Source organism: Melozone crissalis, unplaced genomic scaffold, assembly GCF_028551555.1.
Source record: "Melozone crissalis strain CALT ecotype California unplaced genomic scaffold, PUWL_Pcris_2 ptg000004l_1, whole genome shotgun sequence".
NCBI lineage: Eukaryota > Metazoa > Chordata > Aves > Passeriformes > Passerellidae > Melozone > Melozone crissalis.
Genome location: NW_026535782.1, coordinates 34,181,003 through 34,325,181, shown reverse-complemented (window position 1 = coordinate 34,325,181; position 144,179 = coordinate 34,181,003). Strand labels below are relative to the sequence as shown.

General features: G+C 37.6%; 1 protein-coding gene across 1 annotated transcript; it reads left to right on the top strand.

Annotated features, from left to right (window-relative positions):
• The first annotated feature begins 82,358 nt into the window (after positions 1 to 82,358).
• KITLG (KIT ligand) lies at positions 82,359 to 136,141 on the top strand. The gene is made up of 10 exons (XM_054273165.1): positions 82,359 to 82,502; positions 107,843 to 107,956; positions 116,994 to 117,056; positions 121,570 to 121,749; positions 123,636 to 123,798; positions 124,678 to 124,773; positions 131,345 to 131,454; positions 131,989 to 132,065; positions 133,519 to 133,602; positions 134,791 to 136,141. Exons 1-9 carry the CDS (start codon positions 82,488 to 82,490, stop codon positions 133,556 to 133,558), a joined length of 858 nt encoding a protein of 285 aa, XP_054129140.1. The 5' UTR covers positions 82,359 to 82,487; the 3' UTR covers positions 133,559 to 133,602; positions 134,791 to 136,141.
• The last annotated feature ends 8,038 nt before the right edge of the window (positions 136,142 to 144,179 follow it).

Sequence of the window (144,179 nt, the reverse complement as noted above, 5' to 3'; positions counted from 1 at the left end):
GTCAATCAGATAGCTGCGTCACAGCTATGTGGAAATGCACAACTCCCACTAGAGTAGAATCTAGAATTTTACTGAGTATCAGATGCCAGTATGAAAAGTGGATTTTAAAACTCTTTTGATATTCATCCCTTCGTTTAGCATAGTTGATTTAAAGCTAACTTATCTCTGACTGCTCATATATTGCACCAGCCCACTCACACCAAAGTATTCACATCTGCCTAGGTGTGAGAACTTTGCAATTTCTGCTAGTTATCAAACATATATAATTTTTATATGTCCCCATTCTGGGTAAAATATAAGTAGTCCATGCAACTTTGGAAAATCGGTAGAATTTTTTCCCAAATTCATGGCATGTGACATGTCATAACAAGATTCCTTTAGTTATAAGACTCCAATCTCATCAATACAATTTTATCTTTCAATAGTTTACCATGGACTGTGGCAGACTGTGTGGCCAGGGTGTCACTTCAGTCTCAGGGACTGGTCTGTGTGGCCACAGATATGTACAGAAACCACATTGATTGGCCCTTTTGGTCAAAGTTGGTTAGATCAGTCTATTACCCTCAGCAACAGTCAAACTGTGCCCCACTAACACCCATGGCCCAAGCCCTGAGTAACAAATACATTGAATTTGTTACCATGCATTTCTTTCACCATATTTAGTACTACAGCTGGTCGGTGAGTCCAAGTGATAGGAGAGAGTAAATATCACTATGTATCACTGGGGAAGAGAAGTTGCCTTGATCTAGGATGGAATGTCAGCACTTTCTGAAATGTAAAAGACTTTAAGTTACCTTAAGTTGGGTAACCATCAATCCTAAACCTTCATATTCTGGTGCTTAATGATTAAAACTTAAATGCGAATGTTTAAAAAAATCTGCTAAAAGTAATAGCTAGGTTAAATCACAAAGGAAAGCCTTCTTCAAGGACTGGCTAAGTCTCCTTGAAAAGGGGAAGGAGGGAGAGGAAGGTTACAAGGCAGGGACAGAATCACATTTCAGAGGTATTCTGGAGAAGATGAACTTCTTGATAGACTGTTCTTGCGGAGAGATGAGGAGAACGAGGTCATGTGCTACAGGGAGTACTTGTGGCCAGAAAGGCAGAACCTTCACAGAGCGTTTGGTGGAGGCTGGGAAATACAGGTCAATGGAGTGAGTAAATGAGACAATAGAACCTATGAAAGAACTTATCCTGCAACAGTTAACACTAGAGTGTTAGACCTGTTCTCTCCTTTCCAGATTAAAGCAACTCAATTCACAGCAGATGATATATGTCAAGGGAAACTATGTCTTAAAAATACTTTTACCAAAAAAGAAGCATATGATCAGTTGAGAGGAACCAAGAAAATTAGTTTACCCCTCATGATTTACTGGGTTTTTTTCTGGCTAGAGAAAGTAAACATAGGACTACAGCCTAGTGAGTTGTGTTGAGTATTCCTGAGCAATAGTTAAATAGCCTAATAAAATTTTGGCTGATAAGTGTGGAGAAAAAAGCACCCAAGTAATTTTTATTACAGTTTCGTTAGATTTCTTTTGGCTGCTTCCTGCCTCTTTCAAATTTCTTCTGTCTCCTTTAACAATAGGCTTTTAGCTTCAAACTTGCTGCCAAAATAGGCATTAAAAATCACAAGTTATTTATCTACTCTGATGTACAGTCACTTTCCACAGATGCTCTGCAAATACCTAGAAAGAGAGCCCAGGCATATGTTGGCATATTTTTTTTATGCCTTTGGAGAGGCGGCCATCACTTAACTGTGCAGCCCAGTAACAGGACTCCAGGGGCATTTTCAGGGTGCTTCAGTTACCATGAACAGCAGGTGACAACCATGCTCCCTGCTCTTAAAACTCCCCCTAAGATCCTACCTTCCTCATCCTCTGGAGGTACCAAATTTTTTCAGCAGTGTAGGCAAAATTGAATGGTAGGGAAGTTTGAAGGAAAGGAGTTGAACGAAGCCTGTGATGGAAAAGTAAGCATTAGAGTGACTGTTGATTGATATTTCTCTTTCTGCTCTCCTTCTGCCTTCTTAGGCTCACCAAAAGAGTTCTAGCCAAACCCAGTAGATGTGTTCTGCAGATCACTGTGCAGATCCCACCCTTCCTTCTGCTCTCTCCCACTGTGTAGTGACTTGTTACCTCAGATGTAAGACAGGGAATGAGCTCCATCCAAAGAAGGCTACTGCCATTGTGGTGCAGCTGCCTAAGTTTTCTGTGCCCAGAATAGGTCCACAAAATGTCATGGGTATCATGACACTATGGTTACAGACAATATGGAAGCTGACATGGTTTTCTACAGAGACTTGATACATGATTATATCTCAAGAATTGCATTCATCAAGATCCTATAAATCTTTATTTAGAAATACAATAGGTCTTTATTAATGACAGATGGGGGGATTGGGCGCATCCTCAGCCAGGATTCAGATTCTATTAATCTGAGTGGTGCAGTTGATATGCTTGAGGGAAGAGAAGGGTGACTTTTACAATCCAGAGACATGGACCCATGCAAACATCATGAGGTTCCACAAGGCCAAGTGCAAGGTCCTGCAAATGGGTTGCAGCAATTCCCAAGTCTGTACACACTGGCTGATGACCTGGCTGAGAGCAGCCCTGCAAAGGGCTTGGGGCTACTGGATGATTGAAAAATAGTACATGAGCTGGCAACCGGAGCTTGGAGCAGAAAGACAACTGCCTTCTGGGCTGCAACAAAAGCAGCATGGGCAGCAGGTCAAGGGAGTTGATTCTGCCCCTCTACTCAACTCTGGTGACCCCACTGGAGTGCTGCATCCAGCTCTGGGGTCCGCAGTACAAGAGACACGTGGCCTCTATTAGCGTTGCTCCAGAGGAGTGACACAAAAATAATCAAATGGCTGGAGCATCTCTCCTGTGAAGACTGGCTGAGAGAGTTGAGGTTGTTTCTCCTGGAGAAGGCTCTGGGAAGACCTTGTTGCATTATTTAAATATATAAAGGTGCCTTATTAGAAACATGGAGAGATACTTTTACCAAGGTATGTAGTGACAGGACAAGAGACAATCGTTTTAAACTAAAAGGGGCTGGACTTAAATTGGATATAAGGAAGAATTTTTACTGTGAGATTGCTGACACACTGGAACAGATTGCCAGATTAAATAGCTATGGATTCCCTATGGTTGCAAGTGCTTAAAGCCAGGTTGGATGGGATTTTGAGTAAGCTGGGCTGGTGTCTTGCCTGTGGCAGAGGGGTTGAAAGTAGATGATCTTTAAAAGTCTATTCTAACCCAAAGAATTCTGTAATTCTGTGATGTTCTGGCATTGTAGTACCTTATGCATAGAGATAAACTGGAAAGTCATTGTTACAGCTTCAGCTTTTCTTTAGCTTGTTTAATACTGGCAAAAATTTGTCTGTAGCAAATGCAAAGCCAAGTATCCACATAATGGAATCCAGTGGGGGTTTATCAAGTAGTTTTACAGAAATACAGAATCACAGACTCACAGAACTGTTAGAATTGTAAGGCAGCTCTGGAGATCATCTAGTCCAAAACCCTGGAAGGCAAGGTCACATAGAGCAGGTGACACAGGAACGTGTCCATCTTTGTTTGATTGTCTCCAGGGAGGAAAACTCCACAACCTTTCTGGGCAGCCTATTCCCATGCTCTGCCACCCTCAATGTAAAGAACTTCTTCCTCATGTTGAGGTGGAACTTCTGGTAGTTTAATTTAAGGCCATTACTCCTCACCCTATCACTGAACACTACCACAAAGAGTCTGGCACCAATCTCTTTGGCACCTGCCTTCGAAGTATTTATATGTATTGATAAGAACCCTTCTGTCTCCAGACTAAACAGGCCCAGCACTCCCAGTTTCTCCTTATAAGAGGGATTCTTCAGTCCCTCGGTCACCTTTGCAGACCCTCTCCAGTAGCTCCCTTTCTCTCTTGTCCTGAGGAGCCCAGAACTGGACACAGCACCAGGAGTGGCCTCACCAGGGCTGAGCAGAGGGGCAGGATCATCCCCCTCGGCCTGCTGGCCACACTCTTGCCAGCGCACCCCAGGACATCCCTGACCCTCCTGGCTGCAAGGGTGCTGCTGGCTCGTGGTTAACTTTTGATCCACCAATGAGATAACATCTGTGGTTCTCCTGGTGGTAAAGAAAAAATCCAAAAATAGTCCTTTAAGTACAGCAGCCTATTGTCAGTGTATTATTACATTTTTCTGTGTATCATTTAATAAACCTCTTTGGCCATAATTTTCTGATGCTTTGAAAGAACTTGATGAAACTAACAATGTTTCTGAGAATACTAGTAACAGTGGTAATGGTTATGAAGTATCTAGAAGGGCAACTAGGTGTTCTCTAGTTATTCCTCAGTAAGGGGTACAGCTAAAGTGTAGTGCTGTACATTATCTTAGGTCTTAGGCAAACACGATTTTTTTTAATTAAGTTCAATGACACTGAATTTCTGTTCTTAAGGTGACAGCCTAGGAATAGACAAAGAAGCCAAGAAATGCCTATTTAATAGGTATGCAGAATATCATATGATGTAATGTCTCTTGCTAGACAGAAACCCCAGAACCTTTTATTTCATCCATCATGCACTCTCAACCTTGTCTGACTTTTAGTTATATCATATGGTGCAATAAAATGCGTCACTTTTTTTTTTTCCAACAGCCCTGTGTAATGTCTTGCAAAAGAAGTTACTGTAGGAATTTGCCCTAAAGGCAACCAGCAATCACCACTTTAAATCATAGCGACCACTTTAGACCAGCAAAAAATTGCTATTGATGCCTGCTGAGCTTACACCTATAGGCATCAGAGGGAACACCACTGTTGAGGTACTGTATTTTCATATGGTCTAGAGTTTGTCCTTATTTCTTTTGATCCATTTGACATTGGTTAGAAGATCAGAATTCTTAACTGTTTTAAACTGAATTAAGTCGATTATTATCTGAAACGTTTAATGACCCTTGAAGAAAAAGGCAGTAAGTGCAGACTGTGTTATGGTAACAGATATTTTTCAGCTCTTTTCCAAGACAAGGTATACAAAACCAGTTTTTCGGCTCATTTACCTGGTGAATAAGCATTTTTGTGATCTAGTGCATTTTCCCACAGCTCTGATCTGCAATACTTTGTCACAATACACATTTTTATCTTATGAACAGACACCAGAGCCTCTCAGAAGGACCAAGTAGAGTTCAACTGCAAAAATGTTTGGCTGCATAAAGCAATGGCTTTCCATTTCAACATTTAATTCTAAATTACATCATAAAATATATTTACATTAAAAATGGTAGGTATTACCTAAATATATAAAAAATTATACAGTTTAGGATCACATTTCCTTCTTGAATGGGAAGATCCCATAACATATTGGGATCAGAGTTATAATTTTATTAGTTCTCTCAGCAATAATGTCTGATGTGAAATACTTACACAGCAGCAGACAAAATAGAGATATTTCTCACTCTGCTCCAGTTAAAATATTGCCAAATATATTGCTTTTATTTAGGATGTAATAACTATTGGAGGCATCAACCAGCTCAGACTCCACTGTATGGGGGATTATTCAAGCCATGCAGCTGAATTAGAATTAGCTTTATCTAGTTTCCACTGTCTGAAAGATGGACAAGAGGTGTACAGTCCTCATGCATACTCCTTCTGCAGTGAAGAGAGAGAGGAAGAAAAAAATTAGGTTTAATTAATTCCATCTGTCCAATACATATGTTATGAAGGGGTTGAGTCATTATTTGAAGGTGTCTGTTTATATCTGCCAGCTACAGGGAAAGCCTGAACAACTACCTACGTCTAATTTTATATTAACTTTTAGATATCTAAATTATAAAGATAAATAACTTGCTAAATTACAATTTTTACTCAATTTTTATTAAAACAAATAGATGGAGAAAATAGGTGATGAGAAAAGTGGAACAGTAACAGCAAAGAAAAATATTTATAGGCCTGAAGCTAAAGCATGAAGTATATTATTAATACACGAGCAGTATTATCTACTGAAGGCACTTCTTTCTTCATTAAAATGCATTACTTGATTTCCTGCATCTGATGGAAAGTACACAACTGCTTTGAATAGTCAAATAAACTTATCTAACTTTTATTTTTTTTAACCTACCTTCCTCATAACTTCTTTCCTTCTCACAGAAGTTCCTGGTATGTGTGGGTCTCCTTTCCTCTCCCGTTTAGATTCTTGGTGAAGCTTATTCAGCCTCATGGAGCTCAAGTTTTTTGGGGCCCCAATTCCTCAGAGAGAATTGCTGGAATGGGTCCTTATGGTCCATGTGCTCCTAAGTTAGTCAAAAGATGGATGACCCTGCAACAAATCCAGGCTGCTTCTCAACTGTCACTAGTATTGAGGGATTTCTTGGTCTTCAATAAAGTAAATTAAAATCAGTTCCATGGCTTCAGCGGTAAACTTGAAAATCTTAACTAGTTAGTTCCCTACTCCAGGCATCTCATGTGCACTCTCTTGTTGTAAACTGGACAATTCTGAAGAATTATAAAATTTGGAGGTTGACTTTTCTAGGGATTGTATTAAAGAGCCTAATCTCACACTTAATTTGCAATCTATACTAATTTGTAGAAGAAAAAGAAAAAAAAAAGACCACATCCCAATGTCGAACTGTCACCCTCCAACACTTTATTATTAAAAATAGAAACAAAAGCAACTACATGTAAAAGAAAACTAAGGCGGATATGGAATGCTTTGTTGGTACAAAGCATTGTCTGTCTGACTCTATTTGTATTTAAAGTTGCCAAGAATTTCAGTTACAGTTAATTCAGCTTGAAGCACATGGGATCTTGTTTTGTTTTGTTTTTTCTTCTTCTTCTCCTCAGTAAGAACAACACAGGTTAAGGAATGGAACATGTTAATCATTAGAATAACCCCAGATCTAAAAATTCTTGATTTGATAATATTTGGTCATAAATACCAAGTTTAATGGACAGATTCTATCCTTCATTAAAAGTACTTCCATTTGGTGTGAACTCTTCATAGTGGACTCCTTTCCAATGCTCTTCACACAGAAGGGCTATTCACTGGCTGTTGCTACACCCCAATAGCAGGACAGGGCCGTGACCTTAACAGAGGAAGGAAAAAAGAAAAAAGGTAGAAGAAGCAAAAAAATATAACAAATACACTTAAACTGAGAAGGAGCTGTAGTGTTGAAAGGTGTAACTTTCAAGCCCAGATTGTATTTCTAGTCACATTTTCTGTATGATTTCAAATATCTAAGAAATTTATACAATTGAAACGTCCAGCTGTTGACCTATCAATATGTAAGTGCACACTATGTAGGAGAATAGTATTTTAGAAGAGTTTTTATCCTAACTCTTGGTATCTTTTCAGCAGAAATCAGTTGCCAAGATAAAGATATTGTCCCAAAAGGGCTGTTTCAAAATTGGTATTTATAACACTATCCGGTGGTTTTGTGATGGGATTAAATATCCACTGAGTACAAGGTCAAATCTACAAAATAAATTTACTTGTGACCTACTTTGGATTTCAAATTGCTCCACCAGGGCTAGGTAATTCATTGCACATTGCATTTTACTTCTTAATCATACCTCTGTCAGAGGTTTATGGACTTTCTATACCAGTAACCCCTGAAATACAGTAGAAAAGAGGAAAGGGAAAGCAAACTGTAGGAGTCTGCTCCTTTCTGCATATCACAGTATCCTCTTCTGATCAACTGGTCTCCAGTGCTGCAGTATTCAGAAAGGACTGAACAGAGTTTGCACAGCTCAGCTGATTTCACACTTTTAAATCTATTTTCTTAAAATGATCAGTTGTCAGGTTATCTCAGCCCTTTGATACCTTGCTGTAGAACCTAAATAAAACAACTTATGCACACTCTCTGTTTTGAACATAGCTTGGAAGAAACTGTCCACAGATTTAAGCAGGGCTTTTGCAGGAACACACTGTACCAGATCTCCCAGATATTGTGAAACTAACAAGAGGCTTAAATGTCAAGCTTTTTATATGACTGCCCCTTAGCCAGAAACAATGTTGCAGTTAAACCTTTTCCTCTAGGCATTCAGGGAATACAGGAATTGTCATTATGCTGACAAATGACATGCTTTGGGTCTATTACCACATGCAGAGATGGATAAAGTGTGAGTTATCTGCTGCCAAAACTTTTGTTGGAGTTTTGAGTATAATAGTAGAATATGCCACTGTTTGGTCTACATTTAGAATAATTGTCTCAGATACGCAAATAGAATATGTTTAGGTGGGCATAAATCTATTTGAAAGTTATATTGGTTAATGGTGGTTTTTTGTTTTCATGGTTATTGTTTTTGCGGTATTGCACATCTTCCCATCTCTCCCTAGAGAGACATGTAGTGACAATATGCATTCCAAAAATGTTGGAAGGCTTTGTGCTAACAATTATGTTTCATTTAAGAAAATAACTGTGTAGAGCTGCAGGCTCCTTCCCTAGGTTCAGGAATGCCTTTCAGTTCCATGTAGATGCTTTTCAGACATCTACAGGGAAGTCCAATATTAGATGCACTCATTGAAAAGGAGGAATATTGAACTAATCCAGCATCATTTTGCAAAATGAAGCAGTGGGTCTAAAGAGAGAAAATACTGTTTTGTTTGCACAGCTGTTGGAAGAGTTTGATGATGCTGAGCATGTTTCTGTGCCTAGAAATATTTTTGGTTCTATCACTTTTTGAGGATAATGTCATCTTGAGGTACTGTTCTCATTCACATCTATGATATGGACACCAGAAGTTATTACTTACACCTGAAAATTATTTTTCCAGCTAGATAGTATAAGATAGACTGCTGTACAGAAAATAACCAGATGAATACATCCCTTATGGATGAACTAAACCCTTTTCCATCCACATACTTCCTTTGATCTCCTGGGGAAAACTGGCCTCAGAGATTCCTCATGTATTAATTTTTGCATTACTTTTTAATACCAGTCAATCTCTGCAGTTGCAGAAATGCACCAAGCCTACCAGAGACAAGGACTGAACAAAAGAAAAATGACTGGTCTTGATAAGAATTATTCCATTTTTAGCAAGGGATTTTACCATACTAGTTTGTATCTGAGGTAATAGGGAGAAAACAGTACATAAGGAAAAAGTAGGGGACAGAAAGTGAAGCAGGAATTACTGGCTGTGTGGTTAAGGTAAATTTAAGAGTGGTGAATGCTCTAAAAGTTTTGTTGTGTTTTTTGTATAAAATATGAAGAAGCAAATCTATGCATTGTATAATGGTGTGAAAATACAGATTAACTTCCCAATACTGCCTCAATCACCTGTAATTTGACTTTGTTTTATAATGAACATGAATTAGTCTTTCCACAAAGGTATAATTCATTCCATGGAACTGTTGTGTTGTCACCCAGTGCGTATAATATGCACGATTCCCATTTTTATGTGTTGCTTTGCTTTCTGCAGTCATGTACCTTACTTCAGTTGAGATTTAAAGCCAAACCTTGTTCAAATAGTGGTAACGCAAAACACTCCTAGGAGAATAGAAAAGAAAAGTATATTTAACTGGTGTTTGGTTGCTTTTTCCTCTGGTGGGAATGTCTGTCAGACTTAAACCACACAGCTGGGGAAGACAGCCTCAGCCTCCAGCCCAGGCTGCCTGCTTACAGAGAATGTAATTGTCAGCCAATGTAATACATGCTAAAGAAGCCAGAGATTTCATGACTTTCTGCTCAAGAGAGCCTGGGGCAGCCTCACTTAAGACTGTACAGCATGTGCAGAAGAGATCAGACAGTTCAGCCAAAGGCAAGCGTTAGTATACTGGTTATACAAATGCACAGTATAGACTTAGAAGCTTTGTCTTATCCTTCAGAGCAACACCATTTTGTACTGGTGTATATTAGCTAATTAGGCATATTAGCTCAGAGCTGGCACAGAGTGGCACCAGGCTACTCTGCTCACTAGTAGTAGCTTACAGCCAATTTGTTCTCACAGACAAGCAACTGAACACAGTGCAAAAGAAGGAAACTGAGAACACGTATTATCAGTGCAGATTATCTGGGACTAATCTAACACACAGTCTATAAGGCTTTCTGTGCTCACATTTAAGCCACAAGCATCTGGTCTTGGCCATATTTGGTCTACTACCGATGAATGGAGAAATCTGTCATCTGTGGATACCCTAACAGAACTAATATCTTCCAAATAAATGTCTGAGCAAAATAAACGACTAAGGCGAAGCTCTGTTCATTGCACTGCTCCAAAAATAGGTGTATATTAAAATAGAGTCAAGTGTTATACAAAGTGCCCTGGCAACAAGAACTAATATTGCAGTGAGTTGTAAGTCCCAGGAATGCAAAGAGAGTTGGGCAAACAAACTGAACTGCTCAGTTATAAACACGGGCTGCTGCTGCGAAGAAAGGCAACAACCATATTGAAACATGAGAGAAACCTCAGCATGCTGCAAATCTAATGCACTACCTTCAGGCCAAATACTGCAGAGGAAATAAAAGCTTTGAAACTTTTGGACAAAGAGGATGGGTAGTGTTGACTGGAACAGAGAGATGCAGCTAATAGAGTTGGGACAACTTCCAGAATGTGATGGCACATAAGGATTTTCTGGTGACAGGGAGAAGGAGGAAGACTAAAAGCTGTGAGCATTTTAGTCTCTACGTTTGTTCTTGTCAGACCCTTACTAGCTGTGCACTATAAAGTATCACCTCTGACATGCTGTGGTTGCATATTAACCCCCTGCCTATTTCCCCAGCTGCATCTCTTCAGCATGTCTTCCAGTCATAAAAATAACTTAATACACTGATCTGATGAAAATATTTAGATAAGTAATAATTCTGCCTAACAAATATTTCAGATGCTTCTTAAGAAGATTATTTTTATTAGATGGAGAAAAATTTCAATGGGGTTCACCCACAGTGTGCTTTCCATATGGATGCTGAGACTGAATACAGCAAAGGCAGTCAGAAATTTTACTTTGGAGAGAAGCACAGCTACACTAATTTATTTCATGAGACATGGTTTGTGGTAATGCACTTTCTGGAGATATTAGGTTGGGTATTCTGAGTCCAGGAGCAAGTATTTACACAAACATACTTAAAATCTGTTTTTTGTGGATACTAGTTATGAATACCAGAACTTCTGGGAACCAGGTAGTTCTAGCTCTCCCCAATAAACTTGGGTTATCTGAACTGTTAGCTAGGAAAGGCCAGTATAAGACTCAGATCTTAGATGTAATAATTCTCATGAAGATCCCTGTGAACAGTGCAACTACTGACCCAGCTGCAGATTTAAATACAGGTTTATCTTTAAAGTGTCAGTCTTTTCACATGTCTGATTTTTCATAGTTTTACTATTCATAGTTACCAATAAGGCAAATAAATGGAAATTTGGCACAATAGGTGAATGATAAAACAAAATTGTTGGCTTGTGTCTTGATTTAGAAAAATAAGGAAGAGGTAGAAGTTACAAGAATTGCCAGATATGTACACACCCTTCATTTTAGCAAAAATACACAGGTATTTTCATGAAAATGAGAATAATATAGGAAGAGTCACCTATTTTCCCACTAAAGGCATAAAAAACATTAGTGGGAGTACAGAGCAATCCAAACATTAGGTTACAGACATGTATTTTTGTTCCTATAAAACACAGCAAAAAAAGTTAGTCATCAAGATGACGATTTCACTAGTCTCTGTAAACAATATACCTGCTCCACACAAGAACTGTGAACTAAACAATAGTCTGGACACTAATATGTTTACATTTGCTGCAATTTTCCCTCAGAAATTATTCCTCCCTTTCAGCTTCATTTCAATGGTCTTGTTTTCTTCGTTGTAAGTATTCAAGACCTACCCATCATTCTTTGGCATCTGAAGTTCATTACATCTATCTTCAAGCAAAGCATGATCTTTTTCTTCTCAGTTTTCAAGTTAGCTTCTCATTATAACATGACCAATATGACAGAAAAAAAAAGCTTATCTCGATTATCTCTATTACCTCTGTTCATACTCAAGGCTGTTTTACCTGCTTCTGAGCAGAAATGCTTTGAATACCTTTGCAATAAACTCATACACTCTTATATCATTGTCTTCACAAAGATCAAACCAGGAAGCAGATAACAATTAAGAATTTCATTGTGATATGGTGCTGTATACTTTATTTCCATGCCTCAGAGGACCTTAATATTTACCACTATTTTTGTAACCTGTGTAAGCTACAGAATTCTCAGGAAGAGCAGGGTAGGGTTTCTGCCACCTTTGTAAATAAATGCTTATTACGTTTGATAAAACAAATGTTTCATTGCACATTTTCTACTGTAGAATTATTTCTGCCTGATAATAAAAATACTCTTTCTGTGAATAAATATCAGTTCCCATTATTATCAGTGTTGCCTATTTAAGAGAAAAAAGTTATCTACAAATCCTGAACTAGCTGCACAATCCTGTATTCAAAAAGTACAGTAAGTCCTGATTTTCTGAAGAATTTTGTTTGAAATCACATTACCTATAAGGTGGCCTTTATAGCTCTATTGACTGTGAAATCAGAAAAAGGGCTTCCTGGTCGAACTTGTGTGACATGAGCCATATGACATTTCAGAGGAATTTACGGCTGAACTGGGTCACATGAATTTAGAAAAAGATTTTTTTAAATTTTATATAAAATGACAGTATAATTGAAGATATTAGTGATGAAGAAGTTTGCAGTAGTGGCAAAAACTACATATGATATTTCTACAATCTCTCTTCCTGGTGTTAATATATAGTCAGTGTTCAAACTTTGTTTAATAAATGAAAAAGCTCTCCTGCTGAATTTGTGATTGAGTCTTTTCCTCATTTGTAGCTAAGAAACACTGCAGAGGTTGGATTTTCATATACTGAATATTTACTCATCCTTTGATTATTTTGTGTTAGTGTTTTTGGAAACTTCTATGTACACACTTTAGTCTTGAAAATACAAGACGCAGTCCAAATACAAGACCCAGTGCCTTCTTTTAGTCAAAGTCTCCCTAGAATGAGATGACAGTTTCAAATAATTTAATATCTTTATTCTTTGCAACACCAGCTGGGGACCCCACTTATATATAAGCCTAAATCATGTTTGGTATAATATATTCCCTCTTCTCAGAAAGTTTTGAATGTTTGCATTCATATGTGTAAATTGAAACCAACTCTAATTTCAGGGAATCGTTTCCAATTTCTTCTGAGAAGTCATATAGCATTTGCAGTGATAATTTACATTTCTTTATCAATGCCTGTGCCAATTAAATAGTTTGTACACCTCTACAGCTAAAACTGACACTTCTGAATTTCTTCAGGTAAGAAGAGGAAAAGCAGACAGTGTCTACTTTGGCCTTGTAGCACACCCTTCAGTACCTTAAGAAGAACTCAAATTGGCTCAAATGCTAACTACTAAAAAAAGAGAGTAAAATATATTTAAAGCATTAAATTAATAAATAAATCAATAGTTGTTCTGAAAATTATTTCTAATGAGAAAGGCAAATAAAGATAATTATTTTATAATGCGTTGTGTATTTATAAGCACAGCCAAGCAGCTATTTTTTCCCAAAAACTAAGATCTATTAATACTACCAAAAAAAACCAGCTCCTGTGCACTACATATCTCTCTAAGATGCAATGACAACAAACCGTACCTTTTCGTGCAGCTATTACTCTGATCAGATAGAAAAATAATAATTTAAATTAGACATATACATACAAACAAAAATGGAAAGGGTTACACTGGATACGAATATAGAAAATATTTGTGAGGTGAAATGGCAAATACTTCTTTCCATTCTGTCCTCCATTTCTTTTTCTTAAAATGAAAAAATAGACTGTTGTTACCGAGGTCATGGTGTCTACAGGGATTAACAGAAATTTCCTAAGGTCATTTCTGTACTTTGCAAAAATATTAGTAACATTTAATTAATAGTCTCGATGAAAACAGATTAAGTCGACCTCATTGAGTTTCTAGTCATCACTTCTTACATTGCTTCTGGCATCTTTGGGATTCTGTGTGAAGTTATCGCAGACACATTTAACTGAGGCAATTTAATATTTCCCATAGAGAACACAAATCCATTTGCATTATTATCACCAAATGAAACCTTATTTCAATAACATTTAACATAATTAAAATCTATGAATACATAGTGCAGATTATATAATGAGAGAAATAAAAGATTAAATATTAGAGTGATAATTCTGATTGAATATATTCATTTTTCTAAAGTTGCCAAGTGACCCTATTTATTATTTGTGCTCATTAAATATTTTTAGTGCACTGTTTGCATTGGATGTAGGTGTGAAGACGTTGGCAATGAGGGAGCTGCAGCAGGTGACCTGACAAACTGGGGCTGCCCCATGCCCCACATGGCTGGGTCCAGCCAGATCCAAAATGGACCCTCCCCAGGGCACAGCTGATCCTGCCAGCTAAGCTGGTGGCACTTCTGAGAAAACACGTTTCGGAAAGAATAAAAACCTCACAGGCAGGGAGGACTGAGGAAGCAGATGTGTGAGAAGCAGTCCTGCAAATGCCAAGATGTGATAAGGTGGAGTGGGAGGAGGTGCCCCAGGTGCTGGAGCAGGTTTTCCTGCTGGCAGCTGAGTGGGCCATGGTGGAACAGGTATTTCCCTGCAGCCTGCTGAGGACCCCACATCGGAGCAGGTGAATATGCCCTGAGGGAACACTGGCCTGCAGAGAGAAGCCCACACTGCAGACAGTTTATCCTGAAGGACTGCAGCCTGTGGAGGATTCATGCTGCAGAAGGGAAGAAGCTTGAGGATGAAGGAACTGCAGGGAGGAAAGAACTGTTACGGGTTGGTCACAACCCCCATTCCCCATCCCTTTGCACTGTTCAGAGTGTAAAACATAAAAGAGCAGGGTGGTCTAGTTTTGGTCTTTGTATCTCACCTTCCTGCTGCAATCATAATTGCCAAAAAATTAATTTTACCTGAGTCTTTTAAGTCCAGAATGATAATTGGCAAGTGATCCTCTTATCTTTATCTCCACCTTTATCTTCACCTATTCTATCTTATTTTCTCCCTCATCCCGCGGAGTATGTTGAGTGACATAACAATTAGGTGAGTGTCAGGAAGCCAGCCAAGCTCAAGCCAGCCCCCATTGTATATTATCTTCAGGGTACAATGGTTTTGATTAGTAGGGCTCAAGCTAGAGTTGCTAAAGGAAATTCCAGTGTGAAAGTTGCATTGAAATAAATACTCGAGGCATGGGTACATGAAATCAGAATGCAGAAACTGAAGAAGTAAGAAAATGGGGAAGAAGCCACATTAACCCATTATAATCCCCATTTTAGGGTCTAGATTTCAGATGGTGAAATGTAGTGCTGTGGTTTTAATTTTTGCCATTTCTTTTTGAAATTAAGATTTCTTTTTCAGAACTTAACTAGCTAAACCAAAGTTCCACAAAGGGCAACATTTGTTGTAATTAATTAGGTACAGTAGTAATATCCACAAATAGGCAGTTTCTAGTCACTACTACATACGCATTGCACTGATTCACATACATATCAATACAAAATTGAATTTAAAACTTCATGAAAATTCATACCTATAAGAGGATGGGTACTTATATTCCTATTTTGTATGCAAATACTTAAATGAATAGCTTTTCCCTGTTTAATGAATTTTGAGAATTTGTATGATGAAACAAAATTTCTCTGCATGCAAACACAGTGCAAACAGACAAGTTGCAAAAGACCACAACTGATAAGTTCTAAACAACTGAGTGAAGATATTAATTTAGATAAACCAAGCTTGTTGAGTCAAAAGTATACTACATGGTAATTTACCTTATACACTTAGCTCTTCAGATCCTGTTTATAGTCATTTTAGCAACTGTGACATATTACTTCAGTTGGAGACAAAAGTGTGGTTTAACAAAAATATATATCAGATGCAGCCATGATGCTCCCCTAAAAAGAACAGCATATTTACAATACACTTTATTAAGCTGAATTACTGGTAAGGTTCTTAATTTTGGTTATAGTTGACTATAAGATTTCCAATTGTTTGGATTACTATTATTTTTCAAGTGCATAGGAATTCAGAAAAAGGATCATGAAAAGCTAATATAAACAGGCATATAAATGATTCTTTTGGGAGACTATGCAGTAAATTTGCTGAATTGGGTCGCACACATCAGAGGTTTCCTGAGCTATGAATTTCTGAAAAACCAAAAAGTGGAGGAAGTGATTGATAATATAATGAAAATGCTTTCCTTCACTGTTGGTAAGGAGTAAGAAAATTCCTTGGCAAAATCCAATACGTCTAATATATGCTACACCGAGTGCTGTTCTGATGAGAGCAATTATAAAAAAATGTCTGCTGTGAAGTCATATACTGTGTAGGTAGCAGTTCACAGAACAGTAATTTTTAACTGGGCACAGGCACCTTCACCCACTCAGCTTAAGTAAATTATACCACCTTAAAAAAACACCTTGTATTTGATAGTCATTTTTATTTGTAACAAATTTGGTAGGGAGGAAGTTAGCCTAGAAAATAAACATTTACAATCTTGGAGAAACTTATCTTCAAGAGAAGTGTTTGTACACTGTCTACAAAAGAACTACTGTCATTTTAGAAAACAAACACAGAAATACTTACCCAACTCTAGTGTGGAAAGAGTATGACACATAGAAGGAATATCTGGAGTGAGTTTAAACACATTAGCTTGAAGTGCATTGATTCTTTTGTGTTGAAATGGAGTAAGTTTTAAACTATTTCAAAATCATCATATGCACATCCATAAACATCCACGCAATTCAGGCCAACATTGAATGTGTTTTGGGCAACTAGGCCAACAACAGCTTTTAAAATACTCTTTTAATAAAGCACTTTCATAAGAATGGAGGACTTACGTGTTGAGAAGTCCCAGAAAAGGGCAGGTACAAAAGTATGCAAATATAATGCTGCATTTATATGTAGCAGGTATACACTCACCAATCTGAGCACTCAGGCAACTGCACTGTCATTCAGGCATCACAAAGGGCAGTGAGTAATTTACCTCCAACAAGTCTGCTTGTAACTGTGCTTCAGAGTCTAATGCTTCTTAAGGCTTGCCATGTGATCAGCCTGAGGTTCTTAAATAGAGTGTACCAGAGGCAGCAAGCATATCACTAGTATTGGTAATCAAAGGGTAATCAAAGCCCAAAACAACTGGAATGCAAAGAGTAAAACATCCTGTTTCCTCAGGCAAATACTTTTTTAGTCCCATTATGTAGTCTTCCAGTAGTTACTGCCTTCTTTCACAGTTTTAGCAAGCCCTTCTTAACTGGCTATTATCCATACATTAAGCATACAGTCAAATGCCAGCAATTCTTATCATCATACATTCAGTTCACGTGTTAACCACAAAGCAGCAAATAACAAATTATTGAGTTTCTTTGTATACATATATCATTGTGCAACATCCTTTTCAAGGGTCATGTTTCAGGTCACAAATTTTGATTGCTATTCCCTGAATTAGCAGGACATTCACCTAGGAGCACTTAGTCATGTATAAATATTGAGTAATTTTCAAGATAACATGTATTTCACTAATCTTGCTTTCATTTAGTGATATTACTCATTTAATACAAATCCCTATGCTCTAAAATGATTTTTAACATCTCAGTTCTCTTGATGGTCTCAATTTTATTTCTGTCTTCTATAATCAAATTCTGTCATACTTCAGCTTACTGACAATAGTGCAGAATCACACATGATTCCTTAGCATGCCTATGTTGGGTTGACCCCAGCTGGACACCAAGTACCTGCCCCTCAAAGCCTCTCTATCCCTGCCCTCCTCAGTGGGGTGGTGGAGAGAAATCTCAACCACAGGCTCCTGGCTCAACTTAAGTACAGGGAGAGATCACATACCCAATGCTGTCATGGACAAAACAGCTTCGCCTTGTGGAAATTAACTTAATTTTTTTCATTCAGAATACGGTAATGAGAAATAAACCCAAATCTTATAATACTCTCTCCTCACTCCTCCCTTTCTCCTGGGCTTAGCCTTACTCCCAGTTTGCAGTACCTCCTACAAGAAGTGCAGGAGGACCTACCCCTCCTTCTTCCCTGACTTTGGTATCTGCAGGATGCTCTCTCTCACGTAGTCTGACTCCTCTCTCCAGGTGCTGTTTCCTAGAAGTTTTACCCCTTTGAAAACCTGTTATCCCAGAGGTGCTGCCTCTCTTGCTGAGGCACTTGGCTAGGAGGGGAGCTGTATGTCATTGGCTCTGTTGGGCATGGTGAGGAGCTTCAACCAGATTCTCACAGAAGCCAGCCCTTCTGGGGTTTTTTCCTTTTTTCCAGTGTATTCTCCCAGTACCAAAAGCTGATCATGCAAATCCAATACACAGGAGCTTCATTTTTACAAAGCAGGGTAATGCATACTCTAAGAAACTCTAAAAAAAAATCAAGACTGTTTAAGTCTATAAAGTATATATTTTAGCTGTTTTCCAGTATTGTTGGTATACCATATTTAATGCAATACAGGCTGTCCTAGAAAATTTAAGCAAATTTAACTCTGACCTTATTCATTAAGAAGCAAAAAAATATTAATAGCACAACAAGATATTATTTTATTATAACCAAAGATTAATAGTTAAGACTCCTTAAATTCATATTGAACAAGTGTAATCTATATGGTTTGGTTTGTTTTTTTTTTTTTTGGTATTTTAGAGATTCCACATCGTAATAGTCATTTTAGTCTGTGGAGTGCACTGGTGATTATAACTGATCTAAAATAGTGCTCCCTCTTTTGTTTTTAGTTTATTTAAATTTGCTAGAAAAACTAACTAGTAAAATTCCACCTCACCACTCTGAGATGTATTTTTTGCACTCTCACACTTATCTGCTATTACTCCCTGTCAAATTTGATTTACACGTGTTTTTACATTCACTTAAACTAAAACCACAAAATACTGCTTTTATGCTTTTAGACTCACCATCTGACTTGAAGAGAAGCTTAATCTTATTACAAAACAATGGTAGGCAACAGCCACCTTTAAAGCAAATACTTTAAGGAACTCACTTTACAAAATAAAATTAATTGTCTCTTAGTGAATAGGAAATTTCAGTTGCAAAGAATTATTATAAGATGATATAATCTTTCAAAATCAAACAAGCTAGAAAACTCAAACATTCTTATACTTGATTAAAAAAAATCCTAGAGGAAGCACCAAAATTGATATTATTTGTTCTTTCAATCATTCAGCAAAATTATAGTTCTTAAGTTGTCCACAAGACAACATTTTGTGCAATCAAGTCAGCATGTGCCAAATCTAACTTCCAGAAAACCCTGTCAGCTATTCATACATCAGCCTGCTTGATAAAGCAAGTATTATCAGTAACAGAGAAGGCACACCCTGAATATCTTGACAGGCAACAGCTTTGCTGTTTGGTAAGCTTATTCTAGCATTTAGCAACCAGTATCAAAACATGATAGAAAGCTACTTTAACTGGCAATGGAACAGTAAAGTGCACTCCTTCTACAAACAACACAGATCAACATCTTCACCTTAATGGATGGACCATATGAAACTGTTACCTTGAATCATATTGAATTGATTTTGAGGCTATGAAAGACTTTTTTGATCGTCTTTAAACAGTCTCACATGACAAATTGTGAGGATTACCTGAGTCAGTTACTGCATCCTGTCAAAAAGCTATAGATGAGCTACAGCATCTCTCTTTCTATGACATGCAAACTCAGTTTAAAGTTTCAAGTGAAGAAAAGATCTACAAAATAACTTGGTAAACCTTTCCATTGACAAATTATGTCAGTACTGACATTTGTTTATTATTTTATTCCATTCTTGATTTTAAATATTTGATTGGCTGTTGGAATGAAGAATACGAAGAGATTTATTGTTTATCATTAAGAGATTATCTTCAGGAAAGACTGTACTGTCATGTCATTTTTCTCTCCTTCTCTAATAGGAGATAAAACCTACATTAACTTAGAATTGTCATACCTTTCCTGAAATTTTGAGTTTTCAACTTCCTCTTTGAACTAGTAATTCCCTAATTTGCTGCAGTATTCCAGTGACACAATGCCAAAGGGAGTGATATAAAATAGTCTTACTTCTCTATGCAACAAATTTCATGATTTTTGTATCCAGCAGCTTCTCATGAGTATGTGCTTTCACTGTGATACAGAATCAGTTTAAGCCTCTGCATTGGGTGACTATGTTCTCCTCATACCTCTAGGATGTGACCTTTTTCATCAAGAAGCACGACCTCATACTTGGTTTGAATCATTTAACAACCTGGTTGCCATCAAAACACAAATGTTTTGATGGCATCCAGGTTGTTAAATGATTTAAATTCTTATATAGCATTGATTTGTCTTCAAGTGTTTCATTTGTAAATGTTTACCGTTGTCATGCTTATAGCTCTGTCAGTGGTAATTTCACACCACATAATTGATAAAATATGTTAAAAGTGTTGAACTAATAACAAGTTCATGTGAGATCTCATGAGAAATGCCAGCAGTTAAGGTCTGTAATTTTTAAGCCACTGAGCTCTTGGTATTGCTCTCGCATCAATCCACCTTACAAAAATATAGTGCCACAGTTAATCATAAGTCTCCACAGAAAATGCATCAATATCTTTACAAACCATGCTTTTAGCTCATAGGGAGGAGTATCAGTACATATATATATATATGACTGTCATTATTCATAAATCTGTTCTGACTGGTATTTATTAGATTAGCCCATTCAAGTATTTTGTTAATAATGTCTAGTTTTAGGTACTTTCTATTTTGCCTTTAATCAAAGTTGGATGGGCGTGCCAGTAAATACCGAGATCATTTTGTTTAGTTATTCAACAGTTATTGAGCAGACAGATCCCTTGAATGTTTTATCAGCAAATTTTTTTCCAGTGTAGATGTATTAAGAAAATGAGTGAAAACTTAGCATGAATCCTTTATTTCTTATTGTACATTAGATAATTACTTACCTTTATATTTTCTAACATAACGTCCTTTTTGTACCTTTTATCTTTGTCAATAGTTTCCCACACTTTATGTTTGATGTTCAGTAGCATTAGCTTCTCATATCTTCCACTTCTTATAAGTATTTTTGTTAATTTCTTAATTTCCACTCTAAATGCTGAGGCCTTTTGTTTAATTCTATTTTTTTGGTTTTGATAAGAATCATTTTCCTAATGGACTGATATCAAGCTTGACAGCATCTAGTAAAATGCTTTAAAGTAATATCCAAATGTCAGTCGTGCTAAATTCTTACTATTATCTGATTTAGCTATGTTTTTTTGCCTTTATGATAGGATCTTTTAAAATCATTACATATACATTTTACTTTTATACTACTATTCTCTATGCACGTTGTAAATGTGATTTACTGGAGCAGAATGACAGATGAGGGAAGAGGCTGGGAGAAGAGCTTGCCTGGCATGAAGACAAGAAGGCTGTGGGAAGACTTAATAACATCTTTCCAGTACCTAAGGGCAGGTTATCAACAAGATGAACCCAGACTCTCCAATGATGGGCATGGTAGAGAAAAAAAGGAAAATTGAGATGCCACCTTTACGTACACAAAAAAATCACTGTGACACTAACCAAGGATAACTAACAGAATGCCTGGAAAGCTCAGGAAATCTCTGTCCTTTAAGGCTCGTCTGATTAGATGAAGATGTGAGCAGCCCTGTCTGATCACACAGTTGATCCTGCTTTAAGCAGGAGTGTGGACTTCCAGCAGTGCCATGCAGCCTGAATGATTCCAGTTCAGCACTAAGATCACTTACAACTGCGCAGTATTTATTTTTAATTTTGTTTGCAATTCAGAGGGAGGATAATGCCAGCATTCCATTGGGTTGGTTATGACCATGCTTTAGGTTTCAATTTTTAGAAAGAAGGATACTTGGAAACTCTATGATGTTTTAGAATTAGCCATGTGAGACCAGTTTTTGTCATTCTGAGTAGATTACCTAAAATAACACAAGTTCATTAAATGTGTGAATGCCTCTACCAACCTCTCCCTTGTTCTTTGTTTTGTATAGTAGATGGACTATTCTCTATAACATAAAATCATCATTGCATGTGCAGTTGTGAAACAATAATTTAAAAACTCAAATTTGTGTATATTGCCAATAGCAAGCTGTGATAGAGTAACAAATTAGCACTCAAGGGTTGAATCAGTACCTTGTCAGAGGAGTTCAGGTAACCCAAGTTGAGCAGTCATCTGTCAATACAAATTACTTGGTTTTCAAGTCCTAGGAGAGTTCTTTAACCTTTATGTAATTTGGCTGAAGTCTATTTCCTATGTCCTGTATGCCATAGGCTGGCATTGAGCATTCAATATTCCCTTGCGCTGAATGTTATACACACAAATATTTTCTGCTGACGTGATGGGGGCCCAGATGGTACAGACTCAGTTCTCTGCACTACTAAAGAATTTTGGTTTCAGGATTTATTGATTTACAAAGAAAAACTCCAACTGTCTCTTTCCCAAACAGTCACTTTTGCTTGGCTTTCTAATCAGTCTTTTTTCATTGATCAGAAATATGTGTGAACATGCATACCTTTTGATAAAATTTAAAGCCAACACCTTAAAGGTAATTATTGCCATAATACTGACCTTTTCAATGCAGTGTTAATGTTGACATCTTAAAGTGACTTCTTAAAATATTCATGCTAATGAGAATTCCTTTGATTTCATGTCTGAATTCGTGACTCCTTGCTATAAACAACATCAGGAATATGCCTGTAGGCTTATGACTCTCTCATAAAACCAATCACACTAGCAATCTCATTTTGAAGCTGGTATTAAAGTGGGATAGGCAAGTGTTTCTGTATTAGCATAATCCAGACAGAACTTGCTGCATACAGCTGAAGCATAAAACTTTTCCTGTTACATAGTCTGACAGCTGAGATGAAGATTTTTGGCAGGACTTGGCCTACAATTTTGCAGGATTTTGTCTGTAATACATAAATATAGTGGTCATTAATTCTCCAGGCTTTGGCTTTACTATTCAAAATCTACAGTCTATGTATTTTCTCTATGTACTCTGGGAGTAAACTGAAGGGGATCATGTTATAATTTATAGCTGAATTTTTACAATATGACATAAGAAAAACACAAGAAAATATGTTTTATCACAGCATGCACAAAAGCACACTCTCAGCACTTCCTAAATAGACATAAGTATCTTGGTGAATGTTTTTTCCTTTTGTTTAATGACATGGGTCTTCTTTTCAGCTGCCCTTTTATATATTTTCCTTCACTTCATGAAGAAACATAAACTACTACTCTTCTTTGTGGGAAATGTGGAGTGTATTGTCTTTAGTATAGAGTAGATTCAGATCTACATTTCTGCATTTCTTTCAAAGCCCACAAAACCAAGGAATTGATTGTTTAATTCTGAATATCTTCAAACAGTATCAGGTAAAATGATTTGTAATGCATGACAAAATAATTTTTGCATCATCAGAACCCTTTAACTGAGCCAAATTAAAATCCCTTGCTTATTTAAGTAGATGCATTGGGAGGGGAGGAGAGGAAGACAGGCAGAAAGAATTTTCATCCAACCACTCCATTTTTCCCTAAGTATCTTCTGCCCATTTTCAGAAACAGAAAATGTTGAAAGTTTTGCATTCCTCTGATGTCTTTCAGATTTAGAAAGGGGATAATATCTGAAGTTTAAAGACTTGAAAAAATAAAAAAACAAAGAATAATAATTTGGGGAAATTACCATGTATCAGAAGAAATTTTAATTCCTCTCCAATGAAGAGTTCAGGCTAATATGGGAAAAGAGGCATCTCTACTAACCTGTGGTGCTTGCTAGCTGGTCAAGTAATTGTTGTAGACAAGATGTATGTTTTCAAATCATATTTCAGCAATACCAGTCTTAAGTAACTTCAGCCACCTAAAAGCTAGGCGTTTAAATAATTTGTCTTACACATAGTTCTTTTCTTTAAATATTTGGTAGTAAGGAGAGATTGCTGCATCTCACATTCCAGGTTAGGTACTCACAGAATGGATTTATGAATGAGAGTACTTTAGAGAAAAACTAGAAATTAAAAGACAGTGAAATATGGTTATTAGAAGATCAAATAAGTTAAAGATGGGAACTATAGCTACTGTTAATTGAGGAATCAAAATTCCAGGCCTTAAAATTTTACATAAACAAATTTTGGTTCTTAAATGTCTTCTCTAATTGATTTCTCTTCTGTAGACTCTTGTCTAGCAGGAGTGGTTAGCCATATGAGGCTCTCCTCTGTGGTTTTTTTTTGTGCTTTCAATTACAGTACACTTCTTACTAGATGGACAACACATTTTATACTAGGAAGCTGCTGAAAGTAGCAAGCCCACACTTAGAGATCAATTGTTAATTATTTTAATTTTTCTGATTCTGGAATAAATGTATGTGCTATTTTCTCCACAGATTTTAATTAGTCTAAATCAAATTTCATATATAAGCTGTGCAGCAGAAATGCCCAAACAATTTGTGAGAATATGGTTCCTTCATGTAATGTGAAGAAGCCTCTACCTGCTCTTATTTTGTTTAGCCATCATGGGTGTTTAATTACATTCTTTTGATGTCAGTAAAATAATTTAACTTCCCCTGAAGACATTGAAAGGCATCTGCTATATTGAAAAAAGAATTTTCCCATGCCACAATTTGAGTTTTACGCATAATTATTTACAAAACACATATCTCTATCTTTCCCAGTTCAAAATAAATTTTATGCTTTAATAAGAATTCAGCCATTATATTTTGCTTTTAAAGTATAGTCACCAATACACATAGCAAAATGTGTGTTTTCATAACAAATAATTCAATAGCTGGAGATATATTTGGCAGGTGTTCTAATGGTGCAATTTCAAATGATAGTATTTCATTAAATAAGAATTTTCTATATATCCAAACAGTAGAAACCAGAGCATAGTTGCATAATTTATATTAATATTTGGAATTTAGGAGCTGGGTCAGTATATTTGATGGTGTATAAAACTAAGAAGTCAGTCCAGGTCCATGATTTTCTAGTGCTCATTTTAAAATCAAATTCCTTCTATTCTATAAATGTCAGTATAGAAGCATAAAAAATAAGGCTCAGGTGACTGTGCTTATCCCTTTCCATTAACTCTAGAGCCTAGAAATTTTAAATAGAGTAGATTTAAAGACTAACAGGTGAGATATATTCCACTGTACATATTGTTATCTCAATTCTACAAAAACCTTGGCATAGCAAGTAAATTTAGATGCAAGAATCAAGCTTAATTTTTTTATTTGTGACTTTCATTCCTCATTTAATCTGATATTGTTATAAAATATAAAATGACAATATATGCTGTAAATATGTGCTATAAAACAAACATAGAGGAATATTAACATGTAGAAGGAATGAGAATTAAAATTCTGTCTAGCGCCATTGTCATCCTCTTGGGTATGTGTCTTACCTTATTATTATTGTAATAGTTATCTGGATTTTGAATGTGACATATTCACTATTAAATATTTTCATGGTCTGTGAAAACAGATTTTAGTAAATCAAACCAGTCAATGATCTTTATTGCATATGCCATTTGTTTCATATGCAATGAAACCCACCTATATCCTGTGCCTAATAAATTCAACCAGAGAAATGCAAATACAAAATGCTCCATTTATTTCTTCCATATGGTAATTATAAAGTAGTACAAGCTATGAAACCTATATATAAATTTATTTATTCTTCAACTATTAGAATTCATCTAGAGCTCAATGAGAATACTTAAGAATTAATAGCATTATAAATTGCTCTTATAACTCCAATTTAAGATATATCTACTTAACACAAATAAAAATAAACACTTATTCAAAGCTTTAAGTAGCCTAACTATTAGAAACATGGTGTACCAATGTTAATTTCATTGGAAACTCAGCAAGCAGGAAAGATTCAGACACTACTTTCCAATCTCTCTGTGGGATGTAGTTACCAGCACCTTTTTTCTGGCCTTTCAAAATTATGCCTTTTGGAACCTGAGAAAGAAGATTATTGTCTTCAGGCAGTTACAGACTAAGGTGATGCTAGAGGCAATATTTACAGTCCTAGAGCAGTTACAGAGATCACACCTGATTGCATGCATGTGCACAGGGAGAAGGGAAAATAAAATGAGAAAGTGAAAGGACAATGAAAAGAAATCAGCATTGAGCTCTCTCCTAGCAGCAGCTGTGGTAATATGAAATTGGATAATACAATATTTTGTAGGCTTATGTGATTTACATCATCCTAAATAGCTTCTGAAAACAATTAAGCCGCCATTGCAGACATTAGAAGATGTGATGCTGCCTGCATCTCACAATTTGATAGCTCTGTAATTTGAGTGTTCTATTCCTTATCAGTTTCAGTCCCTGACTGCTTATATCAGCTTGATCAATAGTTGAATTTCGAAGTAGCAAAAGAATAGAAAGCAGTAGTAAAAAGCTGTTTTCAAAAGGTGGCAGATTACTGACCAAACACAGTTTTTATTGGACAACTCATACAACAAGATCACCAAACAGTCGTTAGGAAGCCTAAAATTGTCTTAAATTCCCATTTTTGTGAATTTTAGCAAGCAGTATCAGACACTCTCAGTCTTTTTTCCTTTTTCTGTATCTGTTTCCATAACTGATTATTTGACATTTGAGTTCTGACAATATCAGTCATGGTCTGTGTTTCAGACAAGTTTCTCCTTTTCATGCTGCCAGTATACCCAGATAGTGTCTGCAGTCCTGTGCTGAAATGTCCAAGCCTCAGACACAGAGAAGCCTACATACAAGCAGTTCACTGGTAATATAATTTCCTCTGCCTCCTATCAGCTCCCTTAACAATGGGAATACACACTTACAACAAAAAAGGGAACCCATGCTTGAACATCTCTTAGCATAGACTGTGTTTCTGAGATTTCATCTGAGGACAAGAATGAAGAATTATTCTCTTTGCTTCTGTCAAGGTCTTTGGGCGCATTTTAAAGCTAGTCAGCAGAAAAGATCAGCAGATTTCATGAAAGATCAGTGTGGATATCTGATCACTATCTGTTTCCCAGAGGAAAACCTCCATTGTTTTTCCTATGTCTATCTGACATAAATGTTTTGCATGGAAACCAGTTTTATAATTTCTGAGCAAGGAAGTTACTCTTCTAAATAATAACCAAACCATAGTCATATTTGATTGATGTTGAGTCAATGTAAGCTTGAGAGATGTGGCCATACACTAAGCAGCCACAATTTACAGCTGACAAGCTAATAAGAGAAGCTGAGACAGTCTTAACAAAGATCAAGGCTCTTTTTAAAATAATTTGTTCTTTTACAATACTGCCACAGGTAAAATAATAAATTGCTCATGAGTGTTATGATGAAAGATTGCTTGGCAGCCTGGCTGGATATCAAAATGGTATTTTACAGAGTAGGATTAGCTGAATAAAAGGTGAAGTGTCAACACATTTAATTTCTAAATTATCATGAAAAAAATATAAGGCTATTAATACAATGAAGTATCAGTGGACTCTTTACTATTCGTGACATAATCCTTGAGGACATGTAATAATTGCCTTTCAAGTTTTAATATTCATTTGCTCTTTCATTTTCACAAGTGTATAACTATGCTTTTGTGGCCAGGCTCTGATGGTGTTAACAAGGTTGGGTTTAAATGTCTAGGATTAAACTAAATTTAACAGAACCAGTAGTTAAAGCTTTACCCAGAAATTTGGGGAAAATACACACCTGGTTTTGGTATGACTAAGACCAGAATCCTCTCTTGAAAGCATTGCATCTGTGGATAAATAAAAACAACTAAAGAAACAGAAGAATTTGAGAACATTAATGTTGGAAGACACAAGAAAAGATTTTCATGTCTGTTACAAATAACCACTTTGGTGACACCTTCATCTGTTGTATGTGGTATCCAACCTTCCAGACTCCAGGTCCAGTTGTTTCTTTGAAGATTCCTCACTTTTCTAACATAAAATATTCAGAGTAAATTAATCACACATTATCTCGGAGATGCAGTTTATGAGTGGCTGTGTTCATTCTCTTAGGAAAATGCTGGCTACCAGACACACCATCCTGGCAGCACCCTCTCATCTCATGCAACTACTGCACCTAGTCATGATGGTGCAATGACAGACAGACCAGAGCTTTGCACTAAATTGTTGTCTTCATCAATTGTTGGCACATGTCCCACCCAGTGGAACCACGGCTGTTGGAAAAATAGCCTTGGTCATAAGTCATTATTGTTTAGCACTGTGCTTGGTAGGTAATAGGAAAGATCAATGGAGTTTGAAACAGAAAGAAGCCTGAGAAAATAAAGGGACTGAGCAGGCAGTACATAAAAAGTAGGTGATCAGTGAACTTGCCTGTTCATGTTCTGCACAAAGGGCTCATGTGCCTGGGTACAACATCTGCAAAAACCAGAGTGAAAGCAAGCACCAAGCCTTGGGAAGGGATGAGGGCTCAGAAGCCGTGTGCCCATGGTGTGAGTGAGGGTGTGCAAGTGGGTCTGTGAGGACTAGCAGGGCCTTGGACAAGCTGGACTTGCTGCAAGTATGTGACGTGGACTGGGAGCAAGGCAGGTGTGTGTGCTTCCAAGGGTGAGACCACAGGAGGACCTGGCTATGGAGGGGACTAGAGAAGCCCCTACTATCAGGGGGGCTATGGGGTCTGGGGGCTCTGAGGGTGAGATCAGCTGGACAGTAGATGGTGTCTGGAGCAGCAGCTGGAGTGGGCCTGCAGACTCAGGGGTTCGTGTGTCCCCCTGGCAGCAGACGAGGCTACTGGGAGCCAGGGCCCACGGCTGGCTATCTGACTATCTAGGTGGATCCACCCTGTATGTATTCCCACTAGAAGACCTCCACCCTGCTGAGCCAGAGAGGGGAGCTGGATGGGGCTGTGGGGTCCTGTTATGTGCATGGCTGGCTGTGTGCACATGGCTATTTGTGATGGGGGGGTGTGCATGTGTGCCTACTGGGAATGCATGCTCAGGTAATGTTGCATCATAAGCCAAATTTATGGGTTAATTCATATAAGTTATGGACATATTATTTCCTAAATAATTATAATACATATTCTGGAATAAATGAAAAACAATACCAGGCTATCTTTAAGCTAACATTTTGCTAAATGTTTAGTTACTGATTTTTTTTTCAAACTTTCTGTCTTTTGAGCATTAAAAAGTAAGGAAAATTGCACCTTCTAAAGGTTTTCTTAGACAACATTAGAAGAACTCTTTTCACACTGTTCTGGAGAGGTGTACTAGAAGTTAAATGAGACAAAGCTCTGCTAAAAGATCTATCTGGTGAGATATAGATATCTAAGCCATTAGTTTCCAGTGGTGATGAAAATAGAATAGCTGAATAACTAATATAAGGACATCAGTATTGTCTAAATACATGTTCAGAATTGGCATACAATAGATAAATAACATAGTAAAACTGTAGAAAAAGATATTAGAATTATTCCTCTGACTGGTTTTCTAAAGACTTAACCCCCTTAAAAATATCACAATAGCAATGCTGATGCTGTCATTTACCCTTCAGTGTGAGTGGTGATAGGAAACCTGTAATTGTAAAAGATTTCTAGACAAAAATAAAATCATTAATGAACTCTTAATTGTTTTTCATCTCTCACCATCTCCACACCAACTTCTAATGGATTGCAGAAAGTGCTGTATGACTGTTTTACTAATAGCATTATGATAAATATCTTATTTTCTGTTTGAAAGAATCAACCTAATTTTATTTCCAAGTTGCTTTTTACAAGCTAAATGAAGGTATTATGAATTCAGGAACATTCAGAAGATGAGCAAGAGCCTATATTTAAGAAATGAAAGCATCTGCTCACTGAAATTAATTAGCAGAAGGCAGAAGAGATTTTTATTCAGTTCAGTGATACTGTTTTATTCAGAAAATCAGCTGTGCCATGCTTGGCCTCAGTTTTGCTGAGAAAATATAGAGAGATGTCAGTTAACAAGACAACATTTCTGTTCCACTGAATCACTGCTGCCCAAAGGTACAACTGTTCAGTTCCTACAGTAAAGCAACCTAGGAACTGCAGTTAATTGAATTGATTAATTCTATCCACATTATTTTGGCCATTGCAGACAGCTTTTAGACTGATCTTCAGGAATGGGTTTATTCATCTTCTGACTTGACTCTCATCAAAATAATCTTCTCATCCTTTTAGGCATTTTTCTATGTGTTCTGTGAATCTTCATATGTTCAAAGCAAAGTGAGACGAGTCTATAAGTGAAGCCTTTCATTTTTGTTTTGCTCATAGCCTATTTAAACAACAGTCTCAGAAACAAAGGTACCTATGTGAAAGTTTTCTGTGTTTCTGCTCCTTTAGTTAAAGCTCATAAAACTCCCATTTGCCTTCTCTGAGACAGACAAATAGGCAATAAAAAATGGGGGATTTGACTTGAAAATAGACAGACATACAGGAAGAAGACTCACTCTGTTCAAATAGAATATTTCAGACATGTATGCCTAACCATAAAAATAGCAATAAAATCACCCCTTCATTTAAATATAATGAAGACCACACAAATATAATACCCAAAATTAATAATTGTTTATAAAACACTGGGTGACTCTGAAGTTGGGTTGAGTCATCACCGTATTGCTTCTTAAAAATCTGTGGTTTACTTTTCAAACTCATGGGTTTTCTCCTGGACTTTTGAAATCTGGAACCATGTCACACTAAGAATATCATATACATACCTACAGTTAAATTAGAAAAGAACCAAGAGTCCAAAGATCATTTCCCATCACCTCTACTTACATAGCTTTAAGAATCCAGATTTTATGCTGCTGCAATGTTTCACTCTCCTCAGAGATAAAAATTTTTCCCCAAACTCAAACCAGACTTTTTCTTGCTGTTTATGCCCATAATTTTTGATTCCATCCACCATGGATTCAGAGAACAGATTGTGCTCTTTTTCTGCAGGTACTTTGTTTTTAAGAGAAACTCAGCAACTTACGAAAGCCCTGCTCTTGGCAAAACTGCACATTGCACATGAGTTACATTTTTTGAGCACAAAGGTTCAAGTTTCTATCACTATATATCTACTACTACTATACTACTACTATACTATGGCCAATTCTGTGATGTAGGAATACATTTCACTTCATTTCCACTAGGGACTGGGTAGAATATAGAGGTGGGCAATCACTGGGATGGATATAATCCTGTGCAACCTGCTCCAGATGACCCTGCTTTGGCATCAGGGATTGGACTAAATTATGTCCAGAGAACATTTCCAACCTCAACAATTCTGTGATTCTACGATTTCATTGCCAGCGTCTCACAGTAGAATTCCTCAAGGCTAGTTGCAAGATCTTGTGGATCAAAACAAACATTTTTTTGGATTTGGCATAGCAAGCTAATTTCTTTCAAATCACCAGCAAATGTACCCAAAAAATCCAATTGTTTTTCCTTTTTGTGTTGTGCTTTTTCTTCCTATTTTGCAAGATCCAGCACTCCAGAAAATTTTCCTGTACAAATATGTGAATAAAGACGATAAAGGGTTAAAATGTCATTCTGTCTTTTCCATTTATTTGTGAGTCATATGTGAGTAGTAAGTGTTGCTAAACAGAAGACTAAGTGGTAATATTTTCCCATGTAGCAGTTACCTGAGCATTAGCAGAATCCCTTCTTACCACCAGATGCATATCTCCCAAACTGGAAGGATATGCTCATCCGGCTCTTTGATTCAAAGTAATTAGCATCAGACTTCCTGAATGAGAACATGTCCTGTGGAAACAGAAGGTGATTCACAGCATTACTTAAGATGGTTGACCGTTTTCCATTCTGAAAGGTCATCTTGCAGAGAGAAGCTTTCTGGGACAATTTCTATACTTTTCCTTCTAAAATTCTTTAAAATACACCTGTAGAGTGGTTCCTGAAATGAGAATCTTGTGTTGAGCTCTGAAAGCTGAGGACAGTCTTTTCCAGTAAAATGTTATCTTACTTTCCATAATTCCCCTAAATCAATAAGAAGATTTTTTTTCTCCTAGATATCATCTTAGTATTTGGATTTCATAATGTAATTGCCCAGTGTTTTCCATAGACTACGAAGGCATGATAGACTAAAATATTTTCATTAAAAAAAATGTGCAAAACATGTTAGAACTATTTTCATTTAAAAATCATGTGTTTCTTCCACTGGGTCAAAAATTATTTTGTTTCTTATACCGTACATGGATGAGTTTCAGAAAGTTATTGGATAGAGATATCAGAAAAATATCAGAAATAGCTGAACAGGCCAAGCAACATTGTTTGTGTATTGTTAGGAGGGGGTTTTAGCAGGATACACGTTTCTCTGCAAACTCCTACTTACTGTGTGTGATATTTTGCTTACAGCTTCTGTGAGACAATTCAATTTGTGTTTAATGTCCGCAAAAAACTCATAGAGAGCAAAAACTTTTACACTGCTCTATGTAAAAGCAGTGCATTCAGCGGGGACAAGACTTCAGAAACCCTGAAACTAAAGTGTGTGCCACAAATCCTTCCCCATCTCCAGAATTAATATTTATAGAAGGCAAAGGATGATAGCGTGATTCATGATGGAAGGGATCCCATCTGCCTCTCAGTCAGAGGGGCAAAAAGAGTTACATTTTCAAAGAAGAAGGAACTGAGGACTTGGACACCAGACCAAGCCAGTTTGAATTGCTGAACCCCATAGCAGAGTCAGCTCTCAGGGCTAATACTAGCCCGGAATAAAGCTGGCATGTAAAAGCTATCTTGTTACTCAGCAAATGCAAACACAAAATGAACTGCCTTGAGCCATCCAAGAGTCATGTGACCTTGGGAAAAAGGCAGAGTGCTTGGAAGGATGACAAAATCACAGAACAGCCCAGGTAGCAGGGGACCTTAAAAGGATCACCCTGCCCAACCCTTCATGGGAAAGGGAGCTCGGATGAGATTTTCTAGGATGGTGTCCAATCGCATCTTGACAACTTCAATGAAGGCTTCAGTGAAAATCTTCAGTCTTTCCTCATAAGTGAGGCTGTCTGCCTTGCAGCAGAGCTGATCAGGCTTGGTGACACAGTTTGTTGTGCAGTCTCCTGGTCTTGCTTCCTTTGGAACAGAAGCAGGGTGAACTTGTGTCTGTTAAAGTGGCTGCAGGTAATATGCCACTCAGAATAAAAGCAAGGATTAGTTTCTTCAGGAGCCCTGAAAACCACAGTAATGTGCAGTGAGTTCCCTGTGGTAGGTTTCTGGTGCTTCAGAATTTTTTAGCACCTGAGGGAGATTTCTAGAATGTCAGGCTTAGGCACATACATAAATCAAGTTACGGAACCTTGAATTCTCTTCTAGAAATGAGCCTTAATGAAGTCTCATTTACTGTAATGGAGTAAAATACTGGCTGGGCACTTTTAAAGATATCAGTCATCCTACACACAGAAGGAAGATGGGAAAATATGGAAAAAAGCTATTTAAACATCTAATTAAAGACTACATCACCAAGTACATATTCATGGGTAAGGAGGAAGGATAAATCATATTTGTCCTAAGTATCTTGATAGGATGTTGCCTGATTTCTCAATATAATGAAGAACAAGTAAGATTTAAAAAGACATTGTAGGAATAGCAAAAGAATTAGCAGCTGAGAAGCTGCACTGTGCAAAGGAAAACACTAAAAAAGATACAAGGACAGTTGAACACAGAGGGTATAAGGAAAAGAAGTGTAAGGCAGAAAATATTAAAGAGTTAAATATCAAATATTAAAGTGTCAACAGCTGAATAAATGAGAAAGGCTTGTTCTCCATTTCAGTTGATATTTAATTACTGAAACTACATCTTATGAGTACTTATAAGTACCACTTATAAGTAAAATTATGCTATACTTTGGGTTTACATTTTTTATTATTTCAATATCTATCTGAAGAAATTACTAATAATCTCAACACTCTTTGGAAAATGTTTTCACAAGAAGAGGATATCAAAGGATAAGTCTATTGTTTTAAGCACATTTATAGCATATAAATCTGATACTGTCATCTAAAAATACTAATAAAAAATTAGAATTAAAAAGGAATTTAATTATGAACTTTACATGTAGCTTCTCAGCATTTTTACTGACTCAAATTTAGATGTCCAAGTAACTACACAGTTCCCTTTATTAACACCTGATGTATTTCTGCAGACATCAAACTGAACACTCAATAATCAACAGTTTTCCTCCATATATTTCATGCTATGTATTAAAGGAAGAGTTAGACATTAACTAACAATATATTTTTCATAATACATTAATGGCATCTCATTCTGAGCAGCCATCCATTCACACATCAAAAAGATTTTGCAAGACCACCTTGTCAAATAAAAGGATTTAATCATTAAAGAGTTGATTTTTACTGCCTACTCTTTTTATAGAATGAGGCAAAGGTATTTAAGGGAGGCCCAAGTCTGCAGGGTGCTTCTGTACTAATACATTCTCTTGAACAAGGAGTGGTAATGATTGTTAAACTTCTGGGCAATTTAGACAATCAATAGTTCAGATATTGGCATGTTTAACAACTATTTCCCTGCAATATATCAAGACTTTCAAATTCATGTACATCCAGTAACGCTTTAAATATAAGAACAACATACTTATACAGAATTCTTCACAGAATGCCATGAGAGATCTAAATCTTATGCTACAATAATTATCTCAACAGAATTAAAATATGGAAACCTCTGATCTTCTTTATTTGACTTCTGATCTTGTTCCAAAAACTTATTACAAATGTGTAAAGAGGTTCATTTCTCCTGGAATATCTTTGAAACATCATACAATTCTCTATTCAATATAATTTTGAAAAGTGATTTACTCAGCACTCAATATATTTAATGATGATCATTTAATAATTTGATAATTATAGCAAACACTTTCATATATGCTTCCAAATATTTTTGCATTCTTTAGACATGTAGCTGTAGTTTCTGAATACTGGGAATATTTCTGGCTGTAGTAAAAGAACTGTTTTGGAAATAGTTCCACTACTGGGGTTTTTTAAATGTTGATATAATAAACTTCAATATTAAGAATGTACATTTCTGTTAGTTTGGATTTTTTAATAAATTTTCTACACATATTTGCAGTGTAATGTGGGGCATAAAGAAACAAAAAGCAGTCATTATGGAAAGGAATTATAACTTCTATAACAAATTTTCATATTATTACAAGCTTATCAAGGAACCAAAAGGAATATAAAAGTTTTATAAAAATGTGCAAGCTTATCTGCATGGTGAGAAGTTTGGTAGTAAACAAAACATTTTCAAAGCATTATGATGTATCTTTCTTAAATGACGATTTTCCCACCTTTTCTCAGACACTGCCAGAAGAGTTCCCTTAAAAGTGCACTCTGCAATACTGCAGAGTGTCAGTGGTTCAATATAAAATATTAAACTGGAACATACATGTTTCTTACCCAATTGGACTGATGTAGGCGGATTATTAGATGTATGAGTTTTTTTCTATTCCAATAAATACCTCTCACTTATAAAAGGCTATCTTAATTATTAGTAAACAATGCAGAATACTGCTTGGTTTTTTAGAGAACTTTTTCAAGGCAGAAATGTTTTGTCAATTAGATCAATAGTGAGGAAAATTAATTTCTTTCTCAAAAAGTTGTGCTGCTATTTCACTGAAAAGGAGATTTTTTTTTTCCTGTTACATGTTCCAAAACTTACAAAATATTTGTGACAATTTTTTTTAAGCTGGTCCTGCTAGCTGACATGCAGCATAAGGCACAGAGTTTATACACATGCCCCTCTGCATCTTCAGGATACAGTTTACAAACACAGATAACACTGTGTCTTACAATATTCCATAGATATATGTGACTTGATTTCTGAAGAAAATGCATAAAATCTTTTAAATAGGACTTAATACCAAGACAGTTTTATTGGGTAGAACTAAGGAGAACCTGGTTGTTGGGTCAGGACTCAAACTGCTGCAATCTATAACCTCTCTCTAAATCACAGAGAGATTACTATCAAGCAAAAGGTGACTCCACAGGCTAAAACAGATTTAAGGAATTTCATCCTCATGTCACCTGTTCTGACAAGTTTCTTTCTCTTTCATACATACCAAGTGCTAAAATGAATGCTGGAATTCCTGGGAGCTCTGCCTGCAAAGATATAGAATAGTTACGAACTATACATTTTGTTTGAGTCTTTTATATTTTTAATATGTGTTTTCAAATAAGATGGGGGACATGATGAATAAACAATTTCATTCAATTCTGTTTGAAAAGACAAAACAGTGCATCACTCCTGGAACTTTCTGGGATATTGCTTCAGTAACTTGTCAGTAAAAAAAGGCTGTCCATCAAAAATGCCCAGGTTTGGTGGTTTGGAATTTTTTTACCTTTTCAATTTTTTCCTCCCCCACGAGAAGTATAGCAGCAATACTTGGGGTAGCATCCACCTAGCTGGGAACCTGTGCATAAAGGACTACCACAATCATACTGAGTCAAATCAGCTTTGATACTGCTTTCTCAAAAAGATGTTCATGGGTTCTGCCACAGTAAAAACCCTTGCACAGTGGTGATGAATCCTTGCTTCCATCTGCCACCACCATTGGGTTTTATGAAACACAGTCTTCATTATTACTCTTCACAGAGCAAAGACCACACAGTCTTAGAGCACTGCAACTGTTGGACTAGGATTAACAAGAAAACGAAAAAAGAAAAAGAAAAAGAAAAAGAAAAAGAAAAAGGAAAAGAAGAAAAAGAAAAAGAAAAAGAAAAAGAAAAAGAAAAAGAAAAAGAAAAAGAAAAAGAAAAAGAAAAAGAAAAAGAAAAGCCAAGAGGGATAATTCGTTTCTCCAGGGCAAATGATAGCTACAGCAAACAGCTTTACAGGCTCTCTAAGGATACCAAATCTCTACACCTCTGACATTAGGGTAAGTATACAAATCTAGATAAAACACCTACATGCTTTCCCTTGTCCCAGTTTCCTCAGCAGTTTGAAGCACTTCTTTGATCTCAGATTAGAATCCCCTAGGGTTTTTTTGATCTCTGCCCCTGTAGCTCATGATTCCTGATCTGATCCTGTCTCACTTGTGTATCCAGTTTTCTGCTTCTGGTACTTTCCCCTTCTTTTCTCTTAAGCATACCTTGGTCACTTGACTACTTCACACTGTCCTAATAAACTTCCAAAACTGGCAGCTGTTTCTTAGTTTTCTTCCTCTGCAACTTCATGTTAAAAATTGGCAACCATCTCCAAGCGTCAAAAGGATTATGCAACCAGAGACCTTCTTCTGAAGACAGTGGCCCACCATCCAACAGTGAAGAAGTGAGCACAAGCAGGCCCCAGACAAAGCAACTTCATTTTGTGTCCAAGCTGCAAGCCTTCTGTATTTTACTCAGTGTATATAAGTGATCATTGAGGCAATCATGGGCACACATTTGAATTATGAAATGCCTTAAATTTGGGTGATTTTGAAGAATTCACTTTCTTGATGAAAAGTTGGAAATTTCCAGGAATACCAAAGTATGCTTTGCCTTTTTCTAGACTAAATTGACATTTAGACATTTCTACCAAAACCAAGTTCCAATCAAATGCCCTAAAATTGGAAGGATTACATACACTTTGTTTGACAAAGTTGTAAACTTATTTTTAAAGATATACACAAGCATATAATATTAACAAACTGGATAATCTTTGATGTGAAGCACAGCAAACTTTTGGAGAAACTTTGGGAAGCAATTATAAGGAAACATGGAAAATGAGTTAAAAAGAGCTACAGTTATAACACTTGCAGAGTATTGGGTCTGGAAAACCTCATTAAATGTAAGATTCATTTAATAACTAGGAGCAAAACTTTGAAAGGCATTCAAAACAGGTATGGTAAGCTTATTCCCGATGCTGCAAAATATGATAATGCTACTCATTCATAAGAGAATTCTAATGGCAAAAGTAGCAAGCTTTGAGAATAACACAAATAATATTTCAAATAGATTTATGTAAGGCCAAGAGGCAACTGCACTGATAACAGCAGGGTAAGAGTCAAGCAGTTAGGCAGATTTAGATACTGGAAATAAATAATTTTTTAAAATCAATAAATTTTCTATAAAGTTTGTATATCTAGTTGTGTAGGAGAGAAAAGTATCTTAACTAAAAATATTTCTGCATCTAAAAGCACTAGTATTGCCAACAGGTACAGAGAAAAATTAATGAAAAGTAGCTTAGAAAGAACATAAACATCTACCTTTGGTTATTTTACTTTAAATTTAAGCAAGCACACTAAAAAAAGAGAAGAAACAAGCATTATCAATGGCAGAAAAAAGATCAAAGAACAATAGAGAGGAGTTTGGGGATGTGCTCGTATTGAACTGGAAAGGAAAAATGGGAAGAGGAAATTTGGCAAATTAATAATACTTGAAAGTACATAATTTCTGGTTGATATGAGTTTTTTTCTTCTCCCACTCCCTAAATCCTTAAAAAATTTTAATGATACTTTAAGTGACTCTTCCTTAGATGAGGTCAATTTTGAAATGAAAATCACTATTCAGCCCAGATATATACATTTTTCATCAGTAGATTTCATATCAAACTTGCATTTTTTCTTCCTTTGCATTGGATTTAGATGCGATTAGGTTTTCCTTCTGGGGTCAAAATAGGTACAATACACAATTTCTTTGCTGAGTGAGATTGAGCTAACATGAAAACTGATATAATTGCCACAACAATTGAGAATTTTTAAATGAAGTTCCTAATACTGAAGAAGCAAGAAGAATTTCCTCACATTTGTCCTTGCTGATGGCTGCAGTTGTTAGCAGCAGATGCTCCCATACTAAGGCTAATAATGGGATACCTATTGGAGCAGATGGAACAAGCATTACTGCTGGCACAGCATAAAATAATTTAAACTCACAGGTTTGAAAAATGCTTTCTGAAGGAGTTTGCAAAAATGCATCAGTAGACATGCAGCTAATGGTATCAGAGGTAAATAAGGGCATTGCTCGTTGGGAATGTGATGACACTACTTCTGTGTATGTGTGGGAATGCAGACACGGCACTATTGGCAAGGAGAAATATTTTAATGTCCTTTGATCAAAATGAAAAAGAAAAACAGCTAAATAAATTTTGAATTTAAAATACTAATAAAGCTAAAGTGGAACAAAGATGTGGGGTGAGAATTCACTGTACTATAAAACAGATTACCTTGTTATCCATAATCATAAGCAACTGTTCATTACTTTGCCAGTCACAACTCTTAATTTGGTTGAAGGAGTCTGAGATTTTTGCATTTATACCCTGGAGAGCTAATTTTGTCTCCAGGATGCCCCAAAAGTTTTGGCAGTTGCTAGTGCTTTTCCTGCCCCTCCAGAAAATGGGTGAGTTGATGAAGACTGATAAGAGGAACTATTTGCCATTCCCTTGAATACTGACTGGGCTGAAAGCTAGTTTTCCTGGATGGGACAGGAAGATGAACCATGTTATGGTATCAGTCTTTCCCACAACCATCTCATTGGACCTCAGCAGCAAAGTCTTTTTGGAAAATCTTTATGCTCCCTCTCTGCCTCCACACACAGTCCAGAACAAGCATGCCTCTTTTAAAGTGACAAACTGCCCCCAAACACAGCAGTCATTTCTTCTCAAGCCTTTCTTCAATTCTGTGCAATCCAGGCAATTCTTTACTGACAAAAAAAAAAAAAAAATATATATATATATATATATATATATATTTGTTTTTATTTATGAATTGTGGTTTCTTTACTGACTCATTCACAGGACCGAGATTTGGCAGCTGAGATTCATAACTGAGGCTCTTAAAGAGCACCCCTAATCTGTTCAGCCATTAAGATTAAGATCCTTGCTGCAGTTATCTAAAGGTCAGTTGGTTTCCCATTGCTGCATTAGAAAAAATGCTGCTTACACAGAGGTGCCATCAGTATTAGACTATTTGCATTTGAAATGCTCAAAAACTGACATCATCAAAGAAGCTTAGATCCTTGTAAACAGTCAAACAATTAACATTAAAGAGCTAACATCTGAAAACAAAATTGCTACCTAAATGCAAAAAAACCCTAAATTAAAAAGTAAAGAAAAATTGGGCAATATGCATTTTGGCAAGTGAAGTTTTACACTACATTACTAGAAATCACTTTCAACAATATTTTTAAAATAGTCCATAGGAGCATAACAAATACTTTTCCTGCTTCTTAATGAAAGAAGCTAGGCATGGATTGCCTTGACTAACTTTGTGAAAAAAATATTCTACATGGCTTTCAAAAGTCCTTTTGCTGATTTGAAACAATTGCTAAAATCACAATTTACTCTCCTTTCATGCCTATAAATAGAAATTCAAATGCTAACAAAACACTCAATCATACTCCAAATTGAAAAAAAAGTAACAATTGAACAGATATTTCTCACTTGGTATAGTATTACAGAGATTATTAAGAAAAAGCATATTTATAAAACGCATTTCCAAATCTGTTAAGTGGAGCTTTCACAAAACTTGTGGACTGTGAGGTATAAGCATCTCTTGAACCAACAAGATAATAAACTTTGCCCCCTACCTTTTTACAAACTAGAAAGAAATTTTACAAAGAAACCTATGAGCTCTTAACTCCTGCAAAATTTGTAGAATTTTTCTAGGAACTCTTTTTGCATTCGAGAGGCCCTTACAACACCAAAAATTAATCTGAAGCAAGAAATACAGAAATATTTCCAACTTAGACCTTTGCTTTTTTCTTTCTCAACACTGTTGAATTTCCCTTCACACTAGGGATAACAATGTATTATTGTATGATGCTGAAAACTGTGAGATCAGTGTGTAATTTTAAAATCAGTTGTAAAAAATTATGTTTTCAAAATTATTAACATATAATGCCCTTAGGCTATAAGACTTTGCTCAAAAAAATCTACCTCAAGGCTCATAAGTTTAGAGATAAAAAGTCTACAGGAGGCAAAAAAGGAGACAAAAAAGTCTACAGAAGATTGGAAAGAATAAGTCCTGGACATTGATTAATGAAAATATTGAAATGAATCATGTAAAAGACTTTGGTGAAAGCCTTAATTTTACCTAAAAGCACAATTATGAGCAAATATCAACTAACCTTTTCAAACAAAGATATACTTAACATGAATCTGTAGTATCTATGTCAATTAAAAGGGAAAAAATACCCGAGGGAAATTGCTTAGCCATAAAAGAAGGATGTAAGATAATCTAGCTTAAAAAATTCACAAATCAAAAGGAGTAAATTAGGCAGAGAGATGAAATATATCAATCAATATCAATATATGAATATTGAATAGTCTAGGTACCCAAACAGGATGTGTTTCTCAAAAATAAAAGGAATTTTGTTTCCTTTAAAAATATCAAGGAATTTTGCACTATTCTGATTTCAAGGTGAAATACTTATTCTTAATAGTAGTGGTTGTTTCACCTCATCTTTACATATCTTGAAACACTTCAAGATATCAGCATAAATTTTGAATTAATAAATAAAAATTAAGACCAGAAGCGCCATAGGACCAACAGGAGGTTGAAGAGCAAATCTTGTTCTCACACCTCTTACATTGATTTTGTGAGGTTTAAATGGGGATATGAGGATTAAATGGAGATAAGGAGAAACTTGCTTTTTCTTTTCTGTTTTACCAAAAAAATTGCCACCTTAGATTAGTTGGTACAGACTCATGAAAACATATTGTTCTCTCATTTTATCAAAAATATTTTTTCATATTATATACCCTCTCCAAACTCATAGGATTGTGGTAGCCATCCTACTGCTTGTGAAAAAATGCATTTGAAAACATTCCAGAAATTAGAAAATTAAAGACATGAGGAGACAAACAAGTCATTCCAAGGTGCATCAAATTTTGAAACTTTGCCACATCAGTTTCTCTTCAGGAACTACCATATGCAATGTTCTTACCCTGAGGCACAGGTAGCTTAATGACAGAGAGGTTATTCCTCTCTCCAGAGGATAAGCTCTCTCATGTTTCCACAGAGTGAGAGTATGCAGACTTTCCTTTGGAGTCTGTTGGAAATTAGTACATAGCTTCACTTTGGGGAAAAAAAGAAAGCCTGCTCATATTCTTAGAATTAAGGCATCAAATGGCTTCTCATGGTAGAGAAGAAAGTTGAAAACATAATGGCTGATGGCTAGTGTTGAAAAACATAATGGCTGATGAATTAATGACTGATACGATGTCTATTTTGCCATATTGGAAATGATTGAGGCACAAAGAATGCAGTGATCAGAAATAAAGACTTGACATCATATTTCCTACAGAAGTGTTTACTTTGGTTACAAAAATTAACTAAATTATTAGTTAATTTATTAACAAATTTATTAGATCAATGAGTCTTGCAGACTGCACAATTAATAACTCCATTACAGGTATAATAACTGGCATTTATCCAGAGTATAATTAATAAAGGCACTCCATTTGGGCAATAAAAACTCCAAGAGATGGAAGCATTTTAAGATTACACTACCTTCTAAAATCTTGAGCCTTATTCTTCCTAGGAAAATACACCACAGTGTCTTTCATGTGTGGAAAGTCTTATTAAGTCATTGCTTCGTCTAATTTTTAATAATATGAACAGATTGAATTTCTTGTATGGAGTAATTTTCTGATATCAGAACATTTTCTTGTTTTGCTCCTATACCCTATCCAATTTTTAGAGTATTTTTAAATTGCCAATTATGGTACTCCACAATTGGGCGCAACTATAAACAGAATTTTCTTTAACTCATTACTGCTTTTTAAATATAGTCTCTACACCTATATATTTTTTTTTCTCCTCTGGCATTCTTGCTGGCAAGATCTTCCAGAATGACTGTTTTTTAATATAGCAAAAGAAAATTTGGAGGACAATTGAGAAGTGGAAGAGTTAGTTGGTTATTCAGAAATCTCTGAGAAGCAATACATGTGTGTGTGACTGGCCAAGAAAAACAGAATTACTTCTCAAAATGTTGAGAAACAGTGCAATGGAGGCTGGCATCAAAAACTTAGCAGGGCGAATTACCAGCATCTCAAGACTAAATGAAAAATGACTGACAAAGTAAGAATATCCCATGCAAAACTTTGGCCAGCAATTGGATCTCATTCTACATCGTATTGATGATAACCATCAATCACTATGATGTAGGAGAAAAACCTATAAATTGTACAGAGAGAAAATATAAATACAATCAAAGGGTCTAGGAAAATGTTCCTTACAGTTGCTTAGAGCAAAAAAGGGCTCCATAAAAACTAAGCTGGGAGATGTGAGACTAGAAAGACATTTGGAGGGGAATGCACAAGTTAATATCAAAGGGCTGTGCAAAAGTGAGTTGCTGGCCTTTGACCAGCTCACCATTCCACAGCTGAAAAGATCAGAACCTCAGACTTCTTTCAGCAGCACTTAAATGGTTCCACTGAAAAAGGTCAGCTGGAGAGATGCAAAGCAAGCGCTATTACTCTCTGACAAGAATGAAGGAAAAGTTGAGGAAAATTAATAACAAGTTTGAGCTACGTGCAATATGCTATCTCCTCTCCAAAGTTATTAGGCCTTTAATCTACAAGGTTATTAAGCTTTCCAACACACTTAATATTTAGTCAATGACGAAAAGAAATTTTATTCTGAATAATAAACATAAAATTAGACATACTGAAAAATAATTAATGCCTTTCAATTTGGCCTCCCACCTTACAGAAAGCATGCTACTACCCAGAATGTGGATTTCTGTATTTAACTCATTATTTTAATGAGGAAGACTGATAGCACTCCCTTCATTGCTTAGATCGCTATGTACTGAAAGACAAGTTCAAAAGGTAAGACAACTATGCAAATTATACTCTTCAAATACCAGAGATGTTTTCACATTAGTTTTTCTGTAAAAATATGTTTGATCTGCTGCATTAAAATCACGCTAAACACAACAAGTTGAGACATACTGTAAACTTTATGTAACTAAATCTACAATGAAGTCTCTAGGTTTAGTTTAACAAATTTCCACCAAAGAAGAATTTTCAGTGTTAGACTTACTTGCTATAAAACAAATTACTTACTTTTTAATAATGTGTTACTTATTAGCACAGGTAGATTTTTTTAAAGCATCATGTCGCCAGTCTTCTGAAAGTCATTGCACATTGCTTAAAACTGTTCTATTATCTGCTTGTGTAGTGATTTCTCTACATTTAATTACACTCCCTTCATGAATTCAGGACAGTCTCTAGCCTCAGTAGGTATGGGATGATCTCAGATAAGAACTCAACCATGTACTTTTGATTTCCCATGTACAATTGTTTTCCATAGTAGCTGCACAGAAATATAATTTTCTGCAGTTATGAGAGTCTGGCAATCACTAATGCATTTCAAAATTGACCAGGTCATTTGTTCTCTCCATCTAAAAGCATTGGATAAAGAGATAGGCATTCAGCAAGAGGAAACCCATTAAAATGAATGGGAAATCTTACTTTATAAAACAATAGATACTTTCCAGATTTGTACTGAAATTAATTTCATTTGATTCTAAACCAAAACTTTTCATAAATTATTTAATTATCATTGTCGGTATTTCCTTTTCTAGACAGCATTGGTCTGGGTTTGGGTTTTTTCTTTTTTTTTTTTTTGTTTGCTTAGGTCTTTAGGTAGCTGCACATAAATATCATAATGTAAAGGCAGATACAAAAAAAACCCAAAAAAACATGAAAACACATATCAAATGTTTTTAATTTTTTTTCAGCAGTAGAAGGTTTCCAATCTGTGGAATTTGTATATAAAGATGAAGTGGGGGCTAAACCAGTGTTTTGCTTTTAAACAAAAGTGTGTATTTCCGATTTCCTATTTCCTTTTTAAAATCAAATTACCAATAGGCAGAAAATGCAATTCACTGAACATCTGTTGTTCTTCTCTTAGATCAAATTGTTTAAATAGAGAAAGTTGCTCTGTATGTGGCAAAGCAGAGGAAGCAGATGTTGATCAGCAGGAGTGGCTTTTCAACAAGAATATATTTTAAGGTGGGCCACTCTTGTCGCCTCATTCTCCTTTGTTTGTCAAGTTTGAGATGGAAGGTTATTTGCTGGACTCATCCTTGTGCCAAATTTTGGTTGGATTTAACTTCAAAATAGTGGCTAGGGCTTTGCACTTCAGAAATTCTTTGCTTCAGGACAGTGCTCTCTACTCAGTAGTTATTGCAATTAGAAACTCATTCAACGCATTTTAAACCAAATATATTGAAATTATACCTAATATATACTCATTCACAAGTATAAAAAGCCTGATATTGTAGGCCTGTTCTTTCTTAAAAGAGCTTAAACTGGAGATATTTACATTGCTGACCTTTAAATACCTAACCCTAAATACCTAATTTCAGAAGCTAATTTTCCTGAACTATTTGTCTTGCCAGCCAAAAGACTTGTACATGGAAGTTTTATGTTAAAGATCCCTAACTTAATCCAGCCAAAGTGCCCAATCTGGGGAGATTACTGGAGTCCAGACCATGAAAGATGTAGAGAATGGAACTCCAAGCTAACATCTTTGCTCTACAGTGTCCACTGTGACATGAGACAGCAGCTGCATGTACCAGAGCTTCAAGGCTATGCTGTCTTCAAGTCTCTCCTATTGTTCATATCTGGAATTTTCTGATTCGGTTTCTTCCCAGCAGAAGAAGAACCATCTACTTTCCCTTGTGGGAATATTTCTTGGCAGAGCAGTAGACAACACATTATTTTAGTGCATTAATATTTATGTTTGAGGGTCTTATTTAAAGTACATCTTCGTGAATGCTGTTCAGACTTGCATCCAGAAAATATTTTTAATTTAAATCCAGTTCTTTCTTAGAATATAAACATTCTCCTTTCTACAATGTACATAAACTGCATAAATAAAAGTCCTTTTTCACCTCTGATATTTCTTGTTTTAATACATTTTTCATCATTATGAAGAAAATGAATATGGCTTACCATATGTTAGCTGCTAGCTGTAGGCTAAAAAATGCCCTCATGTCCCATAGAGACATATTTTCAAAAAATGTAATGGAGAACCTTCCAGGTTTTAGACCTGAGATTCACAGTGTTCATGACTGACCTTTCCAGATAAAAACTAGATCTATCTTTGCTTAATATCACAAAATTATCAATTTTTTACATCATCTTCATTCAGGTCACAAAAATATATTTCCCATTTTAATCACAGGCTTACTCTCATCAAATAATCAAAGGAATCAAATAAACAAAGAAAGAGTTAAAAATTAAAACACAGCTTCTGCAGATCAGGATAGAGATTGTTGTAGTAAACAAGGGAGATGAAGCTCTAGTTTCATACACTTCCATGAAACTCACGTTACAAGTGTTCAGTTTTCTTCAGTTATTAAAGCCAAAGAAGTTCAAAAAATGTTGCTTTCAAATAAAAATTACTTTTACTTTATGTACTCCTTACTCCAGATTTTATTTACCGAGGCTAATAAATGCTGTTCTGTTTAAATATTTTCTTCTTGGGTAAGTGTTAGATATATGATAACAGTAATAGTCTAGCATCAAAAGCATACATTGAATAAACACAGATTTCATTTTCAAACACATAAAAATACTTTCAACGTTTTGTCCCTCATTAGGTACTTAATCTTCTTTGGTTTAGCTAATTGCAGATGTCCAGAGGCTTATACAAGCCTATTGACTTGTTTCTTTATCAAAGGTTCTGTAAGAACTTGTTTTAAAAGGGTGTTGATATTACACACTAAAAAGCTTTTTCTCATTTAATAATCCTGAACATGACAGCCAACTTTGGTTATGCAAACAAAACTCAGAGCTTTGTTTCATAGTACTTTCTTCTGATTATTTTTGATAGCAAACATTAACTGCTTCCCAATTTCTCTACTCTTTATTTTGCTGTATATTTCTATACTAAATGATACTATTGCCCTTTTCCCTCTTTTCATTTAATAATCCTGTTGCTGTCACATAAGGATTAGGTCTTTCTGGAAGTAGTCAGTATTCTTAGCTTTTCTCTGGTAGTGCTTTTTTGCATTGTGCAAATAAAATAATGCTAAAATAGAGAAAAAAGTTTTGTTTTTCTTTGCATTTTTTTTAAAGTAGGACATCAGATATCAAAGAAAGAAGGGCAAGGAAACCCAAAGTATCTTCTAATTCAGTCCACTGTTCCAAGGCCAAACCAGCCATTCTTAAAAACATTATTGATGTATGTTCTTCTAAATTGTCTCAGGGAATTTTCAATGACATGAAGTTTCCTTTTGCTAGTAAACACTCCAATTGTCCAGGCATTTATTAAAATTGATAATATTTTCCTGCTCCTTGATTTTCTACTCTTTAATTCTTGTGCACTGGTCTCTGGAATTGAGTAAGGACTGTGATCTATTTGTAGTGGAAGTGCAGATGAAGTAAGGAATATTAGTTCTTAGAAAACCAAAGACATAAACCCCAAACTGATTTTATACTTCTACTTGCAATGGGACAGCACACAACAACATACTTCTCATTTATACTGAAAACTTTTGAAGAATCCTAATTTTTCCTCTCCGCATCCGTCCACTTCACATGAAGACCAGTGGGCATGATATGAGAAAGTCTGAGAGCACCAGGGATGAGCCTTCTTCACCACCTGCAGACTGAGATGACTGGAGGCCCAGCATGGGCTTACCACCCTTCCCTTGCCACCTTCTCCACAGAATGGGTTCCAGATAAGTAGGACAGTGGAAACCTTGCAAAATGAGTTGTGGTGAGCACATAGAGGTAAATTCTCTAATACTGGGGCAAAAAGGTATTGGAAGATGTAAAAGATGACGCATGCAAGCTTTTCTTCAGGGACACCTCCTAAATGAGTCATTGAACAGGTCTGGCAGCCAGGACACAAAAAGCAGTAATATCCTGGCAGAGGAAGAATACTTCAGCTTCTTCCCCTCTGCCTCTCCCCACCACTCCCTTCTCTCTGTTGGCTCCAAAGAGGAAATCCAGGCCTGACTTGAGAGGGCCTGGGACACAGGGGCTGCATGGCCCTTCCTCCTGATAACAAAGCACGCCACATCCCGTAACTGTGAGCCTCACTGTTCACACACAAGGGATGCCATCAAAGTACTCTTGGGCAGCCGTCAGCAATTAATCTTGTCAATGCCCACCCACATTCAATGGTGTCGTCTGATGGCACTGGATGCAGGTACACTGAGCTGTTTCTTGACAGAGTTGTTGTTTACTCAGTTCTATTACACCCCAGTGATTGCAGCCACAGTCCTCCCTCAGCATTGTCCTCGTGCATGTCTCTCTCTACCTCTTTTCATAAATGCAAGTGGGTGACTGAAGTGTCCAGTCTCCTCCTTTTCATCACTTCCCTCACCAAGAGATGCCTGTCTGCTATCCTGGCCATGCTCTGTGGGTTTTCCCATTCCACAGCAGTCTGCTACAGGATTCAGATCTGGAGTGGCTAGTATTGACACCACTCCAGAGTTATCGAAAGTACTTGCAGCCATGCACAAAGCCAAAACCATGCCAAAGACCTTACTAATTTCAAAGAGGAGGTGATTGTGTCCCTGTGTCCCAGAGTGCTTCTGGGACTGTTTACTAATACTGTCATAGACTTAAGATTTTACAGGAAGTACTTTTTCCAAATCAAAGTCTTTAAGTGCAAATTATGAAAATAGTAATGAAAATAAATAGTGTATCAAGATCTTAAAGTCTTCTAATTTACTGACTGTGCAGCTTGAACACTGAGGATTATAAAACTATTTTCAGATTATCCAACTATTTTCCTCTTTGTGTCTTCTATGACCATATTATAAGTATTTAAATGTCCCCTACTTCTTAGTTCTGTTTACCAATTTGCCTTGTTAACATTGATGATGTGGTGCTATTTGAAACCAGTAGTCTTATTTTAATGCTGTCCTCACAAGTTTAGCTAATCTGTGTAGAAAGGCATTCTCTGCCTCTGCTCCTCCTTTAGAATTTCACTCTTGTTTGAAGGAGCCAAAGCCTTTCCCAGTACCATAATCTGGAAAGAAGTCAGAATTCATGTTCTAGGTTGTCCTTGTCCTCTCCTGGACCTTTTTAATCTGCCACCATTGATGGTGACTAATAAATGGTGAATAGTGCCCAGTCAGTCCCTGTAAAGAAGCTGATTCACCTTCTGAGGTTATTCAGCAATGCCCCTTCTAGCCAATTTATCCTTGTTACAGCTTTGCCAGTGTTTACACTTGATTGATTATGCCAAATACCGTTGAATGCTTTCCAGTCTAACTTATGTTATTGGTATTTTTACCTCTGCTTTCTGAGAGATTGAGTAGGAGGCATGCCAGACATCTTTTTCTTCCTTGCTTTCATTGACAGAAACTTTTGGCGGTAGTGTCCAAAAGCAGATAAAAGACAAGGATTTAAATGGGTGAGAAGAAAGAGGCAGGAAGCCCTCAGGGTCTTTGTATGGATGAGGTATGCATGCTAAGAAAATCTTTGTCATCACTGGTTGTGATGATAATCATAATCTTTGACTGTTTTTTCATCTCTGAAGACTTTTCTTCATATTCTTTCCCAAAGCTTCCTTACTGCTCATGGTTTCTCTTCCACCATCTGTTAAATATAATACTCTGTTAATCTGTTAAATGCTAAGCTCTTTTGTGCTTACAGCAAGTCCTGTCCTTTTGCTAGGTATCACCAGAAACCAAAACCAGTGATGACAGGACGGCCACTTACACCATTTTCTTCTCAGCCTCTCGTGGGAGGCCTAACACTTTCAATCACTGACATACACCCTTCAATACCTTTAGGAGTCCTCAACTCCTAAAAGAGGGTAAAGAGGATAGATTTAGATTATGTATTAGGAAGAAATTCTTTACTGTGAGGGTGGTGAGGCACTGGAACTGGTTGTCCCAGAGAAGTTGTAAAGCGTTCAAGGCCAGGTTGAAGGGCACTCTAGGAAACCTGATCCAAGGGGAAGTTTCCTGCTCATGGCAGGGGCTTGGAACAAGAGGTTCTTTAAGCCTCTTCCAACCCAAACCTTTGATTCTATCATTCTACCTTTGCAACACAAATAAAATTTTCTTACACTATTCCAGGGAATGTAAGAATGCAAATATTACTTTAGTTTTTCATTCCTCAGTAAAGGATTGTTTCCTTCATTGCCAGAATTCCAGAAGTCCTTACCTCTAGCTGACAAGAAGAAGATGAATAAAAGGCATGCTGTTCTATGTGCAGTCAGAAAGGGAGAAAATGGTGAATTGAATTCCACAGGAGCTCTTGTATCTGTAACATCACGCCTTATGTATAGTATCTTTGTCAGCTTAGGTATTAAAATTATTTTATTTAGTCCAACTGAAACTACTACTCTCTTAAAAATCTTGTTCTTTTACTGCACAGTGGCTTCAACTACCTTTGAGAGGACAGTTTTTATTTCTTCTTGAATGGACAGAGAATTGTTCAAATCTTCATCTCTGAAGTTCTTTCACAAGTAGGTGTCAAAGTACCTTGACACCTACTTTGCTCAAGACACTCTAAACATATTTTTCCCTTCCAGTGTGATCTTTCTATGCCTATTCTAAATTCTCCATTGAATAAAATTCAAGCTGCTGCTTCTCAGCATCAAAGGTTTTGTTCTCTCTGCATACAGTATCCTGAAAGTTATTCAGCCATGTCTCAAGACACCTTCTGCTCTTCCAGAAATGCAACATTTGATTAGACATCTTTCCATTAGCTATGGGTCCACTTTAAAAAATGGATTATTTTAAATTTATTTAATTCATTAAAACACTCCAATATTCTTTAAAGAATCCATCAGTGTTTTCCTTAACAGTCCTCATGATATCTTTAAGAAGGTGAAGAACTCCAAAATAGTAAAAGGGTAGTCATATGATATTTTTCCATGCATCTATAAAGAAAATACATAAAAATATATAATTGTACATTTATTATCTGTATTGTCTTCATTTTTGTAATATACCCTTCTCAGTCTTTTGATGTTTCTGCAATATCAGCAATACATAAAGTAAATTACAAAAATCATAGATTATAATAATTTAGAAGTTTCAACACAATTGAAAATAATAGATTAGTATAAAGACATGAGTAAGAGTATAAACCTGAGCAAAATATCTCAAGAAACAGACCATTAGACATTCTGGAAATCAATATCATCTTATATTACTATGAATTCTACTGAAATAAAATGCCAATTGTACCAGCTTTATTAGAACTATCAGAATCTCATCCAAAAGCAAATAACTGCAGTAAGTTTTGGAGAAGAACATACAGAGACAACATACTTGTTGAGATGTGTTGTATGACTGAAAGATGCCATGTTCAATAAATTAAATGTGAGAGATTTGGCAGTAAAAATACTGGCACCATCTAAGCTTCACACAGAGAAGAATTGTCACACTGCAAGGAATTATCCTCTATTAGTGTGGAGACACATGGTGACACTACATGTGTAATAAAATGTGTGTCAAAAAAAATAAAAACATGGACAGACTAGCAGGTGTTCAGAGAAACACAAATTTTTAAAGTGCTTATAGAAGGAAGACTTACAGGAAGATATTAATGGAGCTTTTATTTTTTCCTTATTAAGATATGGTTAGAGAAAAGAATTATTATTCACAGTTGTTATTTATGTCTAAATGCTTAGAAACAAAACCTCAACTGATATAAATCTGTGCAGTTTATTTGAGAACACAGTAGTTATGCTGATTTTTTGTGGAGGGTAAGGGACTAAGGAAATAAGTGAAATATAAGTTGATAAGGGGAGGAAGGAAGAGCATTTTAGTAGAATGTAATGAAAAAACTCAAACTGTAAAGGGCCATTGCATTTTAGAGCAGATTCACAAAAGAATTTGACCAATCAAGATTGCTATAACTAAGAAAGTGAAAGGTATTCATAAATTGCAATTCTTAATGGCACACGCAAAGGCCCACACAATATGACTGTGATTATTTCTTTCCCGATTTCAAATTTCTGGGGACAAACAAAAATACTGAATTAGAAGATTTTGAGGCTGTGATGTGTTTTTCTTACTTTTACATGCATTTATATATGGCAATAAGACCATAGATTCATAGTCTCTGAAATTATTATTCTGACTTTTACAAACAAAACCCAATCATCACAGTTTAGAAAACTCCAACAAAAATATTTTAAAGCCCTGCTAGACAGCCTTGTCTGATACCTGTAAGAAGTGTTTATTATAGTTTGTTAGGAACTAACAGCAGCATTGTTGTTCGCAACAATCTTAATTCTGGCATGTGCTAAAAGGAGGGCACTCTCCCTGTGTCACAGTCATGTCATTTAGGAATTTTTATTATGTTCTCTTTTTATATGGTGCCATTCCATTTGGCAGAATAAGGTTTTTCAACTCATTTACTTTCTTACCTCTCTGCCTTTGTAAATATGACTGTTCCTTACAAAATGGGAGACAGAACAAGAGAGACTGAGTGGGTGTCTCTATGCCGCTGTATTAGCACAAGCTCCCTGCTCACACTTGAGTTCAGTTTCTACCGTTGTGCATATGTTTATGCGTTGAATCAAACCATGTTAGCTGACCAGCTCAAGTACTTGTTGAAGTACTCACATTTTTTGCAAACCTGTAGGTGAGTAAACAATGGAAACTGACAGCAGGCCCTATGAACTGCTGAGGTATTCCAGGGTGTCTAGAGAAGGGCAACAAAGATAGTGAATGGGCTGGAACATAAATTCTATGAGGAACAGTTGAGAGAGATGGACTTGTTGAGCCTGGAGAAAGCAAGGCTAAGGGAAACCTTATCACTCCCTACAACTGCCCGAAAGGAAGTCCCACAACTACCTAAAAGAAAGTTATAGCAAGGTGGGGGCTGGCCTCTTCTCCCAGGCAACTAGTGACAGGACAAAGGGAAACAGCCTCAGCTTGCGCCAAGGAAGATCCAGGCTGCACATTAGGAAAAAATCTTTTGCTGAAACACTGGTTTAAGCATTGGAACAGGCTCCCTAGGGAAGTGGTGGAGTCACCATCCCTGGAAGTATTCAAAAAACAAGTAAACATGGAATTTGTGATGTGGTTTAGTGGGCATGGTGGTACTCAGTCAAAGGTTGGACTTGATGATCTTCAGGGTCTTTTCCAACCCTATTGATTCTGTGATAAGCCTGGCACTAGGACAGGTTGAAATGTACAGCTGCAACTGGGGGAGTGTAGCACAGAGATGGGAATGATTGAGAACCTAGAAGTAGGAGAGTGACAACTCTCAAAGCAGTGGGGACAAGACAAGATATGGTGGGGATTAGGAAAGTCATCTGAGGAGTTGAAGAAGGATTGATGAGGTAGAATGTGGAGTTGAGAGAAAGACTGTAAGCAGAAGACAGTTGAAAGGAAGAGACATGTAGATTGGAAGAAACCCAGAAAGAAGTAGAGTTTTCTGTGCCAGCAAATTGGGACTGGGAAGAGAATCAAGTGTGGGAAAGAGATAGGAATGGTTCTGGCTTCAAGTTAGAGAACACACAAAAAAAGAAAAGAGAACAGGCTTTGAATGAATGGGCAGAAACATATGCATTCACAAGACATATATTTTCTGAAAGCCTTCAGTGGAGCTGGCATGGCCTGAGTCTCACTCAGCTTACTCCTAGTAGTGTTTAGAATAGTAATATTCAGGTTTAATCTTGCAAGTTTCCTGTAATCAGAATTTCTAAAAGTCAATAACAAATCAGATCTATAACTCTCTGTTTGTTATTAATAAATGACTGTATCATGAAGTTCTTTTAAAAAATCTATTTAATATGTTTAAACAGAAACTGTAAAAACAGAATGTTGCACAATCTGCTTTGCTATACTCTTGGCCAGAGTTAAATAAAATCTCATAATGAAATGGTTCAGTTCTAGCAACAGAACTCTGGTGGCTACACAGTAAATGCTAGTATGCATCCTAAAGGTTTCCCTTAGTTTTGCTGCAAAATGCATGGCTCCATGTGAACAGCATGGTAACAGAGGTAAAACTAAATATTGATTTAATCTCTCAGATGACCAAAGAAGAGTCAGAACTGCTTTTACACTTTTCTGTCCCTGAAGTCATATCCAGGGTGGAACAGCCAAGGGTGATTATATTATTCATTACACTTCTAATAGGTGTAACTTCCTTCTCCTCTCCTATATAGAAAGGTTATATGTAATATTTTTGTCATTATTGTCTTAGGAGGAAGGAAATGAAGTAATTCCCTACACTGGCAACATCAGGAATCTTAATCTAGCCTTTCCAAAAGAAAGTTAAGGATAGAAGATGTTAAAAATCAATTCTTTTATCTGCGCATAAAAGACTGGTTTTGTTCCTATCTAATCATAAAGGTAGATATGGGGTTTTAAAATTATTATTATTATGATCTTAAAAAATAAATTGATGAACTCGCATTGTGCTTCTTTTTTAGTGTCGTATCTGTTCAATTTACAAATAATAAATGTTCTTGTAATTCTGCCAAACTTGAATACTCATTCTGAAATGTCACTCTGTGGGCTTTCTCATGTGTATATCAAAGACCTGGCACAAAAGTGACTTGAAGTTAGTAGGAATATATCCATTGAACAGGCTTAAGACTAGACTTAGAGGTTCCAGAGCCAAAAATTTAATCCAAATACCAGTATTTTCAGTGACTTATATAGGTTTTAATAATCCCAGAATTTCACAGTGTACATGAATTAACTTTTTTTTGGTCACAATAGACAAGATAAATATCAAATATGAGTGTTTCCATTTCCCTGAGCCAATTAGATCTCAACAAGCTGTTCAAGTGTCCAGAACACAGAAAAATAGTCTGACTTACAAAACAGATGACAGTGTGCTGATGTGGCACATGAGCTAGCTGCAAATGAGAATCAGAGCATACTTAGGCACAGACACAAGATCCAGTGAAAGCCACTGTACTTTGTATGTCAGAGATTTAACTCCCCTGAGCATCGTGCCAGAATGATGCTGTTATCCTCAGAGCTGCCTCACACAGCACTACAGCCTGGGGTGCCATCCAATCCAAAGCCCCTGTGCAGAAATCCTTATAATTGTAGAAAAATTACGTGTGGAAGGCAGAGGAAATGACAAAATATTAATATATGTGATTTTGTCTTCAAATTTCCATCAGTGAATTTACAAACCAGATACTTCACTTGCGCAGCAGCACTTATTAAAAACACATAAATACCAGCTTTGACATTGAAATAAGCATTAGTTTCTAATATGTGGAAATCAGATGCAGAGAGTAAGTGTGCTGTTTTTACAGCCTAATTTTAATTACAAATCTCTCTAACACCAGTTTCCAGGACTCTGTATTGCCAATACAATTACCAACATCCTAAAAATGGTTAGGTAAAACAACATAACTATTGTCAGCGTAATCCTATGCTATCATTAGGGAATACAGAACTGAAATTTTAGAACAAGCTTTTATCCTTAATCAGAAAAAAAACCCCCTCAGTGAACACTTTGAAGTGTTACATCTCATTAGTTAAAGTCACAGCACCATTTTTTTGCTAATTACATTTTCAATATTCTCCATCTCTCTCAGTCTGTGATGAAATCACAAGTAGAGATGGGTCTCCAGCTATATCATCAACCTAAAAACCAAACCCAGATCACTAGCAAGATTGCTCTTACAATTAGCAGGGTGTAAAATTACTTTTCACAAGGACTAAGCCCTCCTCTTACAGCCCTTTTTCTCTTGCAACTATATCAGAAGTCCCTCTTCCAATCTACCAAGCTCCTACCTCTCAGGTCTGCCCCTGGCTCTATGCACTAGCAGTCCAGTCCCCTTCCTCTCAAGCTGCTTCCTTGTAATCCCCATGCCACTTTCTTTCTTTCTTTCTTTTCAGAGGAATGAGGCAAATAAATTCCTTCTGAGGTTAGCAGGACTACTGCAACAATATAAGAAAAAAAAATCCCTTTCTAGACTGATTGAAATTTAAGAAAATTGTAGTTTGTTACAATTTAGAATTCATGTGTATTTAAAAAAAATATTGTCTTCTATTGTCCATTTTGTCCTGCTTCCAAAATAAAATTAATTGAATGCTGTTAAGATTTTTGAAGTATTTTCATGCATCTCCTCATTAATTTCCTTCTATTAGCACCCTCTAACACTTTGTATTTCAGTCATAAAAGTACCAGGAAAATAGCTTAGCTGAAAACTAAAATATTTTTCATTTCTGGCATTACATTGCAAACTAACATTGTAGAAGATTACACTACCTTTGGGGGAAACGATCAAGCTAATTTAACGAAAATATTTGAAACATGTTCCATTGACATCTTGATGGTAAACTGGTCTCTAACGTGAATCTCCAGTTCTAAAACCAAGAGGCTAAAGCAAGCTGTTTTATCATACAGAAAAAAGAAAACAAAGAAAGGAAAATATCAGTAAATGAAAGATTTATATTCTCTCTTCACCACACAAGAAGACCCAATCCAAAATATTTACAAGTGGAAGTGGCCAAAACCAAGCAGTCATCCAGATACACGCACTATAAACAAGCAGGTAATGATCTTGTACACAGGTTTATTATTTAATGGTTCCACACTTCAACCAGAGACACTGTACAGCCAACAGTGTTTTTAATGCAACCAGTTCATGCCTTCTTCTTCAATCACTGGAGTGTCATTCAGCTGAAGCCCCATTCATCAGGAAAGACAGAGGAATCATCCACCAAGAGCAGGGCAACATACACTACAGCTCCTTCATGTGAGGAAAAAGTGGAAAGAAGGATTTTTTTTTACAAACTTCCCTCAAGCATGATTTGTTGTTGATAAGTAGCTGTAGCAGCAATAGGCTCTGATCAAATTTGGTCCAGCCACTGAAACTGGGAACATAAAAGAATTAACAATTTTTATTTTTAACATTAAAAGAGAAGGGACAGATTCAATAGGCAATAAATTGAAATAATACTCAGGGGATTGTCATGTGCAATTGCAAAGGTAATGCATGATGAGAAATAAGAGAGGTCTGATGTTTCAGCTCTGAGCTTTCAATTTTAGTAAACAGTCTCCCTTTTCTGAAGTACATTGTGGGATAGTTTCTGTGGCAAATAGGGAATTAGCCTCCTCTGTGACAAAAAGGCATAAGTTCCAGACTTTGGCAGCTAAATACATCACATCCTGCACAAAAATGTGAAGATTTCATAATCATCTGAATTGCACAACTTCTGGTGTGCAATTTTCTCATAGCTTATCCTTTCATTGAAAGAAAATGTTCTTATTTTTTCTTTCCTAAAAATACAACATGCAGTGTAAACGATGGTAGTGCCAATCCCTTCACCCAGATTTATTCTAAAATGCCTTCTGCCAACTGTAGATACAGGGAAAATAACTGTGGTGTCTCACTGAATATAGACGTCCTCAGGATTGTGAGGGAATGTAGAAATTGGCAATATTTACAGTTTTATAAAGCAGGTAGGAAAAACTGTAACTGAGAGCAAGGTACTTTTGAAAACTCTTGTTTAGTCCTTTCATCTTCTTTTAAAAAGAAAATCTCCTCTCTCCACACTTCAAATAAAATTTTCTACCCCAGTCACTGCAACAAATCAAATCTTTTTTGTTGCTTCAAGTTCTTTTCCTTTGCAGTGGCTGCCATTAAGTACGGATAGATGGTGCCTTGGAAGACAGCAGTTAGCAATCTCAAATGCTCTACTAATACTCATTGTCACAAAGCTATAGCTAACAGTGAAGACAAAGTCTGTATATGTTGGATACATAACTGCAGAAACTTCTGCTTTTACTGTTTTCTCCTCTGAGCTCCCTACCAGTTCCCACTATTTTCTAACTCCATGGTGATCTGAAAGTCAGCCCAGCATAAAATTAATTCCTTTGAATAAAAAATCCCAAATTTTAAACTATGCATTTATTTGTTGTTGTTTGTGGAATCAGATGACTGCCAATGCTGACAAGAAATGCAGTAGGGAGGTGGAGTGGACAAATAGAATCCTGGCAATGCCAGTAGAGATTAGCTTAAAAATTACGTTACAGCCTTATGCTCCTGCTTGAAGTCCTCAGAATTAGATGCCTGATACAGTTTAACTTAAATACTCTATCATTTGTTCATTCCTGGGGCTATAAAAGGGTTGTTTAAGCAAGAACCCCAACTGGACTGAAGAATACGTGCTAAAAATACACATAATTTATAGTATAGTTTGATCAGCAGAAGAAAAAACTTCTTAGACCAATAGTATCAAGAAAGCATTAACATACCTATGTGGATTTTATTTGGAACAGAAAAGACAAAGCTGTGCAGTTTACTTTTTAAAGAAAAATAATAGGAATTATTAATTCTGTAAGAAACAGCAAGAAAACAAGCTGGTGTACTCTGTACCATATGTTCAATGACCAGTGAATCTCATCCCATACTGATAAAATTAATCAAGGGTGGCCAGCACTACTTACACAACTGTTTTTTGGTTCATTGGAAACAAAGGTGAAAATTGCTGTTCTGAGGGATACCACAGTGCTTACTAGAGTAAATACAGCAGGTAATTTCAAGTCAGTTATGGAAGACATGAGAAGGTAAATAAAGTGAGGGTAAAGGTAGATATGATCAATCCATTTGAAATACATACACTCCTTTTATGTATTTTGAACATATGCTGTTAATTATGCTTAAATTATATTAGTGAGATTGAATGCAGTGAAACAAAAGGGCTATAACTGCGTTTTAAAGAGTCTCATGAAGGTTAAGTGAATCCCTAGGGTCCAAGCAGCCTGTTTTATTCTGCTATTCTGACATTTATTAGCATATGACTGTGCCAAGACATAGGCAGGATGCTTCTGCAACAGAGCCTAACCAGATATACTAAAACATTTTAAAAATAATTGCCTGTATGCTCCACTTACGCTCTTAAACAGATGCTGATGCAATAGATTGCACTACACAGAATTGTTTAGCCTGTCTCTAGTCTGGATCTTAAAGGGAAGTTTGAGTCCAAAATGAAGAATTCTAGGAAAACTTTTAGGAAAAATAATTGTACTTAGGAAACTGGACAAATATTTTGTTTTTACCCTCTGGAGGTATGTTCTATTTTAATTCATCTGAGCTATATTCATCATGATTTACTGACAAAGAACTCCATGAAAGTGACCACAATATGCTCTAAAACATTGGCAGTAACAACAAAACAAAACAAAGTAGAAAAATAATGATTGCAGTCAACTTCAAAAAGAATTACCTAAGAGTAAGGAAGCCTGTTAAAAATATGCTAAAGAGGGTAGCTAAAAGAAGATAAAAAGCTGACTAGAAGAGTTAAGTCCCTGCCAGCAGAATGAGCACAATTTAGAGACTACACTGAAGGTAAAAAGGATATGCATACTTCCTGTCATGAAAGATTTGAGAAAGGCTAAAGGAAGCCAGCATGGCTAAACAACAGTACAAGAAAGATTAGCAAATGCAAGAAGGCGAGTTTGAAAACTTGAAGTGGTGTCCAAATATGGAAACTAGAGGGGATGAAACTTTGGCAGGTTAAATATAAAAACAGAGTAAGGCAAACCAGAAGACCACTGGGGAAAATATTGCAAAAAGCCAGTAAATATTTTTTCAAATATATCAGGCACAGGAAATCTGTCAGAGAGTCCAAAGAGCCCGCAGATATTCAAAGGATAAAAAAAGTACTGAGGGAAGACAGGGCCATTAAAAAAAAACCAAACAAAATTGAACCTTATTTTTTTTTGTTTACTGTGGATGCACATGAAGAGACTTTCAGAACAGAAAACTTCTTTACTGAGAACTCATTGAAGAGTTGACTGAAATTTAAGTGCTAGCTATGGAAAGAATACGTAAAAAAGAATTATAACAGTCAGGACCAAGTGTCATTCACCAAGGAACTCAAGAATAAAATAGTTCAGCCAGCAAATGTGATGTACAACCTTTAAATTAGAAATGTCTGAAGTGTTCCAGCCTGTAGACTGGAAGGGAGCAGATGTAATACCATTTTTTGAAATGGATTCCATGACAGAACCAATGAACTAATGATTAGTAAGCTTGCCATTTTCACTGAACAAATTGGACTAGTGCCTTTGACACACCTGAAGGATGGGATGCCATCCAGAGGGACTTCGACAAACTCGAGAAATGGGTCCATGGAAATCTCATGAAGTCTAACAAGACCAAATGTAATGAGCTACAGGTGGGTTGGGGCAACCCCTGGTACCAATCTAGGCTGCGGGATGGACAGATGGACAGCAGCCCTGCTGAGAAGGACTTGGGGGTGCAGGAGGATGAGAGGCTGGACATGACCCAGCAATGGCACTCACAGCCCAGAGAGCCAAAGTTGTCCTGGGCTGCATCCAGAGCAGCGTGGGCAGCAGGGGAGGGAGGGGATTCTGCCCCTCTGCTCCTGTGACACCCCACCTGCAAGGTTCCAGTTCTAAGGTCCCAGCACAGGAAGTACCATTGACTTGTTAGAGCAAGCCCAGAGAAGGCCATCAAGACGATGAGAGGGATGGAGCACCTCTCCTATGAAGAAAGGTTAAGGCAATTGTGATTGTTCAGTCTGGAAAAGAGAAAGCTTCCAAGACCTAATTGTAGCCTAACAATACCTGAAGGGAGCCTACAAGAAAGGTAGAGAGAAACTTTTTGCATGGGGATGTAGTGAGGGCAAGAGGGGAATAGCTTCAACCTGAGAAAGAGTAGGTTTAGATTAGATGATAGGAAGAAATTTTTTACTGAGTGTGGTGAGGCACTGGAACAGACTGTCCAGAGAAATTGTAGATTCCCTGTGCCTGCAAGTGTTCCAGTCCAGACTGGATGCAGATCTGAGTAACCTGGTCTAGTGGAAATTGCCTGTGACCATGACAGAGGGGTTGGAACCAGATGATCTTACTGAGCTCCTTCCAACACAAGTCATTCTCTGAAGTTGCTGGTAAACACAGCAATGAACAGAATCAGCAGACACATACACAAATACAACATAGTGCAGAAGAGCTCGAGGAACTATTGCCTGTATAAAGGGAGGCTTTACCTTACAAGCCTCCTGGCATTCTATGAAAGAGATAACAAGCTTGTGCTGTTTCTTACTAGGATAGAGTTAATTTTCTCTATAGTAGCTAGTATGGGCCTATATTTGGATTTGTACTGGAAAAGGTATCAATAACTCAGGGATCTTTTAGCTATTACTGAGCAACATCATGGCATTTTCTTCTCCTCATACTGCCCCAGCAGCAAGGAGGCCTGGGGTACTCAAAAAGCTGGGAGGGGTACAGCTGAGGCAATGGACGACGCTGACCAGATGGATATCCCACACCATATGGCATCATGCTTAGCATAAAAAACTGTGGGAAGGCTGACCAGGGAGCTGCTGCTCAGGGGCTGAATGGGCATTGGTTGTTTGATGGTGAGTAATTGTTTTAATTTGCATCTCTTTGCATCTCTTGGAGTTTGTTTCCACTTTGTTATTTTCTATTGTTATTATCATCATCACTATCATTATCATTATCATTATCATTATCATTATCATTATGCTGTTCTTATCTCAATCCATGTGTTTTCTCACTTTTACCCTTCCAAGTTCTCTTCCCCCTGTTCTACAGGGCGAGAAGTGAGCAAGTGGTTGCATGGGACTTAGTTACCATGGGGTTAAACAATAACACAGCTGCTGCAGTCTACCTGAATTTCCAAAAAGCATTCAATGAGGTGCTCCATCAAAAGCCTTTCTGGGGACATAGAATAAGAGTGAATATTTACCCACAATTTAAAGACAAATAAAGATAAAAACCAGTGTAGGATCAATTTGATACTTGGAAGAAGGTCTGCATGTATGTGTGCTGAGATTGTGCTGATTAAGCTTTTAGAAAATCGCAGTACAGTATTTCATGTGACTACTACATTATTGAAGGAGAGTGAAAACAAGCATTAGCAATGAAGTGTAGAAGGAAAGCAGGAGACATAATGACTGGATGTTAAAATGGCAGACAAAACTCAGCAAAGACAAGAGAAGACAAAAAAATGCTGATGGACCCCACAGGAATGAGTTCAAGGATACAGATGTTTCTGTGCTCAGTACTCAGCAGCTGTTGGGAAACAGCTGTTTAACAGCTGTTTTTAAACAATGTTTAAAAGTATTAAGAAGAAAACAGAAAGCATCAGTATGCTACTGAATAGACTGTACCATCTTCCTTTGACAAAAAAAGGAATCATCAAATAAAACTTGTAATTGGCTGGGTGAAAACAGACAAGATAATGCAGCTGAGCTAAGAAGTTTTATGCCAGAAATTTTCAAAGAGCTAATAAAAGACAAAATAATCAAGAGGAACTAAAAGAAATATCATCCCTGACGCAGCAATTTAGGCACTGAGCCACAAATTCTTGGAAGTTCAGAGAGTATTCCAGGGAAGTAATACTGTAAGCTTTCTTTACTGTATTTGTTGCCCTTGGAGAAAAGAAGACTTAGGACGGACTTAATAGCAGTCTTCCTTCCTTCCGGTACCTAAGAAGAGGTTACTGAGAAGACAGACATTGAACTAGAGATCTTCTGATCTGCCTTTCAACCTGAATGATTCTGTATTTCTATGATGAATTAAGTTTCAGAACTGCTAGAAACATGCTACTGGCTTTAGTCCAATCCAGTGTACTGGTACTCATCTTATACAAATGTATGCATTGGAAACACTTAAAAACTCATGGTCAAACTCAAGCTCAGTAGGAACTCACCATCTCTGTGAGCTGAATGTGTCACTTGTATTTTCAGCTTCAAGAAACAAGACTCATGTTCTGAGTTTTACCTTCATGTTTTCAAGAAGAAATTATATTGAAGTCCTCACAAAAAATATAGATTCAAATATCCTATTTGAGTCCTTTAAGGGGGAATTTGAAAGCAGTTTTTTTCCCAGACTCTCCAGCAAGATATTGAAATATGCTCAGGCTCACTATTTTATCTGAAAGGTAGAGGGAATTATTGGGGGGCTACTACCTTAGAGAAGAATAATAGGTAGTGGTTGAGAATATGAAAATGGAAAATAATTTGCATGCAACAGAAAATGGTGCAGTACCACTCTAAAAAGAGCAAGGAAGCAAGGAAAGGATGGAGTAACAGTAACAAAACAAAGACAATAAATCAGTTGTTTTAAAATCTAATTCAGGCGTGTGTAGGTTTGATCTCGTGCAAAGGCAGACAAAAGGAAAAGTAAACCATAGAAGCAAGTACTTACTGAAAGAAACCTTATGAAACACACAATTAACCTGATACACAAAGAATAGAGGAGGAATGGCTTTTGCTTCATTAGGTGCAACTGAAGCAGAAACAAATCATACAAGAGGTGGAACACATCAAAATATACATCAGAAAGAATCAGTATAAAGGAACAGCAGAAGGGTATGAGGTAAATCAAGTGTTATTGTTGAGCCATTGAGAAGTAGCAGGTGAAGAGAGCTGCATAAGAACAGAAAGGATTTAGCAGGGTGCTAGAAGACAAAGCAACATGGTTTTAAATGGAAGCCAAAAGAGGAGTGTCCTTGTTCATACCCCTTAACTCCCAATCCTACAGAAAACTGGTTATGCAGGAGCTGGGATGGGAAATAATCAGGACCTGTATAGAAACTGCAGACCTGAGCCATATTAAGGATATACCATTTTTATGCTATTTCAGGATTTGTGTCAGTTTGTGAAGAAAGTGAATCCAGTCAGACTTGAAAAAAAAAAGCACAGTAAATTAAATAATCTGGCTCAGGTTCTCCTGAATAATTATCTGTTCAAAGTAGCTTGGGCTGGTGAGTAGCTAGAATATGTTCATTACAGAAATTACTGCACTCACTGATGAGCCTTTTGGACCTTTACTGGCTGAAAGCTGGTGTTCCCAGGAATGACAAAAGCATAGGTTGGGTGTACTGTGGGAGGGGTGATAATGTCATTTGCATTTATATCTTAAAGAACATTCATACTGTCACATCATAGCAGAAAGAGACACTTCTGCACACATCAAGTGTTTCTACAGGAAGGCCACACAAGAGTTATGCAGCAGTACTGCATCCAGAGTAACTTCAGCCCAATACAGGAATGACTCAATCCAAATCCAAGAGTCTTTGTACTCTTTTTGTAGGCTGATGAATCCATCCATGAATATGTTTCAGTAACATGTGGCTTACTTCATGGGTATATAGAAGTCTTTCATTCACATTTGTTTTATGGAAGTTGAAGATTTTCTGAATACATCTTTGATACACATGCAACTTGCTATTAAGATGTGTCACAATGAAAAATGAAAACATATTTTAGAATGACCTTTAAGGTCTCACTCAAATATAAAATATGCAGTACTGTAAACTGCAGAATTGTGTAAGCTTGTTTGGGAAAAAAAGGCTTCTGGTCTTGTTAGCACCAGGCAAACACAGGATATGTTTAATACATTTGTATAACAATAAATATAATTATTCCATACATAAGGATAGAAAAATGACATTATTCATATAGGTATTGAGGAGTGAAGCAACAGAGACATTCAGGAACCAAGCAGAAGCCAACCAAATTTTGTCTTAGAATTTATTTTCTGTTATATTCTGTGACATGGATTTTGTCACTTTCATCACTTTGAGCTCAGCCAATAAACAAGATTCAAAGGTACATGGAGTCTTATGCCTCTGAGCTTTTTATATCCACTGGCAAGTTCAAGAACAAATCAAAGTTTTAGCTCCCAACGTGGAATGAAATAAGAGCATCTAAAAACAGAGCTTCTGTTTTGTGGAGTGCTTTTTGCTTCCCAGGAAATGAAGGCACAAAGTATGCATTCCCACCAAACAACTTTATAAAACATAAGCCTCCAGGTATTCCCATAGACATCATCTACCACAGACTATCTAGTTTTCCTCCTTTTAGCTCTGGGCTAGTTCCATAGAAAGTCTGAAGAGCCCATAAATCTCTCTTCAGGCATTTAAGCCAACCTGTACATTAACATGTAGTTTATCAAACACTACATTGGCAGACTGAAGCTACTGGTGTCCCCACATCCACATTATGTGGGCTTCAGGGCTCATCCTTCAGACTAGACCTGCTCTGATGCCTTGAACTGAACATCTTCAACACATCCATGATTCACAGCTGCTCCAAGGACTGGTCCTGGTTTGTTTGGACCATCACTAGGGGTTGGAGCACATGTGAAAGTTCCTGCAGAAAAGCTTCTGGATGAATTGCACACATATAAAAATTAGTACATGTGCATAAAAGCTGCTGTATAGCCAGGTCAATGTGCATCAAGTGGGGCTGACCAAGAATTAGCTTCAAAACTACACTACTGCCCTGAATCAACAAGTTCAAGCACAAAAAGCCGATCTCCAACATGGGACTGTCAACAGTCTTCTGATTTGAACATAAAACACATAAAATTGCACATTAAATAAAACTTATGCTGGTAAAAAAAATAGCTCAGAATTTCCTCTGTGCAAGTGAAACCAAATTCTACCTTCATCTTCAGAGCAGCAAAATTTGCCTTCATATGAGAAATGGACTTACTCCATTGACAGTGCCTTTCTGGAGGGTGGAAGCAAAACCCTGCTGAAAGGGCTGGTGTGGCTGCAATGCAGACATCTGCAGGGGAAGAGAAGGAGGGAGGGCTGATGGCCAGGAAACACATGGTCTTCCATTCTTCATGTTCTTTATTCTCTTGCTGGAGGTCCTCATTATTTGCACAACACAACCTCCCTACTCCAGCACAAGGAGGACAGGGTGAAAGAGAATGACCAGAGAAGTGCAGAATCATCCTTGCAAGCAGCAGGGTTATGGCTGACTGTTACTGGAACAAGAAAAAACACTTGGTCCCCTCTAAGGATGACAATATCTGGAAAATCACCAACTGTTGCAAGCCATTATACCCCTGCTTCTCTTAGCTTCAGGCACCTAGCCCTAAAACTACTACAAGGGTGTTGCCTGTTCTCCTTAACTTACTGTGTGATAAAATTCTGTGCTTTTTGGACTTCAAAAGTTGCCCCGCATAGAGATGACTCTGCTGTGAAAACAAGGCATAGGCAAAATTAACTTAAGGCACACCTGATCCTGGCCAAGCAGTGTTGACCTGGAAACCAGGAGGAGAATTTAAATGCTGTACAAGATAATGAAATGAAAGCTCCAAATCTCCAACGCAGGCAACTCAATTTGTATTAACAGGCAACAAAAATTGTCTGACACACATCACTGCCACTGTCAGGGAAGAATGGTGGATGCTAAAGGCCAGAGGTATAATAAAACAATTGTAACTGGAAGACTTGATGGAATGAAAGCTAAGGAAGAGAAAGACAGCATGATTGTTGAGAAATTTTGTTTCTCAGGTTGAGAAGCAGCATTAGAAAAACTTACAATTTATCTGTGATTTTTTTTCTTGGTCAACTGCTCTAATGTTTTATTGACTTAGCCTTACTTAGACAGTAACAAGGAAAACACCAAAATGTCATTCTTGGTATATTACTTTCTCTTTACCCCAGTGCAATTAGCTTAGCACTTACAGATCTAACCTGGCCTGAAATGAAATTGGAGAAGGTCTCAGAAAAAAAAAAAAAAAAACAGAAAAAGAAAAAAAGAAAAAAGTGAGAATGTTGTTAGCCCGACCAAAGTGCTTAACACTGGCCTTAACTATTTTTACAGTCCTTGTTTAAATTTTAAAGCAGTAAGGGATTAAGAACAAACACATGCATTTCTCCTCTTGTTTCGCTTGTGTGTAAGTAATTTTAAAGGTCAAGCATGGCTTTTTTGGTCCCTGAAGAAGCTCTCTGCATTTTGAAAGTCAAAAAACATAGACCAGATCATCAGTGAATATAAACTAGCGAAGTTTATCATAGTCAACACAGCAGGACAACTTACACTGGTTGAGATTCTGGCTGCTGTTTTGCAGCATTCCAGGAGGAAAATATTGCAATGTTTTTTAAAGAAATATAACCTGAAAGAGGAGAGACAGATTTCCCTGTTTGAGTCTCTGCCAGAGGGAATGAACTCATAAGGAACATAAATCAAGAGAATGAAAACAGCCAGTTGAAGCCTAGTTCTGGTGATGACAGGTATATTATTTTTTAGGTTTCCAGTAGAAAGCCAGGCTGTGCTCTCTGCCGAGGCACAAAGAGCACCATAGCTTGAGGATTCCATTAATTCCAGTAAGTATATTGATTTAGTCATTAGAAAAGAATCACATATGCCTCTGACACAAAAGTTTTCTTAAAATATTTTTCAAGCCCTCTTGGTGTTCCCTGGACATAAGAAACAAGTCAGCAGCCCAAAAATTCCAAGAAATGAATCAGGAGTCTCCCAAACCTGACTTTAGAATATGGCACTAATTATACTGTTTTCTTAATAATGTTTGCCAAGTGTTTCTTCTGGGATATCAGAGAGGAGCTTTGGAATCATTATTTTTTTTAACTATAATTCACTTCTCAGGTGTCTTTTTGCTGATTCCTGCCATGATGAAAAAAATGCAGAGTGATATCCCAGGTCTCCCCTTCCAAACATGCCACTAGTGCAGATCCAAAGGATGCTTAGGACCTCATTCAAAAGGTAATCAAAACAATTATATACCTAATCAATAGAAAAAACAAAGACAATATTATTGGCCTCATCCTGTTTCCACGGAAGTCAAGGAAGTAAATTTTCAATGGCAACAACATAAAACAGTACTATTAAGTTTAAAATTCCTCATGAATAAAACACCGAATCTCAAAATCACAACATCATAGAATGTTAGAATGGTTTGAATTGGAAGGGACCTTGAAGGTCATCAAGTTCCAACCCCATGCTGTGGACAGGGACATCTTCCACTTGACTCAGTTTCTCAAAGCTCCTAGCATCTTGAAAGACTGTGTGAATAAAAGTAGTAGCTCCCTATTAAAATTTTTGCTATTAAAATCATGCTTTTATTTTCTTTCCCAGTGTCTCACAAGGAGACATTTGATGCTCTAGGAGAAGGATTTTTGAATCTGCCTTTTTTTCTCTGTTCCCATGCTGTAATCACTGCAGAATTTAAAGAGCATATTCATGTGAGAACACTTTATTTCCTAATTAGGGACAATTGGTATGTTCAGGTGATTATTTTTCTGAGTGTCTGAGAAGATATGATCCTTCTCAGACAGTCTGGTATCATGGGCTTAGGTCAAAACAAATATTTTCTTTCACCGTTTCTTTCCCATTTCAGTGCGAGTAAATAATAGTTAGGCTACAGCCAGTTTTTAACTTATTTTTATAACAGACCTGTAATCCCAATTCAGCAATCTAATACAATAAACACTTCTGTGACTACTGTTAACAGAGGGTGAATAGCAATAGAGTAGTTAACCAGTAGTTACATAAGGATTAATCCCAATTAATAGGTGTTGAAAAGTTTAGGGACAAATACCCATCCTTCCTTCCTGGCTGTTTAAGAGATTTCTAATCCCAATATAAGAGCAAGTGCAGCCAAACATTAAGCTGCTGTACACTCCACATATGAGGACTCTTTCCTAGAACAAGCATGAGCATGGTACTGGGATTTAGGCCACATGAATATAAGCCCTCAATAGAATTCTTTAAAGCATCAGTTTTCAGTATTTTGCATTTTAGAAGTTCAAAGAATTTCTACACCAGGATCAAAGTTTGGGATTCATCCCCAAATACATGAATATCAACACACAAGCAAGGTTTAGAACACATCAATTGAATGAGCTTTTTCAATAGAGCACTCTTTCTGTGCTCAGGAGGCATTTCAGATTTCATGAAGATGTGCAAGGCAATTAATTTCTTCTGGTGCATTTATGTTACCGTATTTTGCTCTTTGACACCTGATGTGGTAAAAATTCTTCCTGTGTAAAAATTTGTAAAATTATGGGGTTTAGCTTTGATTCCTTGGGACACTTGTTCTAAGGTGACAATTTTCCTATTCTTCTCTGTTTCAACACTGTTCAAAATCACTAATATATCTATGTAATAATTAATATACTTTAACTTTTTGTTTGTAGTGAGTGATATATACTCTGACTGTATTAAAATGTTATATATACGTACACAGTCAGGAAAACTTTGTTCTGAGTGAAGCATCTTTGTTGTGTCTACTCCCTCAAGAAACATTAATACAAAGTGTCAGTATATAAGGAACCTCCAGAATCAGTTATTTCTTTAAACCATATGCAGAGATTACAGCTGTTCTGGTATGAATTTTCCAGCCTATGAAATCCTAAACCCAAAGCTATCCTGCTTTTATTAAAATATTTTTAGAATGCAAAAGGACTAAGAATCTGAGGAAATGCCAAATCAATATTTAATTTTGCATTTGTTAGTGAGGACATTTTATCTCTTTACGCATTTGTTACATGGTAAATGAAAAGGAGAAGCAGTAGATGGACATATAATTAGACATTCAGTACAAGCAATTCATCAAAGACACAGAAGTGTGGTTTCAACAAACACAGTCTATGTACTATTTATTAAATTTTGGAACTTTGATACAATACAGGCTAATGGTCGCATTTGCTGTAGGGAATTTTTTATCTTTAATTTAAAAGGAGACGGTGAAGAATTTTCTGATTTGCAAATTAAGCAACACAACCAGGGAAAACCCCTAAACTCAATTCTTCAGCATACAAGCAGACCTGAGCTTAAGATGCCAGTCTAATTTGAATAGCTAGCAGCCAAGGCCAGTGTCTACCACACATCAGAAAATGTGCTAGTGACTGCCACTGCCACCACCATTCCTGAAAACCAAGTCCATCCTGTTTCTTTTTCTGTCCCATAATTAGAATCTTGTACTTGAGGCTGAAAATCAGAGACAATAAACCCATCTTTCTCCTTCACCTTCCACTTCCATTATCAAGGCTCTGAAAGCTTTAGGGCAGTTGCAGCTCTGCGTGTACCCCTACAGAGCAGAACAGGTTCGTTTCCAGGTTGCTCATGTTCAGCTAGCATTTTACCAGATTGCTAAGGTTTTCCAGGGGAATACCAGTCCCAGAAAAGAAACTGCATTTGTGGCAGCTTCTAATTTAGGCAAACTTAAAGAGTTTCATGATACAAAGGAAAACACATTTTTCTAGGCTTAATTGCTGTTTTGAAGCATCCCTAGAGAAGATATTAGAACATTTAACAAAAATACAAGGAAAATGTACAATGAAAATGGGACATAGTACGCAACCAGGCTGCTTTCAGCTCCCTGTATAATTATTATAAACGTGCTTCCACACATCCTGTAGAAGTTCTGTGTGTCTGGAGACAGAGTGGAGCCTTCTTCCAGCATGCTAGTTCCCCTTGTATATAATTCCTTTTCTGCCAAGTAAGAAACCAAAAGACCTAAAGTGCTTACTGCATGCTCATGTGGGCATGGAATTCCAGAACTGAATACTGCCATTTGTCTCTTCCTAATTATCATGAATTCTTCCTTTATACATTCAATGGAGATTGGATTAACACAGCTATTCTGTTTAAAAATCAAACCTCAGCATCGTCACTAGCAGTGCTCTAGTAGCTAAATTTATCGTATCTTATCTGGCTGAGGAATCTTTGCTGTGTTCCAGGATCATTTGTTAATGTCACAGCAGCCATTGAAATGGCAGAAGTTCATTATATTGTTATTGTTCATACCGCATAACACAATTCTAAACAGAAGGTCAAATTCTGATCATGTGACTATGTATATAAATAAAGAATATTTCCACTGAGTAAGATGAAAGTGTTGGAATAGCTGGCCAAAGATCTAATTTATTATTGTGGCATTCACAGAAATAGCAATTAGAAATAAACACATGGACACACATACAGTGACTAGAATATATAACACTATCTTGCTATAAAATTAGATTTCTCCTAAAAAGCAAATGGGAAAAGATAAAGACTATGACAGCATTTCGCAATAGTTTAAAAGAAAATCCAATATCAAGCCTAATTTGCTTGAAATAAAAACTTCATTTGGCTAAAGGAACTTTCCAATAGGATGAATATATTTTACTGTAAACCATTTAGTTTAGTTTCGCAGTTTTTTCACTACTGCCTTAATCCAAGAGAACTGGTAATTATGATTTAGAATTGAGCACAGTCCTTTTTAATCCTGTACTTTGGCCAATGATTATTGAAGGCTTTTCAAAAAATGAACAGAGGTGAGACCCATTTCTAAATCTGCCCATAGCATTTTACCCTGGATAAGAGATAGGATCAGCTTCCAGCATCTTCTTAGTTCTTCAGTTTCTAGTACCCTTCCATCCTCTCAGATCATTGAAATAGGCAGGACTGCTTGAGGATACCTGAACATGTCTGAAACATCCAAAGCCTGGCAGATGTCATGTCTCCCCAGACAAAGGGAAAGCACAGAGAGAAGGGGTTTAGAAGGCTGAGGATCTAGTTTATGTCACAGCACCAGCAAAGGATCAGCCTCTCTTAACATGAAATATGGACACATTCATACAAGTTTTGAAAGACTACTTCTTGTTGGCATTACTGTCTAGTAAAAGACAAGTTTAAGATATTCCCAGCTCCTTCCAACACAATTTATTTCATTTCTAGCTTACCTTTACTCTATGATTAGGTATTTATCCTGATTCACTGCAAGCAGCATATAATGTGAAGAACTTAGAACACATACTGATCCTTACAGCAGCCAAGAGATGTGCCACTACCTTGTGCAGGCTAGGGAGAACACTCAGACTTTATTTCCTTTGTATCACTCACTACATCCCACATCAAATCACATCAGGTGGTTCTATTGTAGAAAGAACAACCAAAAGATTACAAAGACATTGATGACAATTTTGAGACAGAAATGCTTCTCATTGTAGAGGTGCATTACACAGCACTCTACAGAGGCTGTGTAAACTGGCTATTAGTAAAAACCAGATAGTAAAGAATTTCGTGCACTAATATTCACCAGAAAGTTATGGTTATTATCCTTCTGGCAGGAGAGCAAGAGATGGCATTGTTCTCCAGCTCTTGTCACCTATTATTCTTTCCTACCAGCACAACATGTCATCCCCTCCATAGAATCATAGAAGCATTTAGGTTGGAAAAGAACTTTAAGATCATACCATTACTCCAGCACCACCATGTTCACACCTTAACCATCACCCTGTGTCATATCCACACCTTTTTAAAGTACTTTCAGGGATGCTGACTCAATCACTTCCCCAAACAGCCTTCTCCAGTGCTTGCTTTCTGCTTTGGTGCAGAAATATTTCTCATATCCAACCTAACCCTCCCTTGGCACAGCTTAAGGATATTTACTCTTGCTCTATCACTTGCTACCTGGGAGAAAAGATCAACATCCCCCTGTACCCTCCTTTCAGGGAACAATAAGGTCTCTGAGCTTCCTCTTCTCCAGGCTAAACACCCCCAGATCACTCAAATGCTCCAGACTTTCATCAATATCTCTGCCCTTCTCTGGACTTGCTCCAGCACCTCAATGTCTTTATTTCTCCAAAATAAACCTTCTCTACAAGTGTTCAAAATTATTAAACTTTTCTTAAGACAGTATTAATAGAATTTTTCACCCATTCTTAAAGGTGAGAACTCAGGAGAGCCTCACACCTTGGCACTTCTGTATTGCTGCAGGGCGTATGGGGGGGGACCAATTACCTTATCTACATCTTCCACACCTACAAGTGACTCTGAAATATTTAAAAGCTTGAATGATCCTACTTTATTTCCTTTACTAAGTTTTTTGTCCACTGAAAAAATTTATTCCAAATGCTGAAGAAAAAGTCTGCTTTCCCTATTTGTGATTTTTGTCTTTCAGGATTGGACTTAATATTTCATTTTACAAAGAAAAGAAATGTGTTGGGAGAGTAAATGTCTTGGAGAAGTTGAAGCTGGCAGCTCAAAGCTGTCTGTTTGTCACTAGCTGCAGTATACAGCTGTAGAGCTCCAGGATCACACACTGCCAAGGGAACAGCAACCAATTTCAGTGCCAGGGCTGGGAGGCAAGAAGTTGGCAAGAATACCCTCCTCCTTCTACACAAATGGATATACAGGGAAGCAGGGACAGCTAGGGCTAAGTCTGAGAATAAGGAGGAGGAAAGGCTATTCAAGCACACAGGGCCAAAGCTCCTGAGGAAAAGCTGACATTAGGAGCAGAGAATTTGTTGATAGAAATTTTTAGCTGCTGGCTCCCATCAGATTTAACCATATAATTTCCAGTACCAGCCTGAAGTATGCTGTCTGCATCACTACATGAACTCCTTTCCTGTCTGACAGAAAAAGCATGCCTTCATTCAGCCTCTTTTTAAGAGGGTAAGCTGTGATAAAAGATAGAAAATGGAATTTATTTAAGTTGTGGTGTGATTTTCCTGTAAAAAGGCACTAAAAAGGTTACATTATTAGTCTAGAGAAAATATAAATGGATATACGTTAGATGTGTAACAAACAATTAAACACCAAAAGTACACTAAGTGCACTTCTGTAAATTCTACAATAGTTAAAGAACACAAGGTAACTAAATTATATTGAAAGGCAGTTGGATTCAAATAGAAAGGTGTATATTTTACATGATTAATAGTCAGCTTGGGAAATTGATAGCAATACAATAATTGAAGAATAACTTCAGAAAATTTTAAGATTAAAATGAAGTGGATAACAAAAATAGTTTCATTGCATTTCCTCTCTTTTTCCCTCATGCTTTCCTAATGCTTTCTGAAATAACCCTTTACTAAATCTATGACTACAGAAGAAAATATGGAAAACAACCTTTCTGAAAACAGCTGTCAGAGAGCATTGCATGATGAGAGAAAAAGAAAGAAAGTGAAAGTCATTTAACACAGTCATCCAGAGCTGTAAACTCTGGGGAAACGGTTGAGACATGATTTTTTCCTTATAACAATAATACTTAGAATTCATATTACTTCATAAATGAAAACAGACTGAACTCCATTTCCTTTTTATTAACCACTTTTTAAAATGAGCGAATTACTTATTAAAGGTATTGAGTACATTTCACAGAACAAATGCATTAAATGAGAACCACCACTCTTACACAAAATCTTAAGAAAGATTTACAGGAAAATACATCATCCTTTCAATGCACAGGTGGCATGTTTTCTATAGAATATGGTCATTAACCCCACATGCAATCCATCTGAGAAATGATCTAGGCTAATTCATGTATCATAGCTCTACATTTTGCATTATTTTCAAACTGAAAGGTGGGAGAAAAATGTCGTCTTCACATTTCTTGATGATGTATCCCGTCAGATCTCAGGGTTTTGCATGGATTAGTATTACTATCTTAATGAAAATGAAAGTCCAACTAAAAGAGTTTAGTTCTGTATTTCATTATGCTGTAAGCTGAACCATCAGTTTGTGTGATTTAAACTATTGGACAAAAAATTATTTTCAAACATTTCTTATCACTCTTACCAGACCTCTGTTTTGAACAGTGTCTCTCCAGAGCAGCACTGAAAACACCTGAGTGACAGTGACTCCTTGTAAATGGAAAAAATCCTTAACTTTCTACCTTTCCTCTCTCTTTATCCTGCAAAGGATGTAGATTCTCTGACTGGTCTCCCCATCCTCCCTTCTTCAGCACTTTAGAAGCTTTAGCCAAGTGTTTCCTTGAAGTAATGCAGGATGATGACCATTCCTCAGCGCACCATAACACCTTGTCAGTACAGCAGGACCTCATTCCTTCAGTGAGCTCCAAGAGCAGAGCACCTTAGTATGGGAGAGAATCCTTCAGCATAAGGTCATTTCTGCATTCTTCCCTTTCTTCTTGTTAATAGAATGCTTTGATTGAATTTCCAAACCTCAAAACAGAGGAAATTCCAGAATTAAGGTTGGCTTTTACAGCACAGGTGCTGTGGTTGGGTATTTCCTGAACATCTGTTTTACCAGCTTTTTTTTTTCTCAGTATAATTTGAAAATACTATTTATAGTGTTTGCACTAGAAGAGAAAGTCCAAACCACGGCTCTGGGCCTGGACACATTCTCTGGCCCCAGGGTGAGTGGCAGAGGATGGTTTGCATCCACACAGCAAAACTTTCTTCCTTCCCCAGAAACTGCGTGCTCGAAACAGGCCCTGGCTTGTACTCTTCCTCTGAGCTCAGGCCTGGAGATCACAATGCTGGCTGGACTGAACACATGCCAAAATGAATGCTAAAAGTTAAGCTGCAGAGACCATTGCATGCCAGTACTTGAGCTCAGGCTTGGTCTCTGTTTCATTTATTAGTGTATATATTGTCAGTAGGCTGAGGAGGAGGATCAAAAAGCAGTAGAGAAAGGAAAAAGCTATTTACAGTAAAGCAGAACTTCAGCCCAAGAACAAACAGGTATAAATTAACAATGAATATATTAGGCTTCAAATGAAAAGATGGTTTCCAACCATGAGATGAGTCAAATTCTAAAGCAACATTCCCATAGATGAACAAGAGTTAACTCATTTTATGCTGAAAATGGATAAACGTTCAAATCAAAGACTGAATGATGCAGCTCTTCTTGATGGCATGAATCAAGCCTAGGAAGTCCTTCTACTCCTACCTATGTTTTAATCCTTGCTATAGTCTGAACACAACCAGAATTTATAAAATAAAGAGAAAAGGGATAACATGATATGGCTGTGAGGTCACTCTACATGATACTGTACCTCCCCCTTCCTTCAGACTAAACGAATTTTAAGAAAAAAAATGTCAATTTTTCATTGAAGAGGAAAGTCTCAGCTTTCCCTGTAAACAGTGAATATTTACATCCAATACCACTTACACAGCATTTTGTTTCCAAATGAACCCATTTTATTGTGAAACTCCCTAGGGTTATAATTACTGTAACTAAGATGACACAGACCAATGCAAATCAAGAGATGTAGGCAAAAAATCTAGGAACAGAGATATTTATTTCTCATACATTTATCACTTCCAAATTACTGGAATCAAAATGTGAATATAACAAGGAGCTACATTATTATGGTACAAATTATAAACTGTTATTTTCTTTGGAAAAAGAATTGTACAAGCAAAGTAGCACCTTTTATTGAGCTTGTATAGCCATAATTTATACATTAGGCATGATCTCATGAAAGGCAGAAAACATGAATTTTAGATGTAATAAGCAGTGGTTGTCCTGTCCTGTAATAAACATCTAGTTGCACTGTAGTTGTTCAAGGGGATGTATCAGCTTGAACCGGCCTACCTCCAATGTTGCCTGGCTTGGTGATTGAAGTGCATAATTTTCTTATTTTTCTCACAAATTGGAAAACGAAGGAAATGCCGAGAAAGTGAAAAATCATGTGAATGTTGGGGAAATAATGGTTATTTAATACAGTAACTATAAGTCCTTGTGATTGCTGTAGGCAATGTGTTTTGTACTCTCCTTGGATATGCTCCTTGGAAGATGTGGGCACATTAACTACAGCGCTCTGAAGAAATTGCTGTCTGTAGAATACAATAACTGCTCTATTTTCATTCTACATCTCTGGGGACACCCCTCAGCTGATGACTGGTAAACTTCAGCAAGAGAATAGTTTTCAGGGTTAGGGCTAATAACTGCATCTGCTGATCAGAGATTTGAGCACTGCTCTCCAAAACTAACCAAACCCAACACAAAAAACTCTGCAAGGAAGAGCAAATCGTCCTTGTGGGTTCGGTATACCATCATTTCAGAAAAAGGAAAATGGTGTTGATTGTACTCTGGCAAACTGAGCCATGCTGAACACTGTTGAACATAACCACTAGCAAGTACCACAGCATGGTGTACACAGACCCGAGGCTTGGAAAACAGCTGATCTGTCCATCCTCAGGTATACTCCAGTCTCCTTTTAAATGCCAAGAATCAGAGTTGGATGAACAGCATTTATCCCTGTTACCTCCCCGCCAACAGAAGGAAACAGAGGCATGCCCTGATCTTTCAGGAGCACACACATAAGTAATTCTTCAAAAGACTAGTGTTTTTAGTGCAATCCCAGATTCCAATCCCTCTTGGCACACATGTGAAGAAAACTCTGAGAGTTAAGACCAAAAAAATCTTTGAAATGCTGCTGTCCTCTGATCTTCTTGGAACTTTAGTGGCTGCAAAATTTTACACGAGTTTCAAGGAGCTTCACATTTCTGCTAACATCTGTGAACATCATGAGGGTCACTAGAAGCCAAAAGGGGATTGCCAAGGATCAGAAAACTTCAGCAGCATCAGCTTTTCCCAGGTTTTGTTCTTCGAGTTTCTTTTCTTAGCTGAGAATCCACCCATACCAGTGAGATCTTCAGAGGCTAAAACTGTAGCATACTGAAAGAATAGTAGAAAAAAGATTCCATGTAGGTCAGATAATGGTTACTTTTTACTATCTATAACTATATTTTTACAGGCTCTGATTGAGTTTTAACAGCATCAGTGCAACTTCCTATTTTGGGCTTGTCTTCCTTGCCAAAAATTTCTCTTAGTAAAACAGAGTATCCTTTGCATGCTAATTAAACTAATTAGACAGAAGCACTTTTAAACTTCCAATAAAAGTCCATCATTCCTTTACTCCATCAATATTTCAGACCAGAATCATACTCAAATAAACAAAGCCCACCTTCCTTCTACTGACAAAAAAGGCTACACTCTAGCTTTTTCTACCTGCTTGTCTCCATATCTGCTTCTGGACAAATAAATCTCACACACAATCATGGAACTCCAGCCTCCTTCACTGGCACTTCTTGAACAGATTTCTGATAGTTTGAAGCTCCCTGGCTCCACTCCTATGATGTACTGCTTGATTCTTTTTCCATTTAGATGGGTTTTGGAGAAGCATCATAATGAGACACTGAGCTACAAATTCTGTCATTATAATAAATAATTGAATTTCAATCAATTTTTTTTCCTTCAGAGATATCTCTGTTCATCCAGAATATTGCATTTTCCCTCAGCTGGTGTTAAGATCTGATTAGTGAGATATGCCCCTGCCTGAATTAAGGTACAAACATGCCAAATTCACTAACACAGATTTGATTTATCAATGAATGTAAATTAGAGAGATAGAAAGAAACAGAAAAGAGGCATGGGGTGGGAGAAGAGAGAGACAGTTCAAGCAGAAAATAGTCACGACCCATGGATCCAATGAATGTTTCTGTTTGTCCTTCTTCACCCTGGGCTTCTCTGTGGAGGGGGTTCTGACATCATTCAAAACTTCACTATTTGTATGTTTTAGCAAACAAAGGAGTACTTATTGCCTACAAACTTCTCTCATTCTATTGGTTAAATTATTCCCTCACTTCTACAGTTGTTTAGTCCTGTGCTCAGTCTATTTTTCTGAGTAAGTGGGTTTCTTGAGTTGATGGGCTGTGAGTCAGTGATTGCTACCTCCCCCTGCCAAAATTAACTTTTACCCAGTCTGAGCTGATTTCAGCACAGCTGCTGAGTTGGCTTTCCTTGTGGTCTGTAAGTTCTGCATTCTTTACGTCCATTATCAGTGATAGATTCTTCTCCCCCAGCCTGTTAAGCTCCCCCTTGGTCCGAGATAAACCCATCTTTTTCTTATCTCTAGTTCCCTGTGGTGGCTTAATTTACAGTCTAAATTCCAAGCATCCACGAAGGCACATTCAGGGGGTTTCAGTGGCTGTTGGTGGTCAGTGATGTCATCTGTCCCATAACTTGAGGTGGTCCTTGTTTGGCCAGTGATATGTGTATGAGAAGTTGCCTCTTTACAGTTTGCCACAGAGGGAATTTTTGTCCGGATGCATTAACCAGGATCTCATCTCCACCAGGCCTGGAGTCAGTGCCATCCTGTTGCTTCGTTCTGTTTATCTCAAAAAAAAGTCCTCCTGTGGCCCTAACAGTGTTTGAGACAGGCAACTGTGCCCTTTAAGTCCTTACAGCTGTCTGCCAACTACTCTGCCAAATGAACTGTGATTTTACCATATAATAACTTAATTATCCTTAAAATCTGAGCCTGCACTAATATATTACGAAGAATCAGTTGCATGGAAACCACTTCTTGTAGATCAATCTTTAGAGGCAGGTCGTGTGAATGAAAAAAATACACCTGAATCCTGTGCTCTTATGGTGCTCAATGAGATAAAAAGTGGCTCTGTGGGGGTGTGCATGTCCCCGTGGAGTAAGTAGTGATTGAGTCATTTGTTCACTTACTGACCAGTGATATTGAATATCAGCAGAAGTTCCCTGTCACTTGTATACAGCAGAAAAGATGTACGATGCTTAGAATAAACTAACAGTCCCTTTGTAACTGCTGAACATAAGGCTCAATTAAAAATTCAAAATATGGGCTTTGACTGAATATTAAATATTGGTTTTGGTTGTGCTCCAAAATTAGAATGTACAAGTTCACAATCACAGAATAACACCTAGAACATTTTGTGGTATCAAAGATAAAAGACTTCTTAGGGAAATAGTTATCCCAATGTATTTCCTCAGTGTCAAAGAAATTAATGTAATTTTCTGTAAATCTTGCAAGGTTTGTCTTTTCTGTAGAAAGTCATTCCACTACAATCACATACTTCTGTAAATAAAACCTAAAGAAGTTTGAGGCCATCTTTTGAGTTTCTTGGCTCTACATACCTCCATATTAAATATAATTTTTTTCAATTCTGTGTGTCTGAAGTAGGTTAGGAATGTGTGTACTTAGTACTCTGTCCTTAAAAAAGACTGGTGAGAGGGGATTTAACTGAGCTGATGCTACAGGCCAGGTCTCTGTGCCAGCAAAGCGCCCACATGCTCAGGCTGTAACCGATTAGCCGGGATTAGTGTGCTGTCTTTCTAATACTCACACACTGGTGTTTGCCTCCACAGCTTAAATGGTTTCATAGGAGAAATTTTTTCAATTTTCCAAGTTGACACAGAACAGTTTTTAATCCAGCAATCTCAGCGGCCGAGGCTGGATGTCATCCTGCATATTCCCAATTTCCAGCTGTTCCAGCCAGCAGCCAAGCTAGCAACAGAATGAGTGCAGAGCTGAAGCTGTGGAAAGCACAGCAGATATTCCATAAAATTACAGAATAAAAAAACATTTTAAGAGCCATTTAACAGCCATTTCTCAGCTGGAAAAGATGGTGAGGTTTTTCCATTCATGTTAGACTGGAAAGGCTTAATTTTCAGTTGCTGGTATTTCCATACAGGTCAAACAGTATTCCTGGTGAGGACAATCCTGCTGAATGGGTGGAACTAAATCCTGTGAAGAGCTGGCATAACTAGCACTGTTTTCCATATCTTCCCTGTGAAGGAACAGGTTTGCACAAAACTATGACAGGGCCTGTGTTCACCCCCAAGCATTTAGAAATGCAAATAAGGTAGGCCGTAGAAGACTAAATGTGGTTTGCAGTTGGCTTTGGAAAGCTACCAGTCAATGCACTAACAGTCCATGGCTAATCACTTCTCACCTCTAGGAAATCAAAAGTTGGTACTATGTTGGAAATGGGCAAGACTAATAAAAACATGCTTTCCTATGGGATTCAGACACAAGATATTAATGATTTAAACTATTAAATTCTGAACTTCATAGAAAAGACCTCCCAAACCAAACTGAGGACAGTGTCAGCAGTAATACATTTGAAAATTACAAACACAAAAGAAAGAGATGAAAAGGGCACTACTTCACTATAGTTGGGATTAAACACAAGGGCAGGTTCAAGTAGTCGGATTGGGAAAGGAGAGAAAATGTGCACGATGCCAGGGTGGTAAAGAAACTTAATTATGCCCAAAAGTGTTATTCACTCTGAACAGTTACCAATAATGTAACTGGATACAGGGCATCCACAAAATTTTTCCTGTCATGACTAATGGTGAACTGTGATAGAGTTCAACACAGAGAAAGACCAGAAGCGTTTTCCATAAGGTTGGTAACTGCTGTGACAGACTGCTCTTTCACACTTTCCAGGCCTTCTCCCCAGGAGACTAAACTGGTCATCTGTTCTAAGGAGAAAATATGCCATAACATTTTAATTTCCTGGCTCTATTTAGTTAAATGTGTAGACAGTGAAAGTGATTTGGTTGATCACTGCTAGATGATACACAAACCACCCTTTCAGTGACTGAGGTCCTTGATTTATTTTGTTGTTACAGGCTTCCTCCCTTTCACTGCTTACCTATTGCTTTAAAGGAAGAGACTATTTCTACATGCATATAAAAGTCTGACAAATTCAGCTCAGTAATAATCATGAAATGCAAAAAAAAAAACTGACAGAAAGGGAATGAATCCATCAGTATTGTCATGCAGCAAAAGAAAATTTTTGACCCATTTTCCTGGATTTGATGCAGAAGCAAAATTATATCAGATTTTTATCTGAAAAATTATATTAGATGTTTATCCAAATATATAGCAAAGTTGGGGATGAGTTCAAAACCTTTCTGTACCTGAACAGCTCACCTTTACTTTGGCAGAAATCAAGTCTTTACAAAAACTTATCATTAATTCCAGAAGAATATTAGACTGACTTTCTAATGAAATCTCTTATTGTACACTCTAATCTCCTTTAGGAAATGACCATTGACTGGGTCAGACTATCCTTCCTTCGTTCTAACGTTCTTTAAATTTCCACCTATTATGGCTGTTTCAGGAGATACCAGTTCCATAAACTGCTCTGCATTCAATTTAATTCACACCCAAAATTCAATTCGTATTAACCTTAGGAGCTGCGTTCTCTAAAGAGGACTAAAATTCTGCGGCTACTGCTGTGATGGATTGGCCAGAAGACTCCGAGCAGTAAGTCAAGTCGCTTTTCCACACCCAACACTAATGCATTATTTACACGGGATGCAAATTGTAACAGCATGTAAAAAGTACCCGCAGGATCACCTTTGAAGAAGCGTTAGGAGGCACTGCTCAACAATTTTTTCTGTGTCTGGAGCAGGTACGGGAGTTTCTAAGCTCCAGCTGAAATGCTTATCCCAGTGCTTAACTTGCATTCACCGAGTATGGGAAAGCAGCGCTGGAATGGCAATGACAAGCCCAGGGCGGCCACCTCGGCCGTGCGCGCCGCTGCAGCGGCTGCTGCGCCGGGAGCGCCGGGCACCGGCTGGGAGCGCCGCCAGCCTCCGAGCCCGCTGCCCTCCCCGCCGCGGCCCGGGCCGGCGGGTTCAGCCGGGGGGCACCCCTCTTTTCCCCAGCGTGGGTGGGGGACCCAACCCAAGGACTGGGCTCGGCGCCCGCAGCCCGGCCGACCTCGAATGCCGCGGCGGCGTGCGGCTTCCCTGCACGCTGCCAGAGTCCCCTCGGGCAGGGCCGGCGACCCCCGCCCCGCTCCCCGCGGGGGGATCGGCTGGGATCGCCCGTCCGGGCACGGCGGACGCCCCGGCGCCGGCCGGGAGGAGCCCTGTGCGCCCAGCCCCGGGGCCGGTACCCGGCGCCCCCCGCCCCGCATGCCCACACCCCCTGCGCATCCCCGCCCGCCCGCGGCCCCGCTCCCCTCCGGCGCTGGCGAGGGGCAGGCTCGGCTTGTTCCTGCCTCCAACTTGCCCCGAGTTAACTCGGGTTTCCCCCGCCCCGCAGGGTCTGCCTGGGCTCCCGGTCCTCCGGGAGGGCGGGAGGGAGGGGAAAGGCGTGTCCTGCCTGGGCTGCCGCCGCCGCCGCGGTTGGAGGCAGATCGGAGATATAAAAGAACTGGCCGGGGGCCGGCGGTGGCTTCAGTGAGCGCGGACGCTCAGGCCGTGGGGAGGGGGCGCAGCGGGGCGCGCGGAGCGGCGGCGGGACGGGCGGAGGCAGCGCGGGGCTCGCCGTGGGCAACCCCAATGCGTGGACTATCGGCTGCTGCATTATGCTGGAGCTACAGTTCCGCTGAAGGGAGTTTGCACACGGCCGGCTGGGCTGGACTGCAGCGCTGCCGTTCCTTATGAAGAAGGCACAAGTGAGTGCGGCCGGGCGGTGGCGGCGGGGTACCCACCTGCCCGCGGGCGGAGCTGCCCCGCGGCTCCCGGCGGAGTGGGGCCGCGGGCGCGGAGGGGGCGCGGGCCGGGGCAGCCGCCGGGCGGGCAGTGCGCGTCCGCGGGGGCGGCGGCTCCGGGCTGTCCGAGAGGCGGGCGTGGGGGACCCGCCGGGGGTGGGAGCCGCTGCCCCCGGGGAACGGGCTGGGGGAGCGAGGTGAGGGGGAGAAAAAAATAATATCGCCCGGTCTTGCTCTCGGCGTTCCGCAGCCCGTGGAAAAGTTGCAGCAAACGGCCGGACCAGCGGCCGAGCCTTCGGAGATCTCGGAAGGCGCTGGGAAAAATTGCCGTAGTAAATCAGTTGTCTGTGTTTCCCTGACGAGTGCGAGAACATGAAATAATGGGGGGCAGCAGTGCAGTGGCTGCGGTTCCCGGTGTCTCCCCGCACGCCGCTCCAGCGTGCGGCGCCGGGCGGGTGCTGTGGGAACCCCGGCATTTCGCCCTTCGCCCTCCCGCATCCCGCCGGGAAGTGCCGCTCTGTGCCGCTGCGGGGGCCCTTGCCATTATCTCTGCAGGCTCTGTAGAGATTTCAGTCACTACGCTGTGCGTTTTTTAGAAGGAAGCAAGGGACAGACATGAGTGGAAAATTGTAACAAGAAGTGGCTCGAGGAAACTCTAACGGGAGAAAGTTAAAGGCTGGACTTCGCAAGGTGCCGATACCCTCTACCCGGGCAGACCCCAGCGAGAGCCAGGACTGCTCCGGGAGAGAACAATGCATGGACACGCACACCGCTGCCTCTGCGCTGGGGGCTTTTCCCTCCTTCTACATTGCTGCGTTAGAAGCGAGATAGTTTTTGCCTTCGTCTGTTTCTTGGCTATTGCTGGGTCACCTACACACCAGTGAAGACACTTCAGAAGTTGCTGGAAAAGACATAAAACATATTTTAAAAAAAGATCTTAGCGAAATATTTTGGGTAGTTAAATAATTTTTCAAGAGATGAGAGGAATTAGAGATACTCACATTCTGAAATATTTAAATCTCACCTGACGGAAGCACTGGAGAACGTACCCATGTTTAAGAACTTAAAACTTGGAGACTTAATTTTTGCGATCTGCCTGATTCTGATGTACACTGGGGTTTTATCTTAAGTTATCAGCTCTGAATTTTAGCAATGTGTATCCATTGCTGTTATTCACATTAGATTACTATAGATGCCTTGAACAAAGATGTTTCAGACCCTGTATACACAATTATTTAAATGTACTGAATAGATTATTAATTGTGAAGGGTCTCTTAAAGTCTGAGAGTCATGTTTATGTGTTTACGAACGAGGATTTATGAGTGGAAGCAGTGAAGCATTTTATTACATTTGAACTGTAAACTTATAAAAGTCAACAGACTACTTTTGCAAATTCAAAGCAAAGCAGGAACAATCCATCTCTCCCAGTAAACTGGGAAAGACAGGCAGCCTTGGCATTCAGGACCATTTGGCTTGACTCAGGGGCTCACAAGCTGTAGCCTGTGGAATAGCTTCTTGTCATGGTGGTGAAGCATCTGTCAGCCTTCAAGCAGTTATGCTTCCTGCTTTTTGGAGGCACTGACAGACTCCTAGTTCTCCAAGGGGTTGTTTCCTATATTTTAAGGAGTAGCAAACAAATGTGATACCAAACCATTAATCATTCCAAGGGGATCAGAGCAGGACATACTTCAAGAAGACTTGCCATTAATACCATGAAGACCCTGTGCAAAGAGAGCAAGCAAGTGAAGTGGGTACAAGGAAGAGAGCTTTAGCACATGAGGGCACTCGACACATTATAAAGTAAATCTTAATCTACATGCTCTCTGTGGCTACTTCAGTCATTGTCTAGACTGGTAACTGTCATAATGGAAAGGACAAGATCAGAAAACTGGGGAAAAGGTTAATATTTCTTACAATAAAATATTCTGCAATAGACATACTACAGAAAGCAAGAACCACACACTTGCTGAGCCTTGCAAACACTTGGTTATGCCCGGATATTGTTTAAAATAAATCAGGGATTTTGATCTTTGAGGTGATGTTGCACAGTGATAATATATAAGTAGTGCAGCTGAAGGAGTAGCTGAGTCACACATCAGCACAACGAAAGTGCTGAAAGAAGAGTCCTGTTGAGTTGGTCCGTTTATTTAAATCAGTCTTAACCTGAGAAACCACAGGAACTGCAGGAGCACATTCCCCAACAGTGTCAGTCCTAGAAGTGATGTTTATGAAACTCCGTGCTTTAATGGACACATAACCTCCCTGTTTTAAACTTACCAACACCTGGATTTTTCTTTATAAGTAATGATTTCCTTAAAGAAGTGATTAAGCATTTAGGGTTCAGTCATACAAATCCTTTTTCAATGAGGCTATTTCCATGAATTAATCTTATTGAAGGATTACTTGGATGAGAGGATTTGTAGGCTTAAATACTTAGTAATTAAAACTATTATCAGAAGTGAGTTTATGTCCTTTTGCATGCTAATATGACAACAAATAAAATGTCACTGATGTCTGGACAGCCTTTTACAATTTGAATAAAACAGGGTTAGTGATGCCAGTGTGATATGATCTTGCAAAAACATGTAGCAGTTTTCTGATTAGCTTGCTCTTTGTGTGATTTGAAGGCAACCTAAATAGGATTAAGTTACTAAGAAATATGTTGCAAAGAGGGGTCACCTGTAGGGTAGCTCTGAAGGCTGATAAGGTATCACAGATACATGGTTCAGGCACTTGATCTCCTGCAGTAAGTTAGATGCACATCCTCTTAGAAACGTCAGTATTGAAAGTGTCTTAGATTTCAGCAGAGCTTTCTGCCTCTGATCGTGTGCATTATTGTTGGCAGTTAAATTACCATCTTAGGTTGTCCTATCTGTATGTTTGGGTCACTAAAGTGGAAGCCTCTATAGAAATTATTGTGGATTGGTACCTGGAAAAAGAATTAGTACTTAAATTGGCACTTCTAGTCTCCTGTCAGCAGGCTAAATCAGAAATGCAAATCAGATACCTGATACCTTGGTGTGAGCTTGATTTTAGGTGAAATAGTGTCTTCTGATCATCAGTCTTTCTTGCTCATTCTGCAAAAAAATGAACACTAGGAACTGGAAGATATTTGGAGCTTATGGCAGGTATAGATCTGCTGCTCATTAAATAGGAAAAGAGAATTTGCTGTAGCCAGAAAGATGCTGTGCTATTCATATTAGGCAATGGACTAAGGTCTCTGTTCCCCTGGTTTTGACTCTGTTCAAGGGAATCCAGTTTGCAAGTACTGCAGCTGGAAAGAACATCCTGGAATAAAGAGTGGTATGGAGAATAAACAGCAGATGACCTTGAAAGATTCAGGGGTGGGGGACCATTTTGTAAGGACTGTTTAGTGATATTTTTATTGATTTCTTTTCTTCACCTGCTTTTATTATGCACCTGCAAGTTCTTATCTCCGTGCACTATTCAGCACGTGGCTTTGTTGTTTGAAGTGAGGCCAGTAACCCAGTCTTCTCCTGACCCAGTTTTGCCATTGCACTGAAATCTGTTTTTTCCCTTTATGCACTGCATGTCAGTCCTTCAGGTACGGCTCTGCAAGCTGACAGTGCCATTCTCCAAGTTTTGTTATGTGATTTAATGGTATGCTGGCTCATGTAATCACCATATTGTACGAAAGTTAAGAGTTGGCAAGATGCAGCCCTTGGCTTCGGATGGGCAATGCTCAGTATGCAGCATGTAAACACAACACCCATTTATTAGAAGCAAAGGAAGGAAAAATCTCCCTACGCAATTCCATTTGAGTGTTGTGGGAGCTGACATGAAAACGAAAGTGCTTGTTCTCGCCCTGGTCTTTGGTGTGCCAAACCTGAGATTAGTCAGCCTTTTAAACACACTGTAAAACTGCTTGTTTTTTGTTGGTTGTGTTTTTCTCCATGTGTTTGTGGGAAAAGGAGATGGATGAATGTAAGGTGAGTGGCAAGCAGTAGCACTTTTCTTTTAATTGTGTTGTTTGGCCCATGTTTGTATTGCCAACCCAGTCATATGTAAACCTGCAAAGCTGACTTTTCGTAAATATTACCGATGCTGAAATAACTGGCTGCAGGGGGCACATGAAACACAGGCTTCTTTGCTGGATGGTCTTAGTAATTGACAAATGTAAATAATATCAGACATCTATTAGTATGTGAATGAAAGTATGAGAAAACAAAAATGGTGTTAAGTATTTTATTTTATTAAAGCTGGTAGCATGTACAGTATCAGAGGTCATTGATAGTATGATAATGAAGACATTAATTCTACTGTATGTCTGAATAAAGGCCAGTTTAGGAGGTCAGATTTATGAACACTTTGGATCATATTAGTGTAGAAAATAATTGTCATCTGATTTCCTACACTTATCTAATAAACTCTGGGTGAATGATTGGTTGCTGTTTCTGTTTAAACCAGGTTTAAATTATATAAGGTAGATTAATACAGTAATGATTTTAAATCTCATTAGGAATTTTCTGCTATATATGTATTTTTCCATTATTGTTGCTGTGTGGAGCAGAGCTAATTTTTTGTGCAAGGTGGAAATAGCATCAGGTGTAGCATCAGCAAGATATCACTGCAGGTATTGCCTGAAGAAGTCCCTTATGGTTCTCACTGCTGTGCAGCCATACTGTGGAGCACACTGTTTTGCAAAGTGGGGAGGTAAATGCCGATCTTCGAGCTATTTCATCACCACTTGAAGCAACAGTAAAAGTGAGACCGTGTGCTGCAGGCTTGGGGGACTGAGTGCAGGCTCCTCTGCTGCAGGGCCAATAGCTAACTGCTGCTTCACGGTGGTCAGTGCTCCTGGAAGGATCTCTCAAGCTGGTCTTCTGAAAGGTCACCTTTCACTTACCTCCCAGCTCTAAACTTTCATTGTTGCTAAAGAACACTTGGTTATTTTTTTTTTCCTTCACTTTTGCTGCAAAACCTACTCAATGGAGAAAATTGAGTTTAGGACCCTCAAGATCATATTTAGCCCAAGCCACAAGAGCCACCCTTTCTCCCACCTGTATGACAGTCATTCACATGTACTTGTTAATGTTCCAGTGAAGAACTTCTAGGAGTCCAGCTGGCTATTTCAGTCTTCTTCTACCTTCACTGGCTTCTCACTGGTTTTAGGCAGCTGGGAAGTCAGAGAGAGGTGTTGTGTCCTGGCAGCCTTGGAGCTGGGCCAGGTGGTGGGCTACACTCTTCAGCTTAGACTGATGCTCTGCAAAGTATGCAGGTTTAGTCTGGGCTCTCACAAAAGGAAGCATGCATGGTCTACAGCAATTAACTCTGAGTTTGTGAACAACTTTGATTCAATCCAGACTGAAAAGCTAATCTAGAAAAATTTACGTGAGAATGCGCACTAGAGTGAGACAGACACACATTCACATATTTTCTTGGGTAGCATCCTAAATCTCTGGGAAGCTTCTGACTATCTAGTTTATCTTGTTGAAGCTGTTCTGTTGAAGGTTTATTTGTTCAATCTTGAGGGTGGTTTACACATGAGCTAAGAATGTGGGGGAGACTGTATTTCAGACCTCAACTCCTAATTCACAGATTGTGAATCATGCCACCCTCGAACCTCCATTCAGAAAGATTTAAGCATTTTCAAGTCAGAGTCTGAAAATATCAGTCTGTCTGCCATATCTGTTCTTGGAGCTTGGCCAATCCCACGTGACTGAACCTGGCTTCAATCACCTTAAATGTCTTAGTGACAATAAATCCAGTGTCTTATTTAGCAGGCCTTCTGCCTTTCATTTGTTCTGCTGCCATCAGCTCCAGGAACATCAGTTCACTGACAGTTAAAGCCAACAATAAATTTAGTCCAATTAGCTCTGTCATCTATTCTTTAGATATACTTTGAGAAGTTTTTAGAAGCACCCTAAATACGGCTTTAGATATATGTGAAGTGTATGCAGTGTATTTACTGTGGACCTGTATTCTGCATTTGCTATGGCTGGAATCTCTGTACTTGATGTAGTCAGGATGACTTGTACTGATGACCTTCCAGTGTCTTTCCTCCTAAATGAATCACACTGTTTTGTAACTTTTCTCATGAGCTTGTGCTTGCTTCGTAGCAGCAGACCAAGGTATGTCTTCCTTTTATGTTTGCAGCATGATACATCATTACTGGATAGATTCTTTGGTCTGTTTAGTAACACATGACCTCTTAATTACTTCTGGAAAAAAGTTATTCTGGCAGTATAAGTCAGACTGTAAAACCAAGTTGTGCATGTCCTGGCAATCTATCTCTGTTTAAAACACAAAATGAACTCTGTGCAAAGCATACAGCAGCTCTTTTTGTAAGACTTGTTCCAGGACAAAAGAATGAACTTGATGATGTGTATATAACACATTCTGAAAATGTGGTGTAATACACTGATATAAAAATTTCATTTAAAAGAAATTAATATAATATATTTAAACTTTAAATATTATATTAGTGTACAATATGGATATAAAATACTATATAATGTTTGATGTTATAAAGTGCCTGTAATGTGAAGGATTTAAAGTGTGTAGGAAAATTTCTTCCACCATTTCATGTTGGTCCAAAAAAACTCCTGTCTCTTTAGAGAGATTTCATAATTGTATAAAATGGGAGTATGATACCAAGGTGCTGGCTTTTGTGGTCTAACTGAAGTAAGACACTAAGGAGTCAGGCATGATACATTTAAATTAATAATATGCTGTATATATGCAAAATAATTCACTAAATGAAAAGAAGTGCTTAGAAATTTAGGGAGGTTGAAATTTAAACATGCTAATAGTCTATTGTAAAAAAGTCCTAAGTTCCAACCCTCTAATTTCCACCCTTCATTTGCTCATTATTAAGTGAACTCAGCAAAATTTGTCTTCTGCATTAAATAGCAAGCAGACAATATTATGCATTATGTCTTTAAGCTGATACAGATCTGAATGTCAGTTCTTCCTGAGATTTGTTTTTCTTTTACTACTTTGAAGCATGCAGGAATAGGAGCATTAGTCAGCCAAATGAATTTAGGAAGCTTGTATAACAGTGCTTGGCACCCTCTTTCGTTTGGATTAAAAAACATGTTCCTGAATAAACAGAGCTTTTTGGTGGTTATTTTAAAAAGGAGGGGGAAAAAATGTATCTCCAGTATTCATAATTGGTGTCTTTTTCAAGTTACTGTGCTTCAGCAATGTGTGCATTGCATTTCTGTTCTAAAAGCAAAAACTACCAGTGCTGTATTTGACACCAGTTTAAATGATTCTAATGGATGTTGCTTTATTTTCTAGGAAATGCAAACCTTTCTTATAAACTATAAATTTCATTACTGTCACTGAAGGTGCTTTGATCTTCTGTTTTATAATCCCTGACAAAGAATGTGCCCTAGGTTGGCCATGCACTCTCTAAAACTTCTGGCCATAATTGTAGTCTGTTCCAAACTGTTTAGATGTATTTCTTCAGTGTTTGTTCCATTAATAGTGGAATACTAGCCAGTGTTTCAGGCTGCTAAAATCAATGAAAAACTTGCTATTTTTAAAAATTCGACTCCAATCTCAAGTCGGATGGTGTTCATAGTACTCCATCCATTTTCTTCTGGATTTTTTTTCTTATCCTCATAGCTCAAGGCCACATCTGAAAATGTCAGCAAGTTTATCACCTCTTCCCCTCAAGACAGAAAATACCTTCATTTCTTTGTGCAGCTTTCCCACCATCTACTGTGTTTAAGTTGGTGTCCTCACCTCTGCCAACAGAACTTCTGCACTTCCAGTATCCACAGTACTGAAGGTGTGTCTATCAGCATCTTGTTTGCTCACATACACCTTGAGCTTCATCTCCAGTGTATGTTCTCTATATTTTTTCTGGCATTTTTATTTCCCATTACCTTTTGGAGCCCACTTCAAATATTAGTCCTCTGAATAACCTGTTGTCACTGTATTTTGTATCATCTATGGAAACAAAGTGTCTCTTTGGACAGGATCAGAATGAATCCATTGTTCCATGGAATATATTGGATTTTTGTTTTACAACTCTTGCAAGCTATTATTACAGTTAGGAAGAGTCCTCTGAAATACTGCTCTGCCATTTCCAGAAGTGACAATACTTTTTTTTCTCTGTAAAGTCAGTAGTTTTCTTAATACATTAAGAAATTCTTGCTTTTTTTTTGTTTTGTTTGGTTTTTCTTTTAATGGTCAGATACTTATTGAGAACAAAGGAAATCCTTTTAGAAGTATTTGGTATTGCCTTCCCTGTGTGTCTCAGCTCTGTTACCTAACCAAGTGAGAAACACCTGATTTACTGCTTTCATTTTACTTTTGAAAAGTTCTGGTCTAATAAGTTCTTTAAATAATTGAAGTGAATTTCTATCTTCTCATTCAGTGCATTAAAAAAGAATAAATCTCTTCTCACATGCAGGTTTTAGAGATCAGCTAAACATTTGCCAGTAATGGTCAGATTCTCTACAGTACTGTTGGTCATTTCCCACTGTAACAGAATGTTGTTGACATTTGCAAATGGCCTGAGACATATGTGAAGTTAATCTGCTTTTAGCCTACTAAAATCTGGTTCATTTCTATTGAAACAAGTCAATTCCATCCAAGAACACTATTTCAGTTACTGTTGAATTAGTACCTGTTCAAAGTGCTATTTGTCAAACAATTATGTTCTTTTTGCATTTATTCACTATGAAGGAGTCGTCTTCTTAACATACATACTCTATTACTTATTTCAAAGTAAATGGTGCAATTCCTGTAAAACTGGGAAGCACTCAAGTAAGCTTGCTAAAAATTATCGATTATGAGAATGCATAACTAGTCACTGGAATTTTAGAGTGCAGACATTGAAAAGTAAATGCTCTGAAGATATTTACACTAATCTTCTCAAAAATGGGTTATATTTTCTGTGAGATTAATTATGGAAGCCAAAGAAATTTCATAATAGACTAGGCAAATTAATGTGTCTTCTTTAATAAGAATGATCCTAGGAAGCATTTGAGAACTAGGTGTAAAAATAATCCAAGAAACCACATTATATTGTGTCAATATATGTATGAGTTTTCTATCAGCACATCTGTAACAAAGATGCTATTGAACCTGTACAAGAATAATTTCACTATTGACAGTTGCCATTCTTTCTAATTCACATGAATACTTTTGAGCAAATGTAAAGCTCTGTATCACACTACACATGATTTACAATTCCATTTTTAATGAGCAAAAGTAAAGGTAAAAGAACTGTTTTTACAAAGTGTTGTGTTTTGTTGTATTGTTGCAGATGCTGTGAGACTAGCTAATATTTAATCTCAGTTATTTAACTAAATTCATAATACTGTGTTACTGGTGTAAGAGTCATGTTTCATGGGCATTAGTATCTAAAAGGCATTTATATTTCTTCAAAATGGTACAGACTTAGGGAGCTTTTTTTCTCAGATTTTTTTCTGTCCAGTTATGTGTGTGTTTCCATAGTGTAAGCTGAATGATTTAACTTCTTTTTGGAATGCTTACCCCACAATTTCTGTGGTGTTTTTTTTAAGGAAAGCCACAAGGAGAGCTTCAGGTTTAAGATTAGATGTTTACAGTTCTCTCTAGTTAGCATAACTCAAACAAAAACATCAAGATACCATGTGAATGACATTCATATTAATTCTGTAGTCACAATTCTGTGATGATGAAGTTAGCTGGGATTTATCCTGTGTCTCTTAACTGTAAGCTGAGAGCACTTGCATGTTGGTATATATCATAGTAGTGTGCCTGTTCTTCCTGGACACATAGCAGAATTGTGGGGAAACACTGAAATACCAGAAACACTTTGATGGAGTTTGTTGTTGTTAGTCTATACAAATCCCAATCAAAATCAAAAACAAACAAGAAAACAATAACAACAAAAAAATAAAAACAACAGAAAACCCCCACTAAACAAAAAAAACCAAAAAACTCTAAACCCACCCACAAACCACCAGAATATTAAAAATACTATTTGTGTGAACAGATGTAAAGATAAGGGCAGGATATAAATTGTAAGTTGGGTTAATTTTAAGGTAATGACAAGGTGATTATAACTTCATAGATTTGGTGAACATGGTGGTTTTTAATTTTCTTAAATATATATTACCTCTTAACACATTAACTCTTAATTCTTGTCTGTCGAATTAATGAATATGTCCAGAGTTGAAAAGAATTTTTCTTACCAGCTTGCCTCTATTGTTGCATTGCTAGCAGCTCTTGCTGTATTTAATTTGCTTGGTAGAAGGCAGATGGGAACTCTGTATTAATAGTGTTCAATGAAAGGAATAGAAAAGCCCAGTTCCTGTAAAAGAAATGCATTCAATGCATGAAATATATTTGTGTTTCAAAATGGATGAACAAGGAGGAAAAATGGAAATTGCTTATTTAGATTCTTAAAAAATAAAGACCTAATAAAAAACTTAAGTAGCCCCACAGTGTATCCCTCTTATCTTAACAGTTTAAGGGGAAAAAAAATAATTAGGACAGAAAGCAAAGTGTAGGAACAAGTCATTAATTTGTAACATGGCAAAAACCTAAAAGGTAATGTTCTCTAATTGTCAGTAACCTCATATAGTTCAATCTTGTAATAGGGTTCACAGATTGATGACAACATGTGCAAGCTACATAAATTACTCAGGTTAATTGAAACTAAAAGAGATTCTGAGGAACTTTATAAAGGTTTAGAGGAGATGGGAGAACAGATGGCGTGATGGCAAGTGGAGTTTGTTGTGTTGAAGAGCAAGGGGGATGTATTTTGGAAGGAATGTTTTGAACTAATTGTAACTGAATTAATAAAGGCCATTTCAATTACTTCTGAAAGGTACTTCCAAGCTCTTATTTATGTTCTTGTAGCAATGCTTGGTCAGGAAAATGAATGAAAAACCCCTATATTGTGACCGTAGTAGAACAAATCAGACAGCATATTGGGATGCAGTAGAAGCAGAAAGAGAAATTCGAAAGTGGAGTGCTTTTATGATAGTGTTCATCAGCCATCCCAAAAAAAGTTCTGGTTTTTCCCATTGAAAAAAAGAGCATAACAGAAATAGGGATCTTAAAATAGGCAAAAGCATTATAAGGGAGCAATTTGCATATGATGAGAGACTGAAATTTGATTGCAAGAAACTACTGAATGATTTGCAGAACATAGTAGAGAGAATGATTGCTGGACATTACTGTTCCTGTCTTGGTATAAGAATAAATAAATATTTAACAGAAGAGGCTAAAACTGGCAATGCCGCCTTAACACAAAATTACCACTCTGGAAAGGTTTTTTGACACTAGATATAATATGGCTTGAAATGCAGCTTGATATATGTTAGAACAAGCCCAAGAGGTCACATCCAGAAAGGGGTAGTCCTAGTCTTCTCATCTTTGCACATCTCATCTCCTCCTCCACTCATTCCTCAGGGATTGCTTTTTGTCTCTCAGCTGAATTGGCTAGTCACTGGCTGAATTTACAGGCTTGCTTAGGGGTCGGGTGAATGTCAGAGGGAGGGAAGCTGCAGAGGAGGAGCCCTCAGGTCTCAGCAGCAGGGAGCTGTTAGATGGCTTCAGACCATCTCATTAGCCTCCTTGACTGAAGAAAAAGGGATTATACCCTTAAGTAAGTAAAATGCCATGGTTATTTCAGTTTACACTCTGTGCATGAAATGTTTCTCATCTTCTAATTCATGCAACTCAGAAGAAATTTTTATATAGGCAATGCATTCTGTAAATCTGAATTACCAGGTTTCTTCAGTTTTCCGTGGGCACCAGACTAATCATGTACTGATCAGACACTTCTTATTTTTCAAATCTTCATTGCCTTAATTGTACAAGTCAGGTTTGGCCTAATTATAAACTCAGTTTCATATACAACCATCTGCCTAAATTACCATCTGTAACAATTCAGCCTTTAGCTTAGAAGAAAGGAAAACACTTTTAAGATATATTGTAGCTGAACTTCAATTACATGGGAAAGTAATGACAGCTGAGATTTTATATTGAAAGATTGTTCTTTTACCATGTGACTATCAATGGTGAGAAGTCAAAATTTTAAACTTGTTGCACAGCCCTAGCCATTGAAAACCAGTGGAGTTTCCATGCACCATCCCCAAAAGATACTCCTGTACAGCACTTCTGTGTTAGCAGGAAAAAACACTTTAAAAATGTGTCCACTTTTAGAGGTGCATAGGAATTAAAAGTATGCTTGACTTTCTGATGCAGTAATGTACTTGTTGGATTTTTGTGTTAAAGGAAGCATTTTGATCAGTCTCACCCCATTTTTGCTACCTTAAACTTATGTTTTCCTGGAAAAATGTTACACATGTGTTGAAATTCTTAAAATGGCCATTCTGACAATCTGCTTTCTTAAAAAAACCCAGCAACATATGCCCCAGGAAATAATTTCAGACAGAATTTATAGAATTAACAATGGCATGATGCATTTTAGTACATCTTGAAAAAGGAATTTAAGCTTGTTTTCTACTGTAAAAATATGCAGTTAGAATAATAATAACAACTTTTTTTTCATGTGCCAATATTTTTGGCATATGAAAATGCTTTTGGTTTAGATCAAAAACCTAAAAAAAATATAGTTGACTTTTCTTACTAATATACTAATGTAATTACTTTAAGACAAGGCATAATGTGTTTGTAATTCCAGCTTGCTGAGGTAAATGGCTTATTGGCTGCCCAGTGCTTACGTTGTCTTGCAAGCATACTTAAATGTTTTGAAGATTAGTTTTTAATTTGATGTGTCTCTTACCTGATTTGTCTGCAGTCTCACAGGCTTCAAGGCATTTGAGAATAATCTCATACACTTGTCTATTGCTTTGGATAAATATTCTTTTCACAAAAAACCATAGATCCATTATTAATGTACTTATATTCTAATAACAGTGTAAATGTAATGTATCCTTTTACAGATCATTACCTTAAAGCTAAATTGATCACTTTGGTTTTATATATGTATAGGAAGACACGCAATTCAAATTATGTAGGAAATAAAATGCTGTCTGACATATGAGGGAACTGAGTTGAAATCAGGATCTGGAAAAAGTTATGGCATTTTGTGAGGCGCTTTTCCCTGGTAGAAAGTGTTTTAAACCCGATTTTGTCTTACTCTATGTTATTTGGAAACAGCTAAGATAAACTTATATGAATCTCACAGGCATTTCTTGGAGCACTACTAGTATGTGCAGCTCAGTTTCTCAGGTAAACTGATAAGAAGTATGTACTCAAGATCTAATGAAACTTCAGAAATGTATAGTTTTAGGGGAAGTGGAAGCCTAGCAGTGTTTTTATGATCAGCTCAATGAAACTTTGTTTGGTTATTGACAAATATGGAATCATGGGCTCCAAGTTTTTGAATGGTAAGGTTCAAACTTACACATTTCCCAGGGAAATATCTTGACAGACATTATGCTGGCTAATGGTCAGTCAACTAGTGTACCAAGAAATGCTCTGTACAAAGAACAGAATTTTTACTGGGACAAAGATGTTCAACATGTTGAAAGTCCTCAGGGTTTTCTTGTATCTCTTGATGAAGGAAGATGAAAATTTAATACCAAGGACAGGAGATGCAGGTTTCATTTTTTACTTTTTTGGTTTTTTAGTATGCTGACTCTTAAGCGGCTTGCCTGTAAATACTTTTAATCTTTTCCCCTACCAAAGTATTTACCAAAACCTTTGGCAGTTTTTGTAAAAATTGACTATGGATAATTGCTAAAATGTCCACAGGGGCGGTTTATGGGAGCAGAAGCTGACCTCATTGCCTAACAACATGTTTTGTTTGAAACAGACAGAACATAATGTGGAAAGGATTATGTATTTTATTTCAATCTCAAACTGTTTCTGGCAAACAAGCTCTGTTTTGTTGAGTTTTCCTCATTCATTCTCTTATGGCACAGTGTACAAGGTGCTTGAAAAACATAGCATTTAATCTGTAAAATCATGTTTCTAAATCATGAATGACACATCATTAATAGACATTATGTGGGATAAAGTAAATTTTGTGATGAAAAATAGTGAGAAGGAGCAGAAACGCAGGCTTCACTATGGAAGACCATAACCTTGCCCCATTTCTGCAGCTGAGTTGTGTAATGGCACTCCCTCATGCTACTGGAGATCAATATGTTCAAAATACTTTTCATCCTTTGTACATGCCCCAAGGTAATAATTTAGGTTTAAAATAATGTCTATAAAAGCATCTTTTGAATTCTGAAAGGATAAATAACAGTTTTTATTACTTATGTTTAAAATTTTAGGTGTCACTACTGATGATAGAAGGAAACCTAAAATATCTGTTATTTATTTCCCAAGAGATCCAAGATTTAACACAGCTGTAGAGAAGAATGACCTTCTTTCATCAGTGTTGTAGTTGGTGTTGAAACTTTCACCACAGGCCTGGCGAACTGTTTTATTTTTTTAAATCTCTTTGTCCTGATTTGAGCAGGGATGGAGGTAATTTTCTTCCTAATAGCTGGTATAGTGTTGTGTTTTGGATTTAGCATGAGAATAATGCTGATGACATGCTGAGATTTTTAGTTGTTAAGTAGAGCTTGCCCAAAGTCAAAGACTTCTCAGCTTCTCATGCCCTGCCAGTGAGAAGGCTGGAGGGACACAGGAATCTGGAGGGGACATGGCCAGGGCAGGTGACTCAAACTGGCCAGAGGGATATTCCATGGCATGTGGCATCATGCTCACCATGTACATGGGGGAAAGCTGCCTGGGGGCCACTGCTGCTCGGGAACTGGCAGCTCAGCAGGTGGGGAGCACTTGAATTGTGCATCACTGGTTTTGTATATTACTATTGTTTTGTTACAATTGTTGCCATTCTTATTTTCTTCTTTTTATGTCCCCTTAAACTGTCTTGATCTCAGCCTATGGGTTTTCTCACTTTTATTCTTCCAATTCTCTCCCAGATCCCACTGGGAAGGAAGACTGAATGAGCAGCTGTATAGTTCTTAGTTGCCTTCTGGGGTTAAACCACAGATAAAAAATACAAAATCACTTTCCTCACCAACATACATGTTAGATCATAATTTGGAAAGTTCTCAACTGGGGCTTTTGGGGGATCAAAGTGAAAACTTTTTATTTCCTGTTTCAAACCTTTTTAAGTTGATGCAGGTGCTGCTGTCTGGAATATATCCAAAGAAGCCAGCTTTTGTGAAAAGTAGATTGGGTATACTTTTTATGTCAACAGTTACTTATCAATGGGAGAAACTGCTCTGACTAATGAGGAGAGATCCCATTGAAAGGTTGCTTGACTTAGTGTTGGTTTGTTTGTCTTCACTTCGGAAGCAACCACCTGGTTGGGTGCTGCACCCATTGAGACATTTGTAACAATACTCAGTAAGAGTTAGGGCAATCCTATATTTACACTTTCTGGAGAAGAGAGTCTGTGAAGCTAAGGTACTGTATAAAGCAAATAAATAAAATTTGTAATCTGAGAAGAGGTAAGAGGGAAAATTTTGTTTATTTCCATGAGATTTTGGGGGAGTTTATGTTGCTTTTTTGTCATGAAGCAATGAAAGTCAAATGGACTTTTTTAATATGCATAACAAAGACTCAAATGGTAGGGTTGATTTTTATAAGTACATGAAGACAACACACCAGGAAGAGGGGATTATGAATGCACAAACAAAGGAGCAGTGTTTCCATGAGAATGCATTGATATAAGCCACTGTCATTTACAAACCACTGTCACTTACACTGGACAGTACCAGGCTTTTATCATCAGAACAGAAGATCTGGGATAATTTCCCAAGATTCACTTGAGATCCTCTGTTCAGTTCTGAACACCTCACTACAAGGAAGACACTGAGGTGCTGGAGCATGTCCAGAGAAGGGCAGCAGAGCTGGTGAAGGCTCTGGAGCACAAGTCTTAAGAGAAACAGCTGAGGGAGCTGGGCAGCTGTTCTGCCTGGAGAAAAAGAAGCTCAGGAGAGTGATGAGCTCTCTACAGTGACCTGAAAAGAGTTCGTAGCCAGGTGAGAATTGTTCCCTTCTCCCAAGCAGAGCAATAGAACTAGAGAAAATGGCCTCAAGTTGTGCCATGGCGAGTTTAGATTCGACATTAGGAAAAATTTCTTCACCAAAATGGTGGCCAAGCACTGGCACAGGCTGCCCAGGGAAGTAGTTGAGTTATCAGGCCTGGAGGTATTTTAAAGATGTATAGATGTGATGCTTTGAGACATGATTTAGTGGTGGCAATGCTCAGTTAACAGTTGGACTTGATCTTAGAGGTATTTTCCAACCTGAATGATTTTGTGAATATTCTCTCCAATCCCACTTCACTCCACTCTTTCTATTTCGTTTTATCCAGTTCTATTAAAAATACAAGCTATCTTATCAAAGGAGTGGGATACAAAAAAATGGAATCTGGACCCTATGTATCCCAGGGGTTACCTGAAGCCCACAGTGTCTTTGAAAACTGATACCAGCTGTGGCGTGGGGCAGATAAAGTTACTGAAGAGATTTATGCTCCAAGAATACCAATCGTGTGAATGTCTGCTGACATGCTCAAGGAGGAGTGGATAGACCTATCCCTGTATGTTGGAATTCAGGTTAGTAATATCATTTGCCTTGAGTAGCAGATGATGCCAAAGCCATTCTGAATGGACTGCAGAGGACCACATTTGCACATGTTGGTCATGAGACCTTCTCAGTGAGAGAGGGACTGAGGAAAGCTTCTGGGGCTGGATCCCATGATCTTTATCATGATAAAAACCATATCATTAACACAAACTCTATTTCCTCACCTTATTCTGAGTGTTCTCGTAGACCACTAATGTAGACAGCAACTATAAAAAGTCTGGAAATGAAGAGTCTTACAATATGTAGTACAATACTGATGTGAAAAATTGTCATCCGTCAGCACTGTCAAAGCTTATACTGGTGTTGGCATATCAAAGAGCTCCAAACAGCTCTTAATCACAGCTAAGCTTGTAATTATAAAAATGTAATACAGTTAAGGTAGGAGCTTGAAACACAGTCTCGACTATACTGGCATCTAGTTTCAGTCTGTGTTCACCAATTACCCTTTTGTAACAAGGTCTCATATCAAGCAGGTCAGAGAACTTAGTTCTGGATTTATATCTCTATAAAGATACAGCCTATCAGGGATGTTATCAAAAAAATTCTGAGTCCAGAAACAGAACAGTGGCTTTCTGAGAATGTCTTTGGTTTAAAACCAAGTTGACAATTCTGTGATTTAAATTTCGAAAATCATCCCCTGCTTATATAAAAAAAGTATGAAAGAATTCAAAAGAAAGAAAAAAAAAGTGCCCAAATTCTTTTTAATTTTTATAAGTATTTTTTTCCCTGATGTTTGCTTTCCACAGGCTTGAGCATGAACTGAAAATTCTTCAGATTAATAATTAATTAATTAATGCAGTTTATTATCTAGCGAAGTTTCTGTGCATGAAAGACTAAGAATCCACTTAACATTTTTTGCTTCATACTAAGAATGATATAGGAGGACATTTTCATCATGTACATGGGTTCTGGTGTGTGCCAAGTATCAAAATAGCTGTTTTCACTTTTCTAGATTATTTTATTTATTTTAAATTATTTTGCCTATGTAATAGTTCTTCCAACCCAAACAACATATAATTTGTAGCAGATGGTAAGAATTAAAGATCCAGTACAGAATTTCTATAACAAGTCTTATTTCCTTTTCTTTACTGGTGCTTAAAAGTCTAAGATTAAAGAAGATTGCTTGGTATATATTTTCATTATAATTCAAAAGAATATTTAATATAGTGGATTTTTTTTTGCATGAATTTGGCAAACAAGCAAGATAGAAATAGATCTGAAATAGATCTTTAGAAAAAAATGTTTAATTAAGTATTTTATCCAAAAGACTGTCTTTTCATTCCCTGAGGAAGACAGATCATCCACCTCCATATAGTGTGAGGAGCTTTTCCTCCCTGCAAAGATAATTTTATCTTATGTTGCCTTCCCTTTTAAATTACTTAAAAATGCCATTGGGTCTATGCTAGAATTCTGTAAGTTCCCAGTAGGGGAAAAAAAAGACAACTTCCTCTTTGAAGTTTGTGGGAGGTTTTGTTGAGTCAACTGAAGTCTGGTTGTCTGCTAATTTCTATTTTGATTGTGCATGTATTTGGATCCCAGTGCTTTTTTTACAGGACAAGAAATTATTGGCCTTTATCACTCTATAGACAGAAAGATGAAAAATTTCAGTATCAATCCTGGATGTTTGCTATGGAATTTTACAAGTGGAAAGGGAAATCTCTCTTGCCAGTACACGTCCTAAAAAGACTGCTAAGTGCAGGACCTCTGGAGATCCTGATAATCTCTGATTCTGATTTTATAGGAAGATTTCTTTCAAATTATAGAAATTTTCAAATTCTTATCCTTTCTTCCAGCTGAAATACTTCTGTCCTTTAAATCTCCTGGCTCTTTCACTGAACTAGAATGCCACCTGATGGATTATTATCAGTAAATATTTATTCAGACTCTTTTAACACGAGTTCCAGAGGCAACATTCATGTATAATTATCTGTCTCTTGGTAACTTCACTTCCCAGTACTTGGGAACTAAACAAACTGGCTGCCATCCAGGACAAGTTTAGGATGCATGGAAACTGCCTGAATCCCTGATTGTCAAGTGAGATTAAAGAGTGGACAACATTTATTATAGATCAGATTAGATTTTTAAAGAACCAGAGCTTATATTTTTAGAACAGACAAATATTTTGCAATGGTATCATTATAGAGATTGAAAATAAATATGTTAATTTACACATTAAAAAGACTTTTTTGTAGTTTACTGAATGTAATTGCAAAATACCTGAATTGAATTGATTTGCAAAGCAAACTCTCTATCACTTTACAGTTCTTGCTTATCACATCCATCTTGGTTTCAGCTGAAACCCACAAACTACACTCGGCAGGAGTTTGGGTGCTCCTTACCAAGTGTGCAGTAGCACATTGGCTGGAGCAGCCAGCTACTTCTGTCAAGAAGAGCTGCAAGGGGTAGAGGATAATAGCAGTTGGCCTGAGGTCATATGAAATGAAGTTGGCATATAGTCTTAAGCAGCTTCCCAGTTTTCCCAAGGTCTGGATGGTGGGAAAGAATGGTGTGACTCATCATTTTCTCAGCACTGTAAAGACTACATATCTTAAATTTGTTTGATTCAGGAAATAGATGTGAATAACTTGGCAGAGCTAGAGAATGGTTTCTCCTTACAGCTGAAAAAGAAAAATATTGGAGAAAAAGTAGTTCTGCATTAGCACTTAACAGGTTTGGGACTACCTTTTATCCATTGACCTGAATAAAATTATTTCCAGTTCATTAAGAGTGTACCTTAGGAAGGGAACTGGCCTATAAGCATCTGAATACAGCAATTGGCTTTGCGAAAGCAATTTGCTTTGCTTCTGCACAGATGGCTGGCAGAATCTAGCAAGTTCCACTTTAACATTCTGCCACCAAAAGAACAAAAACTCCCATTTTTGTCATTCTAGAGTCCCCTGTGGTCACACAAGTGAGTGCAAAGGCATTCTAGGAGTCCCCTGTGGATATACACCTGAGTCTAAATGTGTGGGGGAAGAGCTTCTAGGGTTGGGAAAGTCACAGAAAGGCAAATACAGTATTGCCACAAAAAGATCAAACAGCTATGAAAGAAGCTTGCCTGTTGAACTCATTTGAATGTAGGTAGCAATGGCGCCTCTCCCTGCTTATATTTGTAGCATGAACTTGCTAATTTCCTTCCCCCTAACCCCTTGAAATACCCCTTGAGAATGTTATGTATTTTAGATATTATTTGCAGAACTGAGTAGAAAATATACTGTGTTTTGTAAACAACCAAAATATATGTTAAAATATTTTGTGTCCAAAACATTCTAAAACTTACTTTGAAAAAGAGTTGTTATTAGTATTTCTATAGTCTGTGTTTAAATCAAAATGCAGAAAAATATCTCTGACACTCTCTGTTGCTTACTTTTACCATCATACTCCTTACTACACATCATTGTTAAAAAAATAAAGAGTGGTATCAGTCACTAGAAAAGTATGTATCTGGATTTTGTAATCATAACAAAGCATGGAGGGTGTGATCCAGAGATTTTTAGGTGTCTCATCACTGCAGAGTGACTCACTGAACTGGAGTTATGCATTTTGTTCATTGGACTGCCAAAAGGGTGTTCAAGAAAACCCACAAGTTGACTGGGGAGCTTTGCAGAAGTTAGGGTGCCCAGATGGAAGAGCATGTGTGAGACAAGGATACACACAGACATGGTGATGTCTGTTCAGTGAACATGTCTGTTTTTCTACATATTGGCTTGACAATGTAAAATGCATAAATGTTGTGAAAAATTAGGGTCAGGAGTACCAGTGTACCCCTTGTTTGCCCCTTTTAGCCAGGAAGCCATAACAGACAGGAAATCAGCTCTAGAAGTGTAGGTGTGGCACTTGGGGACGTGGTCCGCTGGTGGATTTGGCTGTGCTGGGTTTATGGTTGGACTTGATGATCTAAGAGGTCTTTTCCAACCTAAATGAATGTATGATTCCATGGTAATTACAAGGTAGATATATCAGAGAATCCCAGCTCACCTCCTGTGAGTTGGAATGACCTTGGTTGTAGGAAATGTAACCCAGGTCTGTCCCTCAGAGAGAACCCCAGTTGATAGGGTATTGTATTTGGTGAGACTAGGGCCATTTTTGGTGGTCAAGGGGTGTACACTAGACTTAATCCTTAACTATGGTTTATTCAGCAGTGCTTCTTTCAGCTACTCTGAAGTAATTTCCTGGGTACTTGAGAATGTGCAGGGGACATTGCCCGTTCCAAATGTGCTTGCCAAGTACTTCATTGTTCTAGAACTAGTTGGTCTTAAGTGGGTGACTTCTTTTTCCACACTTAACTCACTTTTTTGGGGGCTTGAGCAATGTTTAGTACTCTAAGCAGTATTTAGGTATGGCCATGTTGGGTACTTAAGTCAGCACTGCCATTTGCAGGTGTGAAGGTGTCACTGAATACCATGGAAATTGTAATTGGATTACATTCTGTATAAATGCTCTTCTTTCATTTAAAGATATTTCTATTCTGGCAGTTAATTTCTTAATTGGTTTAAGACAGTTCTTCCATGACTTTAATTATTTAATCTCTGTCACAGCTAGATAACTAACTAGACCTAGGAAAGAATTACCGTGCTTCTATGCATCTGGATGCTTTGTGGTTTAAAAAAAAATAGCAAAGAAATATATTTTCTTGCTATTTACATTTTCTCTATATCTTCTTACAAAAGGTTTTTCAAGGCATAAGTATGAACATTGAGTTACCCGTCCATGATTGACCAACCAGGGTTGTCTGTGTCTCAGTAAAGCAGCATGTAAACACTGTCTGAGGGGCCAATATTGAAAGATGTTCCTACTCCAATGTTAATAGAAGTGGAAAATAAATTTGGGAAGCCTAGCCCAGGGTGAACATTGTTCCATATTGTCAGCTAACCTTCTTCAGCTGTGGCTTGGTTGTGATTAATTGGGTGATTTGCTCAGGAAACTGGGCTGAAAAATTCCAAGGCTAATATGATTTGAATACAAGAAATTTTAAACTGGAGAACCCGTTCATCTGTGTAGTTACTGCCTCTCCCTGTGCTTAATGCTTTTTTTGTGGTTTGTTATTTACTTTTTTTTAATGTCTTCAACCTTCTTGTGATTAGAAGTGTTATCCGGACAAACTAGATATTTGGGAATGTCCAGACTTTCCAAAGTATGGTTTATTTAGCAATGTGGTATTCCCCTTGCGGCTTTCCTCTTAAGGAATTAGCTGAACATTAACATGATTGAATATCTTTCATAGCATACTGTGAAAGAGATGCTAAACCACTCACTCAGCAGCCTTTGTCAACAGTTGAGATTGTAAATGAAGTGACTAAATGAAAAGGATGTTGATTTACAGCTGAAAGGGTGGTCTTCAACACATTGGATCACTAGCTGAGCTTCTAAAATGCTGTTTGCTGAAATTCTAGATTGTGGCTTACAAGCAATAGTGCAAATCATTTGCAGAATAAACAAATGTGTGTACTTGAAATCCTTAGTTTTTTATTATACTTTTGAGTCTCATCATTATTTTTTTCCCCTTGCACAAACTTAAGAGATTTCAGAATCTAAAGACAATTGAATAAGTTTTGAGCCAAAAATAGGAAGAGGCACTTTGGTATACAGGTCTGCCTCCAGTCTGCTATATATCTTCAATTTAATGCTAATAAATGATGTGTGATTAAATTCTTAGGCCAGCTTTGAAAAATCCCATGTTAACTTAGGGGTAATTAAATATGGAAATCTGTTATGAGTGCTGTGTAGGTAACTTTTATTTATGCTTAGTAAAGTATAAAATGGGCATCTGTATTTAGAAAGCTATTGTTTAAGGTTCCCATTTGTTCTGTCCTTGATTTAATTCAGTCTATTCAAGTTTTGCTCAAACAGCAGGTTTGGTCATTAGTAAATAACACAAAAATAGTTCAACCCTTTCATCTGTACAGTCCTTACATATAATGTGCCTGAAGGCATGCGTAATGTAAATATTTTGTAAGTGCAAATAATTAAAAGATTTTGTATAATAGACGTGTTGAAACTAGCAGTATTTTGAAGATTTTTTTAGTTCCTGTTGGATGACACAGGGAGAAAATAACCAAGAAAAACCTCAAATAATCTCAAAATTTGCAAATCATTTCGTTTTAATAGCAGTTATAAAATTATTATGCTTTTAAATCCCACCCATTTTTACATCGGAGAAAAAGTATTATTTATTTACATAATTATATAAAGTATAGTGATTTTAAACTTCAGAAGTACAAAAATTGACAAGGTGCATCAAAGTTCTGGTTTTATTTGGAGTGCACTACAGTGTTTATTAATATTACTTAGCTGATCTGCTGAAAAAACATTTCTAGTTAAAGAATTTTTTTACTTTTTTAATTATTAGACTGTTGCGCTGAACATCATCCTATGGCCATGACACAGTTCAGTAAAAAATTCCATCTTTACATACTAATCAATACTAAGGAATCCAATAAAGAAATTGTCAGTTCCTGGTGTGAACTCCATCTCCAACGAAGATATCAGGGAAAAGTCCCTGCCAGTGTAACTGCTAATGCACTGGTTTACTCCAAAGGTTGAACTACTCAGATTTTGTTCTTGAAAGCAGTACAGTTATCATAATAGTTATAATACAGTTGCAGTATATAGTTGTCATTAACTTCTTGCCTTTTTTACTGCAATTTATTTCCAAAAATTGTGAATGAGGAGGTAGCCTGTTAACTTGAGGTCACCTTTTGTTTCCTCTGTGATTCTGGAGCTTGTGAAGGAAAGGGAGACGTTTCTCTTGATCACTTGAAATCAGTTATTAAACAGCTTTGAGCTCTAATACACTGCAAGGAGCTCTCAAAGGTCCTTTCTAAAACTAGCAGCATCTTTGCATTTCCCCAGAGCTCAAATTGTTTGTATATATATAAAAGCAAAGCTTTCTGTAGCTTAAAACACAGACATTTTGTAAAACGAACTATTAATTATTCTCAATCCTTCACCTTGGTAATTATTCTCAGTAATTATTTGTACAAATATTAAAATAAAATTATTTCTAAATACTAGTTTTGTTGAAGCAAGAGACATTCTCAAAAGACATGCGTATTGTAAATGCACTTTGCTCAGAATACTTTTGATTTCTTTCTCTGTGGTGTCTGAGAGCACAGTTTAGGGGAAGGCAAGTGCAGGCTGCACTGAAATCAGCAGCCCTGGCTTGCCTCATCTTTGACAGAGTATTTCAGCTGTGTCAGTTCCGTGGATCAGAAAGCTGAAAAATACTACAGGAAAACAAAAATGGAAGTTGTCTGCCTGGAACAACTGACTAAAACCATCTCTGCCAGTGCAGAAGGAGGGGAAGCTGGATTGTCTTTTCTACCAGCTGCCCATGCTGGTTTTACCTAAATATGTCAAGAAGCTGTTTTCTAAGAAAGCAAACGACCAGTTTTACTTGCAGGATAGATACAAGATTTAAGAGATAAAAGATACAAGAAAGAGATTACTCTTGTCATTTAACAGCTCTTTTAGCTAAAGTGCCTGGCACTGTTCTGTCAAGTTTATGAAATTCCTGAGCAATCTTTATTATCATTCTTTCTTAGGCCCTCTATATTACTATAATGATACATCTTTTTAATCTGTGATTTTTCTCTTGCTTTCCTAGAGAATTGTGTCGCTGTTGTTTCATTTGCTTTGCTCTTAAATTGAAAGGCTGGAGAGCACATGAAGGCGAGGGTGGAAGCTGGAGTTCTCTACCTGTCACACAGAACAGACGGGGCTGAGCTGTGTCTTACTTTGTGCAAAAGCAAATCCTGATCTCAGTCCTGCCCTTATGGAGGCTGAGGAGCCTGCACAGGCAAATTCCATACTTGCCGTAAATGTACACCATCATCGGCTTTTGCTGACAGCTTCAGTCAGCTGGCAGAAGAAGCTTCACAACCCGAGGCAACTTTTGATTATCCATAACTTAAATGCTTTAACATTCTGGAACTAGGGATCTGCAGCTTAAACTTGGCACAGGGCTCTGTGGGAAACCAGCGAAGCACAAGGAACAACAGAAGGCGAGGAAGTTCAGGCAGTGTAGCCAAGGAGACACCCAGGTGCATCGCAGCTAGTTATCTGGTGCTTTTCTGTGTGAGTCTCACAAGCCTGTGTCAGTACATTGCATTGCTGTTTCCAGCAGGATTTAGGAGGGGAATGTAGTGCCAAAGCCAAGCTGGCACTTCTGAGAGGCCAGAGCACGTCACTTGGAGAAGATGTACTGTATTGCTGCTTGAGATGACAGTACTTGGGCAGAGTCCAGTTGTGGGTTTGCTTGCAGTTTAAGTATTCAAATGAAATGGCTGTGATTATGAACCTTCTCCTTTTGTCTTGATCTACTCTGGTATAATTTTGTTCCTTATTATTTATCACATTAGAGCCACAGATCTATCAAGTGAATGACAAGTATACAATCAATTGTATTTTGATGATAAAGAGTATTGCAAGATTTGTATCTTTCTCTTCCTTGCAAACTTCGCAAAAACCCAGCTAAGAATGATCCTGTGCAAGTAACCTAATGGCTCAACACTAGGTTTTCCATTAACACTCTAAAGATATTTGCTTCCAGAAAAGATCAATTAAGTGCATTTTCATGGATTCCTGCTATGAAGATGATACTGTAATAGTGGTACAAGTATGCCTTCATGAAGGATAAAGAGTATTGTTGCCTCTAGACAGCACATATGAAAAACATTACTGCAATCTCTTGTTGCTTCGTATTTGGCAATTGCTTACTTGGGGTTTCTTGTTTCTTCTTTACTAAACAGACTTGGATTATCACTTGCTTTTGTCTTCAACTCCTCCTACTTAATCCTCTTGTCAAAGCCCAGAGTTCCTGCGGGAATCCAGTCACAGATGATGTGAATGACATTGCAAAATTGGTAAGTACCTTTTATTTTACATTATTCATGTTAAAAAAAATTGTCAGTGTCTAAGGGCACTTACATTTCTAAGCAAAGTTAGTAAATCTGTATTGAAACTAGGGGAATATTAGAAGAAAATCTATCAACATCTGTCACTTGAACAAAATCTTTTTTTGCAGTGAAAGCAATTCCAGTGTTAATTTAAGAGATTACCTTGACCAAAATGGAGTGTGTGTACATATGTAGTTTCCTGACTCCAAACTTCAGTAACAATTGCCAAAAATCCTTATTTCCTCAAACATTCTTTCAGAGCAGATTGTTCCCCATGCAGATGAAAGATTATTGTCTTTGTGTTACTGACTTGCATGGAGCAGGCTGGCAGCAAACAGAGCTGAACTGAAGCAGAGTCTTTACCTCAGGTATATGAAAGACAAGTGGCACACATAAAAATAGTGTGGTATTAGACATCATTGTAGCAATCAACGCAATAGCAATTGAACAGGTTTTGCAGTCTTTGGGTGTGAGTGGGTTACACATGTTGTATGTTTCTCTGCTGGCTGTACACAGAAGTTGAAGTCTGAAAGACTCACAGCTTCATATAAAAACTAAATTCACTTAAGGAAGTTTTAACTGTTACTTAATTTACCACTGCATTAACCTGAAAAACAGCATCTGCTTGTGAAGTCAATTGGTGTTTAGCTCCACTGAAGTTAATAATTATGCTATTTTGCCGTAGTGCAGGATATAACACCAAGGTTTCTAAGAAATAATATATACTGAACTCTTAGCAAGCATATCTTCATCTGCATATTGAATCTAGCTGAAAATTGTGGCTTCATTGTGGGAAAAAAGTTGCAACATCAGTGTTATTATTGTCAAACACTTATATTAAAACCCCTAGCATTTACTGCCTGTGCAGTGTTCTTAACTTGTTTTCTTTGGTCCTTTTTATACACATTGGCACATAGTGTGAATCTCTAGGTGTGCTCTATAGTCCTACTTAAATGTTTAGTGCTTCAAATTAGTCCCTTTAGGCAGAATTTTGAAGTATTGGCATATTTGTTCCAGATAATATTTCATCTCTTGGAAAAGTATTAAGCTTTGATGTAAACCTGTTGACAGCATGCAAGAACAGCAGAATTCCTGTGAGGGCTGGTGAAATTGTGTAGTGCAGGGATAGTAATAAATTTATGTCAATTATGTGTCCTGAAAACAAATGCTTTAACTTAAATTTCAAAATCATATAAATACAGATTACAAAAAATGTGCAAGCAGCTTGAATAATCACACTGTCCAGGTTACCCTGTTCTTCTGCTACTTTGGAGCTTGAGTAGAGTGGGGTTGGGCTGAGCTTCTTTGGACACTCCTCCATGAGGATGCTGTGCGGTCATTCTCCTGACTTAGACCCATATCTTTCAGATCACCCTACAAATGCAAAATTGAGGTCAAGTTTCCAAACAAGTTCAAAGATACTTTGGGTTGGAGAAATAACAGACAGATGCAGACAGATGCGAAACATAGATTCTCTCTGTTTTGAGTTGCATGAGTTGTTTTGAGGAAAGCCTGTCTTCCTGTTTTGTCTGTGTTAATATTTGCAGAAATAATTTCAATGAAGTCACTTGAGAATTAAAAGGATAAGGTGAAATAAGTTTAGTACTATCAATTTAGTATAAGAACTCTTTGTTTCAATTAATGTGACTAAATTGCATGTTGATTATCCTCTTTTGAAATTCTACAACATGGTAACTAGACATTGAGAACGAAAATTTAAAAATACATAATGAGGTTTAAAGTACTTTTAAAACAAAACTTTGTTAGCTGACATGAGCATGTGAATATGAGGAGGGAGAAGCCTAAAGAGAATACTGACTGATCATACTACTTTGTAGTAAGTACAGGGTTTTTTATGCTCTATGAACCTTCCTTATCCTTATCCTTATCCTTATCCACCATCCTTAGTACCTATAAAAAGGACTCCAAAATGATATTACTTAAAAATATGGTTCAGGTGACCCTATAACTCTTGCAAATTGAAATAAAAATTTTGTACCATTTCTGCTTTTTGAAACACCATATACACATTGAATTAAGGAGTGATATTCTGATGATGTGCGTCTTCAAAATTCAACCCAATCCCTTAGCCACTCCTCGTATGACTCACTCTCTTGACCCCTCCCCAGCTTTGCTGCCCTCCTCTGTTGTTCCTCTTGCAGTGAATGGCCCAGAACTGGACAAAGGACTTGAGCTCTGGCTTCACCAGTGCTTGTACAGGGAGACAATCACTGCCCTGGTCCTGCTGGCCACAGTATTGCTGATACAGACCAGGATACCAATGGCCTTCTTGGCCACCTGGGCACATGTTGGATCATATTCAGCCAGCCCTCAAACAGCACCCCCAGGTCCTTTTCCTCCACGCAGCCACTGTTCCCCTAGCACAGGGTAGAGTTGTTGTGATCTGCACTTTGCTTTATTGGACCTCAGATAACTGGTCCCAGTTGCCTGATGGAGCCTGTTCAGCTCCCCCTGCAGGGCCTTCTTACTTTCCAGCGGATCAACTCTGCCGCCCAGCTTAGTGACTGAGAGTGCTCTTGGTCTCCTTGTCCAGATAAAGATAATGAATAAACTGATACTGGCTGACCCCAATAATGAGCCCTGGGGAACACTAATCACCACTTTGTTGTGGCACCATTCATCATCAGTCTCTGGCCCCAGCCATCCAGGCAGTTTTTACCCAGTGAAAGGTGTACTTGTCCAAAGCATGAGCTGCCAGCTTCTCCAGGAATACGCTGTGAGAGACAGTATCAAGGGTTTTACTGAAATTGAGGTAGACAACGTCCACAGTCTTTCCCTTCGTCTGGAGATTCTATGGGCCTCTCAGTAAGAGTTTTATTTCTTCACTCATCCAAAGAATCTGTGCCTGTAGAACATAGGGTCTTTAATAAATATCCTTCTCTTTCACACTGAGAACAAATTGTAGCCCGGCGGATTTCACAGAAGTGTTATGTGTACAGTTGTTGCTCATAGTTATTATGATGTTATTCACAAACTCTGTCACATTTGGACACAGTGATGTAAGCTTTATTCTCAGCCAGACTGTCGTGTTCTTTAACCCTTTTTGTCCACATTTGTGAGTATAGCCCCATCTCTGTGTACAGCAAACTATCTGTTCAGCGGTAGTGCACAAATCCCATCACTTGAGGATATTGGACTCTCTTCCTCCTGTCTCATCACAAATTATCAAGCATAACTGGTCTAGAGCCTAGCTTCAGTTTGGCATGAATCCTCCTCAGAGGCAGAGTATGATCTCTTTCATCTCCTCAAAATGTTAGTCTGTCCTGGACCATTTCTCCTCACTGTAAAGTTACATCACCATGTTCCCCCAGCCATTCAGGTCTTCAACAAAGGTGTCTGATTTGGCTCTTGATGTTTCACAGACCCTTCAAAGTTCACTTCTAAAACATTCATTGTTTTTCTTGTCATAACAGGAGAAAAATTTTTCTTGTAGTTCTCTGGACAAGCAAGTACATTTTTCTTCCAAATTCCTGGTGGATAAAAATCCAGTCTATGAAAAGTCTTTTTCTAGCTTCAGCTTCTGTAATTTTGCTCTTCTGTCTGTACACATGCTGCTCTGACCCATTCTCCTCTACTTATTTCCTTCAAGCTGTTCCTCCTTTTTTTTTTTTTCCACTATCAATGGCAAGCTTCTTGGGTTTATCTTCAAAGGTACTATTAACACTGCCTGTGTTGTCATAACACATGCTGAGTTTGCCCTCAGCTTCTCCTCATTATTTCCATGGTATCTGTTACACTGTTTGTGGTTGCAGGGAAAATGCTCCTGGATGAACTCCAAGCAGATGCCCATCCTCTTCCTATCTCATGCTGAAATTCTTTGCAGTATGAATCCATGTCCCTCATTTGGCTTTTTCTCCAGTATGCTTTCCCCCACCCCACGCACACACTTGTACTGCAGTGCACCTACAGCTTGCTAAACCGTGCCACAATTCCCTAGCCAGTCTTTGTTTATTTGGTACTGGGCTTGCTGTAAACTGGTACTGTAAACCTTCTACATCACTTGTAGAAAACTCCTGAGCGTGACTGTGACTGTGTTCTGCTCAACTTTATTGTACTACAGGGCTATGAGAACATGCCTCAGTCAAGTGAATATAGACATTAGATGTCTGCTAAGCCTAAGCTATTGGAGAATTAGTAAGGCATGCTGTGCAGTGCCTGAAAATGTAGGTAATTTGCCTAATCAACTTTGTTTTTAGTAATAAATTGAGGACAGATGTGTTCTGTAACTTGTTTTCAGTGCTCTGAATCTGGATTTTCACTAGCACCATGCTAGACTCACACCAGAATAAAGGATTGGAAAGAAATTCAATAACTATAAGGTTTCTGACCATTAGTCAACATAAGTTGGTATCTCTTCGTAGAAAAATTGACTTGTATACTTTGTGGGATTAAATTTATTCACATCTAGGTAATGTAATTTTGTCATATGAAGAATATATCCTAAGTAAAATGATCTTAAGAAGCAAAGAACAATTGAACAATCATTTTTGGTTTTTTATGGTGAGAAGTTCAAAAGAGCATAATTTCATACCAATAGAGAATGAAAGTATTTAGAGAGCATTCATTCTGCACTACTTACCATGAGACCTCCTGCTTCTTTTGTAATGAAGATGTCTGGAGGAAAGCACATTCCTTGATGAGCAAATGTTCCATATTATGAAACTGTAATTGCAGTACCTGTCAATAAAGTCTGTCCCCATTGTTCTTTTCAGCACAGTAAGTCAGCAGAAAACTGCATCTCTGTAATTGTGCATTTGATTTTGCATGAGAATTAGAAATCAGTTCTTTATATATGTTTGTTAAATATGAATATCAAAACCTTACATATAAATAAATTTTCACTGAGCTGTGCAGTATGTACAGAATATACCTACATATTTTTGTTTTGTTCATTAGCAAAATCTAAAATACCTCTTCTTCCATGAACTACTTCTCTAAAGCAATTTTCTTCTTTTAAATTTTCTTCTTTTAATGTAGGAAACCCAAACAATAGTCAGGATTTACTGACCAGTTCCTTGCTGGAGACATGCTGTCAAATACTTTGCTTTCACATTACATCTTTGCTGTAAATATGTACTTTACACTCTCTGCCACATTTGATTTTTATTTTTAAATGGATTTAACTCTCCTGAGTGAAGGGGTTATAAAAAATGATCCAGAGTTGTTATGTTGCAAATAATCTGCCACTACGACTGTAAAAAGTGTGAACGGAAATTGTTAGCATGTTGTCTTAAGCCAAATGATGAGGATTTCATTAACTGCTTCATTAGCAGATGAAATAGAGTGGATTGCAGAGATGAAGGATAGACTGTGGAATCTCCTGAAGGAAAAGAAGCCAGGGAAGCAGTGAGAAAGAGCTAGAGAGGGACTTTTGACAAGGGCATGTAGTGCTAGGACAATGGGGAATGGCTTTAAACTGAAAGAGGAGAAATTTAGATTAGATGTAAGCAAGAAATTCTTTACTGTGAGGGTGGTGAGGCACTGGAGCAGGTTGCCCAGAGAAGTGGTGGGTGGCTCTTTCCTGGAAAAGTGTCAGGACAAAGTTGAATGGGGCTCTGAGCAACCCGGTGTAGTGGAAGATGACCCTGTCCATGGTAGAGAGTTGGAACCAGACTGTCTGTAAGGTCCCTTCCAACTCAAACCCTTCTATTATTCTGTGAAAAGAACAGGAAAAGGGAAATAAATAGAGAGAAATTCAAGGTAGAAATTATATCCAAAAGGAAAGTATGTTTTTTTCCCATCATATGCTTCAGAGTAAAAAAGAAAACACTGACAATGGAAAATGGTAATTTTATTGTATTAACATACTTTATCTTTTATATGTGTATAAAAATTATATCCGTGCTTGTCTCCTTATAATTTTCATTAAAATCACAATAAAAGAAATTTTCAAGAGCAGTAGGCCTCATTTCAAAGGATGTGACTGCAGATAGGTCATCTCTCATGTCTGCTGTTGCAATGAAAGAGTAGTTTATGGAACCCAAATTACTTTTATATCCTTTTTTCATCTCCACATCTATGTGACCATGAACATTTTTTAAAACATGTTTGGGCTATGCAATGTTAACAGTGATGTATTAAATATTCAGACCTCTCTATGTCAAAAGTAATCTTACATTCCCCAGTTTAAGATTTTGTTACAAGTGGGAATATAGCACTTACTGTTGGTTTTATATGGATTTAAAGATTCTTTAAAGAGCTAGATTCCCTGCTCTTCAACTCTTCTCAGCCTGTTAGGATATCGGCAATCACACACAGCCACTAAATCAGAGAAAAATTTAATGAATTTTAATAGCAAATCAATGCTTTTGATTCTATACGTTGCTTTGCAAGATTATCAGTTGACATTCTCTGTAATAATCAAAACTGTTACTTCTGTTTAAACCAAGGTAAGTTGTGCAGGCAGGTGTTTTGTGGCCGCTCAGATTTATCACTGCACTCATGGAGCTGAGATGGGAAACTAATAAAAAAGCCATTCCAGGACTCAGGTGGCTTCAAGGGACAGTTCTTTTCCAAATACCTTTGCTTGGGCAGGTCAGAGCCACCTTGTCATCTGCTCCTTGTTGGAAGGCACAGCAGTCAGGCACCCTTCAGAGAGTGGGTGTGCAGAGTCCATTCATCCCTTTCAGGATTGTTTGAGCAGATGAAAATCCAGTGGTTGCGTTTGGATCAGTCTTGGTGATTAGTGTTCAACAAAATTTCAAGATTCATTTCAGCAAAGCAAGGGTGTACAAAATGCAGACCTAGTACAGACATATCTTTCACTCTTACATCAGGGGCTTTACCCTATTTTCTGTGTGTGAGTTGGGAAGTCCAAGTGCAATACAAATGTAAGTCCCTCACTTTGACTGAGATCCATCGTTTACCAGCACAGCATCTGACACGTGGACTTCAGTCAACAAAACTTTAACAGCTTTCGTCTTGAGGCAGTGCATGTATTTTGTCTTTGACACCCTCCTCCCAGTGATCTTCATTTTTAGTAGTAAATTCAAAAATATCTTATCTGATTCACAGTCTGTCAAGGAGAGAAATATCTGCGGCTGAGCTGTTTGCTCCAGCTCTGATTGAGAAGGTGCAAGGGCTCTTGGGCACTTAAATTTTTTTAACTGTGCGTGAAAAGTGCTTGAGAGGCTCTGGTGCCAGGAAAGTAGATTGTATACATAATGCATGTCAATTCTTGTAGTGTGCATTTATATGGAACAAATTTAATCTTCCAGTGACCTTTCTTAAAGAACAGTGGTTTTGCTGGCATTGCTAAGTGTGGAGTCCCTCTAGAGTGAGTATGGGAAACTTTGCACGTAGAGTAGCATCTTCACCATCTGTACTGCTTAAAGTGCTGCTAATCCTACCTCTCTAGGCATGCAAAGGAAGCTAGAAAAAATATTGAATACCTATTCATATGCTGTGATGCTGTGATGTTTTAAAGAAAGGAATAACAGACAAAAAATTTGGATGAGGATTTAGAATAAATCTGATGTTCTAAAGAAAGAACAAATGTGTTGAAATATTTTTCAGTATTTATAGCATCTTGAATCAACTCACCAAAATGCCAGGTAAATAGAAATTAATACAGAGAATTTTAGTGGTGCTTCTGCTTTGGGAATGTGTAGGTATAAAAATAAAACAAGAATAAAAGAAGAAACAAAACTGGTTTATGGGAGGGAATGTTTAAGGGTCATTTATACAGAAATTGTTCTAAAGCTGCAGGAGAATAGTAGATGTCATTGAGCTGAAAAATTGTAGCTTAGCCCACATAAATTAAAAAATATCTGGAATTCACTTGTGTTTGTCTGTATATAAGCGTTGCCCTTGATCATTTCTAGAACCATAATGTTTTTAAATAACTGGTTTAATTTTTAATTGAAACAAACTTTTAATTAAGAAATAAAACATTATGTTTTGCCAAACAAATTACTTCCTAAAAACTGCTCAGGAGGAAAAGAAATCCCTGGGCTGGTTGCTATAGCAACAGAATCAAAAGCAGCCATAACAGAATGATCTTTAACCTGAAGTAGAAATATTTTTGCACCAAAGGAGCTACATCTGTGCATATTGTTTTTGACTATGTGGATTTCAAACCAGGATAAGAAGTATCAATTGACACTTTCCTTGATAGAAGATAGGTTTATTGTATTATTGTCATATTATGATGCTTTTGAAAAAATATTTCAAAAAATTGTGGATTTGTGGCAGTCCAGTGACTGTTGGACTGTTCATCTCCCAACCTAGCACATTGCCCAGATGTTCAGCTATGTCTCACAGTGGCGTTGGAACCCATCTGTGGCAGATTGTATAGGATAATTCAGTGGGAACCCTTCTTCCACTTCTTGTCTTTGCTGCAGCACACTTCATGCTCGCCCCCTTCTGCAGAGCTGCATCTTACGTGTGTGGAAGCTCTCCTTTGCCCCAGGACATTGCTATGATATAATGATATTGCTCATCATTACTAAGAAGCACAACTCCAAAGTTAATGTTGTTTTTCTGACCTGGTACATAACTAAGCACAAGGCAAGAAAGTATTTAGGTTCAGATGGATGTTGAAGTTGGATGTTATTTGAAGGAAAAAGGGCAAGATACTTCTGGGTCCTCTGTTGTCTATAGTAGAAGTTGTCATGTAAACACTTCAAGGCATTAAAAGACAGAAGGGCGGTGGAATTTCTGCAGCAAGGAAGAACATCAGATCACTTCTTCTCAACCCATTGTTGACTTTAACTTTGCTGGGAAGCAGTAGCACTGACCATGATCAGATCAGATCTGGGCATATTGCAGAGCTGTGGAAAGGTGATTCACTTGTGAATAAATAAGTGTCAGTAGCAGTTCCACAGGAGAGTAAGCATGTAAGTAAACATTTTTGCCTGCACCTGGTAATTTACTGAAAGTTTGTGTTGATATTTGGTAGATTTTGTTGAATGCAGTAATGGAAATAAAGTCTTACTTTGTGTAGTAAGTAATAACATTTTTGTTATCTGTTTTTATCATTTAGGTTGGAAATCTCCCAAATGATTATATGATAACCCTTAAATATGTCCCGAAGATGGATAGTCTGGTATGTACAACCACTTCAGAGTTATTCCCAATAAAACAGCCCACTGGAACCAGTAATGGCTGGGCTGTAACATTCTGTACCTAGTCCTACGTCTTAGCAAGTTGCAGTTAAATAATGTTTATTTCACTTTTCATATGGTTCCCAAGTATTTATTTAATAGAAATGTCAAGCTATTCCCAGTCCCTTAAAACTTTTATAATTACAGGGATTCTAGGAAAGTCTTTTTCTTCATATTAATTTTTTTAACTTATTTTTTTGTGAAAAGTCAAATTTTCATTGTGTTAGTATTTTGTCAATATTATTTCATTGTGTCAGTTGAAAAATATTAGTTTCTTAAAGAAATAGGTTCTCAGTAATTGTACTTTGGAACATACTCTAGAAGTCCTTCTTGTTTCAGCCAGTGGAAATGCCAGTAGAGCATAAGAAATACTAAGCAGCCAGTAAAGAGAGCCCCAAGCTCAGCAAATGGTGTCAGTAACTAAACAAACCAGTAGAATTTCAAACATACTTTGTGTTATTCTTTCTTTATAATCCCATATTTAATACATAGCGGTACTTTCAAATAAGCATTATCTATACATCTTAAAATTATATAACATTTTTATTTTAAAATTGTATTATTTTATTGATCAATCTGTTACATATTTTTTGTTTTTCCTCAATTTAGCAAAAAACATTTTGAAGTTTCGTATTGAAAACTTGGTTGTTGCATACATTGCAATAAAAAGGAGGAAAGGAAGCAAGTTGAAAGTACAAATTATATTGAATGCTATATTGTTTTAAGGCAAGGAGAAAAGTAAGAAACTCGTGATTTTGTCTGTTAAACTGCACCTGTCTTAAGAATTAATCATTGTACAAATACATCAGTAGCTGAAAAATATCTCCTGGATTTAAGAAGCTGGTTTTGTGTCTGTGCAAAGTTTTCACTGTAAAAATCCAATTTGTATGTGATAAACGTATGAAAATGTGCCCTACCCTACTACAATGTAGCAAATCTAGCAATATTCCCTATTGATATTGGAAAATTATGCCAGAAGCAACATTCAATCCTGAATAACAAGAAGATGGGAGGAGGAAAAGGAGGGTGCAGGATAGTGAAGGGCACTGAATTGTGAGGTTATGAAGGGTTATGTCAGATGTAACAGTGTTTTTAAGAGTTTTGCTGGAAGCTTGAGGTTTTCACTAAAACTTAGGGTACTTTGGAAAACCCAGTTTAAAGTTGGTTCTTTAGACAGGAAAACTGCAGAATAAATGCTATGAAGTCAGGTACTAAGTCCTATATAAATAAAACTAATAGAAAATTTTCCATTTCTTAGAATATCCAATATTTAGAGGAAAAGGAAGCAAGATTGGCTGCCACCATCCTCTGACTGCTGGGCTTTTTGAAATTCACTGGTCTTGCTGTCTGATGTGATGACATTCACATCTGTAGAGGACAGCTGTAGCTTGAGTGCTGTTTCCCCAGCTTCCAGCCCATTAGCTGTTGTGCTGGATTGAGGCCATTCCCTCCACTGCTCTCCTGGGGGTGTTGGCAGATGAAGAAGGCCAGGGAACCTGCTTGAGCAATGATGAGCAATGAGTCCTGGTTGCTCTCACTCTTGCCTCTCTCCGTGGTTCAGTTTTGACTGCCAGAATGCAGATTCTTTTCCATTCTTTTCAGTGCTTTGTCATCTTGGGGCATCATATCCAGAAATTTAGATCCAGTTTACATTTACAGCAAGCAGCCAAGAAATAAAAAGGGAGAAGTTCAGAGCTGAGACTTCCATGTTCCCTTTGCACAGCCCTTTCAGTCATGGTAATGGCAGGTGCAGCTCTTGGCCACATGCCTTCACAGGAGAAGGTCCTCAGCAGTATTCGGATCCCACTTGGCTAAATTCTTCTCTGGGAATTTGAGGCTGTGTTATGCATACCACAGCAAGGGATAAGTAGGCTTTACTCTGGTCCATGCAAGCTGGGAAACCCATGACTTGGCCTAAAGTAAATGCCTTTTGCTCAACACTGAAGGGATTGAAATGGTGCTCTGCAATTTTTTTAATAGATTTTAATCTTCAGCGCATGCATTAAGTGGGAAGTGTACTCAAGGTAGCAAGTCCCAAATGTAGATGACTAAAGGTAGGAAGGCAGGGTGAACACAAAGCAGATGGGAAGCCAGTGTAGTGCATGTAACAGGAACGGACTGACCCATCCATTAAACAAAAGGGTTGTTGCATTATGCACTAGCTCAAGGCAACTGAGTGGCTTTAAAAGTAGTCTTGTATAGAATAAACTGTGTAGTCAAACCTGAAGGTTAAAAGGCAGAGATGACAGCAAAGGGCTGAATTCAGAAGAGAAGATAACATTTAAACTTCTACAGAGATGTAGAAATGAGAGCTACCCTGAAGTACAAGGGAAATCACATTTGCAATTGCCCTAAAGTGTAAATCTTGGTCAAAGTTTACACAAAATATCAGAGTCAAGCCTCCATTTCTCTTTGCAAATAATGTAATATTTTTCAATTAGAGCAGTTTTATCCATGTTTTTGGTAGGTATTGACATAGCAAGTGATTGCACAACTTGACATTACTGAAAAGAGAACTTAGAGCTTTTGTGAAATACAGCTTTGTAGGTCAGAACAGTTCAGTTAGAGGAGACTCCCACACGCATGCTAAACCACAGGAGCAACAAAATAGACTCCCTGCTGGAATTGCCAAATGCTCACTAGAAGAAGCAGCAAGCTTATGCTAGTCCCTGCCAGAGGATAATGCTCACCCACAAAACCTCAAAGGAAAAGGTTTTCAAGGTTTCCAGTTCAGGGAGGCACAGTAGTTAGTTCTGTGTCAGTGTTCCCACCCCAAAGCAGAGGAAAGAAAATGCGTTGCCTGTCTCGTGGGGGCAGTGGGACATGGCACAACATACGCTGGTTGAACAGAATATGTTTCAACAAACTTTCTCTGATTTACTTGCTTCTGCCTCCCCCCTCACCTTACTGTCCTCGAAGGAAAAAAAGGAAGCAGACTCGAGTCAAATGCTATCCATTTTGCTTTTTGTTTCTTTCTTTTTGAAGTCATTGTTGAGATAATTGCAAAAGGTTATATCACTTACTTGCCACAGGTTATCATTGTGTGAAAGAGTTGTACACAGAAGTGGAAATTCAGGTGGAGCTGAACAATGTATTTACATTTGGTTCTCTAAGCCTGGAAGCCTAATAGTCTGATTAGTCTTCAGAAATGTGAAGTGTATTTTTTCTTGCAGAAACGTTTACACATCAAAGCAGAACAACATCTGTGGATTTGGGTCTTTTTTAAAAAAATAATCCGTATGCAGGTTTATTGAAGAAATTGAGTAAATGAGATTAAGCCTTGAAGTGTGTACATTGCCAAACATTTGCTGTCTGTGTTGCTGAAGGTGGATTCAGTGGGCACTGCCTGTCCACTGCACAGCAATTGGAAACTGGTTTAGTGATACTGAGAGCACTTTGGGTTTGTTGGGCCAAGATCTTTGTATCTGGAAGTCTTTAAGGAGACATTTTCAATATTGGAAAAATACTGTTATATATGGAATAAATTCTCATAACATTTGCCATTAAAAAATTAGCTTTTATTGGGAAGGTATTTGCAGGTACAAATTGCAGTTCTGACTTATGCATTACCTGTATTTTTGCTGATCATGCCATGTTAGGAATTTTCCTGGGCTGTGTGACCTTTTCCTATATTTGACTACTGTTATATATGTTATATATATCTAAGTAAAAGAAGTTAATGACTTCCTCTAAGACAGCAAGATGAATTATCAGGTTTCAGTCATGTGAACAGCTGTACAAGCTTTGTCTGCAAACTAATTGTATAGGTGTTAGTGTATACAGTGACAGGCTGTGCAAAACTCTTTTGTTATCAAAGATTCAGGAAGAAGAAAGGCTTTTAGATCTAGAAACTGCTCCCAGTAATGACATTTAGTGAAAAAGCTGAAGAGAAAGAATTAGCTAAAGAGAAAGAATAGCTAGAGAAAGAATAAAGCTAAAAAGTTTAAAGGTGGATAAAAGCACACAGGGACTTCATGCAAAATTTTTATAGAAACTCTACTGAAAAGAAATTTAAATCAGGGATCTTTGGGGTAAACTGAGTCATTTAAGGTAACAGCAATAAATGAAAACTGATATTTAAAGAATTGTTAAGGCAGTAGGAATTGAAAAGAAAACAAATAGGTTAATGAAAGCATGGACAAGGGTTCATAGCAACATCTTCCAAGGCTCAAGTGCTCAACACTGACACTTGGCATTCATTGAGAATTTAATGAAGGGATGGCATTTAACAAGCAACAATATATATGTCAGTATCAGTCAGAATAGAAATATTACCAAAAGGAATGAAGGGAAAATTGGTCACATTAAAGAAGAATAATTGTAATTTGTACTTTTGAGATAGTTTAAATTGGAAAAAAGCAGTCTAATTTACTTTTACACATTGAGATGTTTACCCAGTTTTTACAAATGTCTGATATTTAATTTACATCTGTTTCTCTTTTTATCCCCTGACAGCCTAGTCACTGTTGGTTGCATTTGATGGTGCCTGAATTTTCAATAAGTCTACATAATCTTCTCCAGAAATTTTCAGATATTCCAGATATGTCGGATGTTTTAAGCAACTATTCAATCATCAATAATCTCACAAGGATAATTAATGATCTTATGGCATGCCTTGCTTTTGACAAAAACAAGGTAATTTTATGCAGGGTTTCAGCTTTTGTACTGGATACTTATTTTTTACTTTCTGTTGGACAATATTCAGTAATAGTTTAGGAATTTCCAAGGCTTCATTAGATTTGTTTTCATTTCTATTCCTGTGCATCTGAAATCCTACTTTGTTTAGAAATGCCCTGAGTACACTGTACTAACATTGGTTAATTTTTATCTCCTGTTTCAAAGACAAATTTTTAGAAGGAATTACAGCATATACAATGACCTGTATGCAGTTATTTAAAGTCAGAAATGCAGTGATCTTCCTTAAGATAATTAATCCATTCTGATCTTTTTGTAACTAGCAGAAATCTTCCTTGTGTATCCAGCTTAAGTTATATATTTTACTTGTGATCTTAATGTAAATGTAAAGATGATTTGAAGTTGAAGTTATTAATGTACTCTTAGTATGTATCACAGTGTGTGAAGCTCTAAAAGCTTTTCCATGGTTTAATTAACTTTTTTATATAAAGGCACAGCAAAGACCAGAGGACATTGGTCCATTTCCATGTGTTTCTGGATTCTGACAGCAGCTGGAAGGATTCTTGTTCAAGAGATGTCTCATTTTCTGTGCAGGCAGGGAAGGGGGAAAGAAATTAATTTTCTAGTCTGTTGTCCAAATCTGACCAGACTATCACTAATTAAAAATAAGTTCTGTAGTTGAAGGTTTTGTCGTACTGAATAAAACAGGTAAAATACACCATGTCCTTTAGAGCAAGTATTTTATCTTCCATATACAGTTGTTTTTATCAGCTAAGTCCTTAGTTTTTGTAATTGCAGCTTTTCAACACCCAAAATGAATCCAATAAGTAAAACACTCAGGCGCCTTTAGAGTGGAATAACCTTGTAAGCTTGCTATGTATTTGCATTGCACTGCTGTGAGTATTTAGATATTCCCTACTTTTCCAGTTCAAACTGAATTATCTCCAGACTTCAGTGTATATATTTTTTTTCCTTTCTATTTTTGTCCTGATGATTCAAATCACTCAATTGGAATGTGGTTGGGGAAGAGGAATTTTATTTTGTAGAATGAAAAAGTAAATATCCTGTAATTCAGCAAAACAACTAGCTATTGATTTCCTTAGAGAATAACGATCTTAAGTCTAGTACTTTCAGCATCAAACATAAAATAACTTCAGAGCCAAAACCAGGAGGTTTTCTTTAGGACATACTTAAACCATTTCTTACCACTGTCCTCCTTCTTGAGAGTACAGAGTAACCCCAGGCCAAACTTGACTTGCTGACATTAAAAAAAAAAAAAAAAAAAAAAAAAGAAAACTGTTAATAATCATCATGGATCTCAATCATGTTGTTTAGTCTGGCATCACAAACATGTCTGTTAGACCTCAGAGCGACTGGGCTTCCTTGTGCTTCCTTGTTTATAGTTGCTCTTATTTTTAGGTCTGTTATCAGGGATCTCAGCCTAAGCAGTGGTGTACCCCAGCTATTGTATTTTGTTCCCCATCATCTTGATGATAATACCAATGATTGTTGTGTTCATGTGTTGAGATTAAAAGACTCTTGTGAAACTTTGCAAAGTAATGTGAAATCAAGGGGGGTTTTTTAATGAGGGGAATTTTAAAAAGTCTCTTGGTTTTCGGTATAGGATGGGAGACTGTCTTTCATTCCTTAGCAATTTTGCAACACTGTATTAATAATTCATTTCTATTTGCAAAGCTAATTTGAAATCCTCAGATCAGAAGGCTTCTTTGTTTTATGAAGATTGTATACAGCTAATCTGGTTGTCTGCAGGTTAAAAATATAAATGATTTTGTATCATCTTTGGCTATTTTTTATCATTTGTTGAGGTGTTGAAATGAGCATCTCCCTTGACCTTCTTTCAAGCTGAATTCTATATTTTACTCTAGGATTTTGTAAAAGAAAATGGTCACCTCTATGAAGAAGGTCACTTCATTCCTGAGGATTTTTTTAGGCACTTTAATAGTACCATTGAGGTCTACAAAGAGTCTGCAGACAGATTGGATAAGAATGACTGCATTCTGCCTTCAACAGTAGGAACACCGGAGAATGGTAAGAGGGGTCTCCTTTTGGGGAACAGAATCTAGGCAGATAAAAGTGTGTGATTTACCTTGGATTTCAGAGGTGCTAAAGATCTGATACCATGCCTCCATGTCACCTTTTTACTGCAAGTTAAAATAACTACTGACACTGAAGGTTGTGTTTCCGTTCGAAGTCGAGTTCTAGTGCCATCGCTCCTAGATACATCATTTCTCAGTATAATCAAAATAACCTTGCATTATGCTGCTCTGTTTCTATTCATCCAAAATATATTCTGAATTGTCTTTTTTACATTGTCCTTCCTATCTTCTCTTAATGCTCTATTTAGTTTTATAAGGCGGTAAAAGAGCCTAAGATTGCACAACTGAAAGGAGAGGAAGTTAGGACAAACTGTAAATTGCAGCAGCCTCAAGTCACCCTCAATTTCATCCCACTTTTCCTGAACAGGGAAATGTTTATTTCATTTGAACATTTTAACAAGCTCAGGTCAAGCTCCTGCAGCTCTTTCTTATCCTTCCAGTAAATGGAGGGTTTGTATTACCTTTTCTTTTACTCTCTCCAGTGACAGATATTAGCTTTTTAATTAGGGCGGTGTGTCCAGTTGTACAGTTACATCAGTAGTAACTAGAAGCAGATCAGTGCCATAACTTAAGAACTTGTAAGCAGTAACTGCTTTTCCAGATTAACTATTCAGCAGCAGCTTAGCATGTAGACACTTCTGCATCTTAATAAAACTGCCTTTTTTGGCTTAATCCACTTTATGAAGAGTCTTACAGCCAGCTTTTAAAACAGCCCTATAGCCCCATTAGAGTAGTCCTGTAGCCCTTCGTCTAATATAGAGGGAACTGTATTTTAAGTTTCATAATTCTGACATATTCATTTTCTATTTAGATTCCAGAGTCGCTGTCACAAAAACATTTTTGTTTCCTCCTGTTGCTGCCAGCTCTCTTAGGAATGACAGCATTGGCAGTAGCACTAGCAGTAACAGTAAGTACAAGTGATTGAATATATGTCTCCATTTTGTTCTGGTAGCCGGTTGTGAGAGCTCAGAGGAAAAGAATGTAATTAATTGTGCAAATTAATGGGAAGTTACATGTTCCTGATGGTGTACCATGTGTTTCTCAGCTGTCATACTGAAATGCAATGAACTTATCTAATCAAAATGTAGAGATGCTATCGAGTTACAATTATGTGACAGCAATCTACAACTTGGAGAGGGCAGGCCTCTTCGTTTTGGCTGTCATGAGGTCTCACTAGTCATATGGCCTCAGAAAATTTGGCCAGACATTTCATTTTAACTCTCAGAAAAGGAAGTTGCTCCAAATGAACAGAATAGCTACCCTAAATCGGATGAGGGTACTCACATGAACAAAGAGGATACCTGTACGTTGCATTTTGAGAGTACTATCAATCCCAAACAAGCTTTACACCAGCCCTGAGGCCAGTCCCCGTGTTTGTTTGGTGTAGTTGCAGTAGGGCCACCTCTACAAGTCAGCATGCTTTCACTTGGGGTTAATGGCAAAGTCACTGCCTTTCTGGCAGGTTGCAATCTTCTCTCTGGCATACTCATATCACCTTTCTTATCTGTCTTAGTCGCTTATTGCATGACAGCTCCCTGATAAGAGTCCAGAATGGTTGCTGTAAGAGCCTCAGCATTACCTATCAGGAGGTCAGAAAGGGCATAAGCATCTGAGGTGAAAGGAAACAGTGAAGTTTCAGGGGCTTTTAGTGACATCATGTACAACAAGGTGAACACTATCTGGAGCTTCCCACGTGAACAAGAGGGGATTTTCCTTAGAGGTTCCTGAAATGGTGATCAAAGTTTAACCTTGTTGTTTCCTTGTTCTCGTTTCCCAGACACGTCAAGATGACAATGTGTATCTGGCTCTCTTTACAATTTCCCCTTTTCACTCCGCAAAGGTCTATGTTATCTGAGTGTGTGATGATGAAGTATGTGACTGGTACTCCCTGTGCTTGAGGAAATATGTGCAGAGGGGCAGCCTGATGTAATGGGCTAGTGGGCACAATGGTAGCTTCTGTTGGTGACACAATTGCTACTAGGCCTGAGTTTTTTCTCATGATCCTTCTCTTTGGAATGTGTAATCTAGTTACCCTCTGGGCTTTTAGCACCATGCATGCTACCTTGTAGTTGGCTCACAGCTGCTATCAGATTTGAAGGCCTTCTTGATTGCTTTCTAATTAAGAGTGGGTCTTAAGTCATGACAGCCCAGAACCCTCAGAGTAGAAGGAATTAAAAAACCCCCTCCACTCCTGGCTGCCAGCCTGAGTCTTTGGAAAAGAGAAGACTCACTGCCATAGATTCCTTGCCAGGAGGTCATAGAGCTGTCTGCAAATAACCTGATGAGCCCAGGGCCAACTCTGAGGCACTAGGAAGGGGTAAAAGTATTCATGCCTGTCTCTGTCTCAGGTCTGAACATGTGATAATTTTTGCTGTCATTGCTAGAGGAAAAATATTCAGCCACAGCCTGAAGCAATGGGAATGGATCAAGAAGCCAAAAAACAGACAGATTACAGGAGAAGTTCAGATGTAAGGAGTTTGACCCAGTACAGTAACAGGAGGAGGGATGCCAGGCAGTGCAGTGGAGTGTGGCACCTGTTTCTGTACTGTGGAGGAGAGTGCAGAAGCGGGATTATTAATCTTGTTTTATAATTGGAACTGATAATCAAGTAGGAAAAAAGCCTAATTAAAATAATGCAGTTAATTGCTTGGCTGCCATATGCTGTACAGGTGTGTTTTAACTGATTATCATTCTCTTAAGCAATTTATTAGAAAATTGGATATCAGTTAACAGCCTTATGTAGAAATGACATGAGGACTGCATGTCTGGCAGGGTCTGGGGACAGTTTGAACTCATAATCAGATTAAATTATATTAATTTGGATGCTGACTGGTTGCTCTGTAGTTACTCATTTGGAGGTTTTTTGCAGGGAGGGAGCTGTGGAATCTTTATTGACATCACTGGTTTATCTCCTGAAATGGCCTTTGGTGCCAATCATAGTTTGGTCTTGACTTTATTGCTGAGGAAATTTTGGTTTTAGTTAATCCTTACCTTCTTGGAATGAACAACAGTGAATAAACCTTAATACTTCCCCTATGAAGCTTCCCCAGCATAACATTCCCCTGGCTTCAGTATTGTTCTCAGAAAAGCATCACTAAATTCAAATTTCAAAAAGGAAAACATTGAGAAAAGAAGAAGCCTGAAAAAAAGCATCTTCAGACACAAGCTGCAGTAATTTTTTTTAAATTAACCCTTTAATTCTAAACAGTTTTAAGCTGAGTTATTCTTCAGTTTAATAGTGTCTAGAGCATTTAGAAGTATTCAGTGTTTGCAAAAGAACCCCTCCAGATTAATATATTTTGAGTCTATTAATACAGCCTGTGTAGTCAGATGGCTTTGAACTGTATATTCAGCTTAAACAAACCTGAAGTGCATCATCCAATAAAATAATTTGTGAAATATCATAGAAATTGTATATAAATTAGCTAAGTTATGGATTTTTAATTTTGCTATTTTTGTTGAGTCATATTTCATTACTCCATTGTACTTACACAACAATTAAACTAAAATAATAGCATAGAATCTCAACTAAATATACACAAAAAGTCTTAGCCCAGCCAAATGAAAAATAGAATAATTATGCTATTCTAATTGTTTTTTGAATGGTAATAGTGGTTTATTCATTCTTGTATATTGAATGTAGACTTGTAACATGTTTCCCCTTTATCTTTTCTCAGAAGCAGAAAGATCTTTTCTCATTTCTCATAAAATTCTGAAAAGACTAGTGCCACCATCCCATAATTTGTTCTTTCCTCTTTGTGTAACCTGACTGTAATCCACCGAAGTTGCAATTAACTGTTAAAGTTCCAGTCTTGCTCATATTTCTCTGCATGATTATACCACACATTGCCTAGAGAGTGTAGATGAGATGGTTCCTATGTAAAGAAGAAGGTTCAGGATAAGAAGTCTTGAGTCCTAATCTCTTCTTTTGGTGATTCAAGCCATCAGATGAATTTCATGTTGCTCTGATCAAAGCTTGAACTTACTAGCTGTGACTAAAACTTCTCCTTTAATTGAATGCCATAAAATTCTTTATAATTTCATGAAGAGTTCAGTGTTGCTTCCTTACATTTTTGTCTCTCATTTCCTCACAATAATTTAGCCCTATTATTTAGTCCTGAGTACCTCAAAGAACATGTAAACACAGAGATCTCTGTTACTGCTTTTAGGAAGAAGGTCTCCTTTTTTAATTAAGCAAAAAATACCATAATTTAATTCAGTAATTGCACAACAATTTTAAAATGTTCACCTCTGGCTTAATGCAATTGGTGCTGCCTTCTGTGCCTTTGTTCCGTTGTTCCAACTTAATAGTTAATGGAAAACCCTAATGAACAGGTGAGAGCTGCTCTGCATTTTTACAGATAAGATCTTGTGGTAATTGTGCTGGAACTGAGCAGAGGTAAACTGGAAATTCCTTTGAGACATATATGGCAAAAAAAAAAGAAGCCAGTGCTTTCAATCATAATCACACATGGTTCGAGGTAGGAAGCAGTTCAATAACTTCATTGTGTAACTGAGTGGCTTTTAATGTAAAGATATTTTGTTTAGAGCTTAACCTCCCAATGTCCATGAAGACTATACATAAATCAGCATCAAATGAGATCACTTCCTTAGGGCATCTTCCACAAGATACAGAGTGAGAGTTCTGAGAGATGCTGGCCTGCATCCACTCCCTTTTTTCACTCTGCTGGATCAGTCAGCAGTTCCTCTGGCATTGCCCAAAGAGCTCATAAAGTTATTGGTACACCTGGTTTCTGCTATTCCTTCTCCTGCTCTGCCTTTACAACTGATGGGAATCAGGATCTTTCTGTGTAGAGCTCCAAAGTTTCTAACAGAGGAAGAAGTCCCTGTAGCCAGCTTTCTTTCCTTCTCTCCATTTTCTTCATTAAGACAAGTCCCTGAGAGGTTCTCCAGACTGAAAATTCTTCAGCCCGTTCTGTTTTAAATTTTAATATAAATAAAAGGCACAGGAAGAAACCTGCCATGACTCATTTCATTCTCCCCAGATCTTTCAAGAGAATTTTTTCTGGACTTGAAAGTGAAATTAAATATTCTGGTTTTGCTTGCTTTTTAAGGTAGTTATGGATTACTTAACTTTCAAATTAATTCATACACAGTCATGTTGTAGAAAAGAAAATCTGTTGTCATTTTTAAAAGGTAGACTAAGGAGAGTGTCACAATTGGACTGTATTTAGGCTCGATCCCTGGATTGCATGTCCCCACATGGAAAGCTAATTATAAATTCCTTTCAGTTTGCCATAGATGATGAAGAAATCACCTGCATTGGAAATAACTTTTCAGAAATCAGATTTTTCCAGTTTTAGATACCTCATTGTAAAGGGGTCTCTTCTGCTGTCTTAAATTGCATTAAGTTTTTGAAAAATACTGTTAAAAACAAAGATAAAAAATTATCACTGATTATGCTGCATGCAGAACATTTCTCTAGAAGTTAATGTAAAAAAGAGCATGCTTGCCATGACATGCTGTCCAGCACTGTAGGTAAGCAGAGGCTTTTTGAGGTTATACACTCTACCGTAACATGTTATCAAACACATTATGCTCTACATGACCTGAAGAGTCTTTCGTTTGAATTTTGTTTCACTTTTTAATTTTTTTCTGAAGTTTGCAGGGTAGAATCCAGAAAACATAGCCATCCCCATATGATTTACATAATTTAGCTGTAAAACTCAGCAGTCTCTCACTGAAAAGAATGGCATTAGGCAAATGAGGATTGCTTTTTACTTGCTTAGAGCACAAGAGCAGTACCAGAATTTTCTTCTGAGAATACAGTTTAGATAAATGAGCACAGGAGAGCATTTCTAGGGTTGTTCAGGCTGGCTACACCCACTTGATTTTGCCCAGTTTTCTTGCAGATCAGTTCTGCAAGCAAACATCCTCTGTGCCTAATCTGAGACAGAAAGTAGAAAGGTTATGTCTCCCCAGTTAATGTCTGCACTTGGCTTTAATGTCTGAGCAGAGAGAGGCAGACTAATCAATAGCCTCTCTTTTTCAGCTGTTGTTCACCTCTGTAGAACTTTGTCTGCTCTCTTTCCCTTCTGTAGACAGATTTCTTTCACGGTAAGCTGGCATCAGTTCTGCTTGACTGATGTTCCCTTTTAGTGTGCCGAATCTACCAGATATAGGTGAAACTCAGGCCCCTGCAGTCAGAACCTAGACTTTGTAAATAGTGTATGAGACACAGAGATATATGTAGTATAATGAATATATAAGATATAGACTTTATGTTTTCTTGTTATTTCTAACAACGTTGAGCCTAGAAAACACAGCTGAATTCCAGAGATAAAAAGAATATTTGTCTAAAACTTGAAAAATGTCAACAAGAAAATCTGAGAGTTGAAAATGAATTGCTAGTTAATTATAAGAACACTTCTTTCTAAACTAACGTATTTTCTTGGAGGCTGTTTAATAATGTACTAAACACATGTTGTTTGACCCAGAATATCATACTGTGTGTGCTTAGACATTTGCTGTTTGCATGAGTCACGCAAATTTTGAGTGCTGTCAGTTCATTTTCATTTCTATGTATCCAATCACCTACACTTTTCCAGTGCTTACAGTTTGGTTCTTTTCCTGTAATCTGTCAATACACCCACCATTCGAGCTGCGGACACCCAGTTTGAAATGAACCAAACCTGGGTGGACAAAATACCAGTCTCCTGAGATTCACTTTACATTTCAGAAGGAGAGTCCCCAGGTGATTCTGTTGGACTTACCACATCCTGCCCTTGTAGGGAATGAAGGGACTGACCGAATGATTGAAGGGATGAATTTTAGTCTCAGCTTGCAGACAGCTCCCAGTGAGGGGAATTGTTGTGTACATAAAAGAATAGGATTGGTGCTCTTCTATACAAAATGTTAAAAGCTATCAAGAAATGGTTATAACCAAATAACACACTGTTAAACCTCAAGGTGCAAGGGTTTGATCTTGCTGAAGTCAGCGGTACCTTTCCAGGAAGCTTTAGAAGTGATCAGGTTTATTCTGTTACATTAACCTACCCTGAGAGCTCTTGTGTTGGTCATTGATTGGTGGCAAGGCAAAGTGTCTGCAGGCAGTGGGAGCTGTCTGATGGAACTAGTGCAAATGCATGAATTGATATATATTCTTTTTCAAATAATTGCTCTGTCTTTCAAAGAAAGACCTTTAAAAATTAAGAAATCCAAAACTTTGAAGTGTAGGAAAGAGATGATTCTCTACAAATGGCAAAAAGAGAATTGGTGTTGGTACTTTTCAACATTGTTGTTTCAGAAGTGGGTGGAGCATCCTTGTGGTCAAAAATTTGCTGTAAGATTTTGTGTGAAGTGTATCTCATGTACATTGCACTTTGAAGTATCTGTTCTGCTATTTAAGATGCTGTTATGTAGGTGGTGCATGAAAGTGCTCTTACTAATAGTGTTGCCCTGAAGACAGTTTTCTGCTATAAATCTGTCTTCCCTAATGAGAGTATCTTTAATTACAGAAGAAGCACTTGGCTTCATTAGCAGCTCCAGCCTGCAAGGGATCAGCATAGCACTGACATCATTGCTGTCTCTCCTTATTGGCTTTATTTTGGGAGCCCTATACTGGAAGGTAAGAGATACTACATATAATTGTTTACATAGTGATGCTACATTTCTTAGCTGTGGGAAGGTAGGAATAAGAGAACCATTCTGTATTGGAAAGCAAGTGACACCTCTTTTGATCTCCACTTAACTGTGACTTGCAGATGTAAATCTGTGTGTCAAATTCTTGAATTCTACCATCAAAGTGGAAATCCTATCTTATCAGCATGATCACTCTCTAACTGGAAACAAAAATTGTGTGATTCACCCTATTTTCCATTTCTCCTATTGTATATTGAGAAAGGATTTTTTTTTTTTTTTTTTTTTTGCTTTTGGCCCTTATGCCCCTGCCTACAATACAAAACCTTCAATAGTAAAATTTATATCAGTAGTAGATGTATGTTAGAGGACAAGGTTTGGCCTACATTTTGCAAGATGACTTTGATATTGAACATCTGAAGCAAATTAAACAAATTGAAACATACAATTGTATAGTTACTAAAGAAAGCCTTAGAATATTTATAGCTTTAGAATATTTATTTTTAGTGCATTTTCTTCCTAGAAAATACATCCCAAATCCAGACCAGAAAGTGATGAAACTACACAGTGTCATGACTATCAAGAGGAAAATGAAATAAGGTATATTGTTTCACTTAAAATTTCTACTTACAGATGTAATTTTATCTCTGAGAACTACTTGTGTTTAGCTGTGTGACAAACACAAAAAGGCCCCAAACACAAGGTCTTGCTGCAGAGATAAAGTATGTGCTTAGAGTGTGCCATTTAAAGGACTTTCTGATTTAAACACAGAAGTTGATATGGAGGATAGTTCTGCATACAGTATTTTATTATGGGGGCATTATTTTATCTGTCTTTATTCCCACTGTGAGAAAGATTGCTGAGACCTATAGGAAAACCAACAAAATAAAGTAAATGTTGTTATTTGCTGTGTGTTGTAAAGCTAGGTTGAAGTTATAGAAATAAATAGAAAGCAATAACTTTCTGGTTGTACTCCTAAATCCTTTTAAATACCTTTTACAATAACATTTTTTATGTTCTTTCACTTTTTTAATTTCCTCAGGGTACTATGTTTTCTGGGTTTTTTTTTTTTAGTATTTATGGGAAGTTAATGAGAACTCATTCAAATGCTAATAACTTCTTAAGGTCATCCTGAAATGATTCACGGCTTTCTTCTTACTTATACACTAAATTATCTGATTCTTAAAGAGAGAAAGTTCTGAGAGAATCAAAAATATCTTAGAAATAACAGTTCAAGTCTTTGAAGTTCCTTGGACATGACTTGGGCAAGGATTTCTGTGAAATCCAGGAAAGTATTTAGGGACATTTTAAGTAAGAATAAGTCTGTGTTAAAACACTTTGAGAGTATTGTTTAACTTCATATTTAATGATGTTTGGTCAGATTTTAACTATGAATGATTTAGGGAAAGACCTGATGCAGGTGGCAGAAGGACATGTCCTGTAGTGTTCTCACACTGTGTGAAATGCCTGGGCTGCCCATTGGTGAAGGGACAAATAGGCAAGGTTCTGATCTAGCAGTTTGGTCACAGGAGCTGAAATTTTCTGTGTTTAAGCTTGCTAAAGTAATAAAAAATTTTCTTCATATACAGAATATAGAATGGAAGGCTGTGTATTTATTTCACCAAGTATATTAGTTCCTACAAATAACTCATTCTGCACATCATCCTCATAGGTGTCAAAACCTGTGAAATGAGCATACATTTTCCTTTTAATTTCACAGAAAATACAAAACATATTTTATATGAAGAAAAGGTGACACAGTTAAATGCAGGAGAGGACCTTTGCAGGAACTTGAAACAGATTGCGTTTTCTATCAGATGTCTTCATAAATATATGGCATGTGTTTTGGCATACATGGCATAGATACCTATTAGAATTTTCTCCTCCCTGAGAAATTAGGAATTTTCATCTACAAGTAGGAAGAGCTAATATCAAACATAAATTATAATTCTTGGGTTCCCTTCTTTAAATTTTAACTAATTTATAAACTCTTCTATTCAATTTCCTTGGAACGCTATTACTGTAGTAATAAAGTACCTTTTTTTTTTTCCAGTATGTTGCAGCAAAAAGAAAAGGAACATCTACAAGTGTAGCTGTTGCTTTTTCTCCCTCAACACTGTTACTGTTTTGTGTACTGGTAAGTTGGTTATGGTGAGAGTTTTACCACAGACTGAACTACTTTCAGCTGCTGCAATATGAAGTGATTCAGAGTCCATTTTCAGGAAAAAAAAGAAATCTTGCTATCAGTAGGTAGCATTTAGCATTGTATAAGATCTTTAGCAGCTAATTTAATTAATCCTGTTTCATTAATATTGACCTTTGGTTTTTAACTTGAATGCTTCAAAATGAAATTTAGAAGAATTCCAGAACAAAGCACAGCTACTGCTTCTCCTTTTCGGTGTTAGAGCTGATACAGAGAATCCTTCAGCTGTTACACTACAACTGTTTCAAAGCAACGTGAACTAAAAAACACAATCTGGTAAAATTAGCAGGTGAGTGTAGGAGAACAGGCCAAGTAGAGCTGAGCTTTCATATCATTGTAGCTTAGTCAGCACATTTCTGTAGTCTGTGTGGCTTTATCAGATGCATCAGTCTTGCTTTAGTATATAAGAGTGAGCAGCAAAGGTGAGTGAGGTTTCTCAGTCCCAGCTGTCCTCTGCAGAGCAGCACTTCTCTGGCAAGAAGCTGCATACCACAGAAACTGTGCTGTATTTAACCCATGGCATCTATGTAAGAGTCTGGAAAATTCAGACAGCACTGGGCTCTTTATTTTACATCATGAGTGGAAAGAGCAGCGTCAGAGTATAACAGACAATCTCAGTCTGCAGGTCATCCTGTAGCAGTTACTGTCAGGTGTTCAATATGATTGAATTATCTACAGCTTGAGAGATTTTTCATTATCCTTAACTGCTTTGTTCTACCATATGCTCATTGAGAAGCAAAGTTGTCACTGCATTGGACAAGTTGTTCCATTTTTCCAAAGATGTAAACTCAGTTTGGTTTGTCCAGATGACTTCAAAGGGAAGTTTGCTGCCAGAGATTGCCAATACCAAAATGCCCAAACAATTCTGTAAAACATGAGAGTGGTTCTATTACCTTAGATGACATCAATGAGCTTTTGCAGGCAAGTGTGTTCTTGCATCAGGAAAGTACATCTTATAACATTTTTCCTTCTGAGTAAAGAAATCCCTATGCATTTTTATTTTTATTTCCAAAATTATAAGAAAAAAATGTCTATGTTGTATGTCTGGGAAAAGATCTATTTTTTAGTAATACAGAAAGGAAAACTAATCAGCAAAATCAAAATTTCTGTTTTTCTCTTCAGGCAGGTAACAGTTCCATGTTCGCTTCATAAATGAAGCAGCTTTAAGCACATTCGTATTCCTTCTGGAGTGACAGACTGAGTCTGCATCTGTTGTTGCTGCCCATGACTCCATAGACATGATACAGAAATGAGGACAATTTGTGTTTGTTACTGTGAAACCAACACTGAATTGAACAATGACAAGAAGAGTGTGCACTTAGCAGGACTGTATCTTATGTGAATATCTACCTTGTGTGACATTTGAGGTTTTTTAATTGCATTAATACTTGCAGCTGACTCTGGCAAACAAAATATGTCCTGAACAAAAAAAGCATCTTTCAAATGCCTCCAACAGTGTGTAATCATTGCAAGTCACAAATACCTTTGCATCCTTAATTTAAATTCTGTGTCCTCTACCTTGATGTCTTCAGATGAAGGTCTCTGAACTGACAGAAAACACAGAAACGGATACAGATAACATACTCTTCAATTTTGTATATAAAACTTGAAAGCAAAGTCATGCCCTGAGCTCGTGCTCTAGACTTAGACTTATAAGGAGCTGTGTTTATGCCTGTCAAAGGCAGGGAGTGCAGCAACACGTGGTCTCTATCGGCTGCCAGGTGGCTGGTTGCCCACCACGGAAAGCGTCAAGAATTCATCAGCGTTGGTGGTCTCTGTTCAGGAGAACCAAATACTGGATGAAGACAAAGTAAACAGGAGGTGAATGTACGTCGTGGAGCTTCGAAGAATTAAGTGTAGCTGCTGAGTATGTGAACACTGGTGAAATTTCCAGTCATGCTAAGGCAAAGTAAAGAGTCTGAATTGCGTTCAATCACAATAAAGACAAACCCATGAAATGCATTTTAAATTCTGAAGATGCATGCCATTTATACCTTATCTGTAAATGTATAGCATAGAAAATCTGAAAGATCCTGAGAGTGTATTTAGCTTTTACTTACATCAGCTGTAATTAATGTTTGCATTGTGTTTTAAGTGATTAGTAAGCTTTAATATCTTGGCGTTCTCCACTCTTGAAAGTTAATTCTTTTGAAACAAAAGAGAAAGGCTTTGTTTCCCACCTGTCTTCTGCATCTATTACTGTTACAGTATCCATGGAATATGAACAGGACTGATGTACAGATGTGCATTTTCAAGTAAATCCTAAAAATACCATGGTGAAAGTTACAAGTGTAGTTGTGCATCTTTTCATCTTATCTCTTCCCAGATAATGAGTATGAATTATTTACCTGTATTAGGGGTTGAAATTCAGAAGGGTAAAGGTAAAGGCTCACATGAGGTGACAAACTGTCATCTGTCATGATATTGACCAGCTCAGCCAGAGTTTTAGTTTAAATTACTTGAAAACCTAAAAAAAAAATTAAAAAAACCAAAAAAATCCCACCAACCCTTTTAAAGTTTTGCATAAATTTGGAGTTCTCCTTAAAATGTATAGTTACTAAATTTTTTAGGAGTCCCTGTGGAAGTTTTAATCTTCTGCTCAATTTTCTGAGAACGATGCATACAAAGAATATGTCATACATATAATATATACGTGTGTGTGTGGGTCTGTATGTCTGTGTGTATTATTGGTAAAACTGTCTTTCAGACTTGTAAAGAGAAAAAAATCTCAGAACCTTGCCATACTTGATGCTGTGGCATCATCAGTAGCTACACTGCGTGGAATTTTGACTCTACTGTAATGAGGTTGAAATTTCTCACAAATTCACTGAAAGATTTGATCATGTGGGATTTTTATTTTTACTCAGGCCTTTTTTGCACTATCTGTTTGTCAGAAAAAGGTCTTCAAGTCCTCCTCAGCTGGTATAAATTAGCATAGTTCTGTTAAGAATAACAGAACTTTGCAGTTTGCATCACCTAAGGAACTTCTCTTAGACTAGATCAAAAGAAGCTTAGTGTTAGAATCAGGACTTCACATTAATTCTGAAGATGCTGGAGCACTCATCAGTTGATAACCAGGGTTGCTCATCACTTCTAAAAAGCAAGAGCATTCCTCAAAAAAATGGAATTCCCAATATAAAGCTGAGTCTTCTTTGAATCTCTGTAGTTCTTTACTCACAAGGCCCTCAGACTTTGAGTTTCAAACTTTTTTAAGAGGTACCCTAAAAGAAATGTCAGCATGATGTAACTGATGGAAATTTGCACTTTATTGGTAATGCAGAGAATAACTGTGTACTGGTTTTGACTGAATGGAAAAGTATCCACAGTAAATGGAAGCAATTATCCTTATACATTCTATGAAAACCTTAAATACTTCATACAATGTGCTCTTGAGGCCAGCTCATGCATTTGAGGGTTTGCGTTTTTTCTTTAGCTTCAGTAAAACAAAAATCTTATATTTATTAATATTCTTTGTTGATAAAAAAACGTTCATTTTTCTAAGTACATTCTTTCCAGAAAATCAAATACTCAATAACACTTAATTTGGGTCACATTGGTGTGCCCCAAATTATGCTTTGATATTCAAAAGCAGCCTATTCAAATTTTAGGCTTCTTAATCTTCAATACTTCAATTGAAAATACCAGTTATGAATTGAAACAGAAATAAAAATTGGTTATGACAAAATGTTCACTTTCCAGTCACTTTCAAATAATGTCAGACACTTTAATCTCTTCCATGGAGCAAGGTAAATTTTGAGTTATATGAGAACAGAAAGAAAGCTCATGTATACTTTTTGACCTTCACATCACAAACACTGTTCATTGAATGTGTTCAAAAGTCGTGTGACACCTAGAGTAGCAGAACTGTTGTCGGACCACGTGGTTTTCCCATTCTTTGCCCTCATTTTGAGAGATCTGAATACAAGAGAGATCTGATTGAGTGTTCTCAATCCTTTTGCAACCCAGAAGGAGACTTCTGGACATTCATGGATACACTAGGTGGCATGGCACTTTGAAGTGGCATCGTGAATTTACTGGAAACTTTCTGTGCCCACTGAGGAGATCTTTACTTTGGACATAGTGAGATTCTGAAAGACTACTGACTTGTGAGACATCTTTGAAATCAATGGAAATAGAGTAATGTACTCTTCAGTTGGAGATGGAGTGGCAGAAATGATTGCTTCTCAACTTCTAAAGAAATTTAACTTCTAAAGAATGATCAGTTTTTCAGTCTTCTTTTTGGGTAGACAGAGCCCATACATTAACATAGTTGGAAAATCAGCAGACTCCCTCTTAGAATAAAACTGGGGGGAAAAGGGGTGTTTTATTTTTTTCTTATAAAAGTCAACCAAATTTGGCTTTTGGATATCTGTGGTTTGGTGAGAAATGTAACATTTTTAGGTTTCCTTTGAAATAGTTGAACTTTGCATGCAATTACTAGTGGCCTTGTGAGAATAAAAAAGCAGATAGTCTTATACTGAGTAACTGTTCTACTTTAGATGTATTTACTTGAATGAATTAATGGTACTTATTTCATCACAAGGTCATTTTATAAGCATATAAAATGTGCTTTACTATGGAGTATGTGTACAACCTGCACATGTTTTAGATTCTCATCTGCAGCAGCTCTGTTTTCTCTGTTGCTCTACATAATATGCTGAAAGTGTTCAGTACACAAAACAGAATTATTAATTTGAAATTTTAACAGTACACATAAAATACTGATATTTTGAGTTTGATTTACGTTTAAGAATTATCCAACATTTTTCAATTCATAAATCTGATTCAGCTGTCTTAAATCTACAGTAATGGTGGCATGTTGTTATTTTTTTATCAAATTAATGGAACGTGGAAACTTCAGACTCTTTAGTGATAGAGACACAGACGTTTGCTGGTTGCATTATGGGCAAATTCATTTATTTCAATGTAAATGTCAGCACAGTTTTGCATAGTTACATTCTGGCTGAAGGTGATCAACAAAGTTTATAAAATGTGATGTGTATGTACATATGTGTCCTCTTAAAGATAGATGTTTTCCCAGATCCCTTTTTATACCAGTTCAGATTTGGAATTTACATTATATACATATGCTTTATTGTTCTAAATAAAGATATTATGCACTGTCAAATAATTAGTATATTGCATTGTATTAGTCCCAATTAAGATGTTTTTATGTCCTGTCATCATCTGAAAGAATTCTCTGTCCGAACATATGCTGCTTGATGCAGACTCCTTCACTTGATGTGGACATTTCATGATAATGCACTTCTTTTGCAGGGAGTGGCATTTACCAGGAGCTCCTCCTGGTAAGGATGACATCCTTCCTTTAAGTTTTCAGCAGTTGACTGTGGCTTTTCTCTAAGAAGTCTGGAATGGGATGAGTTTGGGAGGAAAAAAACAGAGCTGCTCAGGGAGCTCTGGCACGTCTCCCTTCCTGAGAGAGAATGAATATATGCCATCTAAAGACAAAGAGGTCAACCTGCTGAGACTTTCAGCCTGCCTCAGAGAGCATTAATGAGCCTTGGAAGACGGAGGGGATGTTGCAGTAGGCAGATACAGAGGGATTTGTAAATAAGGATAAAGTAGAGACAGGACTGAGTAGAGTAGAGCAAGGTTAACGGACTGGGACACAGGGGAACAGAATCTGGAGATGCCAGAATTTGGGGTATGGCTATGAATGAAAGTTGTGGCTGCTGATCTGGACACAGCCAGAAGTGCAGAGCTGATGGCTTGAAGAAGGCCATGAAACAGCCCTCACTGCTGGTGTAGCAGGAGTCATGCCCTGATGAGCAGTGCTGGTGGCTCAGGTGGGTCAGCAGCAGGATGGCACTCGATTCAGCTCAGGCTCCATGAGCACCACGTAGCTGCAGTGTTGGAAACGAGTGTACTTCATGAGCAAGCTGCATTAGCGCAACAAAAACTCCAAGTTGACCTGGAATTTCAGGAAGGCAGAAGTAACAGTAGGGTACCTAGAAATGAGATTTGAGCACTCTTAGCTAAGAAAGCAACTCCTACTGAAATCAGGAGCTGGTAACTCATAATCTGGTCCAATGTCCAGATGGAAATTGGTGGTGAGGAGTGTCCTTCAAAGGTCTTTATTGAGAAGAGCAGTGTTTAGTATCTTCATCAATGCCATAGACAATGGGATCCAGTGCTCCCTCAACATGTTTACAGACAGCATCAAGCTGAGTGGTCCCAAATGAATCTCAAGCTGCATAAACAGGAAGCAGGGCCAGCCAGTTGAGGGAAGTGACTCTGGCCCTCTGCTCTGCTCCATTCTGCAGGTGACACTCCACCTGAAGTGTTGCATCCAGCCTTGGGGCCCCAGCACACAAGAGGAATGGACCTGTGGAGACGGTCCAGAGGAGGGACACAAAAAATGGTTAGGGGGATGAGATATGTTCCTGTGAAGAAAGGGTGAGAGAGTTGGGACTATTTAACTTGGAGAAGAGAAGGCTCTGAGGAGACCTTATGGCAGCCTTCTAGTACTTAGAGAGCACTTACAAGAAATATGGTGACTTTTTAGTAAGAACCATTGCAATAGGACAAAGGGCAATGGTTTTAAACTAAGAGAGGACTCATTCAGATGAGATATAAAGAAGCAATTTTCTACAGTAAGAAAGGTGCAATAATGGAACAGGTTTTCCAGAGAGGTTCCCTGGAAACATTGAAGGTCAGGTTGCATAGAGCTCAGAGCAAACTGATCTAGTTGAAGGTGTCCCTGCTCATTTCAGGAGGCTCTTCTAGATTGTCCTTAAAGGACTTCTCCAAGCCAAACTAATGTAGGATTCTATGAATTGTAGCATAAGCATATGGAGTAAAGGACAAGAGGGAAGGTCTGGGAAAATGTGCAGCTCTTCAGCCTAAGTGACACCACCATAATATTTTTGGTAGTCTGTTTTACAACGTTTGGTGCCTTACATAATGCTGACTAACTGCATACCAGCATCGCTGCTTAATCTGAACCCTGTAGATTTAACTGTGCTAAAGGATTGAGAGAAATATTTACCTTCAGTTTTCCAATTTTAGTTTCTCCAAAACAATGAATATAAATACCTCATTCAGTAGATGGAAACAAAGGCTATCTTTGTCCAAATCACGGGCAGCATTAATAATGACATTTTCCTACTTCTGTCATGCAGAAAAACAATGCTTATTATAATAAACAACTGTTTCTTGATAGCAATATGTTTTAACAGCTTAACACTTCCATGAAATGACTGTATTTTAGATGAGCTGGATATATGCCCACTCCACATACACTCCATGCTACACTCCAGTGTAATTTTATTCCATGTTAACAAATGTGTGTTACTAAACACATTTTTGCCCAAAGCTTCTGAATGATAATAAATAATATGTTTTCATCTTAACAAGATGGGTTGTTTCAGGATTTCACACTACATTAACAGCTTATAGAACCACTTCCTTACTACTCTTCATGTAGCTGTTTATGACAATTTTTCTCTCAAAGTTCAAACGTTTTTAAAATGGATTAAGTTTCCCAATAGCTACAAAGAAGCATGTGCTAACACAATCAACTTTTATGTCATTACATACTTAAAAGGAATTATTATGTGATGGTGCATAGTGGAAAATATGGTTAAATTAAAGCAGACTGCCAAACTCGCAGAGAGTGCAGAAGAGAAGTTTAGCCCCCTTTTTTCTATGCCATATCCCAAGGTAAGTAATTTCATGTAACAGGAAAAATCCCAAATGCAATTATAGTTCCTTTGACTTCCCTTCTGCAAAATTCCACCATAAGCAAGCAGGAACTAAAAATACAGATGAGACTTTTTCCAGACAGACATGAGCCTTGGGCTTCTGGCCAGCCACAAAATGCGGGGACCATTTTCATTCTCTTTTGGCAAGTTATTTTCTTGAGCTCATGGAAGAATATTCTACTGAGATCACAAAAGCCCCTTTGTTTGTCACCAGTTCTGCTCTGCAGGATAATAGCATGATAGCAAAATTGGCCCAATTAGAGTAAAGAAGCTGCAGAGCAGAATGTATAGCTTTTGTCATTTTAAGTGACTACCACAAGTGACAAAATGTCATCTTAGAAATTTCCCCTTGTCATCTCCTACATTGTGAATGATGATTATTAGGACCCCCCAGGTTATTTAATCTGTCATGTTCTTAAAGTCAAATATTTTAGACCTTCCTTTTTCTCAGCAGTGCTGTCATCATTAACAAAACACAGAACAGCCTTCACCTTTAGAAATGACAAAAATGAGGATGTGTCTCAAAACCAATTAATAGCATCAGTGAAGGCAGAGGCATAGCATCTAAATCTTTTAAATATCACCCCCAAGAATAAAGCAATGAGTTCTTAGAAGTAATTACTCCATTGCCAGAAGTTTAGAAGAAAGTATCTCATTGACATGGTGGTACCACTTGGAAATTTTTTCTTAAGTCTTGTTTCATATTGTTCCAGAGGAATCCAATTGCCTCAGTTTCTAAGCACTGTGTTTTCTTGCTGGTATTTTAAATGTTGCAACCTTTGGATCAAACAAAGAGTTGTAGGAATGAAGAATGCTATTAAGTGCTATAATTGGGTACTCACTGCATTTCAAATAGAAATTTGTGCTAGAATCAGTGCTAAATAGCAAAGTTTAAGTGGGCATCCTAATGTACCTACAATGTAGTGTGCACGTGTGTGGGTTGAGGAGTGCTGGTGCGGGGGGAGGAGGAGGTGGTGCTTCAATGCAGCAAATTTTTTTAACAAATCAGGTAACTGCCATGAACTTCAATCATATACCCTGAAGGAATGGCTGCATATCACAGAATATCTTCACAAATCCAACCCTTGGCAAGAGTAAGCCTCAGGGTTGCCAAGTTCCATGCACTGATCAAAAGGTTCACTGGGCATCCCACGCTGTGCTGTGCTCCCCAGCCTTTGGCAGCTGAGCACCATCGCCCTTCCTGCTCCATGACTGTCTGTGCCAGAACCACACACACCTACCCATGTTCCCTGGGGGTTCAGGTAATGAACCCATCTATATTTCCATATAGGCCACCAACGTTATTTCATTCAGAGCCAAAAATCTGGCTCAGGGTTGCATAACTGGTCTTCTGTATTTCAGCTTGGACTATAAGTGGAAACTCGGCAAAGCCTCAGGTTTTCTCTCTTGCATATACACACCTTTGTGTCCTGTTATTATCCAGTCCCTCCTTCAGCCCCCACCCAGACTTCCAGTGCTCTCCTGTTGAGTCATACTCTGCAATTAAAGCATCATGTATCCTCGCTGCAGTTAGCAGCCCTACCATTAACAGTTTTTATGTAGACAGTAAACAATTGGGTTAGTATTTAGGAAGAAAACACTTCAAAATGTTTAGCAAAAGATTAGCCTTCTGGGGTCAGCTGTAACCAGGGTACTGCTAGTCTGACTGCAAACTGCACTGCACAGCAGGATGCGTGCCAGCTGCGAGCACAAAAATTCCCACAGTTTTCCTCAGAGGAACAAATAATTTATGCTGAATAAATATGTCAACCCTGTTTTCCTCTAAAAATATTTGCCCATCAGATTTTAAGATAGCAAGAGCTAGTCAATTTAATCAGATGCTTCTTCGTGCAGTCCTCTCTCAGAGGGTTCCTGCTGATAAAACTTCCTGAGCAGACTGCCTGAAGTCTGACCTCTCCTTCTGGGGACCCTCGTGTTGATGTTACTCAGACTGACTGTAGCCTGCAGCCATTTTGCCAGGTTTCATCTTGCTGCATCCCCACCATCTCCTGTAGCCCTTGCCTATCCAACTATGGGTCAACTCAAGCTCTGTGCTCTTCCTACCCAAAACTCTGTGTCCCTTACCAAACCTTGCTGTGTTGACCAAGGCTGAGGAGCAGCACATATTTCCAGACCAAAGACCCATTCCAACACCTTCTGCACCTTCTTATGACCATCCAGGCCAGGCTTGCATATTCTGACCAGTCAGACACAAAGGCATGTGTCCTTGGAGGCAAACTCTGCCCACTGCCTCCTGACACCACAACAGCGGGGCTGCTCCACAGGCTGTGGGAGGCCATGCCTTTGGCTTCCATCTACCCTGGTCGCAGGAGTACTGCATTACATTTTGCACAGCAGCCCAGATTCAAAGGGAGAGAGAAGCATGACCATGTACCCAGCTTGGTGAGCAGGGGATTGAGAACCCCTTCATTTCATTTTGCCTCTTTCACAGACTAATGCTTTAAGAATTTAGCTTTAAGAATTTAGCTATTGTGTAATAGGAGGAATATATTCTTCTTGTGTGCAATGATGGGGCTGGGATGGGATGGGGAGCAGGTCCCTTGTGCCTAATATTAAAAATGAAAGCAGCAAAATAAAAGCACATTTTCTAAAGAAAATTTAAAGATAAGCAATAATGCAGGAAGCCAGTATGACTGAATGCAGTCCAAGATTATTGGTAAATTCCCTGATGGTTTTGTAAATATCATATTTAAATATCATGACAGTGACTTAAAAATAAACCTTGACTTTTCTACATTATGAAAAATGAAATATCTTTGAGAAACT

What these genes read in the sequence shown, in the direction of transcription:
- KITLG (XM_054273165.1), top strand. An exon ending in TGAATGACATTGCAAAATTG is followed by an intron (nt 107,957 to 116,993) that starts GTAAGTACCTTT and finishes TTTATCATTTAG; the next exon opens with GTTGGAAATCTCCCAAATGA. An exon ending in TTGCTTTTGACAAAAACAAG is followed by an intron (nt 121,750 to 123,635) that starts GTAATTTTATGC and finishes ATTTTACTCTAG; the next exon opens with GATTTTGTAAAAGAAAATGG.